Source organism: Tachypleus tridentatus, chromosome 6, assembly GCF_004210375.1.
Source record: "Tachypleus tridentatus isolate NWPU-2018 chromosome 6, ASM421037v1, whole genome shotgun sequence".
Classification (NCBI taxonomy): Eukaryota; Metazoa; Arthropoda; class Merostomata; order Xiphosura; family Limulidae; genus Tachypleus; species Tachypleus tridentatus.
In genome coordinates, this window is record NC_134830.1 from 88410094 (window position 1) to 88522770 (window position 112677).

Here is a 112677-nt window from a genome sequence, read left to right on the forward strand (position 1 = left end):
GTTTCCAATCTCAATTTTTCAACATCATGGATTAACTCTTTTCCTTTAAGATAGTTGTTTACTATATCTTGCTTTCCACATTTTAGATTAACAGTTGTCCTTTCAGATAGTTGTTTACTATATCATTCTTACCACATCATGGATTAACTGTTGCCCTGTGAGATAGTTGTTAACTACCTCATGCTTTCCACATCTTGAATTAATTATTGTCCTGTAAGATAGTTTCTTATTATTTCATGCTTTCAACATCTTGTATTAACTCTTGTCCATTAAGATAGTTGTTTACTACCTCATGTTTCCAAATCTTCGATCAGCTGTTCTCGTTTAATACAGTTATTTTCTATCTCTTGCTTTACACATTTTAGATGATGTTGGTTGTTTTAAAATACTCTTTAACAACCTCAGGCTTTCCACATTTTCGATTAATAGTTGTTCTCTAAGGAAGTTATTTTCTGTTTCTTGTTTTCCACATGTTACAATAACATTTGTTCTGTAATATAGATGTTTCCTACCACAATTTTTCAACATCTTGAATTAACTGTTGTCCTTTGAGATAGTTGTTTACTACCTCATGCTTTACACATATTGGATTCACTGTTGTCCTATACAATAGTTGCTTACTATCTTTTGCTTTTCACATCTTGGATAGAGTGTTGTCCATTATGATAGTTCTCAACTACCTCATATTTCCAGATCATGGATTAGGCGTTGTCGTTTAAGATAGTTGTTTAGTATTTCTTGCTTTGCACATCTTGAATTAACTGTTGTCCTTTAAGATAGTTGTTTAATAACTCATGCTTTGGAGATGTTGAATTAAATGTTGACCTTTAATATAGTTGTTTACTATCTCTTGGTTTCCACATCTTGGATTAATAGTTGTTCTTTAAGAAAGTTGTTTAGTATTTTTTGCTTTTCACATCTTGGATTAACTGTTGTCCATTAAGATAGTTGTTTACTACCTCAGGTTTCTAAATCTTCGATCAGCTGTTCTCGTTTAATACAGTTGTTTTCTATCTCTTGCTTTCCATATCTGGGATACACTGTTGTCCTTTAGGACATTTGTTTACTATCTCTTGCTTTACACATTTTAGATGATGTTGGTTGTTTTAAAATACTTTTTAACAACCTCAGGCTTTCCACATTTTCGATTAATAGTTGTTCTCTAAGGAAGTTATATTCTGTTTCTTGTTTTCCACATGTTACAATAACTTTTGTTCTGTAATATAGATGTTTCCTACCACAATTTTTCAACATCTTGAATTATCTGTTGTCCTTTAAGACAGTTGTTTACTGTCTCATGCTTTACGCATATTGGATTAACTGTTGTCGTTTACTATAGTTGCTTACTATCTCTTGCTTTTCACATCTTGGATCAAGTGTTGTCCATTAAGATAATTTCCATTACAAAGGAACACCTTTATACTTATATTAATAAATATAATCAAACATCTAAGGACGCCCTCTACATTCCTACACTCAATTACACAACCCCCTTCAAACATGTGGTCAGCTATCGGTCAGTTACCTCTTTGGTTTCTATTTCTTGCTTTCCACATCTTACAAAACTTGTTGTCCTTAAAGATAGTTTCACTATCTCACGCTTTCCACATTTTGGATTAGCTTTGTCTGTTAAGATAGTTGTTTACTATCTCTTGCTTTGGATATCTTGGATTAACTCTTGTCGTTTGAGATAGTTGTTAACTGCCTGAGGCTTTCCATATCTTGTATTGATTGTTGTCCTTTAAGATAGCTGTTTACTATCTCTTACTTTCTACATCTTCGATTAACTGTTGTTTTTTAAGATATTTGTTAACTACATCATGCTTTCCACATCATGGACTAATAGTTGTCCTTTAAGATAGTTGTTTACTATTTCATGCTTTCAACATCTTGGATTAACTCTTGTCCTTTAAGATAGTTCTTTACTACCTCATGTTTCCAGACCTTGGATTAGCTGTTATCCTTTAAGATAGTTGTTAACCACCTCATGCTTTCCACATCTTGTATTAAAAGTTGTCATTTAAGATAGTTGTTTACTATCTCATGTTATCCATCAAAGTGTCCTTTGAGATAGTTGTTAACTACTTCATGATTTTCACATCTTGGAGTAATAATTGTACATTAAAATAGTTGTTTACTATCTCATAATTTCAACATATTGGATTAATTCTTGTCATTTACGATAGTTGTTACTACTTGAAGAATCCAGATGTTGAATTAGCTGTTGTCGTTTAAGATAGTTATTTACAATTTCTTGCTTTCCACAACGTGGATTAACTGTTGTCCTTGAAGATAATTATTTACTACCTGATGCTTTATACATCTTGTCCTTTAACTGTTGTCCTTTAAGATAGTTGTTTACTATCTCATGCTTTCAACATCTTGGATTAACTGTTGTTGTTAAACAACAGATTTTTTGTTGTTAAACTCATCTACTTATTTGAGTAGAGCTTCGAAAGATGAAAATAAGAAAAGGAAAAAAAAAAGGTTTTCAGCATTTAATAGGAAAAATGTGAACACTATGAAATTAGCCTAAATACTAGCTGGTCAATAGTTTAAAACCATACCAAAAAGAAGTCCTAAACAGGGTAGGTAGTGCCCAACAAGAGGTATCAGTAGTGAGTTGCACGGCCGTCATTGTGAATAACTTCAAACATTCGCTTTAGCATAGTCGATATAAGCCTTTGCAGAAGGCTGGCTGGAATGTTATTCCAAGTGGTGAAGATGGTTTCACGAAGATCATGCACTGTTTGGAATTGACGTCCATTTCTATAGACTTCCCTTGCTATCCACCCCCAAACATTTTCAATAGAGTTCAGTTCGGGCGAACACGCTGGATGGTCCAAAAGAATCACGTTATTCGTCATGAAAAAGTCCTTTGTCCTGCGGGCATTGTGGATTGCAGCGTTGTCCTCCTGAAAGATCCAGTCATTTGCACACAAGCGAGGACCTTCAGTCAATAAGGATGCTCTCTCCAACATGCCAATGTAGCTAGCCGCTGTTTGACGCCTCTGTATAACCTGAAGCTCCATTGTTCCATGGAAGGAGAAAGCACCCCAGATCACGATGGAACCTCCTCCACTGTGTCGTGTAGAAAATGTCTCCGGTGGGATATCCTTATCGTTCCAGTAACGTTGGAAGCCATTTGGATCATTCAGGTTATTTTTTTTCTCATCAGAGAACAAAACCTTCATCCACTTTTCTATGTCCCATGTTTGGTGCTTCTCAGCAAAGTTCAACCGAGCTGTTTCGTGGTGTGGAAAGAGGCGTGTCCTTTGAAGACGTTTACGGTTTTTAAAGCCTTTCTTTCGTAGATGTCGTGTTATTTTTCTTGAGCTGCATTCTGCGTCCGTAAGGGCCTTAATCTGGTTTGACGATCGGCTGGTATCTTCCGGACAACCCGTCGAATCCTCCTGCTTCACGCCGGCGAAATTTTCTTGGGCCGACCACTTGAAATTCTCGTTCCGTATCCATCATGGTCTTTTAAGAAATTTGCAACAGCAGTTTTACTATGCCCAATCTCACCAACGACGGCACGTTGAGAGAGACCTTGCTTTTGCAGCTCGACAATTCTGCCACGTTCAAACTCTGCAAACTTTTTAGTCTTTGCCATGTTTTTGCCCAATGTAACACAGGAGATGTTGACAACACTAATGGTTGAACACAAATGACTAAATTTCGTTACATGTTTACCGATTAACGCTTCGTTTCAGTATGGTCTCAAACTTTTGACCAGCTAGTATTTAGGCTAATTTCATGGTGTTCACATTTTCCCTATTAAATGCTAAAAAAGTTTTTAATTTTTATTTTCCTTTTTTTATTTTCATCTTTCGAAACTCTACTCAAATAAGTGATTGGGTCTAACAATGCAAAATGCATATTTTTCTTTATTTTCATTGGCCTTAAGATTTTGGCCAGCGGTGTGATCCAACTTCTAACTATGGTTATATAATGTTTTCTATTATTATAAAGTTGTTTTTTAATAGTTCTGTTTTTTTTCAGTTATCTGGAGGAAACAAAGTCAAGTCCAATCAAGAAAAAAGTTTAACAAATTAGTTTATTTTTATTGACCTACAAGCTCCTATCACTTATAAACGGTTTTTCTTTGTGAGCTTAAATCTACAAATGATTACGTCATTTTCAAATTCAACGGATATTCACTCACTAATGATAAAATGTCTAACGTACGAATAAACTTATATATTTTTACAGCTAAATAAGTGAGTAACTGAATATATGAGATAAATAACACTGATCGAAATACTTCACTGAACAAATGGCGCTCTGTTAACTAAAATTTAACTCGATGCTCCACTGATTTTTGTATTTCTATTGTGGTCTTATTTCTAGGCAGTTCGCAAACTTTCTCGATCACTAATATTCAAGGTATTTAATACTACTTTTCTACACTTAATTAATCTTGATGTCCTGTGTCCTCTAGTTAACATCTAAATTGAAACATTGAAAGTATAGCTTTAACTGGTAAAAATAATGCAAAATACAGTCCACGTCAGGATAATAAAGTTATCTAGTTGTGTTAGATTACTCACTATTGTTAAATATGTCTAGTACCTAAGAAGTACTTGCGCTGAGTTTATTGGTTTTAGTTGGTTAGTTACCAAACGTTTACTCGTAGGCCTAACATGAATCTTACTCGCAAAATTTCTTCACTGGTGAATTCGTAACTTACTGACTGACTAACTTACTAACTTGATTTGATGGACATGTCAAATAACTATCACTGCCTAACTCACTAACTGATATCAAACTGATTAACTAACTTGAACTCACACAGACAGGTATTTTATACTGTACCTGGTTTTTACTATCCAGGGGATTATTCAAATTCTACTTTCCTAATTGTTTCAGACTTCGCCAATTTAAAACAATATGAGAAAAAGCATTAAAATGAAAAAATGTAGTCAAAGCAGATTGTTTGTGCAAGGTTTAATTACGTAAGTTTGATATGGCCCAAAAATAGACCTGCAAAAAGATGTTCCATAAATTAAAAAATAAAAACAGCACTTACGAAAAACATAAACAACAAACAGACAGGTTTCTGTGGACACTATACATCCCAATAAAGTATAGTGGTTATGGAACTTGACTCACAAATTTTGTCACCGCACATACTCGCTATTTCAGCCGTAGGACGTTATAATTGTACTGTCAATCTCATTTTTAATTAGCAACACTGTAGCCGAGTAGTGGGTGGGGAGTGGTGTTGACTATTTGCCTTTGTAGTTTATAATTTCTAAATTAGGGACGGCTAGCGCGGATAGATTTCAAGTAACTTTGGGTAAAATTCGACAAACCTTTGAATGAAGTCATAAACGAAAGTACTGATATAATACATTACTTATAAAATTGAAAGTAATTGTTTTATGTGCAAAGAAAAACAAAGTCCAGAATATTCGGACTATTATCGCCAGAGTTTAAAATCTACACAATGTAATATCTATGCTCCACCCATCGTAGGTATCGAAACCCGGACTTTAGCGTAGTAGGAGCCACTGAATTACAACAGTAATTTAACTAATGTCTTTTGACACATTTAATTTTAGTCACTATTCCTCAACTTATAAAAGGCGTAATATTTTACTTATTAAAAACAATGCTAGTTGGGGAGAAATTTTAAATTTTTCTAGTATGTTGCTTTGCAGCTTCTTTTGAGACTTATTATCAATCTTGGAAAACAATATTAACATTTGATATAATTATTCTAAACTATTTGTCTAATAATATTATTATTATAAAAATATCTGTTTTGTAACTGAATAAATAACACCCTTAGTAAACGTAGTCATAACAACTGAAAACAAATGCTGTGATTGGCGTGTTTTGCGGGAAATAGAATTGAAAGATTAAAGAGCACGTGACTAAGTTGGTTTATTCCAGTAACGAATTGTTAGTAATTCGTACTTATTATGTGCCAACTATGGCGGGTAGTAGGGCTGTGTATGCAGGCTCTCGTATTTTTCAGTCATTATCTAATTTCGTTGGTCTTCCAATAGATCAGGTAAGAAAAATGAAATATCAGATTTTTCAAAACAGTAATATATATGCTCTTGGGAAGTGGGTTTGGTTGCTATCATATTAAAGTGTATTCTTGACTACTGTCGTCGGTACGTAACATAAATTTTATTACGAAACTGTACTTTTTAAATTCTAATATGCTTTAGCCTTCTACTACTAAAGTACTATTACTTTAAATAATAGTACTGAACAGTAGTTGTACTACTATTGTAGACTACTTGTATCATTAGTACCGTGCCATTTTTTCGATGGAATTAAACTTTTTATTGTCAGTGTCACAAAGTTATGTATTTCAAAACGAGCATTTCGGACTACTTCCGTAATGTGTAAGTCTAATGCCGAACACTACAAGTACAGAAGTGACGAATAACATTAACAACCTATTTATTGAATTTGGACGTTTCGGAATATTAAGTTAATAAATACGTTGTTGCAGTGGTCATTATTAGATAATTTCCACCTCATGAAGCTGTTGCAAGTTGATGGGATAAAGAGTGACGTCAACAAACGTTACACATGCATTTAGAAAGTTTTTCTGAAAGGTAAATTGAAGTTGAGAGAAGGTTAAGCCCTAAATTTGAACACGTTATTAATAACTAAGACTAAGTTTAGTGATGACGAGAAAACCCACTTGTAGAGAAAAATATATATGTAAAAACGGCTCGTTTGGGTTGAGAAAATGTTTTACGAGCCGTTTTTACATATGTATGACTAAATTTAAACCTACAATTATTATAGTTTGTATTGTAACTTTTAATGAATTTATTCTCTTATCATTATTAAACAGTGATTATATTGCCAATTATGGTTCAGTTGGTTTCAAATTGAACATCAGTAAAGTAGTAACGTTAACTTTTATTTGCATTGGGCGTGATTTCGGCATCAACAAGGTAGGTTGAAAGTCAGTTGCTGGTTACCACCCACACGTCACATACTTCTAAAGTGATTTCATAAGCTTTTATAATCGCGTAAGGAAAGGCTTGGTATGGAATATAATTTCTTTAATAGTTATTGAAAAACATTATACTAAAATATTATTGAGTAAAATACAACCAGTGTGTCTAAGTCACTATGACGTAAATTGTATATCATTTTTATCAACAGTGCAGCAGCTAGTGAGACGCGTGTTTCTGTAAGACCATTATATTAATAATATTAAATTTAATTATATAAGTACTACTCATTTCCATATCACTTTCTAACGTTGAGAAAATATCTGCTTTTGTATAAACTTTGTATTTTATTCAAATATGAATTTATTGTTTATTTTGATTAATTCATTTCAAGAACTTAATATTAAATATGCTTCTTTTTTTTTTTTTTCGAGGCCTGGCATGGCCTAGCGCGTTAAGGCGTGCGCTTCGTAATCTGAGGGTCGCGGGTTCGCGCCCGAGTCGCGACAAACATGCTCGCCCTCCCAGCCGTGGGGGCGTTATAATGTGACGTTCAATCCCACTTTTCATTGGTAAAAGAGTAGCCCAAGAGTTGGCGGTGGGTGGTGATGACTAGCTGCCTTCCCTCTAGTCTTACACTACTAAATTAGGGACGGCTAGCACAGATAGCCCTCGAGTAGCTCTGTGTGAAATTCCAAAATAAACAAACAAAGCTTTTTTTTCATCACTAATTTGTTGTCTGCTTGTTAATACTTCAGGAACCTGTGCTTAAACTACAAAATAAAATAATGGCTTTTTTGTTTCAATGAATATATTTTCAAATATGATAAACTACAGAATATCCAAGCTTTGTATTTTATCTGTTTTCAAGTCTAAAGAAACAAAATAAAATGAATTATTTGGTAAAGTTTCCTAATTGTATTCAGTATGCATGTGGAAATGTCTACACCTTCAGTATACTCTTTATCTTAAAGAGAAAAAAAAGCTAAACACATGCATATAATAAATCTTTCAAGTGCAATTGCAAGATTTTTAAAAAGAATATTATCCTGGTATCTGCCCATGTTTCATAACCACTGTGAACAGTAGATAACACCAGATATTTAACACAAAGGGATATATATTTATAGCTGCCAATATTCAAACATTTTCATATCAAATACTTTTGGGATGACATTGATTATAATTGTTATAATCATTGACTGTTTTATACTGTGTGTTTAAAAATAGTAATTCTATAACATGTATAGAATAGTTTCACTTGGTGACTCTTCATTGCTATTTAGTACATTACATACATGATCAGTTACCCTGATACTGAGTTTCAATGGTTTTGTTTTTCTGGTCACCATTGTTAACCATGTGTAGTACATTACATATGTGATCAGTGGTTTTGGTTAGTCAACATTGTTAAGTTGGTGTAGCACATTACATATGTGATCAGTAGTTTTAGTACTCAGTTTTAATGGTTTTCATTTTTAGTCACCATTGTTACCCATGTTATCAGCAGTGGTTTTGGTTTGTTTAGTCACCATTGTTATCCATGTTTAGCACATTTCATATGTTATCATTAGTGCAGGTACTCAGTTTTAGTTATTTTAGTTTGTTTTGTTAACATTGTTAACCATGTGTAATTCATTACATACTTGATCAGTAGTTCTGGTTCTCATTTTTAATGATTTTGGTTTGTTTAGTTACCTTTGTTATCTGTATGTAGTTTTATTACGTGTGGTCAGTTGTTCTAGTACTTATTTTTGAAACATTGTGTAGTTTGTATAGTCACCATTGTTAATTTTGTGTAGCACATTATATAAGTGATCAGCAGTTCTAGTACTCAGTTGTAATCGTTTTTGTTTTTTTTTAGTCACCATTGTTAATTTTGTATAGCACATTACATATGTTATCAGTTGTTTTAGTACTTAGTTTTAATGGGTTTGGTTTGTTTAGTCACCTGTATTAACTGTGTATTAGTTTACATATGTGGTCAGTTGTTCTTGTATTCAGTTTTTGTTGTTTTGGTTTGTTTTGTCACCATTATTAATTATGTGTAGTACATTACAAATGTGATCAGTAGTGCTAGAACTTGGTTCTAGTGATTTTGGTTTATGTAGTCACCCTTTTTAACCATGTGTAGTATTTTACATATGTGATCAGTTGTTCCAGTTGTCAGTTTTCATGGTTTTGTTTTTTAATCACCATTGTTAAGCATGTATAGTTCATTGTGTGTGTGAACTATAGTTTTAGTACTTTGTTTTGGTTTGTTTAGTCCCCATTGTTAACCATGTGTAGTACATTAGATATGTGATCAGTTGTTCTAGTACTTAGTTTTCATGGTTTTGCTTTGTTTAGTCACTCTTGTTAAACATGTGTGGCCAGTAGTTTTACTACTTATTTTTCGTGGTTTTGTTTGTTTAGGCACCATTGTCAACCTTGTGTAGTACATGTGTAATCTGAAGTGCTATTAATTAGTTTTAATGGTTTTATTTGTTTAGTTTGTTAGAGTCTACTTAAATGTTTACAGTGAAATCATCTCTGCTTACTTTGCTATCTATAAACAAAAAGAATCATTTATTCAGGTTGTTGGACTACAAAAATCCTTTTGTTATTTAAAGTTAAGTGTACCAGTATTTTTATCTGAAGGACAGTAAAGGTAGTTGTGATTATTTCTTTCATAGCTGCCCTCACCAGTATAGCAGTAAGTCTACAGATTTACGATGCTAAAATCAGTGGTTCAGTTTCCCTCGGTAGACTCAGCAGATAGTCCCATGTGGCTTTGTTATAAGAAAATGCACACACACACACACACACACACACTGTCATAGCTACATTAGAATAATTTCAGATACAAGTTAATAGTTGCCTACAGGGATCAAACGTTTTTATAGGGCCTGTTCTCAATAACATCTAACTCATCTTGTTAGCTTCCTTTTTATTATAATATAATGAATTATTTCTTAAATCCTATCTCTTTTAAAAGCTATTTTCTTCTAAATGAAGAAGTAATGAATGGTTGTTAGCAGAAATTTTGTAATTATCTTTTAACTTGTTTTAGTTTGACAGATATTTCATTTTGGTTATTTCCATTGTTAAAGGATGCATAATCCAGTGTTTTAAGGGGAAAACTTCTCAAGGATGTGTAAAATGTCTAGTTTTCCCAGCAACATAGTCATTTTAAACAGAATGGCTTATTAACATAATTAATCTAAGTTATTGAACCAATGGTAATGTTTTAACTCAAAGAACCCAAGTTATGAAGTAGATGAATATTTGTGTTTAACATTTGATAGAAAGTTACTACAAATAAGTGACAAGTAATAATTTATATATTGTATCTCAGAATGGCTAGTATGGGTATTAACACTTTTACTAATAAAACATAGAACAACATTTTGATTTACATTCATTTTTATGAATGAAAACACTATTCATTTTATAGTTTTCATATTTCATTTGCTTTACCTCTAACATCTTCTAACTGAATATGAGAACATATCTTCAATAAAAGAAGTGTATGTTACCTTTTATTTTCTCTGCCTCAACACTAGTGTTTATACCTATACCAGTCATTCTGAGATAGTTATATTTCAAGTGGGTTTCTCATCATCAAGAACTTACATATTGCAAGCAATCAATTTCTAGTAAAATATGTATTTGAGTTCATGTTATAAGGTGAAAAAAGCTGTTATACTTTTGTTTGAAGAAAATTATTAATATATATTTATTTTAGACCATTGATTATTCATTGAAATACTTAAATGTTTTATAAACTATTACAGAAGAAAATTGTATTTTTTTTTTTTTTTTTTTATTATTTTCAGTTAAATTTCATAATCTCTCAATCTGTGATGCTGTTGCTTGCTGTCTTGTATAGAAAAGTTCTCCGTCATCAAAATGTGTCTGTTGAAACACGTCATATTTTCATCCTTAGCTTTGGAATTGCTTTGGGATACTTCTGTTTTGGACAGTAAGTAGAATTGATACAAGTTATTCATTTATCTGTTCACAGATGTAGTCAAATGTAAATGAACCAGTACTTGTCAGTCTATGAATGTTAATACTTACCATAATTCTAAATTAATTAATGTGTACCTTTACAAAATTTGGCATGGTTTTAGCAAAGGTTACGGTATGATTTAATTAATTAGTACCTTAACAAAATTTGGCAAGGTTTTTAGTAAAGATTACAGTATGATTTATTTAATGTGTATCTTGACAAAATTTGGTAAGCTTCTAATAAAGGTTGCAATAATTTATTTCTACCAATGATTTCTCTGTGAATTTGAAGAGCCTTTACCAAGTCAGTCTAAGCAAAAGGTGATTTACATTCATTTTTATGAATGAAAACACTGTTCATTTTATAGTTTTCATATTTCATTTGCTTTACCTTTAGCACCTTCTGACTGAATATGAGAACATATCTTCAGTAAAAGAATTGTATGTTACATCTTACTTTCTCTACTTCAATACTAAATGTAACAAAATCATTAATATTCAATAAAATAAAAAGTTAAAAATATGAAATAAAATGAATAATGTCATGTTTCTACTGCACTGAGTACTGCACTAAGTTCCAAATTACTTGAGTTTAAACTGTTAATTGTTTCACATATCTTTTTCTTTTAATTTTATGGTTTTATTGCTGCAGTTTTACCCACTGATAATAAATCATAGAGGAAGCCTTTATTTATGTACTTTCAGATCTAGTCATTGTTAACACTTGATTTTTAGTGTTATGGTCCCCCAGATGTATCCCTGAGACAATGGAGGGTGGGTGTGCTAAAATATATAATAATAAAATGTGTGTAAAAGGAATGATTTCTATTATTTACTGCATACTCTAAGTTGTTTGCATTTAAGTAAAAATCAAAATTTTGGTATCTTAAAGAACATTTCTTACAGTTTTGAGATACACATTTTAGAATGCACACATATATCAGTCCCTATAGTAAATGTCCCAGAAATACTTTATTCAGCTTTCTAAGTAAACTATAAGTAGGAACTTGTTTACTTAGAGCAACAAAATATGATCTTCACAAACCACATGATTCTGTTGATTAATGCATCATCAGATTTATGTACAAGATAATGTGCTCTTTTACTTATTTATAAACATGTTTATTGACCATGTTAAGTTGATTAGGAAAAATTGGACTTACTTTGCAGGATTTGAAACATTTATTAATATTTTTGAAAAGTTATACTTTATGTCCTTGCTTATAAATTTCTATAGTTTGTTTTTAAATGGTTGAAAACTGAAGATTTTGAGCTTATACTTATGATAAAGACAAAGAAAGGTTGAGAATTTTTTAAAATTGTATTTTTGAAATTATGAAATCAGAATAGTTTATAACTCTACTTTTTATATTATGTTTTCAGACCAAGTTTATTGCCACCTAACCTATATAAGAGCCTGTGTTTGTCTCATCACTCTTGATTTATTGAAATGGCAGGAGTTGTAAAATCCAAACTGCATTTATTGAGATAGAATTGTTTGATTATTGTCTGTTTATTGCAATTTTAATGATGGGATGTGATGAAACCTTATGTGTGTAATGAGTGTTGGTATAATGAGCCTTAAGTAAAAACATAGTGTGGAATCACCTAGCCTAGAGCCAAGTAAAAAGTAAAAATATTGATTCAATTTTAAACTTAAATCATTTATGAATTGAGCTATTTCCTGTTAGATCACCAATATTTTAAATAAAAAACAAGACTATAAATTAAGAAATCAATAAATATTTTTTCTGGTTTTGTTGTCTACATTTAATTTTAAATGTTTTGTACATAGACTAACAACAACATTAGGTTATATATTTGCTGCTAAGTGATATTACATAAAGCCATTGTTGGAACATTGTGTTACCAAAATGCACTGGCTTTTTTATATATTACCAGCTCTTAATCCTATCTGTATGGGTCTTTCTATGGTTGTGGGTCAAAGGCCAAGTCATCTTGTTTGTACACTCACATTCAAGGTTTTATTGAAGTACTATTTTATGAATGTATGTAAATAAGTTTAATAACAAATATTAGATTGTGATTCAAATTTTGATATTGCAGATTGGTTATTTTCTTAATTTAAAAGTAAATATTTTATATTCCTAAACATTGATTTTTGTATGTCATGTAGTATGTTGAATGCAGCTTTGGTTAAAATTAGTTGTTTGTGATGGTCAGGTATAAAGTCTGTAGTTTCGTATTAATTTATGACTCAACTTACCAGTATTGACAAGCTAGAATGTCCTATCCTTTCTGTTGTGTAGTGAGTTAAACACAGTGTCACCACCCACCTCTGACCAATTTGGAAACATTTGATTCCATATATTTATTTTGTGTGACATGTGACTAACAATCAACAACTCAGAAATATGCCCCCCCTCCACCCCAGTGGCTTTCTCAGTCTTTTTCAAAGTATGTGGATGACAAACACATTCTTTTGATACTAGGTTTCAAGCAGGAAGGTAATATTTTCTTGAGCTCAAAATTTCATATTTTTTATACCCAGGTACAGCGTATTTACAAAACTTGATAAATTAGTGTAATTCTGTGGTGTTGATACAGTAATTTATGATTTTTGGTTGTTTTAAAATGTATATATAAAACTAAAAGAAATTATTTCACATTTTCTATGTGTAAAATTTGATAAGGCTTAGGAATCTGCAGCAAGCAGCAAATGAGTACAAAGTTTATAATTAGATGAAATAATTATTTTCTATACTTTATTTACTGTTCTGTGTTTTAAAAATAAACTGAAATTTAAAAACTTTTATTTTAAATACATATAGGCACAATTACAGTAATATATAATGTTCAATAACTGAAATGTGACCACACACATAGTCATATATAATGTTTTATAACTGAAATGTGATTGTATTTCACAAAATATTAGCCTGTCAAAACATGACCAAGACTGGTCACTTTGTAAAGGTCAGCTTGATATTCTTGGATATTGTAACATGAGTACATGTGTTGCATCATTACAACTTCTGTAATGTTAGCCAGGAATGGCTAAAATATATATATATATATGTATAATGTTATGAGATTTAAACTAAACTTTTGTGTTTTCATGTTATAATTTGTAGTCATTCTAGAACAAAAAAAGCATAATATTTATTTCCTAACTTTTATAGTGGTTATAACATTTGTCACATCAAACCAACTGCACTTTTCTGCTTCTTTATTGGGCAAGCTTGATTTTGCAAAATTTATTTTAGCGAAAAATGTGAGGTAAGGGTATACTGTGGATTGGGTGTTGGTGTTGGTAGTACTTACCCATCATTTTTGATGTGCTAAACGTTATTACATTGATAATAAGTTTAAGAAATTATTGACTCTAACACTAAAAGGCCATGACATGTACTAAAGATTCAGTCCCAGATGTGAAGATTTAACATGAATTTTAAAACTCCTAACTTTGGCCTATTCAGATTCATTTATTATTTAGTTATTTGTACTTTATAACTTGTCATTTAACTTTATTTTATTGTTTAGTTATTTTCTGTTATTGTTTTTATTTTCTTCTAATTCCACTATTGCTGTGTGATCTACATAATATAAATTTTGCATGTGAAATCAGTTGCACAAGGAATGAAGTTAATTATGTTAATACATTCAAACTTTTCATCTCTTTTTATGTTCTTATAAATTCATTTCATTATAAACTTATTTTTTTCCACCTTACTGTACATTATATATTATTGTAAGATATCAGTTTGGGTAAAGAAAGTTTTTCTGTTGTGGTTGTAACATATAATAAAGAAGAAATGCTTGTTATAAGTGGTAAGTTTTAAGCTTAATAATCATTATAAACTGTGAGCTAAATATATATTTCATATTTTCAAATGAATGTTGAAGTACTGTTAAGCTTATAGCTTGAAATTTGTAACACATATTGTTATAAACTATTATATTTCTTAATCATTTAGAATTTATTTTGTTTGTTTTTAAACTTATTCTGTTCAGTTGTATACATTGTGGTTTCTAGAAATGATCTTTCTTTTCGTTACATCTCCACTATTTGTCTGATAATAAAGTAGTATGAACACCTGTGGCTGAAACACCATTAAGGCATATCTTCTTTCTTAGTGGTAATAGTCAGGTGTCTGAAACTTGTAGATCATTAACTAGGTGTCTTAATTGTGTGTTTTATCACAAGAGCTGTTGAATGATGCATTATTTTCCATATATATTGACTTTCCTCTGATGGGACAGCAGTAAGTCTGTAGATTTACAATGCTAATTAAAATTTTCCAAATTAACATTCAGCTTGTTGACACATTACCTTAGGTCATCCATTTCCAAGATCCCATAACCCAGGAATATATCACTACATTCATGTATCTTATATTCACTGGTACATGTGTTATTTATATTTCAAGTTAACAGATTAGTATGGCTTTGGTGTCTAAATAATACAGGTTATTTTTTGTATAATGTTTAAACCTATAAAAAAAGTTTAAACTGAGAAATGTTAACTCTTTTATTTTAGTTTGAATCTGTATAATTGTACTTCATAGTTAATAAATAATGCTTTTTTACTTATCAGTGTATGTATATAACATAAAAATGTATGTATTTTTCAACAGAACCTTTAGATTTTATATACAGCTAAAACATTAACAGTAATTAAGATGTCAGTGTGATGGTCTTACACCTGAATGTTGTAAAACAGTACAGTGTGAATTTAAGCAATTTTAGTATGGTACTTAATTACATGAAAAGTTGTTATTAATAAATAGGGAACACTTTTAGTTGCTTAAATTTGTTTCTTTTCATTGCAGTCAGATCAGCCATCTGTGTGTGCAAGGAACACTGGCATACATAGTTATGAACAATGTAAATCCTAAGCTTTTACACAGGTAAAACAATTTCTTATTACATTAGTCCTGTTATAGATTATTGTTCACTTATCACTACATGTCACTTCTCCTTTTTGAATGCTTCCAAAGGCCATGAACTGTGTGTGGATTGTAACAAGAAGTCTGTAGGAAATGGTGATTCCTCACAGTATTGTAATATATTAGACTGTTCACATGTAGGTGCAATGAGAAACGTGCACCAGTACTATAGATGTTGCTGTTACATCTGTATACTCATGAATCAATGGTATGGAAGTTTAAAGCACTGTTATGTCAGCAACCATCACACCTCTTGAAAAAAAAAAAAAAAAACTTTTTGACATGTTTTGTACCATTAATGAAGTGGCCAGATATCACTTCATTCAATGTGAAGTCATTTGTTAGACATTAGATACCACTTATACAACTTTTAAGATATGAGAGAGTTCCTACTTTGGTTCCATTCTTGCATTACTTCTGATGACAGTGTTTTTAATCTTTACACTACCTCTATTGTATTTTAGATAACCAGTCATGGATTAACATGTTTCTTCCCTTTAGGAATAACATTATTTTCTGACTTACTGACATAAGTCAACAATATAGATATGACTTTCTTCTAAATTTAAATTTTCATGCTTAGCATGTTTTTGTATTCTAACCAGAACTCCATGATTTAGATACCAGTAGGAAGTGCTGTGTGGTACACCTCTAACCAGAACTCCATGATTTAGATACCAGTAGGAAGTGCTGTGTGGTACACCTCTAACCAGAACTCCATGATTTAGATACCAGTAGGAAGGCTGTGTGGTACACCTCTAACCACAACTCCATGATTTAGATACCACTAGCTTTAACAACTGAAGTATCTATGAGCTGTTTAATTTTACAGTTCAGGGGTGTTGGATAACACAACTAAAATATTGATAATAACAAAAACATTGATTTTTCAATTATGAAAAAATATTAACTCATCCATTTTGTTCCTCATATTATTAGTTTTTCACAAGCCTTCATATAACTACGAATATTTTGTTTAAACCCCTTTACATGTTACAGAACTATTTTTGTGTTGATATTTGAAAGAGGAGACATTTTCTCAGTTTCATGAGAGATAATTAATGTTATACAGGAACCAAGCTGCTTACATTTCTTAGAATGAAAACAGACTATCTGTGGAGAGATAAGTAAAATAGTATTGTTTACTTAATAATTTATTAAACATGTGACAAGGTTTACTATGAATTGTATTACTCTAACATGTTACTAATTAAACCAAACAAAGCATGTTTCAGTAGATGTTTGTGTACTTTCAGGAGGGTTCTGTTTATCTCTATGCTGTATCTATCCTCACTCCATTTGCTCCGGCTGCAGTATGAATTTGGTGCATGGACACTTGACATAACTGGGTTTGTATATGTACACATTCACAGTGTTATTACATATCTTGGTCAATTTAAAAGGTTTACAGTATGTGTGAAAGTTTAATGTAATATCAGTATTAATATCAACTGTACAGATTTACTAGTGAAAGCTAAGGGTGTAACAATATGGTTTGCTCACTATTCAGTATGGTTCAGTTCAGCATAAAGCACATAGTTGTGATAGATTCACAAAAACATAGTCACAAAGTGGCACTCAGTACATGGTAATCCTGTAATTACTTATGTAGAATACACATTTATACACATGATTGAACTAAGATCTCTGTGTTCTGAAGACATGAATGAGTTGGGACAGCTCGAAGGTCAGCTTTTACTTTGTTTACCTTCCTAAAAAAATATAAACATGATCTGGTCTGTAAGTTGACCTTTGTTCAGTTACAATATCTCTAGTTGTTCCTGAACATCTTTTCACAAGGAACAAATGCCCCTGGAATACAGAGATTTCTATTTGCAAATTTTTATAATTGGAAATACTTGGATTCATTTTTCATCCACTATTCAAGTGAATTTTACTTAATAACACTGATCACTTTGGTAATCCTTTCATCTTCAACCTGTGCATGTACAGAGTTTGTATTTTCAGGTTCCACTTTTATAATGTAAAGGTCTCTGTAGTGAATTACACTACTGGCAACTGTGGTAATTCAGTAGGCATATTCTCAACACCAGACTGAAATATTTAAATCAATGAAATTGTAAATTTTAATGCAATTATTTACAGCAATAGTAATAATATTGACATTTATTAGTGTTTTTTTTTCTTGTGACAAATGCTACAAGAACAATATTTATTGTATTGACAAGGCACAAGTCACATTGTGCATTTAGGATTTACATATTACAACTTTAAGTAGTGAATATAATTAAAATTTGTCAATAATTAATATTTATGTTATTTTTTAGTGACTAATGTATACTGCAGCACTTAATTTGGAGTGATTCACTGTCAACATTCAGTTTTTTCTGGTAGATCCGATAAAACTCACTCATGAGGACGTCGTCGCATGTTCAAGGAAGACTTTTGAAACATGGGTCAAGGATGTGTGCTTCCAAAAGGAAGTATTTGATGTGAGTCTCCTCATATCTCCCTTTCAAATCATTAGCAGATTTAACCCAGTGTTGAGCCATGTCATTAAATCAGAAGATAATGTTATTTGAAAATGAAAGAAACATGTTAATCCATGACTGGTTACCTATAATACACTAGAGGTAGTGTAAAGACTTAAACATATCCAGAGTCACCAACACTGGTCTTTAAACTATTCAAGATTTTATGTTCCATTGGATGGATCAGTGTTATTGTAAGGAATGACTCATTACAGAGTATTGTGGTAACAGTTTTTAATAGGTCAAGAATTTTGGTAAAATCTTGCATGTCAAATACACCCTAACGTGACAGCGTCATCAAATCCTTCTCACTTTTGTGTACGTCCTTTGTAGAGAGGATTGCCGCAGTAACAGACTGTTGCTCCAGATAACAAGCCAACATATCATTGGTAATATTCCATGATCAGTTTGTAACTTGGCAAGTTTAATGACTCCTGTATGGACTTGTAAATTACACAAGCCATTGAGTTTTATAAAAACATGTAACTATTTTGCACAGCTTTTCTCAGTAATTCTTGGGTAGCCAAATTCACTGTTTGTACAAAACACTTTGTTGTTCTAATCCTGCTTCCTTATCACTCACCCCTTCAGTGTGGATTTCTACATGTGGTGAGGGGACTTCCCAGGGAAGGTTTTGTTCTTTTAGTTTACCTCCTCTTGGATCTAAACATCAACTCGTGTTGGCTGTGCTTGGTGACCCGTGAAGAGGAAAAGAGGATCTTGGTGGTTGAGGGGTCCAATCTTAACACATCATTTTGGGCTTGAGTTCCTGTAGATAGGCATCCTGGGGGGGGGGGCTTAGGGTCAATTGGCTGGTCCACTTGGGCTAGGGTCAACCAAGTGTCGGTGTTGGATGTTCTCAGGAGGTGTTTTGGACATTGTATCTAATGCTAGTGTTTGGGTATAGTGCTCACAAAAACCCTGGCATTGCTGCAGTGTCCTAGTTTGGCATAGTAGTGCATCCCCTCATAAGACTTCATGGTGAGTGGGGTTAGTGGGCACCAAAACATCCTTTTTTATTATGAATTCCTCAAATAAAAACTCAAATAAAATAGTGAAAAACAGTCCATATGTAAATGAACTTCAGACAAACCTTTAGGGCAAATGTCTGCCTTTTTTGTTCAGAAGGGACTAGAGGGACTTATTGGCTCTCCAATGTTAGTAAAGAAGCTTCAACCTGGTGACATATTGGTGGAAACATCCACATCTAAACACATTGAACTTCTCTACATTCAAAGGCAATTGGTACTTTGAATTTGTCATGATGAATTATTGTTGAGAGGGATTTGAAGAACATGCCTGAGTTGGAGGTTCTTGCTGGTTTCTCCACCCAAGGAGTTTTGACAGTGAAGCATATCTCCACTTGCAAAAATGGAATTATGATGCAGACCAATGTCCTCAATTTAACCTTTACATTACCACATCCATATGCTGCCATCAAGGCAAGCTATCTTAATTGCAAGATACAGCCATACATTCCAAACCCTTTCACATGTTTCTAATGTTAGTGGTTTGGTCACTCGAAGACATCATATTGTGGTTCCTTGACATGTGCTCATTGCAGTAGCAAGGACCACGATGCCTGTGAATGTGAAACGGACCCTCATTGCATTAATTGCAATGGCTTTCACCCATCCTACTTTTGTTTTTAACCTGAGTGGTTGTAAGAAAAAGAGGTGCAGCATTTGAAGATGATTTAAAACATTACTTACCCTGAGGCTCGAAAGTTGGTACCCACTACTTCATCTTGGATGTATGCTGCTGCACTTTGCTCCACTACTACAGTGGGAGTGCAGACAGATCTCTGTGCTTTCAAAAGAATTATTCTCAGGCCATATGAAAAGTCTTGTAACCTCCATGGTTAAAAAAGTTGAATCAATCAACATCAACACCCATCTCTGTCCCTAACACTCCTTCCAGCAAGCCCCAAGATGCAAAATGATCATTTGTTCATGTCTTCAGTCACTGGAATCCTCTTCCAATGACAAAGACCTGCCAAAACAACCCTGAATAGGATCCATGGAGGTCAACTGATCTCTTTCGAATAAAGAAAAAACGTGGTTGTAAACAGAAGGGCTCTCCACCCAATTCTCCTACACATAAATAAAAATGGCCACCTTGATACAATGGAACTGTCAAGATTTACGTTCTAATCTAGGTGACATCAAAGCACTGATTGCTTCCTACCATCCTGTATGTCTTTCCTTACAGAAAACATTTCTCAAACCTGCCAATACAGTCACCTTTTGGCGGTTTTCGTTATACAGAAATGACGGGTTGTGTGATAGACGAGAGCATGGAGGGGTGGCTGATCAGCATGTGCTCACCCTGTCTTTGCCACTCAACACACCCTTGGAGGCAGCAGCCATCTGTGTTTCCTTGGGTCATTCCATTACTGTTTGTTCTCTCTACCTGTTACCTGGAGAGACATATGACTAATCAGACCTTGATGCTCTCATTGAACAGTTGCTGTCTTCCTTTTTCATCCTGGGGAACTTTAATGAACATCATCCCCTCTGGGGAAGTGCTGATATTGATAGGAGGTGTCGCTCTGTAGAGCATATGCTCTCTGATCACAACCTTTCTCTTTTCAATACTGGTTCTTCTACTTATTCCCATGCTTCTAGTTAGCCATTTACTGCTATTGATCTCTCAATTTGCTTCCCTTTATTATTTTCCCATTTTCCATGGAAGGATGACAATAATCCATGAGGCAGTGATCATTTCCCTATAATCTTGAGAGAGACTGGCTGTGGTCGATGCCACCCGACCCTCGTGCCCTGCTGGAAGCTGGATCAGGCAAATTGGCCCTCTTTCACTGCTCCGGCATAACTTGATCCTGCCATTGTCTGTAAGCCATCAATAGATGACTGTGTGGCAGCAGTAACTGACTATTATTCAAGCAGCTGCTCAGTGTATTCCTAAAACCTTGACACTTTTTCCACTTTATCCTCGTCTATAGTGGAATCTTGCCTGTCACATGGCACAGAAGGCTCAAAAATGAGCCTGGGATACTTTCTGTAGATATCCCACACTCTCGAACCTCGTCGCTTTCCAGCGGGTCCGTGCCTATGCTCGATGGGTAAGACGTTAAAGCCATAGGGAATCTTGGATTAAGTTCACAACCAGCATATTCTCTAACACAAGTTCCAAAGTCATTTGGGACAAGATTCGAAAGGTCAGTATCACTCTGTCCCCTTCTCAATCTTGCTCTCTGATGGCCAGGAAATAACTGATACCCAGAGCATTGCTGATACTTTATGTGAAAGCATTTGCAGGGTATCTAGCACTTCTGCTTCATCTTCCACCTTCTTAGTCATCAAGACTTGGGTATAGTCTGCTTTTCAAAATAGGGCTTTGTAGTCACCCATTGCACTTTTTGTAGTAATGACTTCCTACACAGACTACTTCATTCTTGCTTTCCTTCTTTGAGTAGAGTATGGGAGTCCTTTCAACTTTCCAATTTTAAACAACTGGAGTAGTTGATTGTAGAGACAACCTCTTGAATGGGTTCCACAGAAAAGATGGCCATAATAATTCAGTTGAGGTATTATGGTATTGTTTTGCTGGTTTAGATTTGTCACTGCATCCACAGCATTTGATCCCCGGATGATAAATGAGAATTCCTGATATTCATTTAATACATGCTGGAGTTGATTCTTCACAATTGCAGTTCACTCTTTTGTTTGGAAGCTCTCATCCTGCCTTAGTGTGGAAATAGGTTCCCATCACTGAGGTTTTGGTTTTCAGTGAACCAATCCCTTAGTTCTCACACTAGTTGGTTCCTCTTTTCTTTCGAGCTGATTGTCTCTATGACTAGAATCATCCCTTTGCACTGGTGGAACTCACATTGGCCCTTCATTCATCTGGCAGTACATTGGTTGGACCTGATGATATACACTATGAGATGCTGTGCCATCTATCTCCTGCTTCTCTTGCTATCCTTCTGGTTGTTTTTAACTGGGTTTGGCAGGAGAATGTTTTTCCTGATGTCTGATGCCAGGCTATTGTCCTACCTTTCTCCTAAGCCTGGGAAGGATCCCAAGATTCCTTCAAACTACCATCCAATTGCTTTGACAAGCTGTCTCTGTAAGACTTTAGAGAGGATAGTTAATGATCATCTTGTTTGGTTCCTCAAATCAAAAACAGTGATGTAACTAATTGTAGAACTCATTGTCCAACCAACAATAATAACAGATATGTACTCTGCTTCGACTTGAGTCTTCATGTCATTATACGTCTGTGTCATCAGTTTCTCACTGGAATAAGCCTGTGATGGCATGTCGTATCTAGTCTTAGTCTTGATAATGTTCAGTATATGTTTAAAACCACAGTATTTAACAAAGGAATAAAGTTATAGATCAGTACACATTAATATAGTTTTGTTGCTAGTTAACAAAGAACATGAACTTTTAGTCAGTTTTGGCTTTATCATGGTGGCCAGAGTAGTTTGTGAATTTCCATTCAAGAAGCAGGCTGAGGATAAACACTTGTCACTCCCACTGTTCTTGGTAACTTGAGGAGGTCTTTGTCACTCCCACTGGTGTTTGGTATCTTGAGAAGTCTGTCATTCCCACTATTCTTGTTAACTTGAGAGGCCTTTGTCACTGTAATCAGGAACAAATTCTGCTAAGTTTTTGTTTTCAATGTGTATTGAATTGTTTTAATTACAAATAAATATAGGGAATCCACTTACCATTGTTTTATGTCAAGCAAAATTCTAATTGAACTGTTTATCTTTCTCAAAGTTGTTCTCCAAGTAACCTACTTTAGATTATCCTTAGTTAAGAATATATTTATATAAGCAGGCTTTCCATTTTATCACAGTGATATTTTAAGCAAAATGGAATGGACGTGTGAGCTACTGGTGTTTATTTAATACTTTATGATTATCTTGCAACCAAATAAGTAATTTGGTACGAATAGCATAAGAGAGTACCTTTAAAAGTAGGAATCTCCAAAGAAGCTCACAAAATATAACTGTATTAAACTACCAAAAATTATATAACATAATTTTATGTTGCTGCCAATTTGTACACATAGATCGGATCATTGTGACAGTCCACACCTAAGTGAATATCAGGGTGGTGCCTTAACAAATGGGTTGCCATGTTACTGAATGCATATTTCAAACCAGCATCACAGACTTTACAGATGTTAACAGTGTAATCCATGTATTTTACACCATTTGTGAACTCAACCAAATGCTACAAATGTTTTTTTACTAACAAAAGATTTAAAGTTGCTTCATTATTTTAGATTCAGGAAAGTTTGAGAGTGTGAGTATTGTACCATTCTCAGAAAGTGAAATGTAAATTCTCCACTCATCCTGGGTAAAAAATTAATCAACTGCATCCCGAGCAAGGCCTGGTATAGCCAGATGGTTTGGGGACTGAATTTGCAACCTGAGGATCGTGGGTTTCAAAGCCACATCACACCAAAACATGCTCGCCCTTTCAGCCAGATTGGTGTTGTAATGTAGGTCAATCCATTGATAAAAGAGTATCCCAAGAGTTGGCAATGGGTGGTAATGACTCACTGCCTACCCTCTTGTCTTACACTGCTATATTAGGGATGGCTAGTGCAGATAGTGCTAATGTAGCTTTGCACAAAATTCAAAAATAGACAAACAAGCATCCTGAGCAAAACATTCAGTAATGTTCAACACAGGCAGCACTATACAGAGAATTTGCTATGGCAAAGTGAAACTTGTTGCCTGCTTGATTTTCTGGTCCAGTGTTGGCCAGTTCTTATTTACTTTATTTTGAAATGAACCGAAAATTAAAATAATGTATTATGTACCAAACTGTGACAAAAAGTACCACAATATTACTGTATTGTAACAATTCTAGTGAGGGCTTTTACTCTAAATTGTAAACAGTGGCAGCAGAATGTTAACTAGACAGATACCTAATGTTTGCAAGGATTATTATTTTAAGTCGTAAACAGTGGTAGCTGAATGTTAACTAGACAGATTACAGCACTTTATAGACTCCAACATTACTGTATCGACTTGTGTACGTTATTGTAATAAATACAAATTGTCAAAACACAGTGTACAAATACTGGTTATACAGTCTATATCAGTCATTATGATAACAATACTGTAAATACAGGTTTGTCATACAGTATATATCAGTCATTATGATAACATTAAGTACAGGTTTGTTATACAGTCTATATCAGTCATTATGATAACAACATTGTAAGTATAGGTTTGTTATACGGTCTATATCAGTCATTATGATATCAACCTTCTAAATACAGGTTTGTCATACAGTCTGTATTAGTCATTATGATAACAACATTGTAATTTTAATACAATATGTATATTCATAAAATTTGATAGACTTTTAATAAAGATTACAATTTTTTTTACATAAAAAAATTAGATTTGTTTATGAAAATATCGAGACTATTTCAATACTAATCTGCATTCAAAGTGATTTTATTTTTGTGATTAATAAAAAATAAAGTTTTCTGTGTTTCAAATATCTTATATTATATGATTGATCCTTAAACTTCCTAAATACATTTGAAATGTTTATTTTCAGTAAGACTTTATATTTTGTTATTTTCAATATCCTAACTATTATTTTCTATACTTGATGTGGGTTCTGTGAACTTTACCAACCTTATAACCATCATAAAAAAGAAGTGAGGAAATAAATATAAATTATGCTTTTTTTCAGGTTAGAATGACTAGATATAACATGAAATTACAAATGTTTAGTCTTAAGTAGCTTAAGTATCATAATGTTATATATGAACATGTTTATTGTATTGACCTTCCAGTCATATCTATTTGACATTACCTAACTTGCATTGAAATGGTGCATGTATACTCAAGTCACGTATCCAATAATATCAAACTTATCTTTAGTCTGCCCTATCTTGGCTGTGTTTAATTGGGTTAGTATTTTGTAATATATAGTCACATTTAAGTTATTATATATGTATAGGCTATTACTATTTAGAACTATATTACTGAACTTTTCTTAAAATATAGAACAATAAATAAAGTAAAGCAAACAATTATCTCTGCTAGCTACAACCTTTGAACTTGGTTGCTAGGCCTTTTAATATTTCACACATGGAGGGTATAAAACAAATTTTTTTAGGTTTTATATGTACAATTCTATTACCAAACAATCATAAATAACTATACTGATATTGTAGAATTCCATTATTATTTTTTAAGATTAGTAACCAATTGTACTTCAGTTTAAAAAAATATGAAACTTTGAGCAGACTAAAAACACAATCTACCTTCTTGAAATCTTGGTTCAATAGAATGTGGTAGCCTTTGCACAGCATGAATGGCCAAGAAAACCCATCAAGAAACATTCTAAGCTGTCAATTAATTATTTACATGTTATGTATTAAAGTCAGTGTATTAGGGGCATTTGCAAAAGTAGAAAGAGTTGAATGGGATCACTATGTTTGATTAAGTAAGTAAGCCTTATCTTAGCAAAATAAAAAGATATGAGGTTGGTTTTTTATATTCTTGCTTGTTAATATTGGTAATTTAAGTTCCTAATTTGTATAAAACTGTAGACTTAGTATTTTAACATCACAAACTTTAAAATTTTTAATAGTGCTACATTCAACATACCAGATGACTCACTAAGATCTATATTTAGGTGTGTTCTTTTAATATTTGCTTTTAAATTAAGAAATTAACTCATATATAATATTAAAGATTGAATTGTAATACAACTTGCTTCCAAACTTATTGATATAAATTCATAAAATAGTAGTTCACTAAAATTTTGAATATGATTACATGGTCTATGACCCCTGACCTATCATAAAATAGTTAATAAAGATTGTTGCAACTTGGGATATGAATTTGTTTCTTCAAAAATACAGTTTTGTCTTGTAGCCTATATCGGTTGTTATAACTGCGTAGTAAGTAATATAGGTTGTTATAACTTGGAATACAAATATGTTCATTCACAAAATCACGTTTGTTATACAGCCTACATGAGTTGTTATGATAACAATATAGTAATTAATAAAGTTTGATACAACTTGGGATATGAATTCCTTTTCTCACAAATACAGCTTTGTTATGATAACAAAATAGTAACTAATACAGGTTGTTCTAACACAGTATGTCACTTCATATATACCTAGGTAGGGAATGTCTATTCACATTTTTATTCTTTTTTTTAAATATTGTGTTAGAAACATACTCACACTTAAATTATTTATTCAATTTTTACTGGTTTGATAGTCCTTCCCATTTTCAGGCCTGTGATGATTGCCACTCAGAAAGTTACAAGTGTTGCCTTCAGTCTTCATGATGGTTTAACAAGGCCAGAAGTTAAGCTAACAGCTCATCAGAGAAAACACATCATCAAGTAGTATACTTTTTACAAACAACTCATTAAATATTTTGTTAATAAAAGTGATAGAATTAGTACAAATGCATGTCACCTAAAGAGATTATATTTATTATATGATTTATTTACATCAGAAACACTGAATTATGCTTAATATTTGTGATTCTGTATAAAAATGATTAGAAAATGTGTTATTTTTACTGAATGATAGTTTCAGCTTCTATTTAGGTTTATTGTCAGTTTACAATATTCTATTGTTTTGATTTAATCAAAATTAAGAAAATGAGCTCAACAGTTTTTTTTTAGATATGTTTCTTGTAGGTAAAAGTTGCTTTTCTGAATTAATTTCAGAATCTTTTTTTTTAAGTTTAAAATAGTTTTAGAATAAAGTTCATCAAGGTGGTACTGGGTGAAATTGTTTTTCTGTGTGTTTTCAAATAATGGTCACCATTTTTATTTTTAATTATCTTTATTAGTTATAATTAGTGTTACCCCTCTTTCTTATTTTTTGTTATGCTTTTTAGACGCATACCAACAATGCTGGAATTCTTCAGTTATATCTTTCATTTCCAAACACTCTTGTGTGGTCCTTTAGTATTCTACAATGATTATATTGACTTTATAAAAGGCACAAACCCACAAGTATCCAAGGTTTGTAACAGTTGAGTTACGTTTTTTTTAAATCTGACAATTTTTGTCCACAGTGGTTACATTTGTATAAACATACTTTATTTAACTATTGTTAACAGTTGTTAACAAGAAATTTTGAAAGATACTTGAAGTAGTTCCATTTTTAAATAGGACTTAGCTAATCTGTCATAGCATTAATATTTCCAAAGGAAATAGTCTGTTCTTAAAATGAGCCTTCTCTCTTTTTATTGCACTTTTAAAAACTATTTTGTAGTAGTAGTAGTAGAGCATTCCAGTGGAATTTTACTAAACTTTTTGTATTTTGTAGTAGTACTAGTAGAACATTTCACTGTAATTTTACTAACCTTTTTTTATTCTGTAGTAGTAGTAGTGGAACATTCCAGTGGAATACTACTAAACCTTTTGTATTTTGTAGTAGTAGTGGTAGAACATTCCAGTGGAATTTCACTAAACTTTATATTTTGTAGTATAAGTAGTAGAACATTCCAGTGGAATTTCACTAAACTTTATATTTTGTAGTATAAGTAGTAGAACATTCCAGTGGAATTTCACTAAACTTTGCATTTTGTAGTAGTAGTAGTAGCAGAACATTCCAGTGGAATTTCACTAAACTTTGCACTTTGTAGTAGTAGTGGTAGAATATTTCAGTGGTACTAAACTTTGTATTTTGTTATAACAGAACAGTCCAGGAATTTCACTAAACTTTGCATTTTTTAGTAGTAGTAGTATAACATTTCAGCAGAACATTGCAGTGGAATTTTACTAAACTTTTCATTTTGTAGTAGTAGTAGTAGTGGTATAATATTTCAGTGGAATTTTACTAAACTTTGTATTTTGTAGTAGTAGTAGTAGCAGAACATTGCAGTGTATTTTACTAAACTTTTTCTATTTTGTAGTAATAGTGGTAGAATATTTCAGTGGAATTTTACTAAACTTTTTCTATTTTGTAGTAGTAGTGGTAGAATATTTCAGTGGAATTTTACTAAACTTTGTATTTTGTTATAGTAATAGTAGAATATTTCAGTGGAATTTTACTAAACTTTGTATTTTGTTATAGTAATAGTAGAACATTCCAGTGGAATTTTACTAAACTTTGTATTTTGTTATAGTAATAGTAGAAGAACATTCCAGTGGAATAGCTATAGTATCAGTGAATGATAAGAATCATTGGAAATAATTGTGGTATAAAAGACTGAAGTGTGTATGACCAAGATGTGTCAATGTTGAATAATAGCTATAGTGTCAGTGGATAAGTATTTTTGGAAATGTGTTCAGTTTAGGAAAATGTTTGATTTTCATTCACTCCTTGGATGATAAGTCTTCTTCAGAAGATTATCTGTATAGAAAAGTCAGTTATATAGTTTGACTTTCATTCACTCCTTGGATGGTAAATCATCTTCAGAAGATTAACTGTATTGAGAGATCACTATTGTATAGTTTGACTTTCATTCCCTCCTTGGATGATAAATCTTTCTCAGAAGATTATTTGTATAGAAAAGTCACTGTTTTAGTTTGACTGTCATTCACTCCTTATATGATAAATTTTCTTCAGAAGACCATTTTTCCTCCTCAGGGAAAAAGACTTCCATGAGTTTGCTCCTGAAGTGAATCTTTAATTAAAATAAAAGTTGTTTTTTTTTAACATAGTATCTGTTATTATAAATAAATGTCATTAATAACAGAACTCTGTTCATCAGTATTCATCTTATTTTGTGTTTCTGGGAATAAATAACATCAGTAATAAAGAACTATGTTCCTTAGTATTCCACTCATTATGTTTTTCTGGGTATAAATAACATCAGTCATAAGAGAACTTTGTTTTTCAGTATTCCACACATTGTGTTCCTGAGAATTAATATTGTCAGTAATAACAGAACTCTGTTCCTTAGTATTCCACTCATGTGTTCCTGAGAATTAATAACATCATTAATAACAGATCCCTGTTCCTTCGTATTCCATTCATTGTGTGTTCCTGAGAATTAATAACATCATTAATAACAGATCTCTGTTCCTTCGTATTCCACTCATTGTGTGTTCCTGAGAATTAATAACATCAGTAATAACAGAACTATGTTCCTCTTAGTATATATTCTTAATTGTGAGTAATAGTAATAACATTAAAAACAGAATTGGATTGCATTGTATTCTTGGTATGTATAACAATGATAGTTCTACAGGGTAGTTTATTATCCAGAATAGCATTATCTCCTTTATGTTTTCCTTATGGCAGAGGATACCAACAGGTATAGATCTCTATTTCTGACTATGTATTCTTACTTGTAAGTGATATCATATCATTAATAACAGAACTGTATTCCTCAGTTTTCTTTTTGCCTGCAGATATGGCTGAACATTAGATGCAGAAACTAAGCTTTATACATTATTTTGTTGTATAATCAGATCTGGGCTATCTTAGACATGTTAGTTATTAACAGTACAAGAATGCTTGAAATTAAAGACATTGCATCATAATTAGATCATTATTTTGTTGTATAATCAGATTTGGGCTATCTTAGACATGTTAGTTATTAACAGTACAAGAATGCTTGGAATTAAAGACATCACATCATCATTGGATATTATTTTGTTGTATAATCAGATTGAACCTTTAAATAAGTTGTAAGCAACCATTATGTAAATAGAAAATCACTGTTGAGTTTAAAAGTCATAGGTTTATTAGTCACTAGAAAACCTGAGAAAGATAGATTTTTCACCACTGACTAAATGAATTACTGAACAAAACATTAGACCCAAGTACAGTATGATTCTTATTTTTTGTGTTGAAAAATATCCACTACATTGTGTTTCAGTGCATAAAGCTAGTAGTAGATGTTAGATATTTGATCCAATTTGACATGAAATATGTTTCTCTGAGTTATAGCAATCTAAAAAAAATAAAATTTCCAATGAAATTTGTATTGGCTGAGATATTTTCTTTTGTATCTAACATGTTTATATGTTGGAACATTCAAGACTATTTATATGGATATCTTTCCTTTATAGAATCCTGAAGAAGTCTATATAGAGTCACCTCCACCTGTAAGCTGATTTTCTCTCATCATTATTAATGTTTAGAAAATTTTTCATGCTGCATAAAAACCATGAATGTATTCTAACATATTTGATAAATGTCATAACACTCATGGACTTTTAAAAACTCTGCCATAAAATTAGATAATACAAATATAATCATATCAGCCTGAACTAAAATAAATGGAGTTTTGAATATAACCACTAAATAAATCTTGAAAATACATTGATCTATGCTTAATGTTTAATTTAAGAATAAAAACATTAAGGACATCCTTCCAACAGTATACCTTGACATTAAGGACACCCTTCCAAATGAGCTCTGTAGCAAGGTGACCTTGATATCAGAAATGAGCCATGCAAAGCTGGATTCCATATTCACCATTTTGTTTAGTGTATACAGGAAATGGATGTTCATTTGTTGTACGTTACCATGACAGGGAGTATTGTTAACAGGAGGTCTTAGGGGCTGGATTAGCTGGCCTCTTATCTTTATTATTGATCACAAAATTTCAAAGTACTTCTCTTCAGTATTTGAACTGCTAAACATTTCACACTTTATTATCAACAACTGGAGTAGAAACCTGCTGAAAATAAAGCAGCAAGTCATCATGTGTGTTGTTAGACTGTTTACTTGACAGCATAATGTAATACTCCCGAGAGCAGCAAAGCATTTGCACAATAATAAACTGACTTGACCCCTGTTTCAAAAACATGATGTGGAAGTTATCAGCTTATGTATCCTATAGTGTTGACAATGAGAATTCCCTCTGTAATAATATTACACTTTGAATCCATGAAAACATTTATTATAGTATGTGGTTTATAGCCAGTTCAATAAACATGGCAAGTGTTCAAATATTGGTCATCTTTCTGGAATCCTTGGAATTTAATGGCATATTGTATAGGCTGCAAAGATAAGTGTTCACTTAATTGAGTGCCTGTATAAAGAGAAATACACTGCTCTTTATCCTGAATATCAAGGTGCTAGTTACTGCAAGATTTATTTTGGTTATAAATAGTAGAAAAAAGAAAGAGACTAAACATGTCTGTTCTTAATGGCTGGGAGCCCATTGTTTTGAGGTGATCATTGATTGAGATTCTACTGTAAGTAGGGTTTTTTGTATCAAGCAGTTAAAACCGTTTTAAGATGTTTTAGACTGATTGAAGTAAAGTGTGATTATTAGAGTTAAGAAGTTTTAATAAATACATGAATGTGAGGGGAGAAAATAATATGCTTAATATTGAAACCACATAAAAGAGGCCTGAGTGCTTTTGAAATGTATATCTTACACTTGTTACTCTTTTCACCCCTGAAAAATTGTTTAGTTTGTTAGGTTTTTGTGGTTAATATTTATTGCTAATTAACTAATATTATATTTTATTCTAGAAACAGGTTGTAAGGAAGCTTGCCATTAGCATTTGTTTTGGTTTATTTCTAATCTTTGTGGTTCCTTTCTTTCCTATAAGGTATTTGAAAGGTATGTATCTAAAGACTTTTAATTAACTTTGAACAAGTTGTAGTTTTTTTTTGTGTTCTAAAACATTATTCATTTTAAACATAAACTCTAACAAAAAGTGTTATGGAGATTCTATATATGTTACATGTTCATTTGTGTAATGTTTCAGGCGACAGCAGTAGGTGTGTAGCCGTTATTGTGATGTGACAGCAGTAGGTGTACAGTTAGTAACTGAATAAATGTTTTTAGTATTTCTACTGTTAACATAAACTATAAAACACTAATGTCTTTAGTCATCACTATCACAGCCATTAACTACATATCTACTGCTGTCACTTTGCATTATTAGTTACACATCTACTGCTATCACTTTGCATTATTAACTATACATTTCTACAGACCAGTAGTGACACAAGAGTCTTATCAATCATTCTAGAACCCACAAGAAACACCACTAGTATAGAACCAGTTAACAGGCTGTATGATGTGTCATTTCTGGATAGTATTTGTTTCTGTAAGTTACCCAAATATATTATATTCATGATAAATTTGTTGTAAAGAAACAAAGTGAAATAGTACAGAATTAATAAAGAAAGAAACATATTGTGCATATTTTTTAATAAAACTTGGGACCTACCCAAATCGTGGGCTTTTTCACGAAGTTTACATCATTTATGTGAAAGAGTTGAGACAACGGACTTAAAGTTAGAAAAGTCTTTGTCTTATATAATTCCAGTAGTCTGGTGTGAGTCTAGAAATCATGGAGTTGACTGCTGTCTTTATTTATGTAATGTGTAAGGCTAAACACTTGGAATAAAAAGAAGTTTCTTATCTGAACCTTCAATCTGCTATAATACCTGCTATCATGGGCCTGATATACCTTTTCCTATTCCATCAATCTTCTATGATACCTGTTGTCATGGACCTGATGCACCTGTATCTAATTCACTGGAAACTCTCCATACAGTTTCATCTGACTAAATCTGATGTCAATAGAAATGACAGGACTATTTTCAACCCGAAACATCTGGTGAACCACGACTTTTCACTCAAAGTGAACTTAATAGTTTGGTAAGAGATTTGGGCCTTTCAGAGGATTCTTCTTAGGGTCCAAACTTTGGACTAAGAACTTGCTTTCTTCAGTAACATCATTTTACTGGTACAAAGATTGTGAGCAAGAGTTTATACCATTTTTTTCACAAGAAGATTCACTGGTTTATTGTAACAATACTGCTGGATTTGAACCAATGCTAAGAGCTCCAGTATGTGAACAGAGTGAGTTGTAATTGCTCATTGATACCTTCAACACAAGTCTAAAAGCTGTTCTCCTTCACAATGGTAATATATATGCATCTCTTGCTGTAGCTTATTTAATTCACTTGAAGGAATTGTATGAAAATCTTTTTTCTTAATAAACTCAAATACAAAAAATATGGTTGGATACCTTGTGGAGACTTAAAAATTCTTTGTTTGCTGTTGGGTCAACAATCCAGTTATACACATTTTCCATGTTTTTTGTGTGAATTCGATAGCAGAGCACAAAATAAGCACTAAATAAAGAAAACAATGGCCATGTTCAGTGTTTTTGATATGAAAGTTTGGTTGACACAAGGTTTTGTTACCTTCACCTCACATATAACTGTGCTTGATGAAACAGTATTACAGGTCTCAGACAAAAGTGGTAACTGATTCTCAAAGAAGGGATTTTTGTTTGGTCTGAGATTATAAAACTGAATTTAGATGAACAGTTCAAAAGGACAGTGAAGAAAGTTAAAAAAGATGTTATTGACAAACTTTGAAGAAACAACAGACCCAAATTATGAAAATATAGTCAATAACATGCTCTATAAATTCAGTTATGTTGTAATATATACCTGAAAGTCCTTTTTTTAAACTTGCATATTAATTATTTCCCTGAAAATCTCTGTGCCATCACCAAAACAAAAGGAGAAAGATTTCATCAAGACATTATGAAATGCAGAGGAGAAAAAGTGGAGCGTCAAGATGATGGCAGGTCACTGAAAGTGGAACATCAACATGATGGCTGGTTACTGAAACAAACTGCTCTAGATTTAAAATGTAACAAAGATCACAACAAATAGTGTTGAAAATAAAAGATGTAGGTTTTACAAAAAAGAAGCACGATGAATTACAATGCATATTTGTTTCACATTAGTGTTCTTCCATTTTTGTCATTTTGTTTATTTTTGGTTGACATACGTAATAATAATAATAATAATAAATGTTATTTGTAGTAAATTAAATAATAATTTGTTTTAAATAGTTTTTTCTTCCTGATTTTAAGAAAAATTAATGTGATTAGAAAAAAACTAATATTTTCAAAATCTTTGTAGCTGGAAGATCTGTTATTAAAACAACAGAATGTTTATAACATGCAAGTTTGTGACATTAATTATATACCGATATACCTGCCATTATTCTATATTAACTACATACCTACTGTTGTATCTTCAGATCGTTAACCACATTACTTTACATTAACTATACACCTACTACTGTTACTTCAGATTATTAATCACACACCTGTTGCCATTACTCTATATTATTAACTATACCCTGACTACTGTTACTTCAGATTATTAACCACACACCTATTGTCGTTACACTATATTATCAACTATATGCCTACTACTGTTACTTCAGATTATTAACCACACACCTGTTGCCATTACTCTATATTATTAACTATATACCTACTACTGTTACTTCAGATTATGAACCACACACCTATTGTCGTTACACTATATTATCAACTATATGCCTACTACTGTTACTTCAGATTATTAACCACACACCTGTTGCCATTACTCTATATTGTTAACTATATACCTACTACTGTTACTTCAGATTATGAACCACACACCTATAGCCGTTACTCTATATTATTAACTATACATCTACTACTGTTACTTCAGATTATTAACCACACACCTGTTGCCATTACTCTATATTATTAACTATATGCCTACTACTGTTACTTCAGATTATGAACCACACACCTATTGTCGTTACACTATATTATCAACTATATGCCTACTACTGTTACTTCAGATTATTAACCACACACCTGTTGCCATTACTCTATATTATTAACTATATACCTACTACTGTTACTTAAGATTATGAACCACACACCTATTGCTGTTACTCTATATTATTAACTATACATCTACTACTGTTACTTCAGATTATTAACCACACACCTGTTGCCATTACTCTACATTGTTAACCACATACCTATTATTGTATCTTCAGATCACACAGGCTTGTAATGGTTTTACTGTCTTGAAATGTTTACATGTTCTTCAGTGATTCCTGTATATGAATCCAATCATGATATTTATTTTTCTCTACCACATACAGATTATTCATAAAATTTCATATTTACTCATACATAAGTGAATCATTTTCATTGAAATCTGGTCACAGGTTATGTTTATAAGATTATCAACCACTTGCTACAGATTTCTCTAAACCAAGCATGACCTGGGTCTTATCAGTTATTCTATAACCCAAACATAATAATAAAAAATGTTTGTTGTGGTAAATAAGATTATAATTTGATCTATATAAGAGCTGGTTTTTTTTCATATAAAAAATCCTTGCATGCTAGGAAAAATGGATATTATTTTTGAGATCTGCATAGTTAATATATGGAAAATCTGTTATTAATTCCAAAAAGACTTATGAAATTTAAATTTACAGGCCTATGTTATTAATTTCTCACCTACTGTGCTATTTATTTTTACTACCATTTATCTAAACAGAAGTTTAGGAGAATTGCTGTTGTTTTTTTTTGTCTCACATTTATGTATATCCAAGTCTAAAAGACTGCTATTTTTACTGTTCTATATTGGTATATGAGTATAGGAGACTGTTCTATTCTTACCACCATATATTTATATACAGGTTTAGAAGACTGTTACTCTTATTTCATTGTGTTAAAGACAATTTCAGGAGACTGCACTACTTTTACTATATGTCTATACAGATGTTAGTTGACTACACTACTTTTACTATATGGTTTATACAGATGTTTAGTTGACTACACTACTTTTACTATGTGTTTATGTAGATGTTTAGTTGACTACACTAATTTTATTATGTGCTTATGTAGACGTTTAGTTGACTACACTACTTTTACCATGTGCTTATGTAGACGTTTAGTTGACTACACTACTTTTACTATGTGCTCATGGAGACATTTAGTTGACTACACTGCTTTTACTATCCAACATTTATACACCAGTTTAGGAGGCAACTTTAATATTATTATTAATATCTTGTCTTTAAGCTTAAGTTCATAAAACTTATTCTGTCTAAATATATGTTACTCTTTTCCTAGATCCAGTGTACTTGTATGAGACACCTTGGTATAGACAATTGCTTTACATCATTATTTGTACATCATTTGCTCGGAGCAAGTACTATCACGCATGGCTTTTAGGTATTTATTATAACTGTAATGCAACATGTGTTAGGATCAATAGACACTGATGTGATAAGTTTTCTTATTTAAATGTGTAAACTTTATTTTTTTATTTATTTCTATCTTACATAATACTTTGAATAATGAGATCAGTTGACACAAGTTACCTTTGTTTTAACCTTCGTTTATTCTCATGTAAAGGCCCTTTCTAAGGATTAAATATTACACATTCTAACCTTTAATACTAATGAGCTTTGGAACTATAGGTAAGGAAACTTGTATAATACCAAATATTATACTTCATGCCTTGAATTGTGGTGGAGATGTTTTGATATATTTCCACATTTTTTATATCCTCACTTTGTGGTACAAGTTTATTGATATATTTTTATATTTGTTTTCATGTTTCAACTCACTTGTTGAACATGCATTTTAATGTTAAACAATGTATTTATTAGTCATTCAGTATTTAACTTTCTTTATATGCTATACAATTAATGCCAAATTTATTAAACAGTTATTAATGTAGGAAATTCTAAGAATAAGTTTTTTATTGTTTGCAGCATATCCTACTTTTGTGTATATTGTTTTCTTAAATCTTACAGGAGAATCTGTTGCTAATGCATCTGGTCTTGGGTTTAATGGATTTACAACTGATGGTAAACCAAAGTGGGATCTTGTGTCAAACATTGATATTTTAAACTTTGAGGTAAGTATGAAAACATCTACTAAGTAACATGTTTTCTAACCATCAAATTACTGACCTGCAAAGTTTAAGTATTGTATCATAATATTGAGCAATGCTTATTTCAGCATTCTCTGTCAAGTGGGTGAAATCATTCATTTTCTTTATAAAATACTTAGGAAACCCTAGTAATTTTAGTGGAATTATTTAACCCTTTCATTACAAGGTGGTCAAGAAAAACGTATGTTTTAAGAACTCTGTTCAAAATATTATTAAACAAGTTTATTATCAATGTATTCCAATAAATCTGGCATCAAAACATGGTTTATAATTCAAGTTTTAATATTGTGTACATGTTTTTATTCCTTAATTTGAAAGAAAGTTTTAAAAACAATATATTCAATGTTCTTTCTGTATGTATGTATCATAATTCAGAATGTCCTCTTGCCTTATTACTCAGTTTACATTTTATTACACTCATCATACAGCATCTGTAGTAGTTAAATAATAAAATAGAAACTTCACACACTGGTAAGCTAGGATATAAAATAAGAATTTATGCTATTTATTTTTGTTTTGGCTGAAATATCAATATATTAATAAACCTATCAAAGTATCTTCTGCTACTTGTGTAGTACATTTTTATAACCTGTAGTAATAGCATATTTCAAACTGCATAAATGTGACAGCAGTTGGCTTGAATGAGAAAGTAGAGTTTAACAGAAATAAGATTTTTTTAACCCACATATAGCTTATTGTCAAGCCAAGTAAATAATGGTGGTTTTTTGTGTACCACTATAGTAATTTGATAATATTTTAGTTTTTTTAAAGCACATCATTGAAATCTACAAAAGTTACAACTGCGTGTCAATTTTGTAATATCACAAGTATTAGAAATATTAGTTGTTTGTTGTTCTTTGTTTTAGAAAAAAACTAAACATAAAGGATTTATTAGCCAGTAATAATTATATATACATTCATAAGTACTTCTACTTTTTGTACATCTATTCTAGGAAGAAAACTAACATCCAAATTATCTATGATTGGATCAGCTTTAATGGTATTCAGAGCCATGTAATAAACATTTTCTCACATATTTATTACTTTAAACAATTTTGTTATAACCACGGTACTGTACTGTAAACAAGTGATAAATTATCTTCTATGTAGGATTCTCAGAGCCAGGATCATGATAAACTCTGTGGGAACCTTCGGCTCACTGTGCTGCACCTTTCTTTGCTATCAACCTGATTCATTGTTTTTTGTTTGGCAAGTTTCCACATCACCCACTAAAAATAAAATAAACATAGAAAATAGATGTAAAAAGGTTAGAAGTAGAAACTTTCAGAAGTAGTACTTAAGAACTTCTCTATCAATCCTAAAGAGGATAGAAAATTATTACTCATTTTATTTCACATTTTTTTTATGGTGGATATGAATTTGGGTCAATTTGACCAAATGCATGTAGAACAAAGAGACATGTAACAGATAAGGTGTAAATTTTCAGTGAAACAGAAGCATTTGATACTTGTCTTGAAGATCTAAGACAGTGAGCAAATGAAAATTGATAATTTTGAAATGAAGAAAAAGTAGTTTTAATTTTAAATTGAATATCACTTGACACTTAGAGCAGCAAACAGTCAGCTGCCATATATTCATCTCAAAATTGTGAGTGAAACTGTTTAATTAAAAAACTATTTATTTGTCTTTAAAAAAGGTATAACATTTACTAAAAACTTGGAAAATGTCATGAGATAAACAAAATATGTTAAGAGTTATTGTGTGGAAACATAGGATCACACAGTGTAATCCACTGAGACTGCAGTGAAAGAGTTAATATTTTAAATATGTTGTAATGAGTTCTGTGACCACCAGTCATTGACACACAAACAGTTTGGTGCTTAAAGGCATGGACATACAGCTTGATGTTTAAAGTCATAGGCTAGGAAACAGTTTGGTGTATAATGTCATGGACATACAGTTTGATGCTTAAAGTCATGGACAAATAATTTCGTGCATAACATCATAGACATAAACAGTTTGGTACAAAAACCCATGGACATAGAAGCATGTAGGGAAGTTTGTCAGATCAACTGTTTGAAGACTAGGAGATCATTGAAATGAACTTTCTAATGGTATGCTTAAGGACAGTTCAATCATTGTTTGGCCTGTACTAGGTGAATGTCATATGGTCTGACCCCAGTACATTCAGTGTAATCATTCAATCTTAAAACAAGGCTATGCGCTGAGTGAATTAGTTTTTTTCTAATCGTTCAGATGAATCCTTGATTAAAGAATCAGCAAACAGCTAATAAAGGTTTAGTTGCAGTTTATGTAATTGAACTTTATATAAACTTTCACTGTAATACGTAAGATAATATTAATTTTTTTATTTATTTATGTAAAGCTAAAAGATGTCACTCTGTTGTCCTAAGAATTAAGTTATCAGGTATTCTGTATCAACAATAATTTAAGGTAACTTTATTTTTCAAAGATAGTATTTTTTAAATGTTCCATTATCATGATGGTGAAATAGAAACAAAATGTAAGAGAACAAGTGTTTTAACTGTGTATATACGTATTTTGTAATTTCATGGTAAATACTGAAAAGGACAGAGATTTGTTAATTAATTTATTTTATCTTTCAACCATTCTTTTTATTTTATATAAAATTGATTTTTTTGTATACAACATATTTTTAATGTGCAATAACAAACTACATAATTTTGTGAAGATAAATTCAGTTTTAGTAACAAGAAGGTTCACATATTTCTACTTGTATAATAAAAGTAAATAATGTTTGTTTTGGGTTCAAAACCTTTACATTCTTTGTCACAGCGTGTTTCAAGTAATTGAGATATTGTTCCTGGGTTTACCTATTTAGTCTATAAGAGTTATTTCTTTTGGAAGATCAGTTCTACTATTTTATAAATAGAAAGATTATTTTAATTACATGTGGCACCAGTGCATTAGATCTGCATGTGACATATTCATGACGTTGCATCTGCACCCTGAGAATGAAGAAAAATAAAGTTCTCCGTAACAGGAAATGGGGGGTAAAATAGGAAAATCTTGACCCCTATTGCAAATCTACATGCACACAGGATAAAAATTTCACAAAGTTGAGGGTTGTGCATCGCATAACAAAAAAGATGTTACATTGTCATGTAAACAAGAGTTCTCTTGTAGAATGATTAATTCTCCAGTCCAGACTGTGTCCTGTGGATTGAGCCCATGTACATGTTCCACATCCTTGACTGAGCATGCCAACTTGACTCATAGTTCATGGATGTAAGGAAAGTTCTAATTTACATTATATATATATTTTTTAAGAAAAATTTTTACATTTTGCAACTGTCATGTGAAGTAAGAATATTTTAGTACCCTTTGGGAATTGTACTGGAAAGTGGGATGTAGAATCCCTGTATGCTTTTACAAATTTCTCAAGGAGTACAATGTCAAAATTCTCAAATTTAGATTGTTGTTCTAAGAAGTAGGATTTAAAAATCATTGGACACAAAACAAATGTCCTGAGAAGTTAAAATGTTCATATTTGAAGATAACTGAATCTGAGAAGAAGAATTTAAAGTTAGATAACTGTTTGGTTTTTTGTCATTTTATGGAATATTTATGAATATTGTAATATGATGAAGTTTAAGTGCTTTCCTGCTTTTAGTTATCATCAAATGTCCGAGAGACGGTGAAAACATGGAACATATCTACACAGCAGTGGCTGAAGATAATTGTTTACGACAGAGCCCCTTCTCACAAGACACTGCTAACTTATCTCTTGTCTGCCTTGTGGCATGGATTTTATCCGGGATACTACTTCACATTTTTAGGAGGTGCCCTCTTTACCATGGCTGCTCGCTCTGTAAGTATTCACTATTAAAGTTTTTAATTTTGTGTAGTTTCTTTTCATCACTGATTAGTTTAGTGTATTTATTATTATTATCTTATCAAAGTTTACTAAGTAATGGCAGTTTCACAAGATGCAAAAACTTCTTTTACATTTCTATTAAAATATTAAATAATCATTAAAATCCTGAAAGAAATGGTTTATGTTAGGATTCAACCTGGTTTTGTAATTTCTAAAATAAGGTATTTATCATTATTTTGTTTTTTATAAGTATGTCTTTATTAATTTGTCTATTCTGTGTATTGCACATTGAATTACATATGTAAGTTAACCATTATATCAAGCAAGAAGATAGAGCATGCATGCGACTTACTACTGTTAGGGTATATATATATATATATATATATATACGTACTTTGACTAATATGTCAAAGTTATCTATATAGGTGTAAATGTATGTTTTCTAAGTAGTAAAATAAACATTAATAAACTGTTGTTTATTAATCAGTAACTCTGTCTTCCTGTATCCATTAAGTTTCTCATATTCCAACAGGCAAATGTTCATGACTTGGATGAAGTATGTCACACTCAACACTAATCTTTTCTGCAGTTACTTCTTATTCTTACATTCTTAACAGTGGTAGAATTATCTTCATACAAGTGAATGGAACGTACATCTTGTGAGTGTTTCTTGTGTCTTGGTGTTTTAATAAGTTTCTATTTTCTGTCTTTTCCTTGGCAGAACTGAACTACGTCTATGCAGCTCTTTAATGCAGAATTCATACTTCATTTTAGTATAGCATAAATTAAAGTATCTTGTTTGCTGTTCCCTGGCAGACTCACTAAAACACTCTGACTTGACTTTAAAACATTTTAAAGTTATTAGCAATCATTGAAAAAATCCAGACCTTCCTACCCACCTCAAAAATTCTTGATAGAAGAACAGCAAACAAACGTATTTTAAGATGGCCTAGGTTTAATCTCATTGACCAAAATAGATTTTACTCAGTTTGTGATAGTTAGGTCTATTCATACAAAGTTTACATAGCAAATTATTTTTATCCATCTTGCTAATGCAAATCTAGCTAAAAATGGTCTAAAAATAATAATTTGTTTTGTTAAACGTTTAACTGGTAGTAGCTGTAAAAGATATTTCATGTACAATTTTACCAACCAAAACTAACAAAAATGTTTAAATAATAAAATTGTAAATAACTTTGAGAAGGAATTTGATGCAGGGGTTTGATTGGGCAGTCTTGGCTCTCTCATGTTTAAGCTGCTTCAACTTCCTTTCAACAGAAAGTGTGAAGCTTTACCAACACTTATGAAACTTAGAAACAGTACAATGTTTGATTGGGCAGTCTTGGCTCTCATGTTCAAGCTGCTTTAACTTCCATTTAACAAAGTATGAAGCTTTACCAACTCTTGTGAAACTAAGAAACGGTACAATGTTGCCAAAGTAATTTTCTATTATTACAATTAGCACATATTTCAACACTTTCCACTTGGCATGCTCTATTGGAAGTCAGGTGATTAGATGCTTCCAGGAATTTCACTTTTGCTGCACTCAACATCTTTATTTCCACTTTCACAACATGTGACAAGTTTCAAGTTCCTTTTATAACCGGAAGATGACCTAAAGGGGTTGAAATGTTATTACCTCTTTCTTCATTAAATAAAAGTTTTCTGTACCTGTATCAGCCATTTATTCTATATATAATTAGCTCATGCCTAATGGATTACAATTCATGAGTGAGAAAGGCAGCAGAGTGCAGCAATTGGTTAACAGAAATGTCAAAAAGGACAGCAGAGCAGAAAAAAAAACCCACAGGGAAACCTGTTCAGCTATCATGCTTTAGATATAACTCAAACTTTTTGATATACTCTGAAAGGAATTTTAAACCTTTAAACAGCAGGAATGTTGTATGTAGTAACATCAGTTGATGATGGCTGCTATTTGAAGGTTAAAATAGTACTGAGGGTTGTAGGGTTAATAAATGGTATTTTTGTAAAATATACAATTGTCTTTGTCCTTTCCTTGCTTTTTTTTTTTTAATCTTGCCCTTCCACTTCTCTTCCTTAAAATTTTCCAAGTACAGCTTCCAGACCCACTTCCTACTATTTTATTTATTGTACATTTCATCAGTAAGTATCCTGTTGAGTGTGGGTGCCCATCTATTTCACTTTACCACCCTTTGATTTCAGTTTTATACTTTATATAGTCCCTCCTTTCATTTCTCTTCACTTCATCTATTCTCTTCCCATTTCTTTTTCTTCAGCATCTGGAGGATAAGTAGTATTAAGCCTTTCAACAACAACAACAAAAAAATATTGAGAGGATATAATGCTCCTTTTCTTGGGTTTTACTCTTGCTTCTTTATGGTCTCAAGAAGATTAGGTACTGGTGTCCAGTTATCAAGATGTCATCACTCAACTGTCCCACAGTTCTGGATGGAGAATTTCTTTTCTCTCGGTTTGTCTACTTTCCTGATTTGTGGATGATTAAAGGAGAGTATATTGTATGTCTTTTTACTGATCTAGATTGTTCCATCCTCCAGATGTTTTCTACATTTTATTCAATTCTGTTCTCTGGTCTTCATTATAGCATTGATTCCTTATGTATTCAGCCATGTCATGAGGGCCTGGATTTTTACATGTACGATTGGCTTCTTATCAGGAGTTTTTTCCTTCTGCAGGACACTGTTTGGTTGGAATGGCTTGTCAAGATTTCTAAGTTTTTTCTCAAACCCACAAAATATGTAATCTATCTGATAGATTTATGATATGTGCCAAAAAGATTGATACACATAGTTTTCTTTCTTAATACAAATATATTTCAACATACAAACATAAATACAGTTTATAATAACAGTTATTGCAAATAATTGTTTATGTACATAAGGTTTATACACTTACAAACAATACTGAGTCTTTTACCTGGTCTGGAACTGAATATTTTATTGACGTTTCCTGATGGGAGAATTAATTCTGTATTGATACAGATACATTTCTCTTTACAGGAAGCTAGCTAGCTTCTTCACATGTGAAAATATCTAATGCAGTTGTAGAAATACTAACTTCCAAAGTTAATTCACTGAAGGTAAAGAGATTGTAATGTTTGAAATCTTTAAATGTTCCTTACCTCATTTATGAAATATCTGTCAAAAGTTGTGTGTTCTGTTGGATAAAAGATTCTGTTAACTAATCACATTATGACTTATTTATGAACTGTCTGTCAAAAGTTCCGTCATCAGATGGGAGAAGGTTTTGATAATACATTAGCATTAAAACTTACTTTCTTTAATATTATAAATTATTTATATTATGGTATCATATATTAGAAATACTTATTTTCCCTGATACAGGATATTCTTCAATTATTTTCTTTTACTCAGGTGCGGCGAAGTATACGTCCATATTTTCAATTGAGCTGCCACACGGCATTTGTGTATGATATCATTACATGTATTACTACCAGAGTATGCTTAGCATACATAGTTTTCCCTTTCCTTCTTGTGGAGTTTTATGCTTCTATACAAATTTATTGGTGAGTTTTGCATCATGTTAACTTTTGAGTATTTTGCTTAAAAAGCTGCATTAAGATGTTAATGTAGAAGTAGGTGTAATTTCTGTAAACTTTTTTTAAGATGGTAATTTTGGAGGATTTGTAAATTATATATACTGTATTAAGGTGTTAATGTAGAAGTAGATGTAAATTGTGTAACCTCTCTCAAGATGGTAATTTTGGAGTTTTTTTGTAAATGATGTATACGGTATTAAGGTGTTAATGAAGAAGTAGATGTAACTTGTGTAAACATTTTCAAGATGGTATGTTTGGGATATAATCATGGATACTGTATTAAGGTGTTAATATACAAGTAGATGTATCTTGTGTAAACTTTTTCAAGGTGGTAATTTTGTAGGATTAGTATATTAAGGTTTTAATGTAGAAGAAGATGTAACTCGTGTAGACTTTTTCAAGATGGTAATTTTGAAGCGTTTGTATTAAGGTGTTAATGTAGAAGTAGATGTAACTTGTGTAAACGTTTTGAAGATGGAAATTTTGGAGTATTTGTAAATCATGTATACTGTATTAAAGTGTTAATGTGGAAGTAGATATTACTTGTAAACGTTTTCAAGATGGTCATTTTGGAGCATTTGTAAATCATGTATACTGTAATTAAGGCGTAAATGTAGAAGTAGATGTAAGTTGTGTAAGCTCTCTCGAGATGGTAATTTTGGAGTTTTTGTAAATGATGTATACTGTATTAAGGTGTTAATGTAGAAGTATCTGTAACTTGTGTAAAGTTTTTCAAGATGGTAGTTTTGGAGAAATTATATTAAGGTGTCAATGTAAAACTTGTGTAAACTCTTTCAAGATGGTAATTTTGGAGTTTTTGTAAATGATGTATACAGTATTAAAGTGTTAATGTGGAAGTAGATGTTACTTGTGAACGTTTTCAAGATAGTCATTTTGGAGTATTTGTAAATTATGTATGCTGTATTAAGGTATTAATGTGGAAGTAAATGTTTCCTGTGTAAACTTTTTCAAGGTGGTAATTTTGGAGGATACATATTAAGGTGTTAATATAGAAGTGTATGTAACTTGTGTAAAGTTTCTCAAGATGGTAATTTTGGAGTATTCGTAAATCACGTATGCTGTATTAAGGTGTTAACGTGGAAGTAGATGTAAATTGTTTGAGGTTTTCCAAAATGGTAATTTTGGAGTTTTTGTAAATGATGTATACTGCATTAAGGATCTAATGTACAAGTAGATGCAACTTGTGTAAACTTTTTCAAAGTGAAAATTTTGGAGTATTTCTAAATCATTTATACTGTATTAAGTGTTAATGTGAAGTAGGTGTAAACTGTGTAAACTATCTCAGGATGTTGCCATTTTGGAGTTTTTATAAATGTCTACTATATTAAGGAGTTAATGTAACTGGTGTAAATATTTTCAAAAGTAGCATCAGTGTAACATTAGAACAACATATTGAATCTTAGAACAGAGTAGTATCTATGTAATGTTATAGAACAACTTACTGAATCTTGGAACATAGTAGAATTAGTGTGACTTTAGAACAACTTACTGAATCTTGGAACATAGTAGAATTAGTGTGACTTTAGAACAACTTACTGAATCTTCGAACAGAGTAGCATCAGTGTGACTTTAGAACAACTTACTGAATCTTCGAACAGAGTAGCATCAGTGTGACTTCAGAACAACTTGCTGAATCTTTGAACAGAGTAGAATCAGCGTGCCTGTAGAAAAACTTACTGAATCTTTGAACAGAGTAGAATCAGCGTGCCTGTAGAAAAACTCACTAAATTTTAGAACAACGTACTCAATCTTAGAAGAGAGTATGGAACTTTAGAACAACTTAAGTCAGTGCTCAGTTTGATTTTTTTATTAATTTTGTAAAAGTTGATAAAACACTTAAAATGCATTATTAAAAGCCAAATATTGACTGTAGTTCATGTTTTTAAAGTATATCATTGTTATATATAACTGTATGTATATAATTTTTTCCTATTTTGTTGTGATTTTTTTGAGAAATCGTATTAAGGTGTCAAATACTAAGTTAACTCACTAAGAAAATATTGCAAATAGTAATATGGCTCTGTCTTTATTCATTATCAGTTCTTAAGAAAGAAATTAACAGTTAATTTGGTTTAGGAGACCAATGTAATGGCATTTAACTGTTTTTAAATAGAAATGGTGTATTTTTTAAGATAGGTTTTTTTGAACATTTATATATGTTCATTTAATTTTTGAAACACTAAAAACACTAGAGAGTGTAAACTAAAGAATATTTTATTCTAAGATTTCTGTATGTATATGTAATTTATATAATATGAAACAGTTGAAAAAATAATATAAAAGGCAAACATTATAAGAAAGGATTCCCTTCATCTGTAGAAAATGAATTGCACAAGAGATGACAAATCAGTTAATACCTCTCCAACATAAGGTCTATAGAAATATAGGCAGTCATGTTCAGTAGTATTGGTACTAATGTGAATACAGTAACCTCCCAAGGTAAGACAAAAATGTAGAAGTTTGGTCAGTCGGTCAAAAATACTCCACGTGTTTCAGTGAGAGATCTATCGAAGACTGAAGGCAACATGTGAAACTAGCAATGATGATAATAGAAATGGTACAGGTAACAAGTATTTCATGTGTTTTTTAATGAGATATACAACAATTAAATATATATTTTAGGAAGTACAAATGTGAATGCTACCTTGAAAATAGTAATATATATTTTAGCACAAAGTTGTCTCATTAGACATTTAGCTGCTCAAATATTTCTGCTGTGAAGTGGAAATCAACAGGTTTAAATGAAGATTGAACTTCTGACAGTACATTGAACAAAGCTGGAAAAGTGTACTCTTTACAAATGATTCAAAGTTTATATTGTTCAGTAACAAAGAAGAGAATTAATGGTATCATATTTGTGATGATGAGAAACCCATTTTAAGTGAAAATGTATATCAGGATGGCAGTTATGGGTATTACAGCTTTTTAAAATAAAGTAGAGAACAATATTTGGACCTACCTCGGTCATCTTCAGGTTAACTTTCAATACCCATACCAGTTTTCTTAACATAATGGTATGATAGTCAATGTAACAGTTTATAGTGAAGCATGATACTGTATCTCAGCAAATGATAAACACAAACTTGATAATACCTTAACTGCTGACAAGTGCAGTCATACTGTTTCCTCAGAAATATAACTCAGAGCTAATCTTCCAGCATCTGGTGAATGAGTGAATAGGCTGGTAGCATATTAATAGTTATGGCATTCATGTGGCTTTATGAATGGTTATCCTTTGAATTTTTTTTTTTCTCACAAAGAACTTGGCTGAACTGTGATTTTGGACAGCAATAAAACACATTTGGAAGATCTTGCAGTTGCATATTGTTAAACTGTGTAACAGGATGAAGAGAATGTGTCAAGGAAGGGGCTTGATTACAGCTTATCTGTTTTCTACCTTTAATAAATTCATCATTGGGTTGTCATGTTATCATTTGTTTATGAACTCCCATTTATGTGTTTTATTGTTTCCATTACACTCTGTAAATAATAATTTCTATGAATAAAATTGTTTTGTCCTGAATATATCCAGTTTTATACATGGAAGAATGGTTTGCTAACAAATTTACCTGAGGCTTAAGCAATTTATCCTTAAACTTTACATTCAACTGTGACACTTAAAAGTAAATGTAAGAGTTTTTATTCAAGCACTCTGTTTCTTTGCTAATTATAGTTTCTTTATTTTAGGCAATTTTATTTTATTGGCCATATTTTATCCATCTTTGCTATCTTCTTGCTGCCAAAAGTTCTCCCTCCTCCAGAAGGCCTGTCTAAGAGTACACGGGAAGATATGGACAAGCTGATCCCTACTGCATCAGAGATCAACAGATTCTTTAAAAGCAGAAAAGCTTCAAATTAGCAAAGAGTGGTTGAACATTCAGTTGGTGTGATGTTTATAGTACGAGCAGTGGAATTAACGTTTCACATAATTTCACGTTTTTAAAAGTAATATATATAATTTTAAAGTACATTTTACTTTATTTGTACAATAATATTTAACATATGGTTTTACTTTGTTAGCTAGTGGTTGTAAGACTTTAAACTAAATTAACAAAACAAATATGTTGATACATGGTATAGTTTAAACATTTCTGTTACATCAAGTGTGGGTGTGCTTACAAAAATTTGTATATATGAAAATATAAGATGTTTGATTATTTTTATACCCTATGTGCTTTTCTCAAAAAACTTTTCCTTCAGCAAACTTTTTTTTTATATATATAAATTATGAAAGCAAAATAGTTTGGTTACATCAGTCCTAATGTTTGAAATGAAGTTGGAAAACAAATACAGTTGAAGTTACTGTGGTTCCAATGTTTGAACTAATACTGAAAGAATATTGTTTGGTTACATTAGTTCTAATATTTCAACGGATGCTGAAAAAGGAATATCTTGATGTTACATTAGTTCAAACATTGGGACTAAAATTTGAAAAGAATGCTCACTATTAATGTTTAGTATGAAATCTAAACAAACAAGACAATCTTAAGAATGTATTTTTTTACTAAAACTTTGCTTCGCATGAAGGAGTTTCTTTGACTGAGGAATGGAATGATATGATGTTTGTTTAAACTTGTAGCTTTTCAGCAAGATAATTTTCAGACAACAGAAGGCTAATAAATAGTACATAAAGAGTAGTTCCATGGATTTAGCTTTACTGAACTCATTCCATCACATGTCAGATTGTAAAACACTACTTTGTTTTCCAGTATGTTACATACTCCCACAAACTACACTGTAACAACTACTGTTTCACGTTGGATATCCCATTTCCATGGTACTTGATATAAATAATTGCTCCTTTCTCTAACATGCACAAGTGAGTATTGTTCAAGTTTCTGCTTAAATAAATCGAAAATAAACCAAAATCCATTTTAAATAAGGCAGAAAATGCAATACACTGTTAGCAATACTAACCAGCTAAAACTATTGGACTTGGACAGCACATGTAATTTAATGTCATTCTTATCTGTTAAAACCATTTATCAAGATAATACCTGTAATGTTCATTGACACGTGACAAAACTGTCACTAAAGACTCGGGTACTAGTTAAGTGAACTATTTATTGACACAACAGTGCTATTCAGTACCATAGAAACTAGGAATTTGTAATATTTTATACCTTAAAAAGTAATGTTTCTAAAAACAAAATAATAAAGATTTCTTCAATATTTTAGAAATGTTAGAGCAACTACAATTGCAATCAAACGAAAGCTGATGGTTAGCTTATAGCATAAGACTGGTAGAATTTAATATAGGATGACGGCATCCCAGAATGATACTGGAATATTAATTAAAGAATACTATAACACTTAGACTTTTGTATGCATTAGTGAAATACCTAACTAAATAATTAACTACAATGATCATGACAGTTGATCCAGTGAAGTACTTAACAGTTTAATTTGTATTTACATTACCTAATTGATATCAGTATTGGAATTTATTTAAGTGGAATTGCTTTAACAAATTTAATTCTATTTCTGAAAACTGACTCATAAATATGTTTAGGGAAACTTACAAAGATAATTCACATAATCACAGAATGCTAGAAGACGAACAGTTCCTAACATAGGTAATTCTTGACATGTTCTTGAAGCATTACATATAAACAATAAACCTTAAAAATACTCTTAGCAGTTCTTGAGAGTTTTAAAGTTTCTAGTTGAATCTACATATTGTTAAATCCTTCTACACTTGATGACAGTTAAGCTAGTGTTAGAAGGCCATGATGCATTGAATTTTTCCTATAGCAAAGCCCCATCAAGGAGAATCAGAACCTTGATTTTAGCATTGTAAATCTGTAGATTTATGCCAACATCCTAGCAAGGGATGCCATGATAAAATAGAGCATTTAAATATATTGTTTACCCATTATTTTTGTAATTAATGCTTTTTCTGGCAACAGAAAAGTATACAGATAGTCTTGTGTAAGTGTGTAATGTTTGAGTTATTTCAACTTACTTCAAGATCTTAGCTAACCCCAGTGACAGTACTACTTTTTGTATAACAGAAAAGTAAATAAGTGAAGCTTAACCAAACTAGAAACTAGTGATCAGCTGAGCTATGGGTTTCACATGTTTCTCTATGCAACCTTGTATAAAATCTTTGGAAATGTTATGATCAATCTTGCATAGCAACTACAGAACCTCAATAATGTTTGATTTCATTACAGGATAATTTTTACCCTCAAAATGTAACTAATGGCTTAAAGCCCAAAGGAAATTTAAAAGTGTGAGACTTAAAACAGGACTGGTTACATGTAGACCACTTTATCACACAGCTTACTGCATCATTCAAAATAGGCATTGTTAAGTGCAGTATTAGAACTACAGGGTACTGTACATGAATAAAAATAGGCCTAAACATAGGGAACATTTAAAAATTACCTTATTAGACATGACTTAAAATAGGCCTGGTTACATGTGTAATACTTAAAACCACAAATTACTACTGTACATGAATAAAAGGCTTGGTTACATATTTAAGAATATCTCCTAACTTTTCAGTCTGATACAGACTCACCAAACTTTACTGGACCTTCAATATTCTTTATTATTTACTTTCATCCAACAAAATTAAAACATTCTTTAAAAATGTTTGTGTACATAATGTTTTCATCAGATTAGGAAATTTTTAACCAGCATATAAATTACAACACATTCAAGATTCTCTGTTATTTAGTTTCATCCAATAAAATTAAGACAAATCCACAAGGCTCTAATCACATTAGGAAACTTTTGAACCAGTATATAAACTACAACACAACATCCTACATTATTAAGCACTGTAAAAGTTGTTGCTCTTTTCAGTACTCTCAATAATGACACATTAAACTACAATTATTAAAACCCACTATCTAGCCCAAAAAACACAACATGGGGTGACTGACCCATAAGTACAGTTATTAAAATTACAAAGTATGAACCTTGTCTTAATTTATTATAACAAGAATTGTATTGTTTTAAATACAGTGAACTGATTTATAAAAGGTGAACTCTGAAGTACACCATTCTGCAACCTGTCAGATTAAATTAACATCACTCTCATTTCTTAGCATTCAATCCTCCAGTGTAATGACTGGGAGAAATTTACAGTAAACATGGACTCTTAGTGGTTGAAATAGCAATAACAGCAGTCCCCATAACATTTACTGTTTCACAACTGCTATAACTTTATATATGAACAGATAAAGGAGGTATAGCAATTATGTTTAGAAAGTGCACATAAAATAATCTGTTTAAAGAAACTGAAAACAATTTTCTTTTTATTTCGTGTTATACAAACCATTTCTGAATTGTAAAGAAAATAAATAATAAAACGCACTACTGTTAGGCTTACCACATTGTCTGCGTCCAAGTGACTGCCATGACAAGCAAAATATGTTTATTTCTGTTTTGTTAAGTGATCTACTTGCCTGGTTATTTCATAATAAATCTTGTTTCCTCCATGTTCTGTTAACTTATCTGGTTTTATTTTATAATATAGTTAATTAATATGCCTTTTGTAGAGACACCACTCATCTTTGAATAACAGTTAATTTAAATAAACAAATAGGACCTCAAATAAAGCTACAATTTATCTGTTAACTCTCTAGAAAGTCAATATCGTACTCTTTTTAAGAAACATTTAACATTTATGTTTTTTCTAAACTATTATGTTAGTTTCTCTCAAACAATCATGTTTATTTATGTAAAACATTTCACCACAATATCAATGGATTAACAGTTACTGTAAATGCAACATTTCACCAAATAAAACCCTTATATGAAACACAAATACTGCTACGACTCCTTTCTTATTTGTGAGCACTTTAAGTCTCTTTATCTAAATGGAGCAGTAAAAATTTCCACGACACCAGTAGATATAAGTAAGATTCATACCTAAAACATTTACTTGTATAAACTAAAGGAAGTCTACTTGGAAAATGAGTGGGGACAACCACAGATGACACTAATATTTCTTTCTACCTTCATGGCCTTGAGCGTTGATACCAAAACACAGAATAAAGGGAGGAAAGAAATGGGCACTCAAGCAAAAGAAATGTCTGGCTTGAATCTACATGAATGGGTTAACCAAATCAGAAGTTAATAACTATCTTCATTACTAGACATTTTATCCCATTTCCTTCAGTAAACAACTATCTACAAGTGGACTCGTTATCCCATTTCCTTCAGTAAACAACTATCTACAAGTGGACTCGTTATCCCATTTCCTTCAGTAAACAACTATCTACAAGTGGACTCGTTATCCCATTTCCTTCAGTAAACAACTATCTACAAGTGGACTCGTTATCCCATTTCCTTCAGTAAACAACTATCTACAAGTGGACTCATTATCCCATTTTCTTTAGTAAACAACTATCTACAAGTGGACTCATTATCCCATTTTCTTTAGTAAACAATAATTTACAAATGGTTAACAAAGTAATAAATTAAAATCAGAGGTAACTTCATAATTAACGAAATATCAAAATAAACATCATACATTATGATTGCCTTAATTTCAGAAGTTGTAAACCAATAGATATGAACCACATCTTGGATCAGATCTAACATCTGTTGTCTAGTTAACTATTAAAATTATTTTGCTTTGAATTCATGCTGTTTACACCTTTGAAGTACAAGCATTTATATATCACAAGCTTCATAAAATATCAGTTTATTACCATCACAGTACTATGTTTTCCTTCATTCCTAGCTATATTATAACAGTGAAAATCTGGAAATAGCTGAATTTCCCTGTAGATGTAAGTACATATCTAGAAATACCTGTATTTCCCTGTACCTGAAGATGTTAAAGGTTACCACAATACATAACTCATGTTGAAACTTGCCAAAGCTCTTCATTGATAAAAAATAAACCAGAAACATTTAATTTTTGAACAGGAAATAATAAATCTTACAATTGTAAAGTAATCAGCTCGATGTTATAGTCATCCTACAAAACTTATAACATTATTAGAAATTAACTTACATTAAAAATAGATTTCTTTTTATCTGAAAAATTTGAATTTGCAGCCTACAAATTACCTGTACAAAAACTGTAGTAGAAAGTTACCTACATATTACATAACAGATTCACTATATGTTAATTCAACATACAAAAACAAAATTCAATACTCTTAATTTTCATCTTGACAGCCTTTTATAATATTGCCCACAATGTTAGCTGAAAGGAAACTAAGAGTTACAACAAGAAGTCAGTTTCCAATATTTACCACAAACAAGGTTTTATGTTTCAATTAAAAGTAGTACTGTCCAGCTCAGTCAACCTACCTTCTGTTTGTGTAAGTTTTAGTGACCAAAACCAACCTTAAGTTGAGCTTAATGACTAGTTACTAACACAAATAAGTGTAACACTAAACTCTGCCCTCTCGCAAACAGTCAGAGGTGTTTCTTAAGCCCTCTGACTTAGTAAAGTCAATTTGAGCGTAAGAAAGAGGAAGTTCTTCATTATCAGCTGTCACAAACAGTTGACCACTGGAAATAGCATGTGGAGACTTTGGTGCTTTATCCAGTTCTGTGGGAGTGGACGCTAAGTCCAAAGAAGCATAGTTAAGTTCGCAGTCACCACCTGCCGAGGAACCAAATGATATGTTTTCATAAGTAGCTTCTGTATGGCTTTGCTTGTCCTTCACTCCTGTAATCAGAGAGGAGGAAGAAAGAGTTGGCATGGGACTGCTATGGCCAGAGCTACATTCATCCACTAAACTAGACAGGCTGGACTGACTACTTCGGTCAGGTGAGTGACTTTTAACAGGAGGTGTAGGAGAGCCAGATGCTGGTGCAAGAAGAGACCTGCCTGCTAAGACTGGAGAAACGGCTGGTGATTTGTGTAAAGAGGGACAGGACGTCTTCCTTGTGTCAACTTTCAATGCAAGAGGTGCCACTGGAGCCGACATCTGCTTTCTTATGGCAAACTGAGGAGATCGGGAAGGAAAAGATTTTCTTGTTTGTCCGTTTGGAATTTGTTTATTCTTTGTTCCTACTCGCGATAAACTCCAACTCCCAACACCACTAGTACATGAAAGAGATTTAGTGGTATTTGGACATGGAACTGTAACCCGTTCAGTTACTAGTGTCTGCACTGCAGCCATCACCGTGTAATCACTCACAGACGACAAACTTGGAAAAACATTTAGAGGAGAAGCTTTATTGGGGGTTCCCAGTTGAATGTTCTCATATTCAGGTACACTAATAGGCTTGGAAGTGACAAAAGGAGCACTAGCAGTGACTACAGAGCTTGTCACAAAATTAGTTCGGCTTAAGTCCAAGTTCACATAATCTCCATTGATGTTCGTAGGCTCAGATTTGGTCTCATTACTGCTTTTAACTAATAACACATCTGTCCTACTATCTGTTGTATATTTTTTATTTGTAACTGATGTACTCAGAATTTTATCATTGACTGTTTTTTTCTGAATCTTTGAATCATTTTCTGTGTATTTTGTCTCCATATTCATATAGCCTGTATAACAGGATTTCCTAGAAGTTACATTTGTGTCTTTACTTTCAGAATTAGCTATCTCAACATATCCTGATAATGATTTATCAAGAGCCATTTCAACATAATTGCCATTAGCTTTAGTTCCATAATTCATGCAAACATTTCTTCTTTCTGCTTTCTCATCAATATTGTTAATCTGATTTTCTGGTTGCAGTGAGAATTTAGAGATGGGTGAAGCTCGAAGTGAAAGCTGGCAACTAGACTGTTGTTGTTTAAATGTGTTACCAGAATCTGGTTGCTTCTGGTCTGGAGTCACTTCTACCTTAGGTGCCAGACTGTAGTCCATCTCCATCAAGTCATCACAGTAATCCTCTTTGCTAAGAGAAGGTTGAGGCTTACTGGGAAGAAGTGGTGCACTGGATGACTTGGAATATTTTTCATCCATTAATCTTAAAGTCCCAAGTTCAGATTCAATTTTCTCCTGATGCTTAGCCACACCTTTTGTTGCCCGACTCCCAACAGAAAAGGCACGAACTCTAAATTGGTCCAGATTCACTCCGAGGTGGCTTTTTTGGAGCTAAAAAACAAATGAAATCCTCCAAAGTTTTCAAGTATATTCAACAAATATTGTAACTTTATCCGAATAGAAAATATTTAATGAAACTAGAAATTACTCATAGTCACTAAAAATTAAAGTTTTATAGTTTTCTAAGTTTAACATTACGATAAAATAATGAAGATAAGGAGAGACTGTTATTTGATTCATACAATTATAAACAAATGTGAACTCTGGTGGTTAAGTCTGGAGTAGTTACTTATTTGGACTTCTACATGTTTGAATATTCTTTCAGTCAGAACGTCACTGTACAAGAAGACAATTTCCTCATTTTCTCCTTCTTCATTTCCACTTATTTGCTTTTAATAACATAAATGTATATCTTAACCACGAATTCCCAAGTCAAAAGACTAAATAACATTATTAACGTGCCCTTAGATCTGGTAGTACAAACTTTTCACTTTTGATTTATTGTATCATTTAGACTTGAGCATTGAGAGTCCAAAAACCAGTGAGAAATTAAAACTGATTTAAATAAAATGTCTAAACAATGAGAGAAGTTTTTATGTGGAAGGTTTAACAGTTTTGTATTATGTCGAACTAAGAGGTTCGACAGTCCCGTGTTATGTTCAAGTGGAAGGTTCGACAGTCCCGTGTTATGTTCAAGTGGAAGGTTCGACAGTCCCGTGTTATGTTCAAGTGGAAGGTTCGACAGTCTTGTGTTATGTTCAAGTGGAAGGTTCAACAGTCTTGTGTTATGTTGAAGTGAAAGGTTTAACAGTTTTGTGTAATATTAATTTTAGACATTAAAAGTTTTTTTGGTTTTTGTTCTCTCTCATGAATTATTAAAAATCATTTAAATATAGTTACTGCTCTGGGATTAATTTTAAAAGTCAGAGATGGAACAATGAAAAATGTAATTTTAAAGGGATCAGATTTTTTTGTCCTTGTGGGAACTACCACATTTTCCAAAATAACAAGAAAATGGCTAATGGTTAGCATGACATGGTTCAGATCAAAAAGTCTAAGGTTAGAGCCAAGAAATGTTACTGGACATGCTCTCTACTTCCAGCTATGGTGATGTTTTATACGTGGCAGTTGATCCCACAAATTAGATAAATCATACTTCCTCTTGTCAATAATTAGAAATTAAAAATGACTATTTAAGGAGACTCTGACCTATACAGGAGCCTTTAAGATTTAAAATAATGATAAATTTTATTATTTCTATTTTTTGAAGACTTCAATTTATCTTATGGAAAGTTAAGAAAATTTTTTTTGTTCTGACTTTAAATGGCAGTGATGAATGAAACTGCTTTGTCAGAGAGTGACAAAGGTAAATATTATAACAATTCCTTAATGTTATATACTTGAGCTAGATAACTAAAACAATGTTACTATAAATAATCAAAGCTGGAAAATGACTATAAAGACAAAATAATTAATATATTAGAGACCTGAGAATTTTCAAATGAAGTAATTTATTTCCAAAGGTTCAAATGTTTTTCTCTATTTTCTTCTGAAATAAAAGAAAAAACTAAACAACATTTGATAATAAATCTAGAATGCTTAGTGAGCTAACGTTATTGAAATAACATTTCATGGATCACTTATTTTATATAAGAAATAATACTTCGTAAGACATCACACATTTACCAAGAACAGCAATTTAATGAGCATACTCTTAAAAAAAAAACAGTAATGTGAAGAATGTTTACTCTGAAATTCATAACAATTCAAAACTACTCTTAAGCACTGCTCTTACTTGAGGACGACTACCAATGGAATAGGCTCGAACTGGTTTGATGTGGTCACTGAAGTCATCTTCCGATGGAGAAAAGTAAGACTTGACCTGAAATTACAAACAGAACTAAAGTCAATATGCATGATAGACAAGCATAAGAACACACAATGACTACATTCAGTACAACCACAATTTCTTGAATAATTTCTTAGAAGTATTACTGTTTCAAATCAAAGATATGGCAACCATAATGATATTCTTTCAAACATTATTTCTTTAAAACAAGGCCTTAAAATACACCACTTTCTAATTCTATCTACAAGTTGTAACACACTGGTATATATATGTGTGTGCTTTTGTTTGTAGTTACCAGATATGTTTGAAATAACACATTACGTGTTTGTCAACAACAGTTAGTGTGCGAGTTCATTAATAGATAATGGGTTTGTTAATGGTAGTCAATATGTACGTTCATTTCATTGATATATTAAGTGACTGTTAACAGTAGGTTGTATGTACATACAAACACATCATGTGTTTGTAAACAATAGTTACTGTGGAAGTTCATTAACAGAGTATGGGTTTGTTAACAGGAGATAGTACAAAGGTTCATTAACAGAGTATGGGTTTGTTAACAGGAGATAGTACATAGACTCATTAATATATTATGGGTTTGTTAAAAGTAGGTAATATGTAGGTTCATTAACATATGGGTTTGTTAACAGTAGGTAATATGTAGGTTCATTAACATATGGGTTTGTTAACAGTAGCTCATATGTAGGTTCATTAACATATGGGTTTGTTAACAGTAGCTCATATGTAGGTTCATTAACATATGGGTTTGTTAACAGTAGCTCACATGTAGGTTCATTAACATATGGGTTTGTTAACAGTAGCTCACATGTAGGTTCATTAACACATGGTTTTGTTAACAGTAGCTCACATGTAGGTTCATTAACACATGGGTTTGTTAACAGTAGCTCACATGTAGGTTCATTAACACATGGGTTTGTTAACAGTAGCTCACATGTAGGTTCATTAACACATGGGTTTGTTAACAGTAGCTCACATGTAGGTTCATTAACACATGGGTTTGTCAACAGTAGCTCTATGTAGGTTCATTAACACATGGGTTTGTCAACAGTAGCTCTATGTAGGTTCATTAACACATGGGTTTGTCAACAGTAGCTCTATGTAGGTTCATTAACATATGGGTTTGTCAACAGTAGCTCTATGTAGGTTCATTAGCATATGGGTTTGTCAACAGTAGCTCTATGTAGGTTCATTAGCATATGGGTTTGTCAACAGTAGCTCTATGTAGGTTCATTAGCATATGGGTTTGTCAACAGTAGCTCTATATAGGTTCATTAGCATATGGGTTTGTCAACAGTAGCTCTATGTAGGTTCATTAACATATGGGTTTGTCAACAGTAGCTCTATGTAGGTTCATTAACATATTGGTTTGTCAACAGTAGCTCTCATGTAGGTTCATTAACATATTATTGGTTTGTCAACAGTAGCTCTCATGTAGGTTCATTAACATATTATTGGTTTGTCAACAGTAGCTCTATGTAGGTTCATTAACATATTATTGGTTTGTCAACAGTAGCTAGTAAGTAGGTTCATTAACAGGTTGTGGGTTTGTTAACAGAAGTTAGTGTATAGGTTACTTAGCATGTCTTTGTATCCAGTGTGACTGTGTTCAAGATAGTAACTTACTTTATCCAAGTGGAAAACCTCTTGTTTCTTGGCTGTCAACAAGGTCTGAAAGGTAACATCCTGCAAACTCTGAGTGTTTCTCTTTGGACTGGCCATCTGAATGTAATCTGTTCCTGGTCAAAATTTAATGACACTCAACCACATAGGTTATTGTAATTACAAAAACACTTATGTTTATTATTAAGTAATATCACTCATGTGTAGTATGTTAATATATTAACCTACAAATTATGTGTTTAACATTACGTGATATCACCAATGTGTAATATATTAACCTATACATTGTATGTTTAATTAACATTAAATAATATCACTAATAAATAATATATTAACCTACATGCATATGTTTCACATTAAGTAATAAACTACACGTATATGTTTAACATTAAGTAATATCACTTATATGCAATATATTAACCTATACACGTTTAACATTATGTAATATCACTAATATGTAATATATTCACCTATACATATATGCTTAACATTATGTAATATCACTAACGTGTAATATATTCACCTCTACATTATATGTTCAACATTAATTAATATCACTAATATGTAATATGTTCACCTATACATTGTATGTTTAATTTACATTAAGTAATATCACTTGTATGTAACATCAATGGTTGCTACATTTAATACTTACCACAAGTGGTGGGTTTAGGAAGTGAAGTGGAGATATCTAAACAGCCTTCCTCTGTAGTCCCTAATGTATTGGATGCTAAGTACTTCAAGTAGTTATCGTCTTGTGGTGCCATAGGTATGTACCCATCAGGAGTATTCAGTTCTGGTACTTGTGTTACTGATGGCTCCGAAGCAATGCTTGAACTCCGAGAAGTACCAAGAGACTGATCCATCGATAATGACTTTCCAGGACTCATAGGAATGTAACTGTCCACTGAAATAATCAATCTTACATTTATCATTAAGTTTTTAAACTCTATTTATTGCAATGAAATTCTCTAAAAGAAGCCATACAATAAACAGCACTGTAAATTACATTTACTACATATCTTTTAAAACAGTTTCCACTTTAGCTATGTTTCAAACCATAGAAGAATTTACATTCACATTATAGAACTGTAAACTGATATCATCTGGACATTTATAAATTATACTGAATAAAAAATTAAGAAATTCACCAAATATTGTTTAACATCTTATCTTGAAACAATCATCAGTTATCAACAGGAACAGACACAATATTCGTATATACGTTTAACTTCTTACTTTGAACAGATCATCTGTTATCAAGAGGAACCAACACACAAGATTTAAACATACATTAACTTCTTACCTTCAACAGGAACAGAGACAATATTCAAACATACATTGTTTAATTTCTTACCTTGAACAGATCATCTGTTATCAACAGGAGCAAAGATACAAGATACAATCTAATATTGTTTAACTTCTTACCTTGAACAGTCATCTCTTATCAACAGGAAAAATACACAATATTCACACATACATGTTTAACTTCTTACCTTACATAGGTTATCTGTTATCACCAGGAACAGAGACACAATATTCAACATAAAGGATTTAACTTTTTATCTTGAACAGATTTTCTGTTATCAACAGGAACAGAGACACAGTATCCAACATACTTTGTTTAACTTCTTACCTTAAACAGATCATCAGTTATCAAGAGGAACAGAAACATAAGATTCAAACATACGCTGTTTAACTTTTTACCTTCAACAGTCATCTGTTATCAACAGGAATAGAGAGCCAATAGTCACACATATACTGATTACTTTCTTACCATGAACAGTCATCCGTTATGAACAAAAAAAAAAAAAAAAAGAGACAAAATATTCATACATAAATTGTTTAACTTCATACCTTGAACAGATCATCTGTTATCAACAGGAACAGAGACACAATATTCAACATACATTGCTAAACTTTCTACGTTGAATACATCATCTGTTATCAACAGAAACAGAGACAATATTCAACATACATTGCTAAACTTTCTACCTTGAATACATCATCTGTTATCAAAAGGAACAAAGACACAATATTCAACATAAAGGGTTTAACTTCTTACCTTGAACAGATCATACGTTATCAACAGGAAAAAAGACACAATATTGAAGCATACATTGTTTAACTTCTTACCTTGAACAGATCATCTGTTATCAACAGGAAAAGAGACAAAATGTTCAACAAAAATTAACTTCTTACCTTGATCAGATCATCCGTTATAAACAGGAAGAGACGTGCAATATTGAAACTAACATTGTTTAACTTCATACCTTCAACAGATCATCTGTTATCAACAGGAAGAGTGTCACAATATTCAACATACATGGTTTAACTTCTTACCTTGAACAGTTATCTGTTATCAACAGGAATAGACACACAATATTCAAACATACTTTTTGTGATTTTTACCTAGTTTAGGTTCTCTGTTTACAATAGAAATGAGATGATGAAACTTATACAAACATTGTGTAATATCTCACCTTGACTTGACAATGCAGAATGTGAGGCCAATTCTTGATCATTTCCTGATACTGGTGGAGCCATGGCAGTTGAAGTAGGAATGGTTGGGGTACAAGAAAGATTAGATAATGTTAAAGATGATGATATACCTATACCTATATAAACAATTATAATTACAGTATAACTTAGTACAATTACGTTACAACTTAGTATAACTACAGTACTTGTGCTACACAACACATGCTGGGAAAGAACTAGCTTTGTCTTACCATCTTTCCACTATATTAACATGTTGTTCATACAGTTTATTGTAAAGGAAAAGTTTCATGCACATCACAGAAATGGTAGACAATTTTTTTTTATAAGAAATAACATTATTGTTAGAAAAAATATATATTTTGTGACATGTGTTAAAAAGTTTTGAAATCCTAATAGGGAAACTGGTTTTGATATTGTATGTTTACCAAACTTGTTGTCATTTACATACATTTTGAATTCAAATAATACTAACAGAAAAGAATATACTAGAAGAGCATTTTGTGTTTTCAGAGGAACTAATGTGTACACTGTGGACAATATTAATACATAGACGTCTAATTAAAATAATTTTACAGTCTCCATCCCAATATATCTAAAATACAAAAATTTACTGTGATAAAAGGTAATAATTATTTTACATTTGAAAAGTAATGTTAGAGAAAACAGGTGATTCAGACAAAATAGCTTTGTTTCTTCAACATATATCATCTTTGCATCGACTAAGACCTTCATAGGCTTTTATTAACAGTAAATCTAACAACTAAGTCTTCAAACTAAGGTCTTCATTGAATCTTACTAACAACTAATATAACTTTTCCATGACAACTAATTCTTCAAACTAAGGTCTTCATGCACTTTTCTAACTGTTAACCTAATTATTCCATGACCTTCTACTACTGTCTACAAAACTTACCCTTTTCTTGTAAGATGTTTAACTGCATAGATTATGATGATAGCAAAATAAACATCTATACACTATTAATGAAAGCCCGACTTACTTAACAATAGTAAGTGATGTATGGTACACTAAACAAGAATTACAATACTTTATTGTTATTGATATCACAATTCTTGTAACAAAATAAATACATTCTCAAACCTTGGCCTGGTTCCATTGACAGATAATCATCTGGCATCTCTTCTTTGATGGGAGGTTCTGCATGTAAGCTCAGTTCACAAGGAGGATGAATGTATCTTCTGAAACACAGAAAACAAATCCACTTATACAAAGTAAAAACCAAAAATATTTGTTCTATGTGGAAGTAAAAAAAGTATTGATATAAAATGTGTTCCCACAAAACAAGGAATCAAGACAACTTATTTAAAAATATTTGACACAGATTTTTCATTCTGATACTTTGTGGCCACTGAGAAGGCAATAATTAGACAGCTATGCTCAGCTTGAATTAAACTGAATATTCAGGCCTGTGATGGTTTTAGTGTCTCAAAATTCTTAGATGTTCTATAGTGATTCCTGTACTCTGGATACAATCATGATATTCATTTTTCTCAATCACATACAGATATTTCAGAAAACGTCATTGAAATTGGGTCACATTTTGTTACGCTTAAAATGTTGTCAATCACTGGCCATAGATATCTCTAGACCAATCACAACGTGAGAGTCTTATCAATCATTCTAGAATCTAAACACAATCAAATAACAACATAAAGCTTTTGTTGTAGTAATTGAAATAATAACAAAAATATGATTATTATTATTACCACAGTTTGAAGAATTGAATTATAGATTATGCATTATTAAAACCAAAAACCTTTTATGAAGTTTGACTTTGTAGGCCCATGTTATCAAGGTTTTTTGTTTTCATGAAACAACATATCAATAGATGGTTCTATAATAAAGAAAATATTCATCCTGTATGTAATTATAACGTTCACTTCATACTGATGACTGTTTGGTAATTATAACGTTCACTTCATACTGATGACTGTTTGGTAATTATAACGTTCACTTCATACTGATGACTGTTTTGTAATTATAACGTTCACTTCATACTGATGACTGTTTTGCAATTATAATGTTTACTTTGTATGGATGACTGTTTTGTAATTATAATGTTTACTTTGTATGGATGACTGTTTTGCAATTATAATGTTTACTTTGTATGGATGACTGTTTTGTAATTATAATGTTTACTTTGTATGGATGACTGTTTTGTAATTATAATGTTTACTTTGTATGGATGACTGTTTTGTAATTATAATGTTTACTTTGTATGGATGACTGTTTTGTAATTATAATGTTTACTTTGTATGGATGACTGTTTTGTATCAGGTTATCCCATAAGTAATGTCCTATGCATTCAGGTCACCCTGTTGAGTTTAATGATGACTTGCTGCTGACTGCACTTGATAGAGATTGTGCTGCAACAGTTGATAAACTAGCACAGAAGCTTAATTCAACCCATTCATCATTTCACCATCATCTGCAACAGCTTGGAAAGATGTTAAAACTTGGAAAATGGGTCCCCCATGATTTGACAGAAGCCAACCTAAGAGTAAGAGTGGACATTTGCACTTCTCTACACTCTTGTAAACATAACTCACCTTTTTTGGACAGGTTAGTGACTGGAGATGAAAAATGGATATATTATAGAAATGTTAAGCACCACAGACAATGGCTCAGTGCAGGTAAACTGGCTAAAGCACAGCCTGAAATGGACCTCCACCATAAGAATGTCTTGTTAAGCATTTAGTGGGATATTGTTGATGTGATCCAATTTTAGTTGCTGCCACTCAATGTAACAGTTACATCAGACTTCTACTGTCAACAGTTATAGTGCTTTAATGTTGTATTGAAAGAAAAGAGGCCTGCTTTGATCAATCGTAAAGGAATTGTGTTACACCAAGATAATGTATGACTCCATACAGCAAGGATCACATCTGCAAAGACTGAAACAAATTTCCACATCCTCCTTATTCTACAGACCTTGTCTCATATGATTATCATCTATTCAAAAGTTTGCAGAACTATCCTGATGGAAAAGAGCTTGGAACACATGAACATGTTAAAACTACCTTCTCTACATTCTTTTCTTCCAAATCCCAAGAATTTTATAGAAGTGGCATTCAGAAGCTTGTGGGTCATTACCAGGAAGTAATTAATAACAATGAAACACACATTATTGATTAAATAACATTAAAAGCATTTGAAATCCTTTCTCTTTACCTGAACCTAAAATCAGACAATACTTAAGGGATGACCTGATAATTATAACATTCACTTCATAATGATGGTACCAGAGAATTACCCAGTCAACTCGTGTATTTGTTGTGTCCTTAGAAATTGATTTTAAATTTAATTATTTAGCCACTATGTAGCATGTGATATTCTCACATTGATTCTTTAATACCATTCTACACCCAACTGCATCTATCCCAAATAGGAAACACTTGTCACAGTGAAGAAAGTTACATTGAAAGAGCTTCCACCATGATTGTAGAGAGTCATGAAGGAAGGTAGAATGTAACAATCAAGCAATGTAAATCATGGCATACAGTACGTGAAAAACATTTACATTAAATACCAGAAATATTATATAAATTAATCTTCCTAATCTATCTGTTCACAAACACCAGAAACACCCCAGATTTTAGTGGTAGTAGTGTTTCCAAGTAAATGCTCCTTCCCTACTTCTAGGCAAGGGGAGCATCCACTCAGTATGACTATTACACTGACCCAAAAGGGAACTCTCAATAATAACCTCCCCATAGCTTCGTAATGCAGATGTAAGAGTTTCCTCTTACTATAAGAGGATGGAATGGAAAAATTCCCATAGGGAAGGTAGCAGAGGTGTGTGGATTAAACAGAAATTATGTATCCTTTGCATAAGATCTCATTCTCAAATATTGTGCAAAGAGTTACAGAGGACATGGACAGCAAGGGCTAACCAGTAGTGAGGCTTGGGAATAGTATATGGTGCTGTGTAGGGATCTATTCTCGATGCTGTTAGTTTACTGTTATTTAGAAGTAGAAGCACAGCTTGGAAGCAGTTTTGTGAAAATCAATCCCAACAGAAGGCAGAAAACAAGAGCAGACAGCCTTGAGACATTTTGTTATCCTTACTGGCTTGATGCAGATGTTAGGAGTGAAAAATATTCCGTACGAGGCAATACACAAGTAGTGGTTTCCAGTATACATATACGTGTCTGTGTGTATGCATATGAAATCAAAAAAATATTATAAAAAGAGGTAGAAAAACCACAAGGTGGTGTAAGTAAGGTAACAAAAAAAGGCATCAGGGGCACAGGACAAAGAATTTCCCTAAAAATGTTTGCAAGAATGGTGTAAAATGAAGTTCTCCAAGCAGTCTAATTCTGAAAAAATTAGGAATCCTAAAAAAGTAAATCCCTGAAACAAAGAAGCAAGCAGAATGGGCAGTAGCTGGAGAAGGAATCAGGGTAACATTAAGAACATGTTAGTGTCACCTATCTCAAAAGAGCTGTCAGGGGTAAAGAATGCAGGGCCTCAGAAAGAAGAGTTGTTGGTTGGTTTGGTGTTCTATGGCACAAAGCAACTAGGCTATCTGTGCCAAACATCCAGTAAAAAGTTAAAATTAAATTAAATTTAGTAAAATTCATAAAAGGAAATTAAGGTAAAGCAAAACATAAATAGCATTAAAACCAATGTTTACATCTAGTCTACAGCAGTAAGAGAAAAACTACAGTAACACAAGTTGTAAAGGACTTTCTGTAGTATAATTGTAATTATCATAACTCACCAGGAAGACTAACAGGTAAGTTCAAAAACCACCTTCAGTCACCTGAAGTTGGCCTTTCCAGTCCTGGTTTCAAGTTATTTGACGTTACTGCCATTTTCTAATTTCAAATCAAACTAGATGGACTTTGATTCTTAAAATAGAATCATATTAAATAAAGTCTAATATATAAATTAAAAAACTTAAATAGCATTAAAAAGATTAATGGCCTTTAAAAAACTAAAAACATTTTCACAGTGGACAGTGTCACCATCACCAATAACACTGTCTAACATTATGGATAAACCTTGGAACAGAACATGTTTAAAATGGTGCCATGGTTGAGAGTTATATTGATAGCAAGACAATAAAATGTGGCTTATTTGTAACAACCTGAGTGTTACACAGACAACACATTGATGCATCAGTCCCATATAGAAGAAAACGATGAGTTAAAAAACTGTGACCAATGTGTAGTCTAGTTAGAAGACCCTCCTCTTTCCCATCCTTATGATAGCAAGATGGCCAAAGTCCAATAGAGGGTTTTATTTGGAAAAGCTTGTTTCCATGTTGCTCACTCCAAGTCAACTGCTACCTAGCACAGAGCAAGCCTTGAATAAAGAACCATAATCCACATATGGAACAGGCACAGCAGTAACAGTAATAGAGCAGACAGATTTAGCTGCAGTGTCGGTGAACTTGTGCCTGCAAATACCAACATGACCCAGTATCCAGAAAAACTGGATAGAAGTTGATGTTAAAGAGAAATGGGCCAGTTGGTTTTTAATATCTGTGAGAAAAGGGTGTGAACTAATGTAAAGTGATTCCATGGCCAGTAGAGAACTACACGAATCAATATAAATAGTGCAATTTGAGTACTGCCAAGCTTCTATGTGATCCAGGGCAAGCGAAATGGCATGCAGTTCAGCAGTGAACACAGAAACTGTAGAGGGGATTCTATGTGCAACCACTGAACCGCAACAAACCATGGCAGAGCCTATACAGTCACCTGATTTTGAACCTTCTGTATAAATAGGAATGGAAGGATGGTTCAAAAGATGTTCAGCAAATAACAGACAGTATTCCCAATCAGGAGTGTCTGCTTTACTCAGAAGACTTAAAGATAGGTCACATTTGTGGGCTGCAATAAGCCATGGTGAGATGAGCTGACCAGTGGATACAGCAATGTCATCCAAGGACAGACCCAATTCATTCAACTGCGCCTAGATACGAAGGGAAAAAGGAAGAAATCACAGGTAGCTAAGAGGAGTAAATAAAAGATAAAAACGAGCAGACCAAGATATTCAAGGGACAGAAGCACAAGAAAAAATGTAATTTCAAACACAAAACAAAGAGAAATATATGGCAACTAAGAATCAAGATGAAGCAAAGAAAGACTCTGCAAAAATACAACAAACAGACAAGGAAGCAAAAAGAGAAAGAGAATCTTAGTAGTTGAAGTGCAAGAGAAGAAACTGAAGCAAGAACAATCAGAAACAACAAATGTAAAAGAAAAATTGACATACACCCAATTTATCAAAGCAGTTTAGAAAAAAGGTAGGTGTTAAATCAACCTCATGATGGACAGTAGTACAAAAAGCAAAGATAGGTTGTAGAAAAATTTACTTTAAAACATCAAGACAAGACAGGATGAGCTGAAGTTACAAAAGTAGGATACTACGAATACTGGAGCTGAGATGAAGAATGTAGGACAGATGCAACGATAGTGATACTAATTACTAACTATAGTTCCAATGTCAACATTTCAAAAAAATAAGACAACTTCTACAGTAAATTTCAGAAATATGAACATGAGAAATTATAATCAATACAATCTACAAAAATAAATTCATAGAAAATATTATCATCATTTTCAGTACTAATAATATGTCCATAATACTTGGAGCATGGTTATTTTTATACTGATGAAACTGGATTAATCACCCAAACCTGAACACTAGGTTAATGATAATGGGTAAAATATAGAAAAAGAGAAAATAACACTCTGAATGTTAACTAAAAGGACAAAATTCCATAATTCTTAATGAGAGAAGAAAACATGACATGCCACTGTACTGTTGAGGAAAAAAATGAACTTTTTGTATATACAAAGTTCTCAAGGAAAGATGTGTCATTCTCCTATTGGTTGAAGAGAATAGATAGTCTAATGCTGATTGTGTCATTCTCCTATTGGTTGAAGAGTATAGACAGTCTAATGCTGATTGTATCAAAGAATGGCTCAGTACATGTTATTGCTGTAGGAGCGAGAGTTTCGTTAGGAGTCTTGAATTGTTGTAAATTATTCAATTTATTAGTTATCTGTTCAGTGTAAAGGTGGTTAGTGTTTACAAAGGAGCAGTTCTCTGTTAAAACATAGTCCGTTAACTAGCTTACTTATACCTTTAACATGATCTCCTTTTAATTATTGAATAATGTTTGTGTGCTAATTCTCAAAGAAGAATATGTTACAACCTGTTATTTTCAACATGTAAATTACCTACCCAAAATGAAAATCACCAGGACTCCCTTCACACTCGTCTGTTGAGAGTCCACTACCAATGCTGTCTGTTGAACAACCTCCTGTCAAACTGAAAAGAAAGAAATAGAAGCTTCAAAATGTGAAAGGTTAAATAATATAAAGTTAGCCACTACTAATTAATGTTCATAATTATATTTCAAACACTCTCAAATACAACAAGTTCATAGACTCATAGCTGCTGCAGAAGGGAAGGGAGAAACAGGTAATTGTCCACTTTTAATAGCAAGAAAGAGAATTTTTTAATGTAACTTTTAAGAATGTATGTTTAAAACTGATACAACTTTCTGTCTGTTTAAATTCTACTGAGAAACTGTCATTATGCAAGCAGGAAATTTAGTTATTACCACAATCTGAATAACAGAGGCTAAAAACAGGCAATAAAGGATAAAGTTTTGAATTTTTAATTATCTAATAAAAAATATTAATAAAACTTGTATCAAAAATTTTAGTATCAAAACTTACACTAAAATTTTATATAAGAAAAACATTTATGGGGATACATTAGAGACAATGTTAAAAAAAAAAAGACATCATGACATCTACTTTTTTAACAATTTTTTTCTAAAAATTCAAAAGTTTTTAGAACTGTGTAAATATAAAACATTATTAAAAACATCAACAAATTCCATTTTAAAATCACATTCTACACTACTTTGTTTCAATGTCCTCTCAGAGATATTCACAAGACAATAATTTATATTGCTATTATATGTGATATCACATCATTTACATAATTTCTTGTTCAACCTTCATAACAGATCACACTAAGCATCAATGGACTGACTTAATACTTCGTTTATTATTATTTCTAGTGATTCTCTAACGTTTAAACCTATAATAAGATTGAGCTAAAATTATAGTTTGTTTCTCATAAAACTATGTGTTGTTATTTTTTACATGTTCTGCTATACCTGCATTATCTATTTATTATTTCTTGTGCAACTTTCACGTTTCTGTAAACTATAGTCTTTTAGTTTCACCAATATAGACACTCCGACATTCACATTATATTTTGTAAATCCCAGTTTTATCTTTAATCTTCTTTATGGATAGAATAAAAGTTTTGTTATTTCTTAAAAAAGCTTTAGTTAACTGACCCATTAATCCTTGAATATAAGGCAAACTTTATATTGTTGTTTTTCATAAATAGAGCTTAATGTAGTATTTTTAACTAATATTGCACCTTTGCTAAATTTCTTAATTTCTCTGTCTATTATATGTGGTTCAAATCCTCTTTCAACAGCTACATAGTTAATTAGTAACATCTGGATGTAACAGAACATAACACAACACATAGTTTTATGAGAAACAAACTATAATTTTAGCTCAATCTTATTATAGGTTTAAATGTGAGAGAATCACTAGAAATAATAATAAACAAAGTATTAAGTCAGTCCACTAATACTTAGTGTGATCTGTTATGAAGGTTAAGCAAAAAAATTACGTAAATAACGTAATATCACATGACACTGGAAAAGTATAAATTATTGTCTTGTGAATATCTCTTAGGACGAGAGGACAATGAAGCAATGTACATATAGAATGTGATTTTAAAATGGAAGTCGTTGATGTATTTAATAAAGCTTTTAGAACTGTGTAAATATAAAACATTGACTTTAACTACTTAGGAAATTTAAAGTAATACACAAGTGTTGGTGATTCATATTCATGTAAAGGACATTGAGAAATGGTTCACATGTTTACTTGAGTAACAATTATGGCAGTTGACGACCTCGAAATGTTCCTCAATTTTTTCATTTAACTGACCATACATACACTGCTGCAGTCTTTCTGATGGCACTCTCTAACTTACACCATTTAATTTTTTAAATCTCGATCCTTTTTTCACAATAAGAAACTTTTCTTAAAGTCAAAAAATAATATTTTGTTATCACAATGTTATTAATATCACCTAAAAGAGTATACATGATCTAAAAATAACAATAATGGAAGAAAATAAAAATCAAATATTTAATTTATTTCACATAAACTTATCTTAAAGAAATTTATACAGTTTGAACTAAAATCTTTAACAGCTTTGATTTCTTTTACAAAAGCTGAAAGTTAATATATACAGAAAGTTACTTTTAATTTCATGTACTCTGGACTTTTTTAATTATAAGCCTTATTATATTACTTTGTATATCCCAAGTGAGATAATCCAAGTCCAGTAAATTACCAACAATAACATGATACATACCCAATATTACCAATGTTAGGTGGAGAATAAGAAATGGCCCGTGCATATGTACTCTGAGGATGAAGGCTCTCTCCCTGGTGGACAGGCCAGCTAGATGAGCAACTTCCACCAGACTGAGGACTAAAATCAAAACAAATAATGAAATGTCTGTGTGCAGAAACTCTTTATCAGCTACAAAAATATTATAGAGTCCAGAGTCATACAAACAAAGGACTTGATATTTCAAAATTTAGAAGAATCTCAAATTCTTCTAACTTCTAGTATAATAAATAAAAATATTTGTACATTTGATAGAAAACTGTACAATAAAATAAATGTACTAAATAATAACCTCATTAACATCTAAACTGTTTTCGTAATTTGATGTTACTCAACAGGAAGAAAAACTTTAGCTCTGCTAGTTTTATTGGAATCTGTATTGTAGGGAATATGCTAACCTATTACTAATCAGGTCACGTTGGCCTTCGCTAAATGTTCTTGCTCGAGCTGGCATGCTATCACAGCGCTTTCTTATGGAAAGAAGCCCCGGTGTCCGTTCTAAGCTCATGCTTTGTACCTGGTAAGAAACTACACTTCCATGGCGACGAGATGAAATTGGTTTACTGTTTTCACTGGTTGAGGCACTCCTAGGTCGAGACATTGGTCCTAATTCATCCTTCGACCTTGAAAGTTTCATAGCCCTAACATGAATAAAACACCTATTATCAAGTAGCTCATTTTAAAACAAAAATATATTTATGTTACACTAAAAATGTTTAATAGATATATATATAGTAAACACAATACCCAACACATTATTGTCAGAAAATGTCCCACTATATGTGTCAAACCAAAAATGTTCAGCACATATACAGTAAAACAACACAATACCTAACACGTCACTGTAGGAAAATGCTGAATAAATATAGGGTAAAACAACATATTACTGTATAATGTACAAATACATACAGGTGAAACAACCACACACACACACACTCCATCTTGTAAACACTAGTACAACTACAATATATCAAACACAGGTATTTCTGGATATACATCTCTTCCTATTTTCTTGACATCAGCTTTGTGTATATCATGCCATAAAGACGACAAAAACCTAATAAACCATTGATGTTTCAGTCAATTTTTTGAATGCACATTAGCTAAGTACGCACCTTATTAATTATCATTAATGTCACAGGAGAGCTGTGTTAAAGTAACACTGAAGGACTACATTAATAGTTAAAAAATCTACTGTATGTATTTAATAACAAGGCATATTAACACTGAGGAAAACCATTAATAGGTAACAGTGAAAATGAAGGAAAGCTATGTTTAGTATTTGAAAAACTTTGGTTACCCCAAAATTGCTTCATGCATGTTTTGTGCTATGATCCTATCTTCAGATTGCATCCACAGCTCACCAGCTCCAGTCACTGCTGATCTCCCCACTTCCATGAAGAAGAAACAGTCAGAGTGGCCACACCTCCGAATGCTCATGAGCTTAAAGATTAACGTCTCCTAATTACCTACAGATCTCAATTTAATAATTCTTTAAGCATGGCATACATATTTAAATCACAATTTTAAACATGAGTTTCCTTTCACTGATTTTCTTAAGTAAAAAGACATTAAAGAGATCTTACAATATTACTTAAGTTGCAGATTTCTGGATTTAAAATAAATGTAATATGATAGCAAGTGTCACTTTATACATCTATACTTAATATTGTTACACAATCCCACTTTAATATAACATTTAAAGTATTATTGTACCCTCTAAGGTGATACAATTGTAAGATATAACAATAATACTTTACTCTGTGTAAAATATAGAGTACTACTCTACTGTTATATTATTATAAGGTACTGTTTTACTACCTACTGTTATATTACTATAAAGTATTGTTTTACTCTCTAATATGATAACATTGTAAGAAATAACCATACTGCTTTACTCTGCCTTGATATTACTTTAAGATAGAAGGCACTGTTTAACTCCCTACTGTTATATTATGATAAGGTACTGTTTTACTGACTATTGTGATATTATTGTAAGATATAAGGTACTGTTTTAATCTCTACTGTTATATTATTATAAGTTACTGTTTATACTCAACAGTTATATTATTATATGGTGCTGTTTTATTCTTCTGTTATATTATTATTATCTACTCTTTTACTCTCTACTGTGATATTATTCTAAGATATAAACATACTGCTTTATTCTATTGTGATATTATTCTGAGATATAGCCATACTGCTTTATGCTACTGTGATACTGTTCTAAAATATAAAGTACTCTTTTAATCTATCCTGTTATATTATTATAAAGTACTGTTTAACTGTCTACTGTAATAATATTGTAAAATATAACCATACTGCTTTACTCTACTGTGACATTATTGTAAAATATAGGATACTATGTTACTCCCTACTGTTATATTATTACAAGGTACTGTTCTACTCCCAACAGTTATATTATTACAAGGTACTGTTTTACTGTCTACTGTGATAATATTGTAAGATATAAGGTGCTGTTTTACTCCCTACTGACATATAATTATAAGGTACTGTTTCTACTGTACGATTATATTATTACAAGGTGCTGTTTTACTCTCTAGTGTTATATTATTACAAGGTGCTGTTTTACTCCTTAGTGTTATATTATTATGAGGTGCTGTTTTACTCCTTAGTGTTATATTATTACAAGGTGCTGTTTTCCTCCCTAGTGTTATATCATTATAAGGTACTGTTTTCCTCCCTAGTGTTATATCATTATAAGGTACTATTTTCCTCCCTAGTGTTATATCATTATAAAGTTCTGCTATACTTTCTACTGATATATTATTATAACTTACTATTTTACTGTCTACTGTGATAATATTGTAAAATATAACCATACTGCTTTACTCTACTGTTATATTATTATAACGTACTGTTTTACTCTCTACTGTGATATTATTGTAAGATATAACAATATTGCTTTATTCTAGAGAGATTATTATAAGGTACTGTTCTACTCCCTACAGTTATACTACTGTGAGATATAACAATACTGCTTTACTCTACTGTGATATTATTGTAAGATATAAGGTACTGTTTCACACCCTACTGTTATATTATTATAAGGTACTGTTTTACTCTCTACTGTTATATTATTGTAAGATATAAGCATACTTTTTTACTTAACTGTGATATTATTGTAAAGTATAGGGTACTGTTTTAGTCCCTACAGTTCTATTATTATAAGGTAGTGTTTTACTGTTTACTGTGATATTATTGTTAGATATAGGGTACTATTTTACTCCCTACTGTTATATTATTGTAAGATACTGTTTTACTGTCTACTGTGATACTCTTGTAAAATATAACCATACTGCTATACTCTGCTGCAATATTATTGAAAGATATAAGGTACTGTTTGACTCTCTACTATTATAATATTATTAGGTACTGTTTTACTCCCTAGTGTTATATTATTATTATTACAAGTTACTGTTTTACTCTTCTTTACATAATTAAAGTAGATCCTATAACAATACAGATTTGACTTACAGGAAACTCAAGAGTTTCACCGTGGTCACAATGAGTGTTCATCTTGACCAGAGTGAGAGAATTAGCTGTCAGACAAAGCCGATGCTGCCCTGTTATCTTCCTGCTGCTTCCTAACCCTTTTGGTTTCACTGTAACTTGCCACACATGTTCTAAAAGAAGAAGATAATTCATCAACAGACACTTTTAAGTCTGTGAAACCAAACTTACCTTCACAGAAGTTTACTAAATAAGAAGTAGACACTGTAAAGAAGTTGCTTGTGTGTGAAACAAGGGATAAACTCTCCATAAAATTAAAAACACAAGTACACACACACACACACACACTGTTGTTGTTGTTGTTGTGAAAGTCAAACCTGTAAATTACTCTTATGTAACTGTTGTGAAAGTTAAATCTGTAAATTATTCTCATGTTATTATTGTGAGGCATCAAATCTGTAAATTACTCTTATGTTATTATTGTGAGACATAAAATCTTTAATTCAACTATTTTAAATTGTTGTTGTAAATGGTTAAAAACTGTGAATTGCTATTATACATAAACTGAACTAATAACGACTCTTAAGTTACGGTATAATGTGTTGTCTTTTAAACACAAGGTATTGTTTCATGTTTTATTATATTTCTTCATAAACAGAACTAGCAATAACTGAGTTAGGGTAAATTTAATGTGTTGTCTTCTAAACACAAAGTATTGTTTCATGTTTTAGTATAATATATTTCTTCATAAACTGAACTAATAATAACTGTCAGCTGTGGTTTAATGTTGTTGTCTTCTAAGCACAAAGTAATGTTTCATGTTTTAGGTAAACATATTTCTTCATAAACTGAACTAATAAAAACTGAGTTACGGTTTAATGTGTTCTCTTTTAAACACAAAGTATTGTTTCATGTTTTAGTATGATATATTTCTTCATAAACTGAACTAATAAAAACTGAGATAGGGTTGGTTGGTTGGTTTGGTGTTTTATGGCACAAAGCAGCTAGGCTATATGTGCCAAACATCTGGTAAAAAGTTAAAATTGAAGTAAATTTAGTAAAATTCGTAAAAGGAAATTAAGGTAAAACAAAACAAATTAAAAAAAACATAAATAGCATAAAACCAATGTTTACATCTAGTCTACAGCAGTAAGAGAAAAACTACAGTAATACAAGTTGTAAAGCACTTTCTGTAGCAAAACTGTAATTGTCATAACTCACCTGGAAGACTACCATGTATGTTCAAAAACTACCATCAGTCACCTGAAGTTGGCCTTTCTAGTCCTGGTTCCAAGTTATTTAACGTTATGGCCATTTTCGGAAAGTAAAGTAATGAAAGTTTTAAAAGACTTCAAGCAAAATTTTAATTATAATTTGCCAGGATGACTAAGGGGTAGTTCAAACAACAGTGTTAGTCATCTGAAGTTAGCCTTTCCAGTGCTGGTTTTGAGTTATTTGACATTACGACCATTTTCTAATTTCAAATCGAATTAAATGGACTTTGTTTCTTAAAAGGGAATCACATTAAAAAGGTCTAATGTATAAATTAAAAAAACCTAAATGGCATTAAAAAGATTAATGTCCTTTAAAAAAAACTAAAAACATTTTCAAGGTGTACAGTGTCACCATTATCAGTAACACTGACATTATAGATAAACCTTACAACAGAATACGTTTAAAATGGTGCCATAATTGAGAGTGATAATGACGGCAAGAAAGTAAAACGTGGCTTATTGTGACCTGAGTGTTACACAAACAACACATTAGTGCATCAGTCCCAGATAAAAAAAAACGATGAGTTGAAAAACTGTGACCAATGCGTAGTCTATTAGAACACCTTCCCCTTTCTAATCCTTAAGGTAGCAAGACGGTCAAAGTCCAATAAAAGGTTTTATTTGGAAAAGCTTGTTTTCACGTTGCTCACTCCAAGTCTACTGAAACTGACATGGAGCCAAGCCTTGAATACATGACCATAGTCCATGTATGGAACAAGAACAGTAGTGATAGTGCCAGAGCAGATAGATTTAGCTGCAGTGTCGGTGAGCTTATTCCCACAAATACCAACATAGCCCGATATCCAGAACAACTGGATAGAAGTAGATGTTAAAGAGAAATGGGCCAGTCAGTTTTGAATATCAGCAAGAACAGGGTGTGAACTAACGTGAAGTGATTTCAGGGCCAGTAGAGAACTAAGTGAGTCAGTATAAATAGTGCTGTTTCAGTACTGCTTAGCTTCTATGTAATCCAGGGCAAGAGAAATAGCAAACAGTTCAAGAGTGAACACAGATGCTGAAAAGAGGATTCTACATGCAACCACAGAACCACAACAAACCATGGCAGAGCCCACACAGTCACCCGGTTTCAAACCATCTGTACAAATAGGAATGGAAGGATGGTTCAAAAGATGTTCAGCGAATAGCAGACAGTATTTCCAATTGGAAATGTATGATTTTCTCAGATGATTTTAAGATAGGTCACATCTGGGGACTGTAAGAAGCCATGGTGGGATGGACTGACCACTGGATACAGCAATGTTATCCAAGGACAGATCCAATTCATCCAACTGCAACTGGATACAAAGGCCAAAAGGAGCATTGGCAGATCATCTGTTCTGAAAAAGTATGGCCCACTGTGGAAGGAAAACACATCCCCAAGTGGGATGCTTTGGTAAGGAATGAAGCTTCAAAGGATATAGTAATGACAGTTGCAAATGGAGGAGGTGCAAAGAAGGTTCATGAATCTCTATGTATAAGCTCTGAACTGGGAAAGTGCAGAAAGCTCCAGTGCAAAGCCAAAGTCCTTCATCATGAATGGGATCCAACATCTTTAAGGCCAAAGTCGTGGAAGAGTCATAAACCAGTGAGCCATAGTCAAGTTTCAACTGAATAACAGCACAATATATCTTTAGCATAGAACTTCCATCCACTCCCCAAGTGGTGGAAGAGAGGACATGGAGGATGTTCAGTGCTCTTGTACATTTGACCTGTAGCTGCTTCATGTGTGGTATTAAGGTCAGCTTACAGTCAAAGATAAGCCCCAAAAACTTTGTCTCAGGGACCACAGGCAGCACAACTTCATACAAACTTCAAGATCAGGGTGAATACTGCCTTGGTAGCAAAAGTGCATGTAAACAGTTTTAGAGAGAGAGGAGTTAAAGTCGTTTGCTGTCGTCCACTTCAGTAAACGATTGAGGGCAGTGTGTAGCTGCCACTCAATATACCTCGTGTTTGATGACTGACATGAGATGTGAAAGTCGTCAACATAGAGCCCATTTGCAAAAGTAAGGGGGAGTTGTTCAATGATGGCATTAATCTTTATATTGAAAAGTTCCTGTATAAAAGAAGGAAAAAGTGTCAAACCCACACTAACTTGGAATCTCTTGTCCATTAAAAAAATCTTAATAAAAATGGGCAGTTGACCACATAACCCATATATATGGAGGACTTGCAAAATGCCATACCTCCATGTTGTATCACAAACCTTCTCAATGTCAAAGAAAACTAATACAAGATGTTGTCATCTGAAAAATGGTTCTCTGATTGCTGTTTGAAGTCAAATCAGGTGGTCCATGGTGGAGCGCTGTTGTCGGAACCCACACTGAGTGAGCGAGAGGAGGTTTTTGATTCGAGGAACCACACAAGATGAGCATTAACCATCCTCTCTAATGTCTTACAGAGACACCTCGTCATAGCAATTGGACGGTAGTTTGAAGGAATCTTGGGATCCTTCCCAGGCTTAGAGAAAGGTAGGAAAACATTCTCCTGCCAGATCTGGTTAAAAACAATCAAAAGAATAGCAAGACAAGCAGGAGATAGATGGTGCAGCATTCCATAGTGTACATCATCAGGTCTGACCAATGTACTGCCAGACTGATGAAAGGCAAGTTTGAGTTCCACCAGTATAAAGAAACGATTATAGTCATTGAGAAAATCAGCTTAAAAGGAAAGAGGTGATCGCTCTACCCGAGTCTTGAAGGCAAAGAAGGTGGAGGAAGAAGTAGAAGTGCTAGATACCCAGCAAAAGCATTCACCTGAAGTATCAGCGATACTACAGGTATCAGCTACTTCCTGGCCATCAGAGAGCAAGATCGAGTGAGGGACAGAATTATATTGCCCACTAACCTTTTGAATCTCATCCCATATGACTTTGAAACTGGTGGTAGAAGATATGCTAGTTGTGAACTTAATCAGATACCTTCTGGCTTTGACATCTTACCCACTGAGCAAGTGTATGGGCCTGCTAGAAAGCAATGAGGTGTGAGAGTGTGGGATATCTACAAAAAGTATCCCACACCCGTTTTTGAGCCTTCCGTGCCTTGTGGCAGGCAGGATTCTACCATGGATGAAGATATCATGAAAAACGTAGAGGTTTTAGGAATACATTGAGCAGCTGCTTGTACAATACAGTCAGTTACTGCTGCCACACAGTCGTTTACTGATGGCTTACAGATGATAGCAGGATCAAGTTCTGCGAGAGCAGTGAAAGAGGGCCAGTTTGCTTGATCCAGCTTCCACTGGAGTACATGGGTCAAGTGACATCAACCACAGCCAGTCTCTCTCAAAATTATAGGAAAATGATCACTTCCTTAAGAATTATTGTCAACTCTCCATGAAAAATGGGAGAATAGTGAAGGTGAGCAAACTGAGAGATCAATAGCAGTAAAGGACTGACTAGGTGCATGAAATAAAGCTTAAGAACCAGTATTGAAAAGAGAAAGGCTGTGAAGAGAGAGTATACACTCTACAGAGCAACCTCTCCCATTAATATCAGCACTTCCCCAGAGGGGCTGATGTCCATTAAAGTTCCCCAGGATTTAAAAAGGAGACAGCAACTGTTTGACAAGAGCATCAACGTCTGATTGATTATAGGTCTCTCCAGGCAGCAGATAGAGAGAACAAACAGTGATGGCATAACAAAAGAAAACACAGATGGCTACAACCTCCAAGTGTGTGTCGAGGGGCAAAGACAGGGTGGACATATGCTGATCAACCAACAATGCCACCCCTCCATGCACTCATCCATCACACACACATTTCTGTACAACGAAAACTGCCAAAAGGTGACTGCATTGGCAGGTTTCAGAAATGTTTCCTGTTAGGAAAGACATACAGAATAAAAGGAAGCAATCAGTGCTTTGATGTCACCCAGGTTAGAACATAAGCCTCAACAATTCCATTGTATCAAGGTGGCCATTTTTATTTACATGTAGGCAAATTGGATCGAAAACCCTTGTGTTTATGACCATCTCTTTTTTCTTTACTGTCTTTATTTGAGGGAGGTCTATTGACCTCCACAGATCCTGCCCTGGGTCAACTAGGCAGGTCTTTGTTGTTGGAAGAGGATTCCAGCAACTGAGGACAGGAACGAATGATTGTTTTGCATCTTGAGGTGGGAGAAGAAGATGTATCCAAGGAAATGCCTGTAACAGGAACTAAAGGAAGTGGATCTTGGAATTTGCTGGAATGTATGTTAGAGACAGAAATGTGTGTTGATTCTTCAACTTTTTTAACCATGGAGGTCAAAAGACTTTTCCTTTGGTTTGAAAACGATTCTTTTGGAGGCACAGAGAGATCCATCCACACTCTCACTGCAGTAGTAGAATGAAGCACGGCAGCAAACATCTGAGATAAAGTGATAGATAGCAACCTTCGAGCCTCGGATAAGTAACGTTTTGAATTGTTTTCAAATGCTGCAACTTTTTTTTAATTCCAACCATTTAGGGCAAGAACGAAAGTAGGGCGGGTGAGAGTCATTGCAATTGACACAATGGAGGATCCATTTCACACTCACCGCAACGAGCACACATCAAGGAACCATGACATGACGTCTTCAAGTGGCCCAACCGCTGACACTGGAAATATCAGAGGGTTTGGAATGTATTGCCGTACCATGCAATTAAGATAACCTGCCTTTATGATGGCAGGTAGACGTAGTGATGTAAATGCGAGTGGAGATACGCCTCACTGCAGAAATTCCTTGGGTGGAGAAACCAGCGAGAATCTCTGACTCGGGAATGTTCTTCAAATCCCTCTCAACAATAGCTACTCGTGATGAATGTAAAGTAGCATGAGTACACCTCATGTATAGGTATATCCCCAATTGCCTTTGAATACAAGAGGAATTCACTGTGTTAAGATGTGGATGTTTCCACCAATATATCTCCAGATTGAAACTTCTTTACTGATTTTAGAGAGCCAGTAAGTCCCTATAGTCCCTTCTGAATGAAAAAGGGAGACATTTGCCCTAAAGGTTTGTCTGAAAGAGAAGCACATTCTGTTTAACAAATTTCTTCGTAAAAAAAACTAATAACAACTCTGGTAATCCTGAGTACTATTCTGATGCTTCTGTGTAAATCATTTGTTAATTATTTATGGTGTTGCTGTTATTTATTATTCTATGTATTTTTAGTTTCAACATGTTTTATTCAACTCATTTTATTTATGTTTCGGCGCAACGAAACTTGGTGCTATATTAGAAACCTCATAACGTGCATTACTTTCTTGGAAGAACAATGTTGTTTTATTAGTGTAATATGACAGCGTTAAGTCTCAGTTTGCCGAAATCCATCAAAAATGTCGTTTCACATGTCTTGGCGTGTCGTTGGAGGTCGTTACAATGACAATGCCTTATCCTCTGGCAGTAACTACTCGTGTCAGATCGATACATTCGATAACCTTGGCTGGTGACGTCAAGGAAAGAGGTAAACAACCTACAACTACATACGTCATACATCAGTTAACGGGAACCGTTGAAATCTATTCAAAAACCCAGAATATTACCGCCTTCAAACTATTCGCTATAAACTAGAACAGCACGTGCACCTTTCATATTCAGAAATAATCATACTATGTATTTAAGAACTGGCTGCACTTCGTTTAGCATCAATGAGTAAAAACAATCAATACAATTTTACTAATAGATTGTTCAAACCAGGTCGATGAGCCAAAAAAAATGTTTATTATTACCCTGATGATTATACGTAAAATAAAATAAAGAACATTGAGTAGAATATCGAATAATGTTTTCATAATTACGACACTTTTTTCAAACTGTTGTTCATTTCGCCATCAACACTTTGAGGGCAGTGTCAGCAGTCCCAGACCCCCGACTGAGCACAAAGAGCCTATTTTCTAGATTTGAACTTAAAAATAAATAAAACAACATCTAAGCTCCATCAAACTGAAGTTAAAATAAATATTATATTATTACACCTTCTACAAACAACTTACTGTAGAATCTCCGACACAATCGAATATCATTACAATATTACCTTCTCACCAAAGAATTTGTTATATACAGTGATATTTTGTGTTAATATAAGTACATTAGTTCCAACTCACATAAATGAAAGTGCTACTTTGTTAGGAACAGTGAAGTTTTGTATTCATATATGAGCATTAGTTCCTACTGACACAAACGAAAGTGGTGTTTTGTTCAGGCAGTTATGTTTTGTGTTAATATAAGTACATCAGTTCCTACTGACATAATGAAAAGTTGGGTTTTCTCACAGACAGAAATATTCTGTATTAATATAAATACATTAGTTCCTACTGACACAAAGGAAAGTGGTGTTTTGTTATAGACAGTGATGATTTCTGTTAATATAAAAACATTAGTTCCTTCTGAGGTAAAGAAAATTGGCATTTTATTATGAGCACTGATGTTTTTTGTTATTACGAGTAGATCAAATCCTATTGACATAAAGGAAGGTGATGTTTTCACATAGACAGAGATGTTTTGTATGAAAAGAAGTATACTGGATCCCACTGACATAAAAAAGTGGTATTTTGTTATAGACAGTGATGTTTTACATTAGAATGAGTACATTAGTTCTTACTGACATATAGGAAAGTAGTGTATTGTTGTAGACAGTTATATTTTGTCTTAGTATGAGTACATTATTTCATACTGACACAAAGTGGTGTTTTGTTAGAGATAGTGATGTTTTGTGTTAATATAAGAACATTAGTTCCTTCTGACACAAAGGAAAGTGGTGTTTTGTTATGGACACTGATGTTTGGTGTTAATACAAATACATTAGTTGATACTGACATAAAGGAAAGTGGTATTTTTTTCATAGACAGTGATGAGTACATTAGTTCCTACTGATATTAAAAAAAGTGGTGTTTTGTTATAGAAAGTGATGTTTCGTGTTAATGTAAGTACATTATTTCCTACTGACATAAAGGAAGGAAGTGCTTTTTTATAGACAGTGATGTTTTGTGTTAATACGAGTACCTTAGTTCCCACTGACATGAAGGAAAGTGATGTTTTGTGTTAATATTATTACATTAGTTCTTCCTGATATAAAAAAACACAGTATGTTGTTATAGACAGTAATGTTTTTCTCAAATTCACAAAGTTCTAGATACAAGGAAGCATAAAAATGTATTACAGTGATAATAAAAATTGACAAAGTGAAAGGTAAAAGCAAAAATAACCAATCATTATCACATGTTCACAAAAATGTTTTCAAAGACAAAGACGTGTAAACAACTTACCAAAATGAGGTTTTGGTTTAACATCCTTATTTCCTTCACACCCATCATGTTGAAGGTCCAAGAGAGTACTAATCCATTCTTCCATCTCCATCTGGTTGTCGGCAACAAGACCAAACCAGTCGTCCTTTGTATACAATGCAATTACAAACTTCTGGCGAGCATCTAACTTTCTGTTAATGTTGAAACACGTTTTGATGAGAATTTTGTGTTTGGGTGGATTACCCATTCGCCATTTTTTTTCTGTGTCATAACATTCCAACCTTGCTGGACCATCAGCGGACTCAGTCTTCAGTACGAAAAACTTTTTCTTCATTGTCTAAGGCAAAACATCAAAAATATTGAACTACATAAATATGCCAGTTGGCTGATGATAGCAAAATAAGTTTGAGTTTAATTTCAATTTTTCTCACAAAAAGTACCTACTGACCACTCAGACCTTCATCTATGTAATGATTTGTCCAGCTTTTTACAATTTTATTGCTGAATCTACTTGTAGTTGCAGATTAGCTGATTTGACATCTGAAACATATATTAAGTAGAAAATAGTATGAATAAGACATTATTGAACATAACTGACACAGATCTGTTTGTCCACCAAAGAAAATGTAAACATTGAGGTTTTAAATGACAATCAAAGCTAGAAACAGGAATTTGAGACATAAACATCATCAGGATAAAGGTTTACTGTAAAAAACATCTAACAGCAGTACTTCCCAAAGTGTGAAGTATGTTCTTCAAGAAGATACAATGATCTCTTGAGGAGACATGAGCAATTAGGATAAAATTGTCATTCAAAATTAAGCATTTTAATCCATTTTTATTAGCGGAAATAATAATTAACTGGTAGAAACACATAGCATTTTAATGTGTATCTGTGTATTACATCTTGTCACTTAACTCTTTCATTCATTTTACAAACAAGAGAGGGGCATGCAAATCAATATTTATTAAAGGTAGCACAAATGACAAAGATTTACAAAGTGCTGTCCTATAGTGAAAATGTCTGGAACTGTTTTAAATACTACAAAAATATCTAGCTCAAACTAGTAGATCCTGATCAGGACTATAATATGACGACTTGATCAATGTCCAAAAAGGAAACATCTGTAAAAAGAGAATAATCCAGTGAAGGAGATGGAAGGGGAACTCTGATAGCAGGACTGATCCAATCCAACCACCAAGTGAAGTTGGTCTGTTGGCATCAAAATGGGATGGTAAAAGGACTTAAGGGATGTCAATATGACACTCCACTGGTTGATTAACACCTACCAAATATGACATACCTGGACACAACCAAGGGCATTATGGGCTTTGTGAGAAGCCCACATCCCAAAAAGAGATGTCGTAGGCTCTACTAGGAAAAGCCAATAATACTGAAAATAAGACATTCTACACCCCACAAATGAAGGGGAGAAGGCAAAACCAGCTGATAAGGGACTAAAAACACATACAGATGAATAAGGTATTGTTTGGGTAAGGAAAACAACTTCTTCACCTTAATGAACCAACCCACTCAAAGAAGAAACTGAGTATGAACAGCAGATTCAACCAGAGAGAAAGCCAAAAGCAGCCAGTCATCCATGTAAGGAAATGAAGGTCTCTTGTAAGAAGCAGTCAAGCAAAGGATGGAACTAGTTAGCAGAAAATGGTAGAAGTCGAGACCAAGCCACATGGTAGAGAGACTAGGCCATATTTACCATATGTGATAAACACATCTGTGATAAACAAAAATGTAAATTCTGGGATGCGTTAGAGATGGGAATGTATAGATATCCATCTTTCATCATCCATAATCTGCAAATGAAAACCCACAGATGAGTTAAGTGAGACTCCATTTTGTATTTGGGTATAACCAGGAAATGTTTCAGGGATGGTCAATCGAATCACAAATCTCCAGTCGTTTTTTTTTAATACAATAAACATATGGGAGTAAAACCCCACTTAAGAAAGTTCCTGAAGTTCTATGGCCCCTTTTCAAAGTAAGTCACAAACCACCTTCTGTAGACACTGGCAAAACACAAGATCCCTTTGTGGACAAAAGGCAAAGAGATAGAGACAATATAGTAGAGGTATAGAAGAGGAATAGAAGTGAAGAGCCAAATCCCATGAAAAGCCTGTAGAACCCATTGTAAATGGTGTTCACATTTAGAAAGCAAAAAAAAGCCTGGCCCTGACTCTGAGGTCTAGTCACCAACATTGTAATCCTTAACTGGAAATAGAAAATGAACAAGAAAACGGCAAAGGGTTGGACAGGATGATGAGGAAAAAGACACAAAAACAGAGGGAGAAGAATGGGATAAATAGGAAGCTAGTGAGGCTAAAGAGTTAAGAAGATGAGCAGATTCAACCTGGGCCTACAGTAAATCGAAAACCTACCAAACATTTATGTAAAAAAAGGTGCTGTGTGCAGGTCATGCATCGAAGTAATGGGTAATTGCTTGAGAAAGAATAGCAGTCTAACCCAGAAGGTCCCACCAGCATATCAGCCATGTTTAATAAGCAAGGGCTAAAAACAAAAGGCATGCCATTGTAGTGAACAAAAGACAGCAAAGATCACGTGTAAACCATTCAATAGATAAGATACTCGCCAGAACTAGCAACTGCATGGTTGATAATGCATGGGACAATTGAGGTTGTGAAGGTTTGAACCCCACAATCTAATGAGAGATTCCAAAGATTGGGAATCAAGATAACAGAAGAAATATTTATAAAATGCATAAGCACAACCTTAAGATGCACAAGGAGAACAAGGTATACTAACCTGTAATTGAAGTTATTTCCAAATGTTGGGTACGAATCCCAACATCACATAAGGGAAGTAAATATTGGCCCACAGATACTTCATCAAGAAAAGTAGGTTGAGAACCATAGGAAACAAAATATAAGGATATAAAACAGCACACACATTTACAAACATTTTTGTCAGTATATTACTTTTAGCACTACTATTTAGGGAAATACCAATACTTTTTGAGTAATATATTACTGTTAACTGTGCCAAAAACATTTTGATACATTTCTATCAGTGGCTATTTTTTTTACTCTTGATAAGGCCTTTCCCCACAAAAAATACTTTACAAACATTCCAGGTTAAGATATATTACAATTGAATGTGCCAAGAAGACTCAGAGACATTTATTCCACTTATATATTGGTGATGACAAGGCCTTTGTTGTAATAATATTTTGATAAACTTCTTTTAGAAATACAATAATGTTGGCAAGGGCTTCCATGCACACACACAAAAAAAAATATTTAAGATATTTTGGTTAGCGGTGTAATAATTTTAGCAAAGGTTTATCTACACTAGTAACACTTTGATAAACTGCAGGTAGTACATGATATTGTTGGCAAAGGTTTGTCTGCAGTAATAAAACATCTGGAAATGTCTACAAAGGTACAATAATGATGACAAAGATTAGCCTGCAATAATAAAACTTTGAAAAATATCTATCAATGATATAATAACGATGGCAGAGGTTAGCCTGCACTAATAAAACTGAGAATTTTCTATTAGTAGGATAAGAATATTTTGTAGAGGTGTGTCCATTGTTATAAGATTTAAGAAAATTTATTAGCGTTATGATAATGCTGCCAAGGTCTTGTTTGTAGTAATTATAATAGTCACATTTTTATCAATGATTCATTCCTACTGACACGTATTTATCTCTGCCCATAATACTTACCGTCATGTGGCAGATTTTGGTAACAAATGTATTAAACAATAATATTACAGAACGCCAAACGTACATGAATGGAAATATTTAGAATAATGCATTACATTCAGGTTAATAAAAGCCAATGGATTAGCTGAAAATAAAACACTATAATAACATTATTACATCTTTACCACATCTTATCAACTGAAAGAAACCAATATACCAGATTATTATAATATGCCACTAAATGCAGAAACTGTCGTACATGGCTTTCCGATAATAATACCCCATAACAACTTTATTAAAGTACAGACATATTTTGTCAGGAGGCTGACAAATACAATAATACAATATGATGACATTATTAAAGCGTTATCGTAGCCCAGCAGATGGCTGAGAACAATACACCTCAATAACGTTACTAAAACTCGAAATTTCGTACCGGACATCCATCAGGAGTTATTTTCCTATCAAACACGACGTCTATAATGACGTGAAAGTGACGCCCTGAAGAAAAACCTGTAATTTTCGCCAAGGGACAAGAACTACGAAAATCAACCCATGTTACGCTTGTCTACATGTACTGAAATGTAAATTTCAATTTCAATTTCAAAGTTTGTAAGTTGCACTCGGGTCAGAGAGGGTGTGGTTCAAACAGGTCATAAAGTATTTCTAAACGTTTATGAGTAAAATTAAAGAAAATTGTATAATAATACATCAATCATACTATATTTTCTACATCCGTTGCCAACGAGGCCTTTCATCAGATGCCGGGCCAGCTGGGATAATGTTGAATTAATGCGCTATTTGTTACATAAAGTCGCACGAACTGCAGTGTACACGAGATTACATTGCTAAAATATCACTGTAATGGCAAGTAGAACACAAACAATTCGCCTCCAACCCGTTTCGTGTAAAAGCAGAACCTACAAATACTGTCAGCATGTCATGCTGGCAGCTAAATAGAAGAATAAGTTGTTGTTGTTATTGTTTTCGAATTTCGCACAAAGCTACTCGAGGGCTATCTGTGCTAGCCGTCCCTAATTTAGCAGTGTAAGACTAGAGGGAAGGCAGCTAGTCATCACCACCCACCGCCAACTCTTGGGCTACTCTTTTACCAACGAAAAGTGGGATTGACCGTCACATTATAACGCCCCCACGGCTGGGAGGGCGAGCATGTTTGGCGCGACTCGGGCGCGAACCCGCGACCCTCAGATTACGAAGCGCACGCCTTAACGCGCTAGGCCATGCCAGGCCCAAGAATAAGTCCACAGATCCATTATCAACCAGGAAATTATGCTACAGCTAGCTATATTATCACTATATCTATCATAATCTGTGAATATCAACTTAACCCTCTGAACTGTATGTAATACTTTATAACTAACCAGTCTCACTGAAAGCTATATTATTTTACAGAGACAAGTTTTGTCAATAAGTACCACTAAAAATGATATGAAAAAATAATACATGATCATTAACTCTGACCATCTGTCCCATTATACAAAAATCTGTTTGAATAGTTTAATACCAAAAACGATTTGATAAAAAGAAAAACAACAGGGGCAGTGTTACACCTCAATTCAAACACTGATTTCATCAATGGTTGAATGCCGCTCGTTATACTGTCAACGTCATAGAAAATTAGTTCTGAGAAATTAGTGTTATTAAAAACAGTACTATTTATTAAAAGCAGTTATAACTGAATAACAAATAATAAATCAATAACCTGGCAATAAAATAAAAGCCTTCGGTTACACAGCCGAATTATTTATTCAAAATAGCTGCGTTAGAATAAAACCCTTGATTCCAAATGTGCTTATATTTTCTAAACACGAATTATAGGCTAAGTTATTTTAAATACCAATTCAAATTAAGCCTAATTCTACTTGAAATAAAAGACTGAACAAAAATAAGCGATTTACAGTGATGAGAAACAAGGTTGTGAATTATAGTGTTGAGAACAGTTCAGAAGAAATATCAAATTATAACTGAAGAAAAATGTTACTAAAACATTTCGTATATCTAGTATTAGACGTAGACAAACATTTCTAGGAATAAAACAACACGCGTAACCTAACTGCTTCTATGTTTTAGTAATACCGATGGAGATCCGAAGCGCGACTTCTCATCTATATCTGTGACGACCGAGGCATTTTAAGCGCCACATTTTGGCTTAGATCTAAAATGTATCATAATGTGCATATGTGGCCTTTATTTCATACTTACGCTCATAAACGTATAGATCGAAATATAGCCAGTGGCTTGCCGGGGCTGAACACACCCCTAAACACTTCCATGCAGCCCACTTCCCATGTTTTAAAATTTCTTGCTTCAATTTCTGAATGCTGCAGTATGTACGTAGAGCGCAGCCCCTACACCGAGATAATGCTGGCACTGACTGTGATCTGTCCATATCTAGGATATATCGGTAAAAACGGCTGGTTTGGGTTGAGAAAACTGCTACGTAGAGGAGCGAACGCGAACTTGACGATGACCGAAGAAGGTCGAAACGTTGTTCGCTCCTCTACATAAAAATTTTCTCAACCCAAACCAGCCGTTTTTACATACATATTTCTCTACAAGTGGGTTTTCTCGTCATCACTGATTATCATATCTAGGATAGCCTACCAAGATCTGTGATGCAACCACAAGGTGGTATTTTGCAGTGCGTAATCGTTATATGAAAAGAACGGACAATTGAGGTTTTTCTTTTGTTGTTGGTTTTTGGGGGAGGGGAAGCACTAACACCTCAAATTGTTGATGAATGTGTGACGGGAAGATTAAAAATGATTTCACGTCCTGCTCTTCATTTTATAAACTCGTATTTATTATGAAAGATAGCACTTCATAGATACAGCTCATGTACTTGAGTATCTGTTACTAAAAGCACTGCTGCTCCAATATTTCCCATTCACAGATTTTTTGTTTGAATTGCCTACACTTGCTCAACAAGTTCTCAATGGCATGGCCAAGAAATATGTCTCCCCAGCCTCCGTGATGACGTCATACGGTTGTTGTTTTTTTTGTTTCTTCACGAGAACGATACACCACTATGAAAATTACTCCAAACACGTACGTTCGTGAAAACTTTGTGTGTCTTTTAAAGTTGTTTATATATCTACTAACCCTTCAGCTAAGTCACCAAACACGCTATGTGACAAGTAAAAATCTACAATGTCAGGAGTATTCTTAAACTGAACACAGACGGCAATAAAATCTTCAGAAACATTATATTAACAAACTGTTGGTAAATACAACACTCTTACTGATTCTAGTTAATAACACGTGTGGAGAAATATCTACATCAACTGCTAGTTTGGTTTGTTTGGTTTGTTTTTTTAATTTCGCGCAAAGCTACATAAGAGTTATCTGCGCTAGCCGTCCCTAATTTAGCAGTGTAAGACTAGAGGGAAAGCAGCTAATCATCACAACCCACCGCCAACTCTTGGGCTACTCTTTTACCAACGAATAGTGGGATTGACCGTCAAATTATAAACACCCCCACGGGATTCGAAACGGCGACCCTCGGATTACGAGTCGAACGCCTTACACGCTTGGCCATACTGGGCCTAACTGCTAGTAAATACAACACCCTTACTGAATCTAGTTGACAGCACACGTGTGAAGAAACATTACATTAAGAAACTGGTGGTTACTACAGTACTCTTACATAATCTAGTTAATATCACACGTGTGGCGAAACATCTACATAACAAACTGATGGTAAGTACAACACTCTTACTGAATCTAGTTAACAACACACATGGAGAAACATCTACATTAAGAAACTGGTGGTTACTACAATATTTTTTCTGAATCTAATCAACAACAACACTGTCTACAACTGTATTCATGTACATTCATTATTGTAAACACTGGCTTGTTTGACACACTTATTTCAACAGAGGAAAATTATAATTCACTGGAAACAAAACATTAAGAAATGTTACCTTAAAAACTTGCTTTCTAAAACGTTCAGGCTGTAACATAACTTACATAATTGAATAGTCTAGCGCATTACATTTTTATATCTTTCATTAAAACAAACTGTTGATTTTACATTGATTAAGCCTTCATTACTATTCATGGATGGCATCAACCTATCGCTGGTGAGGTGGGCTGGGAATAAAATAATGGGAGCAGAGAGGATTGCACACTCTACCTCATATGAGAGCACATATTTTAACATTTAGCAATTAAACTAGCTTTAACTGTAAGCCTTATGTTTTAAGAGATGTTTAACATTTTTTAGCTCTTAATGAGTTGAAAATATCACACATTCATTAGTTAAGTAAACTTGTTTTAAATGCTATGTTCAAAAGAGTATTAATTTGAAACCTGACAAGCATGCAATATTCTGCTAACAGGTGCAACTACAGTATTTTATTAAGTTCCATATTAATATCTGTTATAAATTAATGACATATGTGTACATTGTTATTACAGTGTTAAACTTTTTACTTCCACTTCCCTACTTGGTAGGTTTATTATTAACGATTTGATGACCATAAGGGCTAATCCCAGACTGCAGAATGAAACTATAGCTTCGCATATAATAACAAAAACAAGAAGATAATAAGGCTTAGGTTTGTTTTGTTTTTTTTATTTTTCACAAAGCTTTACAATGACTACCTGTGCTAGCCATCTTTAATTTAGCAGCGTAAGACTAGAAGAAAAGCAGCTAATCACAGCCACCTACCATCAACTCTTTTACCAATGAATAGTGGGATTGACTGTGACTTATAATGCCCTCACAGATGAAAGAAAGAGGATATTTGGGGAGTCCAACCCACGATCCTCAGATTGAGAGCCGAGCTCCATAACCACTAGGCCATGGCAGGCCCAATAAAGCTTAGGATTATGCAATGATATCATTCTATAGATTTGCCTTGACAAAATTACTAAATTTTTGTTAATTCTGCATTCTTAACGTATCTTTTTATATATTTTAAGACCATAGCTTTTCCAGACCTAACAATGTCACTGAACCCACATATCACATTTTTAACATGTACAGAGTTAAGGATACAAATGTTAGAATGATTTTCAATAAGCAAATAATTAAGTGACGTGGCTATCACAACTGATATAAAGATGTGGTGGAACAGAATGTATCAGAGCTACATTTTTTATTGTTTGGTGTTTCCTAAGTATCATGGTGCCAAATGAAACTCTATCACTTTTAAGATAAATATATAGCAGCTGTTTCCACCCCAATACATTAAAACACTTGGGACAAATAAACATGTTCAGATTGAGGCTTTAGAATTTCTAAGAGATGGGGCTTTGGCATTGCAAAGAAAGGAATGTTGATCAACTTGGAAGTTCAGAATAATCCACAATGGCCTATATCACTTTGTATTGCAGCCATGATAAGTAAAGTGTGGCATTTTGTAACAGGTGAGAATCCATCTACATATACATCAGTGACAAAAGTCATCCATGTGCCCCAGCCACAAGTTCTTAATGTAATTAACATGATTCTCTGTCTGGAAGCAAGATCACGGTTCTAGTCATAACCATGGTTCAACTGTTTTATACCTCAATAAATTAGCAAAGGAAACGTATATCTATGCTATTCCTTATGAAGCTATATCAGTCAAGTTGTCAAACACTGCACCTATGGATTCATGTGGAATTGGATTTTAGCTTGTGGGATACATTGCCCTTGTGCACCAGACAAAAATCTGTTGTTGTTTAATAACATAAAGTTACATAATGGTACTGGTTAACTTACTGGTGATCCGCCAGGGAACAGTGGAAAGGAAGGGCTGGCAAACACTTGACATGACATCCTTACAATGAGGGTTTCTACAACAAAAATTACAATGTGTTTTGTAAACATGCAAAGCTGTCAGACTCACCATAATCGATGGACTGTTATGACATCGCAAGTGTCCAAAACTGTTTAAATACAACATACTGAACTGTTTCACTTTCACACAGAAGTTCTTATGAATATGTCAACCACACTATATTAACTTAAACCAATGATGACAAGAGCTATCACCAAATACTCTTACTATATATTACATTATTTAAATAAAATAATAGGAAATAAAATACAAAATGTAATTTGAAAAGTCATGACCCAAACTTGAATGTTTAATTCTTAAACACTGAAATAATTTTTGTCTGTTTCAATCTAAAAATATTTTACCATAATGTTTTTAATGAAAAAAAACTGCCAGCAGTAGCATATCTCCTCATTCCCCAAGCATTAGTTAATAGAGAAAATTGGAAAACAGTAGGATAGCTGATCCTCCAGAGCATTAGTTGTTGGAGAAAAATAACCACTAGCAGGATAAATGATCCCCCCCAGACACTAACTGTTGGAGTAACATAGCCAGCAGTAGCATAACTGATCCTCTCAAGCACTAGTTGTTGGAAAAAAATAGCCATCAGTAGAATAAATGATCCCCCTAAGCATTAATTGCATGGGAAAAATAATTACCAGTAGGATGGCTGATTCCCCAAGCATTATTTGTTGGAGAAAAATAACCACCAGTAATACAAATGATCCTCCTAGACATTAATTGTTGGAGAAAAATAGCCACTAGTAGGATAAATTATCCCCCCCCCAGGTATTAATTGCTGGATAAAAATAGTCATCAGTAGGATAGCTAATCCTTCAAACATTAGTTTTTTGTTGTCGATAAATTGTACGTGTTTGTATGTAAGTGTATTTTGTGGCATTTCTTTTGTACGAAACTAAATTTAAATTTCTTAAAATTGTACCCTTGACCTCTGGTCTTTTAATTTTATCTATCACCAAAATCATCAGTCTTCCAGGAAAAAAAGTGACAAGTTTATTTTTGGCTTTACAACAAAACTTATTTCAAAAGAAAAACAAAATATGTCAATAGTTGGGAACTTTTCAAACATTCTTATGAAGTAACTTGACAAAGATGGTTTAAAAGTCATGGTAAATTTTGTACAATCAAACTTCACTGATTAATTTGCATGTTTTAAAAAGATAACTTTCAAAAAATGGCCACGTGATATTAAACTTCAAGTGCAATGTATCAAATATTAAAATAACTAATAATTGTAAAGTTGCAGAATACTTCAAATATAACAACATTCTATAATGTGTCTTCAAATATAACAACATTCTATAATGTGCCCAAAAAGTCTAGAACCACAAGCAATTAAATGAGCTTTACAGAATGTGTTCTGCTGTGTCCACCAAGGAAACCCATGATTTTAACGTGGTGAATCTGTAGACTTAACGTTTTCCGTACGGGAGACAGAGTATTGCAAAAATATATATATATCAACACAAACCAGCCATCCTGAGATATGTATATAAACACAGTATTGTGTATGCATATAAAATGACCAAACTTGGAGTTGCAAAAATTTAACCTCAGATATATAAATATGAATTGAGACTAATGACTTTTAATAACCTACTCTTTTTTTTCTTCTTTTTTTTAGTGAAGTGTCATTTAACAAGAGGTTTTCAATAAATATACTGGTACTCTCATATATAATGAACTCACTGATCAGCCACTAATTCAACTAAAATTAAAACTTACCAATAAAAGCCAACACTACCACTACTTAACATATGGATAACCAATACAACTGTAACTTTACAAACTTCAGACTAAAAACGTCATGACAGAGATTAAGAGTAGCCGAAATTGCCACTGTTTTAAAAGTATATTTGATATTATTGTTGTTGTTTTTGAATTTCATGCAAAGCTACATGAGGTCTATCTGCACTAGCCGTCCCTAACTTAGCAGTGTAAGACCAGAAAGAAGACAGCTATTCATCACCACCCACCACCAACTCTTGGACTACTCTTTTACCAATGAATAGTGGGATTAACCATCATATTATAATGCCCCCATGGCTGAAATGGCGAGCATATCTGGTGCAATGGGAATTCGAACCCGCAACCCTAAGATTATGAGTCGAATGCCTTAACCCACCTGGCTATGTCGGGCCTATTTGATATTATTCTTTGAGTGAGTATAAAACATTCAAATTACCATGACAAAGTATTAATACCTTATTTTTCACTAAATCCACCATACATCCTACAATCAGTAAATAAGCCAGTTGAAAGTTTGAAATATGTCAGAAGTGGAAATGAATTTTACAAAAATTAACAAAGATCATAGAAATATTACAAAACATAACAATAACAAAACATGGATTTAAAGTAACATTAATAATGTACAACAATAATAAAATGTTACAGAAAAGGGAGTAGATATAAACGAAATTTAAAGGTGACTTAGAACAGTGGCTCTAGAAACTCAAAGAGGTTTCTAAGGAAATTCCCACTATTACTTAAAGATCAAGAAACACCACTATTTACTATTTTCAACAACCACAATATGAACGTAGATGCTTGGATTTTTTTAACCACAATGTTATTAACTATTTGAAATACTTAAATAACATTCACATAGTTTTTTGGTTTTTTAATTTATTAGAGTTTCAATAGAAAGCAAGATTAGAAACTGCACAAGTTACTTAAAGGTTTTTGGTATTCACAGTATCAGTTATACTTCTTGTCACCATCAAAGTCATATACCAATAATAATTTGGTTTAAATAAGTCTCAAACTTTATTTGATCTTGAAACCTGGATTTGACTACAAATCTGTAAATTTCTTTACTTTACTGAGTGCCAGGAGTTTCGTGCCACTGTGAGTGCTACACCTACAAATAACTGTGATTACAGTGTTTTGTTTAGTAATATTATAAAACTCAGTTAAAGTTGTTTAGCTTCCTTGAAGATTTTCTAATAGTGTTTGATCACACATATCATATCAATATAATTCTATATAATTATTTGAAAATCCTCATATTTTGTTATGTGTCAATCTCAAAAAAATAATTTTTTTTATCAAAAACACGCTTAATAACAATATCTTAGTATCAAAATTGCTAAAATGATAGACGTCGTCGAAAGTCAAGCGGAAGTAATCGCTTGTAATGGGAATTATAATCTGTAATGATGAGAAAACCCACTTGTAGAGAAAATTATATACGTAAAAATGGCTGGTTTGAGTACAGAAAGCACTATGTAGAGAAGCAAACAATTTTTTCCAACTTCTTGAACCTGACAATGACCGAAGAAAGTCAAAACATTGTTCAATCCCCTACACAGTGCTTTCTCTACCCATACCAGCCATTTTTACACATATAATTTGTAACAGGAATGTAATACATCCAATTGACAGTAAATAGATGAAATTAACGGTACAAGAAGAACTTCTTCAAAAGTAAGAAAAATCTAGTAAAACTACAAGACTGCTGCTACTCAGTTGAATTAAAAGGCTTAACTTTAGACTGATTTCTCAGAGTATGTCAATATCTGGCTAAACATTTAAATTACTTGAGTTATTAAAATAAACCTTTGGTATACATTGTTGTGAGGTTATCTAATTAAATATACTGTTCTCATAAATATTTCATTTATTAGGTACCAAACAGCCATGGTCTGATGCTATACCCCTTTTCTTATTTATCCTTAATTAAATTCAGATATACACACACATTACTTAAGAATGTAAAGTTCCCTAATATTTACTTTCCACTGTCCATATACTTAGCTGCCTACAGAAGTGCATTATAACACATTCTGAGATGTGTATATAAATACAGACAGAAGTGATTCCAGAACTACATCCTACACAACTGCATTTTTTTTCTCTTCCTTCAAAAAATTGTAGGCATGCACAAAAGTAGGGAAGCGGTGATAATTAGGCTGTTCCTATAGCCTTGAAACACAAATACAAATGGATAGCATTGTTTTACTGACGTAATACTAGGTATTTAAATATTAAACATGCATCTAATTTGGTCACATGAAAAACAAGTTAAAGTTCCCAATCTCAGCCTATCCTTGAACTCCTGTAACATCTATCTGTAGATCCAAATATCAATAACCTGGATATTTTAATCCATGGCCATCTAGATGTTAATCACTAAAGAATTCCATTTCATGACCATTTAGATATTAACTCACCTAAATATGCTAACTCACAGCCATCCAAATATTATCACATCTATATATCCTAAGTTGAGACCATCAGATGAGCAACTGAAAGAATTATCAAGAAACTCATCATCTTATGCAGTTCTCCATACAGTTCATTACAGCTCTGCTGAGAACAGATATCATTTGTATTGTTTGTTTGTTTTTGAATTTCATGCAAAGCTACTCGAGGGCTATCTGCACTAGCAGTCCCTAATTTAGCAGTGTAAGACTAGAGAGAAGGAAGCTAGTCATCACCACCACTGCCAACTCTTGGGATACTCTTTTACCAACAAATAGTGGGATTGACCATCGCATTATAACGCCCTCATGGCTGAAAGGGCGAGCATGTTTGGTACAACTGGAATTCGAACCTGCAACCCTCAGATTAGATATTACTTATAACTACACTAATTAGCTGATTATAGAATTAGTTATACAGTATGAAAAAATATGCTTTAAATTGTATGACATCATCAGAAAATGAACATTGCACAAGAGCTAAATCAAGGCTGTAAGGTTTCAATAACAAAAATATCTTTTTGTCAGTAATACAAACAATAATATAAACACTATTTATACTAGGATTTTACCACACGAAACATTATATCAAGCTTATTTGGATAATATTTGCACCATCAATCTAATAACAATAATTGATAATCATAACTATTATATTCATCTGGTTTGGAATTTGTACCTATTAAGTGTAAATATGTTACTATCATTAGCTGACCATAGTTTGGGATATATCACACAATATTAGAATAATACGTTTGTATCATAAATTATATTACCTCTAGATTAATACACTTGTAAATGTAGCAGGAATGATTTATTTGGATTATTACCATCACATACAGATATAATGGTGGAGTTATCTATATTATCATTCTATTTAATAGAAGATTTAATAAAAATAAGCACATTTTACACAATTTATTACCAATATGAGTGACAGTATATATATGAAAAATATTTGAAATGTGAAAATTATCCAACGTTAAACTTTTCTGTCAACTAACTATTAGTTGAAACAAAACTTTCCTATAAAACAATAGCTGGAAACAAAATCTTTCTATCAATTGACTAAGTTGAAACTAAACTATTCCATAAAACAACAATAATTGAAAACAAAATCTTTTTATCAATTGACTAAGTTGAAACAAAACTTTCTCATAAAACAACAATAACACTATGTAACACAAATTTTGTTCTTGGATAGCATGTGTTATTTCTTAATTGCTTATGTTGTAAAAGTACAGAAAATGGCCATTATTCTCTTCAAACTTTGCTTTTGTAACCTGGATAATGAAATTTAGAAATTAACCTATTTTCTATATAAAAACAGGCAAATTTGCACATTTTCATTTACATAAGGTTTGAATGAAACAACATATGAATCAAGATTTACATGTACTTATACTAAAGTTATACAAAAATGTTTAGAAGTGAGTAGTTTTTGAGATTTGTGACTGCAATGTAAATCACTTTCACATATCATCCCCCAAATACAGTCGCCCATTATGTTTTAATTATACGCTCCTAGGTCACAAAAGCAAAGTTTGAAGAGAAAAATAGGTCTTTTCCATTTACTTTAGGCATAAGCAATCGTGAAATAACTCTTTCTGCCCAGAAACAAGTAAAAATTTTGTTACATAGAATGATTTCATTTCCAATTGCACTATCAAATGACTATAAGTTGAAACAAAATGTTCCCATAAAACAACAATTGGGAACAAAATCTTTCTATCCACTAACAATAAGTTGAAACAAAACTTTCCCATAAAACAACAATAACTGGAAACAAAATCTTTCTATCAATTGACCATAATAAAATCTTTCTATCAACTAACTATAAGTTGAAACTAAACTTTCACATAAAACAAGAATAATTAGAGACAAAATCTTTCTATCAATGACTATAAATTGAAAGAAAACATTTCTATCAAGTAACAATAAGTTGAAAGAAATAGTTTCTGTGAACAAACAATAACTGGAAATGATTTTGTGCCATATTCATGAAAACAAACATGTGGGACAAACAGATGGCCTTATAATCCCAATGACTTTACATATCAGTAATTTTATGTTTCTCTCCTTAGAAAGTGCAGATACTTGAATATTATTTTACATTAAAATTTAACTGAAAGTTAAATATGGTGAATAATTGATTTACTTATAAAATAAGCTAATAATCTTAAATTCTTCAGTGTTCAATTTGCAACATAGTAAGTATCTTATTAAAAACTGTTGATTTTTATGTTGCTTGTACAAATTACATTTCTTACTAACAAGAAGTCTTGCACACAGACAAAGCATTTTGTATTAAAATACTACTGGTGCTGTACCTACTGCACATGTCAAACTCCAATTTATTGAGTTATACAACTTCAAGATTACCACTGGGTTACCAGAACCTAAACCAATTCAAAACAGTAAAACGAAATGAACTAAATGTTTTTAAAATAGATATGTATAGGCTAACGTGTGTCTGTGTGTGTGTATATAGTATGCTAACGTGCTTGTGTATATATATAGTACACTCACGTGTGTGTGTGTGTGTGTGTGTGTGTATTATTTTTTCTGCTAATGAAGCATAAAAATCATCTAATTTTTTACTGAGAGGTTTTCTTAAAGTGTATTTATTCATCACATTTACTTTAACTACACTTCAAGTTATGTTTAAGAAACTAAAGTTGACCTTACTCCTTTTCAACTTTTTTTTCATTTATTACAAGTGGTTGAATTATTTATTTAAACTAGAAGTCTCATAAAACAAGTAAATAGTCATGAACAACATACAGTTTTCAAAAATAGTGATTACTATACTAACAAACCCACCATGTCATTAATGATGTTTTTATTTATTTAAAATAGAATTACTAATGTCTTCTTGTGTTCATTTAGTTATTATATTTAAATTTCTTATTCATAGGAACTGAGTCTTCTTTTAAACAAAACAAGAGAGGGGGAGAAATATATATGTGAAGTTTACAAAAATATACATAGATGCAATTTCATACCTGCAACAAGCACCATCACAACTTGTTACACAGTAAACAATGCTATCACATTCCAGGAAACAGCCTCACCAACTAATCTACATGTAAACATCATGTGGCTTTTATCATCCACAGATACCTTAACAATATGTTGACTGAAACAATAACAGTTTACACAACTCAAGTTGTATCTTAATCTACATTAACAATGTAATATTAGTTTGTCTGCACCATAGCATAACAAATGACATGACAATAAATATTATATTAGATATGTTGATTAGATCATATACATTACAAACCAAGAGGCCAGATGTTTATAATAAATGTCTCACAAATGCAGATATTATTCTTGCTAGTTTCAGTGGTAACATTGCTGTATCTTTCGTTTCATACATATACCACCTTAGAACTGCTATAAACAATGTTGGCAAAGTACAAAATGAAAAACCTTAAAAATACATCAAAAATAGAGAATTAAAAAATGCATAGGGATCTACAAACACACATGAATCCACCACAATTTCAAACAAAACCTCAAAAACTGAATCATTTGCATTTTGTAAAGTTTCCAATAATTAATAAAAATCACACTTTTATATAACAGTTGTGATTTCAAAACAGATATCCAAAATATCAGGAAATGTGTGCTATTAAATTTTATTAATATACAAGTTCAAATAAGAACTAAAATTAACATTTCCTTCTTTTATCTAGCTGTTGTGGTGTTATATCTTGTTACAAACTCTTGTTAACTGCATCATCAGAATTTGAGTGTTTGGGGGAGAATCTAATCAGCAGTCGTAATCATTGAAACAATAGAATTAAAAAAACCAATTAAGATTGTAATTGTCACTTGTAAACATTGAGAAATGTATTATTTTAAACATTTGTCATTCATGTTCCACCAAACTGAACTCATTACAATAACAAAGTTAAATACTATCTGTTATACTCCACCACACTGAACTCATTACAGTAACAAATTTAAACACTATCTGTTATATTTCACCACACTGAACTCATTACAGTAACAAATTTAAACACTATCTGTTATATTTCACCAAACTGAACTCATTACAGTAACAAATTTAAACACTATCCGTTATATTTCACCAAACTGAACTCATTACAATAACAAATTTAAACACTATCCGTTATATTTCACCAAACTGAACTCATTACAATAACAAATTTAAACACTATCTGTTATATTTCACCAAACTGAACTCATTACAATTGCAAATTTAAACACTATCTGTTATATTTCACCAAACTGAACTCATTACAATTGCAAATTTAAACACTATCTGTTATATTTCACCAAACTGAACTCATTACAATAACAAATTTAAACACTATCTGTTATATTTCACCAAACTGAACTCATTACAATAACAAATTTAAACACTATCTGTTATATTTCACCAAACTGAACTCATTACAATTGCAAATTTAAACACTATCTGTTATATTTCACCAAACTGAACTCATTACAATTGCAAATTTAAACACTATCTGTTATATTTCACCAAACTGAACTCATTACAATAACAAATTTAAACACTATCTGTTATATTTCACCAAACTGAACTCATTACAATAACAAATTTAAACACTATGTTATATTTCACCAAACTGAACTCATTACAATAACAAATTTAAACACTATGTTATATTTCACCAAACTGAACTCATTACAATTGCAAATTTAAACACTATCTGTTATATTTCACCAAACTGAACTCATTACAATAACAAATTTAAACACTATCTGTTATATTTCACCAAACTGAACTCATTACAATAACAAATTTAAACACTATCTGTTATATTTCACCAAACTGAACTCATTACAATTGCAAATTTAAACACTATCTGTTATATTTCACCAAACTGAACTCATTACAATAACAAATTTAAACACTATCTGTTATATTTCACCAAACTGAACTCATTACAATAACAAATTTAAACACTATTTGTTATATTTCACCAAACTGAACTCATTACAATAACAAATTTAAACACTATCTGTTATATTTCACCAAACTGAACTCATTACAATAACAAATTTAAACACTATCTGTTATATTTCACCAAACTGAACTCATTACAATTGCAAATTTAAACACTATCTGTTATATTCCATCAAACTGAACTCAATACAATTATAAGTTTAAGTAGTTTCTCTTATATTTTTCAAGTACTTACTTCTAATAGTTGTAAACCAATGGTTTTCACTGCTATGCCCATCACAACAAAAAACCCAATGCTCCAGTATTGATTTACCAATCAAAACAAAAGACACTGCTGTGTAAATCACTAAAAAGTCTATTTACCATCCAACGAAAGAAGAACAACTCTGAAGAGTTTATGTGCCAATATAAACATGAGAAACAATTGCGTAAATCACCAGAAAGTTTATCTACCAACAAAAACACAAAAAAACACGTGTGAATCACTAAAGGGTTCACCTACCAATCAAAACACAAGAAACAACTGGCTGAATCATAAGAGTTTCTCTACCAATTAAAACAGCTATGTGAATCACTATAGTCCATCTACCAACCAAAACACAAAAATAGCCATATAAAATCACTAAAGGGTTAATCTACCAATCAAAACACGACAAACAGCTAAAAACAATGTTTCGACGCTGTTCGCTCCTCTACATAGACAATTTTCTCAACCCAAACTAACCGTTTTTTACATATATAATTCCCTACAAGTGGTTTTCTCATCATCACTAACAACAAACAGCTGTATGAATCACTAAAATATTCACCTGCCAATCAAGAGTTTACTAAAGAGTTTACCATTCCAACTGGAGGATAAAAACAGCTGGGTAAAACAAAAGATCAGATATTAGCAACAATCTTGAGACTGATTATGGACAGGAAAAACAGAATCAAGTAACTTGGTGGTAAGTATAAAGACTGACATATAAATGGATAAATCACCAGGACCAGACAACATTTCACCCAGGATTTCAAAGGTAATAAGAGATCAAGTACACAATCCTTCATCTTTGATAGGTCAATAAAGTGTGAACAGTGCCTGAGAACTGAAAAGCTGCTCATGTTACTCTCGTTATTAAAGAGTTGCTCTGGAAGCTACAGACCAGTTAGGCTTCTTTCTCTCTTTAGTATGAAATAATTCTGGCAAGTCTGATAAATTGGAATAATTTAGCAAATCCACTCGAAGGATATTCTGCTTTAGTGATGTCTTATATTTTTTAAATAATATCATTAATTCATTGATACATTGTTTAGGGAGAATACAGAAAGAATGTCAATTTGACATATGTATATATTTAAAAACTTTTGACAAGGAACCACACAGTAGGTTAGTTTTAAAAAATCACATTGGAGGGGGGGGGAGAGAAGAACTAGTTAAGTGAACTGTTAGATTAGAGAGAGCTAAATGTTGTAATTAACAAAATTTAGTGTTACTAAAGAAGTGCTTCAGGAGTCTTTACTTCTTTAATGATGTTCACAGAAGTATAATTAGTGAAGTTTCCTTATGTCATTTAACTTTTGGATATTTCTAGCTGGGCTTATGAGATTATTGTTTTACAAATTAGCTTCGATTTACTGTTCAATTGGACAAATATCTGGCAAAAAGATCTTTAATTACTGTAAGTACAAGAGAATACAGGTAACATAAATGAAGAGAACAATGACTGAAATGTTACTATGTATTTACAGATAAACTAATTACAGGTGAAACTAGCAAATTAACTATATATACATATATATAATTCATACAAATCACCAGTTATGCCTCACTTCAAATACACTGTAAAACTTTGATCTCTTTATATAGGAAATGGTACTGACTTCTTGAGAGAGGTTCAGAGGAGAGCATACTTGGATGAAGGGTTATCTTACAGGAATATGTTAAGATCTATTAATTTCTCTTAGGAAAAAAGTGACAAATTATATTATTGACATTTACAATATTATTATTTAGATGATTGATAGGATAAAGGCTTCTGATTTCTTTTTATTATATTCTAAAAGGGCATGAGAATGCAAGTTTAAGATTTGGAAAAAGACAGGCTAAACTTGAGCTAAGACATTTTATTTTTGTAATAGAGTGATTGATTTACTAAATGAACTGCCACTAACAATAGTAGAGTCTATAATTTTACAGCACCTTAAAAAAAGGAATTGGTTATTTCCTGAAAAATAAAGGGTGCAAGTATAAGGACAGTCTTCAATGATCAATTAATCCCTTGTTGTTAACATGCCATATTTCTCAGCTAGAAGAGATCTGTCTTAAACTCATGTTGTTCATTACTTATGTTTGTTTGTTTGTTTTTAATTTTACGCAAAGCTACACGAGGGCTATCTGCACTAGCTGTCCCTAATTTAGCAGTGTACGACTAGAGGGAAGGCAGACAGTCATCACCACCCACTGCCAACTCTTGGACTACTCTTTTACCATTGAATAATGGAATTGACAGTCACATATAACACCCCCATGGCTGAAAGGGTGAGCATGTTTGGTTCAACGGGGATTTGAACCTGCAACTCATTACTTATGCCAACAATTTGGATAACTTTTGAGCCACTGAAAGTATTAATATGTTAACAAGAACATATTGTGACTAGAATCTTTCTCTTATTCAAACACTGAAAATATTAATATGTTAACAAGGACTTATTCTGACTAGAATCTTTCTCCTATTCAAAATGACCCAATAGATAAAGTTACTGGGCTACAGCAAGGAAAATGTCTTCTAGTAGTGAGAAGTGCAGTTTAGAAGCGGGGTAATTTGGATGTGAGAAGATCGATGATAGTGTTTAGTACTCGGGTATGATTGTTCAAAAAGACTTAAAGATGAGTGATTGGCCACTCTTGTGTAAAAACAGAGATGTTGGTTTCATATATGTAATTTTAGAATGTAAGAGTAAGATAGCTAAAGAAGGTTATTATAAGATGATCCTGGTAAACGTAAGTAGAAGCTGTTTACAACTTTAACATAAAATCAACAACCCTAGTGTGTGGGCAGATACCTAAATAACAACAACTAGTTTAAGTCATTCAGGATTCTTAGTTTTACTGCTGTGTTCTACAGAATACAGAAAATTTAAAAGTAGGTTGGTATTGATGGATAAGTAGGAAATACAAACTTAAACGTTAAGTCTTTGCAAGTCTAATTAACAAAATTATTTTCTATTTAGTTATAAACTTCCCACCATGAGCCTAATCTTGTGATGGGTTCATTATGTACTGATAGAGGCATTAATGAAACCTAAAATATTCTGTCATCTTATAAATTCCTTTGATATTGACAAACCAATACAACTGTATGCTAGGTCTGTATTAAAAACTAACACTGGAATAAGTTTCTTTGATTACCTAATGTTTAATACTTTATATATCCTTCATGTTGCTATTTCAAAAAACTGCCCCATTTAAAACATGAGGTATGTTATACAAAACAAGAACAGCAAAAGTGTTTACCTTTAATTTCTTCATATAACCTGTTTTTATCACATCAGCTAAGAGGTCATTATTCACTTGAATCTGGCCACTAGGTGGAGTCACACCACTTCTCTTTGGTTCTATGTGTTTTTTTGACATTGTAACAAGTCGGTGAAATAAATTAAATTCTTCTCTACTTCCTTTGAACTTCAATCACATGATGGTAGACAAACATAACTAAGGTAACACTGACAACAACATCTAGAAAAAAAATTAGTAAATTCGCTGAGATACAATGTATTGTGCACAAACAATACATGCTGTATCTTAATCTCACTACTCAGTATTTTTACAATATACTGTTAATGTTTGTATTACGACTACAGTTACTACAAAACTACCACCAACTTTTGTAAACTGTACCACTTATCATTCCTTGTTTTAATCAAAACCCTTAAGTTTAAGCTCAAAAAAACAACTTTTCAGAACAATGGTCAATAATCACTAATATTTCCTCTTTAAGAGATATTATATAATGTTTTAAACAGCCATCTGTGAGATAATTCTAATAGTTTTCTTTCTATATGGTATTTAATCTCACAGTCACAGAAAAAAATATTATATTGAAATACATCTAACATTCCCCTAATAGATTATTCAAAACTTTATACATGTTAGAAGAATTACTGATATTACATTGTTAAAGTAACAAATATTACTGCTGTCTAACTACACCTATTTATTTAGCAGTAAAACGTTAAATGTAATACAGGCTTGTGTTACATCAGTTTGTGTGGCTTAAGTTTACATCAGACATTCCATCTGGAAGGTGCTACACATCTATTGATACAACCAATACATCAAAGTTATATGTAATAACTGATGTTACAGACTCGTGTTACTTATGTCTGTGTAACTTAAGTGTACATCAATCATTCCATCTAGAAGGTTCTACACATCTATTAATACAACCAATACATCAAAGTCACATGTAATAACTGATGTTACAGACTTGGGTTACATTCTTCTATATCCACTCTTCATCAAAGATAAAACTTAAACACCTTTTTTTGTCATGAAATCATCAATTCTCTCTTTAAAACTCATGTAATGACTTTACTCTTACTAATAACTATTTATCACAGAAGTTAGTAATCCTCTCTTGGACTCCTTAGTCTGTTTCTTATCCATATTCATAACATGCCTGTAGTTATGTGTGTCTTCAATCCTATTAAGTTAAACTGATTTATTTCCTTTATGTCTTTAGTAAGACCACTTTTCTAGTCACATATGTTGTTCTTTTTTCTGCTTTAAGAACATGCCTATAGTTATGTATGTCTCCAGTCCTATTAAGTTAAACTGATTTTTTCCTTTATGTCTTTAGTAAGCCCATTAGACCTAATTGTGTACGTTATCATTTTTTACGTTTTAAGAACATGTCTATCTCTTAAGTACTTCATGCTTACTTGTGTGATGGAGTCCAAACCTAAAAATGCTTAAAACTGCAAGAAATAATTACAAAACATATCCCAGTCATGATGTTAGAAAAACATGGAAGTTCATAAACCAATTTAACACAAAAATACAAAACCCTATCACCCAAGTACTTTTAAAAGGTGGATCCCTCTTCATAAGTGTCAAACTGAAAAAGACCTATTTAAAGCACTCACATTACAAAGTTTTGGATTTTTATGTTAAATAAATACGGAAATGCTTCGAATAAGCAACACCTTTATTAGCACTGTGCTCATGTTCTTAACTCACTGTCTCAAGCCACTAATGATAAATCTTGTCTCAAGATCTTAAAACTGAAAACCAAGAACTAACATTTAATTTCTTTTTATCTTAACATGTTCAAAAACATAATTTCTATTATTAATATTCAAAGTAATTCTTATTAAAATTTTCCAAATCTAACAAGTTCCAGTGATTTTCTTTGTAACATTCTTCCATTTCAACTAGAGCCATTAAATCCTAAATTTCTTTCCTAAACCTCCTAACATAAGCCTATTCTTGAATCTAATTTTTTTATCTTTAAACCTAACAGAATTAAACTCATTTACTTCATTAAAGATATGGGATAAAATATGTTGATAAAAAGCCAAGAATTTGGGGGCTTTTCCAAAAGTAACTCTCTCAACACAGACATCAAATTATTATTTTTTGTTGTTGTTGTTCAATAGAATATCATAGTTAACTCCATTTTTGTGGGTTAATGAATCAAAGGATTTAAAACTATTAATGAACTTGCCATCTTCTACATTATATTTTTCAAACATCCTTATAACTATACACATTTAGTTTAAACTATCTGTAAGGAATTTCATTAAAGTTTCAAACATCCCACTACCTTGCCTGCTTAAGTGAGGCCTATACAGTTCACCCTTACCCTGAAAACTAGACCACAGATACAGGTAGCCATGGTATTGCTCTGAATATATCCATGATAATCTACCACATAAGCCTTAGTTCTGAATATCCCTTTTTATCCTTCAGAAGGATTCCTTATACATAATCAGATCTTCTGATTTTCAGTTTCCAACATTATTTTCTCCTTGTAATGTCCTGCACTTGAATGCTTACAACCTTAAACCTTCTATGCTTGTCACAACAAATCATTTTATCTATATGCTTAAAAAACAGTGATAAGGTTGAACAGTTTTTCTTTTTGAGTGAGGAATTATGGGAAATGTCATGAGATATTCTCAAGTTGTAATACATGTGGGTCAGTAATTGTTACACCAATCAGTTTCTGGTGTTGGAGGCAATGAGACTGCTGTTTCTTGGTCATTCTTTTTCTTACTTCCACAGTCAAAGGTTAAACCTATTAGTCCTAAAAATATTTAGTAGTACAGCATTGCTTTGAAACTCTGGACTGAGGTTTGTTCTCGAGTTCTCTATCAAACTCAGCTTTAAAGAATGATTTGTTTGATGATGGTGATTTTAATTACTGCTTACAGAATAAAACTTGGCTTTGATGAATTAAATTATCTTTTGACACTTGTTTTTTTTTCTTAGTTTTTTTGTACACTAGTCATTCACCAAATATCCCAACCATTCAACATCCCTATGCATGTAACCAATGTTTCTTAACGCATAATTATCAATATTTAATCGCATTTGCAAAATAATATAAAGTGTTTTCCTTTTCATTTAATAACATTATTAATTCGTTTTATTAATCGTCAATTTGATGTTGATATGTAAATTCTCACAAAATACATTTTCCATATTGATTCCTAGAATCAGTATCTCCATTTGTATGATTCACAATGACGAACACTGAAAGCTGAAATATGATCACATAAAAATTACGTACAAACAGTTTTGTAATTGAATCTAACAAAAAATATGGTGTTAGCTAAATATAACTTATTTGGATTATGGATATGATGTGTGCGTATATATCTGTGCATCTACCACACATATACATACATATATACACACACACACAGATACTACGGTATGGAGGGAAAAAAAGAAACAGACAGAAACTCGTAACAATGTATGAGTTACGGAATGATGACCAACCTGATAAGCAATGGCCAACCTTCCCGCCACGAGAGTAACTGGACTCGTAAAACGGGCGAAGCACAGTTCCGGGAATATGTTGTTTTTCTTGGAGATGAAAGATAAACTATGCAATATCTCAATATAAACACATATATACAAATAACAAGGGCTTGATTAAAAGTCTGACTTTAGTTACTGAAATAATAAAATAACACAAGTAACAAAAGATGATAAGTAATAATTATTTACTCAACAAAACAATAGTGGCACCTTCTTAGACTAAACTCTTCTGACTTCAGGCGCGTGTTGCTGAATTGTTTACCATTTATGTTTTTCATACTAGACGATAGAGGACAGCACTATCCAAACCACACTAGTTAAATTGTTTTAGGAATATTTAATTAAAATATTAAACGTATAAACTTCAGCAGGGATATTTACAATAACACGGATACTGAATTTATAGGCGGATACAGTCTTGAATACACTAATTAAAAAAATCAAATTCATGAATGTTATCTATGACGACTGAGGCTTCTTGCTGTGAAGTTTTTCAGAGGAACACATTTATTTAGATAATGTATAAAATAACATATTGATGCATGCAATTTACAAAAGTAAAAAGAAAAGACACATGACCTATGATAAATAGTGACAGTCAATGAGCATTTTTGCTATGATAAACTAGCTTTTTTGTTTGTGCCTGAAAGCTCATCGTTGCGGTGGTGTGCTCAGAGGATTGTGGTTATGTGGTTTATTCTTTTTAAGATGGTTGAAGCTGTGTTTTCTAAATGAAAGAATGTTGAATTTGGACTCTTAACAGAATTGGAAATACTCAACTCTCTGGACGAGAGAGCGTCAATGTTTCAGGTAACTTTCTTAATCTGTCTTCAGTGTTATGTACCCACTGGGTTGTGATGATGTTTGTATTTACTCACTCAGGAATATGTTAAATGATGCCATTTATGGATCCAGTCTTAACATTCATTTGTTGTTTGTCTAAAAGGAACTGTAATATTTACATTTTTAAAAATAAACTGTGAAATTCAACAATCTGGATGAACGTTTCTGAGCTTTCTCTTTCTTTGTGTCTCATTTTATTTAGAGAAATGGCTGTCAACTGAATTTAAAGCTCATAAAAAATTCGCAAGGCATGAATGAATAATTACTTATAAACAGAAACACTGTGTCTACAGCAATAAACGTTTCTTTTACCAGAAATTTCGGAATTTGGGAAGTCCATCATCAGCGAGATAAAATAAAAACAAATTAAGCGTTTGATATAAAATACAGAAAGAGCAATTTACATGAAATATGTTAATATTTCTAACTTAGATGAACAACGAGTTGCAGTTGTTATTCGGCGAAACAAACAACTGTAAATTAAAGTAAAGGTAACTGAATATTAACAACACAAAGCTACTCGAGGGCTATCTGCACTAGCTGTCCCTAATTTAAAAGAGATAGACTTGAGAATCATTAACTATACAATACCACTCACCACCAATTCTCAGGATATTCTTTTATCAATAAAAATGGGGATCGACCATCACATTATAACGTAGAGGTGGCCAAACTTGCTTAACGTAAGAGCCACATATGATAAACTTTAGAAGTTTAAGTTTGTTTGTTTTTGAATTTCGCACATAGCTACTCGCGGGCTATCTGTTCTAGCCATCCCTAATTTTGCAGTGTAAGACAAGAGAGAAGGCAGCTAGTCATCATCACCCACCGCCAACTCTTGGGCTACACTTTTACCAACGAATAGTGGGATTGACCGTAACATTATAACGCCCCCATGGCTGAAAGGGCGAGCATGTTTGGCGCGAAGGGAATGCGAACCCGCGACCCTCGGACTACGAGTCGCACGCCTTAACGCACTTGGCCATGCCGGGCCAGAAGTTTAAGAGCCGCAGGACATGAACAAATATTACACACGTTTTTCTTGTAACATATACATTTTGTTACATAAATTTTATATAAATATTAATAAATACACGTACGTAATAATATTTATTCATGAATGTAGTTTTTAAACTGTTAATTTGTATTAGTTTCAATAATCACAAAATACACATATGTATACCAAATGTTTTCAAAATCCTGGATGTTGATTATTGTTTTAACAAAACTGAGCGTATTTCTAAGAAAAATATGCAAATTTGCATTTCCTTAGCATTAAATGAGACTGCCAAAAATAAAAATAAAAGGGGTAAAAACTGATATTTTTAATGATATTTATTTGTCTTAGCAAAAAATCTGGTCAAAACAAGGAAGAAAATGTGTAAAACAATAAAAGTAGAGATATCTTAATCAGATACCACCTTACAAAAGTTTAGTCTTATTATAATAATTTTCTCACACAAACAGACGTTGATACAATTATTAGGCTATTTATTGCTGGTATAGTTTTTGTGAGTTTCCATCTTGGTTGCGAGTCGTTGAAATTCCTGCTGATATGTTGTCAAGGCTTTCGAATTAGCTCCGTCAGGTGATAATCTGTAAGGATTGCACGATGATTCGACTTCACAAACTTCATCACAGAGTATAGTGATTCACAGCAGTTTGTTGTGCTGAAAATTGAGATGAGTCTCACACTGCTCTTCTTCAGTTCAGGATATTTTATTTCTGAAACTTGCTTCCAAAACTCAATTGTAGAATGGGATTTGTGGATCATCTTTAGACCCAGATTCTCCTGTAGTTTTATTAGTTCCACATCCACACCAGATGATTTTGTAACCAGATGTTCGAGAATTGGCCAACTATCATTGATCACATCAACCATGAATGGATTTACAAGAAAGGCGAAGCAGAGCTTCAGGTTCTGCAAGTTCTCAAACCTGTCTAGGAAATTATCAAACAGTTTTTGCAATTTATCTTTGTATTCTTCCGATTTGTGGTCTTTTATTTCAATATCAGGGAATGTATTTAATCTCCTTTTGAGATTGGGAAAATAACTGAAGTTTCTTGACAATATATCTTTTTGAAGAAGTCTTATTTTATTCTGAAAGCTCAAAATTGTCTAAGCAAGATCAGAATCAATGTTATCCTTCCCCTGGAGAGCCAAGTGTAGATGATTCATTATATCAGTAAGAAACATTAGATTTTGCATCCATTCATTATTTTCCAGTTGAGAGTAGAATCTTTTCTTTTTTGAAGAAAAGTAATAATAGGCTGCAACAGATCCATAACCTTTTTAAGACATTATTGATTCACAGCCACCTCACAATGGATTAAAAAGAGGCATCACTGGGTTTATCTTCGAGCTCCAGTTCTTCAATAAAATTTTTGAGCTGTGAGTGGGTCTTTCCATTTAAGCGTATGAAACTGGCAATTTCAAGAACAAATTTCAAAACATCTTCATACTTGAAGTATCTGGCTGCCAGGTGTTCACAATGAACAGTGAGAAACTTTAAAAAGCCGGGATCACTTTTCATAAATGCAATTTATCTTGCATTTTCCACACCATTGCAGGTGCTCCATCTGTTGCAACACTGACGAATTTATCCAGTGGAATATCAGCATTTTGATAGTCTCTGTCAATTGCATTTTTTAATGTCAACACCAAGAGTTGTTTCTTTTAGTGCCACTAAGTCCAACATCTCTTCTTTCAAGTTACATCAGAGGAAACACAACGAACAAATACCGTCAGTTGTGGGTTGTCTTGTGTGTATGTGGGGCCCGGCATGGCCAAGCGTGTTAAGGCATGCGTCTCGTAATCTGAGGGTCGCGGCTTCGCATCCCCTTCGCGCCAAACATGCTCGCCCTTTCAGCCGTGGGGGCGTTATAATGTTGCGGTCAATCCCACTATTCGTGGGTAAAAGAGTAGCCCAAGAGTTGGCGGTGAGTGGTGATGACTAGCTGCCTTCCCTCTAGTCTTACACTGCTAAATTAGGGACGGCTAGCACAGATAGCTCTGAAGTAGCTTTGTGCGAAATTCCAAAAAACAAACAAACAAACAATCCTTTAATGGTGAATACAAAATCTTCATCCCACTCTGGTTTAAAATTTCTATTTTCGTCTTCATGGTTTTGCTTCTTACAATTTGATGGCGCCATCTTACTTCATAAAATTTTTTACAGACACTTCTAAAAAATTAAAATGAACTGAAACAGTAAGCTCCAACACACGCAACGCAACCAAACTCTACAATGCCCAGTATCACACTAACACTCCGCTGTTTTCACTGCCCGCAACAAATCCACACTCGCCAC

The 112677-nt window shown here is 32.5% G+C and overlaps 2 protein-coding genes across 13 annotated transcripts; one reads left to right on the forward strand and one right to left on the reverse strand.

Moving 5' to 3' along the window:
* The first annotated feature begins 5879 nt into the window (after nt 1-5879).
* Nucleotides 5880-49045, forward strand: LOC143252983 (lysophospholipid acyltransferase 6-like). Of its 6 annotated transcripts, XR_013029289.1 has the most exons (15): nt 5880-6019; nt 10748-10893; nt 15716-15793; nt 17089-17181; nt 26580-26690; nt 27197-27323; nt 30327-30362; nt 31744-31834; nt 32250-32327; nt 36180-36281; nt 36869-36972; nt 40625-40822; nt 41361-41487; nt 44203-44354; nt 48096-49045. XR_013029289.1 is itself a non-coding variant. In XM_076505983.1 (14 exons), exons 1-14 carry the CDS (start codon nt 5939-5941, stop codon nt 48265-48267), a joined length of 1569 nt encoding a protein of 522 aa, XP_076362098.1. In that variant the 5' UTR covers nt 5880-5938; the 3' UTR covers nt 48268-49045. The 6 variants fall into 6 exon arrangements, 5 of the variants coding, with proteins under 5 accessions (XP_076362098.1, XP_076362099.1, XP_076362101.1 ...); XM_076505983.1 differs by lacking the exon at nt 41361-41487; XM_076505984.1 differs by lacking the exons at nt 32250-32327; nt 41361-41487.
* Nucleotides 49046-50939: 1894 nt separating this feature from the next.
* Nucleotides 50940-108782, reverse strand: LOC143252982 (uncharacterized). 7 transcript variants are annotated; one of them, XM_076505980.1, is made up of 15 exons: nt 108482-108782; nt 104990-105211; nt 92247-92320; nt 82848-83163; nt 74371-74519; nt 72173-72315; nt 71271-71513; nt 70834-70953; nt 68596-68682; nt 62476-62573; nt 61358-61408; nt 59530-59781; nt 58878-58990; nt 57180-57266; nt 50940-55435 (listed from the first exon to the last, which is right to left on the reverse strand). In XM_076505980.1, the coding sequence occupies exons 3-15, from the start codon at nt 92301-92303 to the stop codon at nt 53771-53773; spliced, it is 3381 nt and encodes a 1126-aa protein (XP_076362095.1). In that variant the 5' UTR covers nt 92304-92320; nt 104990-105211; nt 108482-108782; the 3' UTR covers nt 50940-53770. The 7 variants fall into 7 exon arrangements, with proteins under 7 accessions (XP_076362095.1, XP_076362092.1, XP_076362094.1 ...); XM_076505977.1 differs by lacking the exon at nt 92247-92320 and having other exon boundaries at nt 108482-108568; nt 108734-108773; XM_076505979.1 differs by lacking the exons at nt 92247-92320; nt 108482-108782 and adding an exon at nt 107340-107557.
* Between the last annotated feature and the right edge of the window lie 3895 nt (nt 108783-112677).

What these genes read in the sequence shown, in the direction of transcription:
- LOC143252983 (XM_076505983.1), top strand. Translation starts at nt 5,939, where the DNA reads ATGGCGGGTAGTAGGGCTGTGTATGCAGGCTCTCGTATTTTTCAGTCA. An exon ending in TTGGTCTTCCAATAGATCAG is followed by an intron (nt 6,020 to 10,747) that starts GTAAGAAAAATG and finishes TATTATTTTCAG; the next exon opens with TTAAATTTCATAATCTCTCA. An exon ending in TCCTATAAGGTATTTGAAAG is followed by an intron (nt 31,835 to 32,249) that starts GTATGTATCTAA and finishes CAATCATTCTAG; the next exon opens with AACCCACAAGAAACACCACT.
- LOC143252982 (XM_076505977.1), bottom strand. Translation starts at nt 105,109, where the DNA reads ATGTCAAAAAAACACATAGAACCAAAGAGAAGTGGTGTGACTCCACCT. An exon ending in TCCTAAACCCACCACTTGTG is followed by an intron (nt 58,991 to 59,529) that starts GTAAGTATTAAA and finishes AATTTTGACCAG; the next exon opens with GAACAGATTACATTCAGATG. An exon ending in AGGTTTTCCACTTGGATAAA is followed by an intron (nt 57,267 to 58,877) that starts GTAAGTTACTAT and finishes TTGTAATTTCAG; the next exon opens with GTCAAGTCTTACTTTTCTCC.